A 134,891-nucleotide genomic window follows, 5' to 3' on the forward strand; every position below is an offset into this window, starting at 1 on the left:
CTCCAAGCAGTTGCCCTACTGTGTATGCTGGGGAGGGGTATATATTGCATACTATGCAGCGATACCCAAAGAAACTTTTCAAGACTTATCTGTCATGAGATTATGGCCCTTCAGAGTCACTAACCCCCTGTCCATTCTTGGAAGTTGGTGTTTCAACAGGAGTTAGTGGGACCTTTACCCTTGTTTTTGTACTTTTCTGCATGACAGACTGCCTAAATGTGTGAGGCTCAGTTGTTGTTGTTGTTGTTGTTGTTTTTCCGAGACAGGGTTTCTCTGTATAGCCCTGGCTGTCCTGGAACTCACTTTGTAGACCAGGCTGGCCTCGAACTCAGAAATCCGCCTGCCTCTGCCTCCAGAGTGCTGGGATTAAAGGCGTGCGCCACCACGCCCGGCTGAGGCTCAGTTTTTATGTGTAACCTGTGTGTGCGCAGAAACAAGGCTGCTTCCTTGATGCCTCCTACACACAATGGATACTTGGCAGGACCATGGGTGGCAAGCTGTGCACCAGATATTTACACACATAGTAGATCTGGGATCTACAAAACCAAGATCCTCGAAAATAGATTCTTTTTCCCCGGGTGGATCTCAGAAGCAGCATTTCTAGGTCCGAAAGGGGACCTTGGCGGCCTGTCCACAGAGGTTCAAGGACTCCAGATTGGAGCAGAGCCTGGGCCTAAAGGTGGAAGGCCCGTGCAGCTTGTGTACTGAAGTCAGAACTGTGTCAAGGTCACCTAGGTCGCAAGGGTCCGCAAGGCGATACCTGCTTTAATTACCACCCCTGCTTAAATTGGGGTCTAGGATCCCAGGTCCAGAGCGCAGAGGCGGAAGTGAGGAGCAGCCATTGAGCAGCGCTTCACTGGGTCCGCCAATAGGGTCTGGCTGCTGCCTGTCGTAGTCCAATGAGAACGCTGAAGGGGAGGGTTTTAGTGGGTGTTCTCCAGTTAACTGGGCCGTAGGCTTCTGCTATAGATAGGCAGTTCTGCCCTTAGGTCAGAGCGCGCTTGCCCAATTGGAGGCTACCAAGGGGGGCGTGGCACGGCGCGGTACTGAGGCAGGTAGCTGAGAGTCTGTACCGCGCGCGGTCGCCGTGCAGTCCTATCGGCGGCCGCGCGTCCGCAGCATGGCCGGCCTGGGGCGGCTCGACCCGGGGCCGCGAACCGTGATGCCCGCCTGGAAACGGGAGATCCTTGAGCGGAGGCGAGCTAAACTGGCCGCCCTGAGCGGAGGCCAGGGATCTGGAGCGGCGCCGGATGGGCCTAACGAGCGGCTGGTGCTGGCCGAGAGTCTGGGTCCACTAAGCCAGAACCCGTTCATGCGACTTGAGTCGGAGCGGCGGCGCGGGACGCGGCCCGCTCAGCAGCTGCTGGAGCTGTACTGTCGCGTGCCCGGCGTGCGGACCATTCGAGCGGACAACATCCTCATCATCGAGTCAGCGCCAGGCTTCCCACCCGCTGTGCCGCCCGCTGCGGGCATCCGCGCTGCCGAGGTAGTAGTGTACGAGGCGCCACAGCCCGGCCGTGTCAGCCGCCTGCTGGAAAAGTTCGACTCGCCTGCTGCGCCCTGCCGCCGCGGGAGCCCAGAGCGCTTCCGCCCTGCGCTCCCGCAGCTTCCCGTGGCGTCTGCATCTGCTGCCACGCGCACTCCTACCAATCGGTCGTTGGCTCCTGCCTCACCGGTGCGCCTCAGCCAGCCCGCACCCCCTATTTCGCCTGTCCCCGTTGCCCAGCGCGCGGGTCAGCGCTCTGCCTGTTGCGAGCCCGCGCACCCCGACGGCACTGCCGGCCCCGGGGCCCGGCGCAGCGACTTTTTACAGAAGACCGGCAGCAACTCTTTCACTGTTCACCCCCGGGGCCTGCCCCGCAGTGCGGTCAATCGCTCGCTTTCTAATGGACCCATGACTCAGGAATCCCCTACCGGCCCTGCCAATGGGTTGTCAGGCTCTCCGCCTGTACCGGGAAAGTGGAAGCCAAAGGTGGAGTCAAAGGAACCCTCTCTCCACCCGCCCCCAAGCCCTGGGACTCCAAGTGCCACTTCAGTTGGGCCCCCTGCCTTCCCAGCGCCCAGCCCAGCCAGTGCCACTCCCAGTCAGCGCCAGTGGGTCTCCTCTGCCACCAGCGCCAATGATTCCTTTGAAATAAGGCCATCCTCCAAGCCAGACATGGAAACTATCCCAATCGGGGACCTTCAGGCCAGGGCCCTGGCCAACCTCCGAGTGAACTCCCGCAACTCCTTCGTGTTGATCCCCAAGCGCAAAGCCCCTGGGAACTATCCTTTGGCGGGGAGGCAATTTGAGGAGCCAAAGGGGGAGGTGGGCTGGGCCTCTCAGAGCCAGGGGCTCGGATCCCAGCTGGTGTCTACAGTGGATGGTGCACCTGCCCTAGAGAAGAGTCCCTTGGCTGCTGAGATGCAGTGGGCAGTTAGGAAGGGGGCCTGCCCCAGGCCAGCAATTTCTGACACAGACAAGTGTGTTAGGTGGCAGAGACCAGCCTCGCCACCTCCATTTCTACCAGCCACAGCTGAAGCTGAGCCGGCTGAAGGCTTGGGGGTTCCTGGCTTGGCCAAGAATGGCCAGGAGCCTGTGAGGCCAGGACTTCCAGTCACCTTCATTGATGAAGTAGACTCAGAGGAGGAGGCCTTTCAAGAAGCCAAACTGCCCTCCTCAGCAGTTGGTGTGCCTTCCCAGTACCACCTGCACCCTGCCAGGCCTGGACACACCTCAGAACTCCTGAACCGAGGTAGCAACACTTTCACAGTAGTGCCCAAGAGAAAGCCAGGGACCCTTCAGGAGCCACACTTAAGTCAGACCAATGGTCAGTCCCAGCAAGGGGCAGAGGAACAGGATGCTGAGAGCCTCTCAGGACCCCATACTACCCTGGAGAACACCCTAAAGAAACGATACCCCACTGTGCACGAGATTGAGGTGATTGGTGGTTACCTGGCCCTGCAGAAGTCCTGCCTCATCAAAGCTGGCTCCTCGAGAAAAAAGGTAAGTGGTAAGGAGAGGGCTGCTGGCATGGAGGTCTTCTCCGTAAATCACAGGAGAATGGGGTTGTGTGCTCAGGCCAGGTCCAGGGCCTCTGTGAACTGTGACAGCCCCAGGCTGGGGTTGGTCAGCCTACTGTTTACTTCAGAGATTTGGGGGAAGTAGTGCAGAGTTCCAGAATCCCTTTGGAATGGGTAATTCCAACTAATTGCAGGTCTACCTTCAGAAAATAGCCTGGCCTGTGATTTGGAGGTAGCTGGCATAGTCCTATGGAGTTTAGCTTGGACAGATATCCAGAGCCTGGATGTAAATGGGAGGAAGAAAGCCAGTCATTCTTTTGCAGGTCCTCCTGACTTTGAGGTCAGTCTGGGCACACATCCCATAAGCTAGTTGGAGGGAGTTCTCAGCTCCCTGGAAGGTCCGGGAGTCAGAGCTTGGCAGGCCTTTGCCTTCTGCAAGGATGGATTGAACGCCCAGGCTTCATGCCAGACGTGGTCAAGAGGGCCTTGGGCAGAGAAACTCAAGAATAATCCCCTAGAGGCTCAAATGACCAAGGTGAGCCATATTTCCTAGCCAGCTCTGGCCAGTGGCTTGGAACCCTCTGGGCACAAGGAAATCATTCCTCAGATTCTTCCTGATTGTTCCAGGGTCTGTGTTTGTCCCCAGGGGCAAATTCCAAGACCTATCCCACATGACTCTTAGTCAGTTGGTACAGGGAAGTGCACCTTTCCCTTCTGCTGAGATGGCACCTGCAGTGTCTACACTACAACAGCTAGAATGTAGGTTTATCCAGGTTAATGCTGTGCCCTCCGCCTCAGTTTCCTTGGGTGAACTTTTGTCCTGAGCCATGCCACCTTACCTCCTCACTCTTTTTCCCTTACATTTTGCTTCCTGTCACAGTGGTCTGGCCATCAGCTCCAGCCAATGTCATGGTGACTTTGGTGGGGATTCTGGTGAGGAGGGAGACTCAGAGCTAGAACACTTTTTTTTTTTTTTTTTTTTTTTTGCCACATGAGACCATGTCTCTCTCAATCTCACCTGTGCTCTTTACCCTGAGTCCTTGGACAGAGTGACCCAGGCCCTTCCCCCATCTTTCTCTGCTTCTTGATCCTGATGTCTCTATGATGTGGCCATCCCCATGCTTGTCCAAGAAGTGGACGTGATGAAGGTATCTCTGTATAGCTGAGGAAGCTGAGGCTTGGGAGGTTCATGAGGCCGTGGAACTCATAGGATCGGAGCTGAGACCAGGTTCCTATTTTTAGAGCCTTGCTCCTATCCTGGGATACTTGGCTTCTTGAAACTGAAAAGCTGCCTGGCTCTCCTGTCATGACTAGAGACAAGTGTGAGAATCACCTTTGGCTGGGTTAGAGTCAGAGGGCAGGGCTGCTAGGTACGGCCGTTCATGTAGATCTCAAACACTAAAGCAGGGCAAGGCCTAAAGGCTAGCAGGGGGCTGGAATGGGACCCTGGCCAGCAGCCTGGCTGTCTGGACCAGACGGAGGGAGTTGGGGGTCCAGATGGATGATGCTTATTATGGCCAAGTGGCCTGGGCAGGGTTTTCTGTAGCAGTACAGCCTGCTGATTGTGCTGGCCTGCCTATGCATGCACCAGCTGCCCTGCCCAGCAAGACACAGAATGCCAGTGGGAGGGGGCAGGGCACAAAGCTGCCCAACCTTCAGAGCAGTGTGCAGGGTGAGGCCCTCATGTTCTTTGTCCTTCCCTGACATTTCTCTTACCTGTAGCCCCAGGAGACCCCAGGGTGCTCCTCCTGAAACCCAAGTCCTTGCCCTAGCACAGACTCCTGCTTCTTCCTGTGGGAGCAGGTGGTCCCAGAGGGCCTTGGGGCAACTGCACACTTTGGTTTCCCTCCCCACCCTGACTAGTGGCTCCCACCCGTCCTGCTGCTGCTTCCTCTTTCCTACCTCCTGTTCCTGTGTCACACCCTAGCATGATAGTGTCCTCAGGGCTCGGCACTCCACCCTCACTTGTGTGACCTAGTTATGGCCCTCAGCCTGGCTCCCATTTGAAGGCGGGTCTGTCCTTTTGGCCCTTTCCAGCACACCATCATCTTCCTCCAGTCTGCACCTGCCTTTCCTAGTTGAAGCTGGCCTGAATGTCCTCTCACCTGCTTTCCTTTTCATTCAGTCTCTCTCACCCAACTCTTCTCATGGGTGACCCCTAGATGGTCTTTCTGGAGCTCAGAACCCCAGAGAGAGACTGAACCCTTATTCATGAAACCTCACTGGTACAGGGTGTACCCTGGGTGGGTGGGTGGATGGGTGGGGGTGTAGCAGCTGTGGCTATCACAGTTGGTAGCTCCGATCTATTGTCCTGTTACCCTTGGGAACTTTGGCTGGGGGCCAAATGGAGGATGGGAGCCAGGCTGTGTGCAAGGGATTGGGGGCAGGGTTTGGCTAAACATGACCTCCAGCTGGGCCAGTTGAGCAGTTTCCTCGATTTGAGTCCCAGGGTGGACACCTTTTGGTAACCCAAGCTGGGTGTGTATGGGTAGGGCAGGTTGAGGGAGAACAAAAGGGCCCTGTAAAAGCTGGAAGGTTCTGCCACCCAGGGCCATGTGAAAGCCCAGAGGTCCCATCACCTGCCTGCCATATTAGGTGTGCTGGGTAAAGTCCCCCAGATACTGGTGACCAGATATGTACAGTGACAATCCCTGTCTGGACCTTCCCCACATGCCCTGGTGGTTCCACCCCTGGCAGGGTTATAAGCCTGAGTTACATGTGACCCACTGACCTGTGCTGTAAGCAGGAAGGAGACCTATGAATACTGGTCTGCCAGAGGAGACAAGGGAGATAGTTACTGGGGGGACTGGGCCCCAGCTGAGACAGGCAGGCTTATGAGCTGCTTCCCCACCCCCAGCCTGGCCAGGCTGTGCCAGGCACTGTACCCACATGTGTCTATCCCCTCAGCCTCCCTGCTGGGAACTATGCAGGCTAATGAGGGTGTGCTAATCTAGCTGGGCCTGGGCCCTGGCAGCTGGTCCTGTATTCTCAGTAGTGAGGGATGGGCCTCAAAGGCTCCATCTAGGGATCACTTTGCTATAGAAGGCTCAGGTATGTTGGGCCCTATACTATCCTGTGCTCCTCCTAGGGAACTTATCTCAGAAGGCTAGGTGACATCATCTCTCAGCTTCCACCTAACGACTCTAATGGGATCTAGTCTTCAAGGACAAGATAAGCCTTGAGGTCAAAGCAGGGTGCAACCAATATGCCTTCCTATGACAGGAGTGAACATCTCTGTTTTGCCTGACCTGGGGTGTTTCCCCATTTGCCTGTTAATGTGTGCAGATGGCCAAAGTAGGGAAGGCCTGGGAGAATAGACGTCTCTGAGCAGGTTGAAAAGCGAGGAGCTCCAATTCCTGGGGTTCCCCCCCCCCGGGGTGGGGCAGATACCTGGGGCAGGGTATCTTTCAGTGGGCAGAGGGCTCAGGGGTATTGATAGTCATGTGGGCAAGTGGCCATTGATTGAGAGGGAAAGCAAGCAGGATGTTGGTTCAGAGACTAGGCTTCCTGCTTTTGTGGGTCCTTGGTCCATTCTGTGGCATGTGCCAGGGTCATTTGCTGCCTCAGGACAGGCTCAACCCTCCTGCCAGGCTAGTCTTCCATCCTGTTGGGCCTCTGGCTCCTTCCAGGAGAAGAGGGGGAACCTGAGCTGGCTGTTGGTGTCCTGTGCCTAGGAGTTTAATATTTCGAGCCCAGCAAGACTGCCCCATCTGCTGCAGGCAAGTGCTCATGTTCATTACCAACCCACTAGGCTGAGCTCAGCTGAGAGGACCAGCGAACCTCAGCAGTCATTGATTGTGGAGGTGGAGCTCCCAGCCCAGGTAGCAGACAGGAAGATCATGACAGAGGGTTGCCCACAGCTTTCTGGCCCTTAAAACCAGGCCACTAGGAGAAAAGGGAGAATTTGATTATGAAATTCCAGAGCCAGTGAGTGAGGCACACAGTAGGGTAGGAGTTGAGAATCACTGATGCTATTACCCTAGACTCTGAATAAAAAGTGGGACTCCCCAGTAGCCCAAAAAATAGGTGGTACTTAGCACCAACAGCCCAACTGATGGGTGTTAGCCTCTTAAGCGGGCCTCTGACAGTGATGGTTGGTGCTAGGATTCTTCCCAGAACATGAAATTAGCTTTAAGAGCAGCTACAGGTATAGGGTGGGATAGGTGGATCCTATAACTCTTGGTAGAAGTCTTCTCTCCCTGTTTAGCACCTCTGCCTAACTGGGTGGTAGGGCCCCTGCTGACATGGCTCTTACTCCTAGATGAAGATCTCCTTCAATGACAAGAGCCTGCATACAACATTTGAGTACCCTTCTGAGAGCTCTCTGGCACAGGAAGAGGCGGAGGAGGAGGAGGAGGAGGAAGGAGAGGAAGATGGTGAAGAGGAGGAAGTGGGGCCTGACTCAGAGAAACCCTTCACAGTTTTCTTGCCCCGGGCCACATTTGTAAGCAGTGTGGGACCTGAGAGCAGCTCAGGTAATCGCAGCCGTTGGACTGGGCAGCCTGGGAGTGGGATGTGGACCACACTTGCAGGTATCCATGCCTGTTGTCTTCCGTTCACAGGTCTGTCCAGCTACACTCCAAAGCATTCCATGGCCTTCAGCAAGTGGCAGGAACAGACACTGGTGCAGACTCCAACTGATGTGGAGCTCCCACCGAAGGAGGTCATGGTAAGCCAGGTGGAGGGTGCTGGGTGAACACCCAGATCACCAAAGGAGGCTGACTGGCTTGGGGAATGGTTGAAGCCTGGATAAGCCTTAGTGGTATATTCTATTCTTTCTCTCAGCTCACACCTGCCAGTCAGAACGACCTCTCGGACTTCCGCAGCGAGCCAGCCCTCTATTTCTGACCCCTGCAACTGTCAGGATGGCCAAGACTTAGCCCCAGGTGTGGTGGTCCTGGAAGCCAGTCAATACCCAGGAGCCCTGACTGTATTCTGTGCCCCTCTACCTGGCTCTCCCTGCCTTCTCTCTCTGTTACCTCCTTTTGCCTTTAGGGCCAGATCTGAATCTCACACCAAGGATGAACAGGTGGGAACTGCCTGTGGGACAGGCTGACATCTGTCCATACTGTCTCATCTGTGATGAGGTGGAGGCCTGAGCAGATCTTGTCCCAGAGTGCTGTCGGAAATTTCAGCTCCTACCTTTTGAGGAGTGGCCACTGCGAGGAGTGAGAGGCTACCCTAGTTATTTGTTCTTTGCCGAAATCCAAGCTCCTGCCCTCAGCGAACTCAGCTACTTTTCATGAAAGATGGCAGGGTGTTTTTTCTTTTTTTTCTCCCCTGATATTGGATTCAATAAACAGCACTGTAACAAGGCTGCTTTTGCCTTCTTTACACAGCTCTCAGTCTGAGAACAAGGTCCTAACTTGGCACCTGTGTGCAAAAAAAGCAAAAGGGCCCCAGCCTGGTACTGTCACACTTTGAGCTTGCTGGTCTGGCTCTGGCTTTTGTTCTCTTCCCACTGCAAGTCTACTACTCTCTCTCCCAGAGCTAGTACTGTGGGAAGTGGACCTAACCTCTGGGCTCTGCAACTCCCATGACTCAGGGGTCTAGATGCCAGAAGGGAGGAAGGTTAGTGTTATAATTGACAGGATTCAGCACAGGGCTAGGAGCCTAGTAAAGTAGCTAGTCGTGTATCACACAGGAATGGGGCTAAATGGAACTTTGGAGATCTTTTCTCATGTTTGATTTGGATACCTCCCGATGTATAAGCCTGTAACAAGGCTATAGCAACAGAGATTCCCAAAAGGCTAGGGGAATGCAGAGCTGCCTGCTTGGAAACTGTTCGCAGAGGCCTTGGCAGCCAGTGTAGGCCATCTGCAGGCACCGAATGTGTCTTCTTTTCCTGTCACTGCTTGACTAGAGCTAAGGAGAATGTTGAAGTAGGTTTCTCTCAGAGAGTAAAAGCCCAGCTTTATAGGTACTTTTTTTGTTGTTTAAGAAAGGGTTTCATACTATGTCCCAGTCTGGTTTACAGTTTACTATGCAGACATGAATGGCCTTGATTTTAAGGCGATCCTTCTTCCTCAACGAAGGATGACAGGTGTAAACTACCACAGCTGTTTTCTGGATCTTTTTGGTCACCAAATACTTCCAAACTTTCCCCAGAAGCTGTGACAAAGGGCTGGGTCATAGGGCACATGGAAATAGTAAGTAAGCAACACATGTGGTTGGAAGATGGGTCCTAACAGCAGCAGCAGCAGATTGGACCAAACAGAACTTACTGTCCCTGTCTCTATCTCTGAGCCAGGTTCTGTATTGAGCACCATCGTAGAGCAAAGCCCCTCACAGAAAAGTGGTTTGTGTTCTGGACTTGGGGAAAACACCAGCACCTTTGCAAAGAGAGTTAAGGGCTAGGGCTGACCTGTGTGAGGTGAGTACTTTCAGCATTTTGTGTTTTGAAGATAAGAAAGGGAAAAACTGCAGGTCTTCTTACCAACAGGATATATGGTAGCTAGCAGACACAGATCTTGCAAAACAACCTTTATTGAAACACCAGAGGCCATGGGGATGGGCCCTAAGGTTTTGGTTCTGGAGTCAAGATTCTTTCTTCAACATGTCTGGCCTGGGGCCCTAGTGGCTGGGGAGACAAAGTGAGGGGCTCCCACAGTACTCAGACCAGGACCAGGACATTCCTGGTAGCCCAAAGGGATTCAGGAGCTTCAGAGAGAGGCCCCTCATGGAGCTGCTCAGGGTCCCCACAGCACATGTGAGTACGGAGCTGGGAACACCTCTTCCATTGGACTGTCCTAGGGCTTTTCTTGTCTAGGCAGGTGGAGGTCAGAAATTGCCCCTCTGGGCACCAGAGATAAAAGACATCTGAGGCCACGAAGAACAAAGATGCTTTAGGACAGACATGTTGAGGACTAAGCAGCCATAGGCCACGGCTGAAACAGGCACTCGTCAGCTGTCCTTGCCTCCACTACTCTTCTGGTCTGAAGCTGTGGCTTTAGTCAGGTTCCCAGCTTCTCTTTTGAGTACACTAAGCAGAGTCTGAGAGCTCTCCAGGATCTGGGGCCAGAGAAATAAAAGGATGTTATTTCTCTGGTAGGAAGGTCCCATTGCCTCAGGCTCTAATAATGGAGGATGGAAATCTCAATTTGGTCATCTGTGCTGTAGCCAACTGGTTATGGAGTAAAACCATCCTCCCTTCTGCACCTGTCCCAGAGCTCTTCCACCCTGCAAAGCCAGGCTGGGTTAATTCAGGCCCACACCGTGTACTCTGTCCAATACACCAATGCTCACTTTTGGAACCCACAGACAGCCCACTGTTCCACCTACAGCCTCTGAACCACAATGGGCCCTACCTAGCCTCAGATGGTAGTAAGGCACTCACAACAGACATCTGAGAGCCCCACCTTGAGGTAGGCGGCCTCGGTTTCTGCGATGGTCCGGTCAAACTCGTTGCGAGAGGCGATCTTGCGCGCCAGGTTCTCGTTGACGCGGGCCAACTTCTCCGTGAGCTGCCTCACCTCATTCTGTAGCCGCTGCTTTTCGTCCTCCTCTTGCTGGATCTGCCGGCACAGCTCCTCTCGCTTCTGACACAACTCCTCGATGCCTAGGGTGGGTGGGAAGACAGAGCTGTGGGTGGGGACTCGTGAGCTTCCGACCCCAACCAGCAATGACAGAGGGGCAGGCCGCAGAGCGGGGCTCGTGAGGCATGTCCACGCAGCCTCCCGAGTGGGTCGGCCGGCCCCGGCCCGCGGCCTTCAGTGCCCGACGCTCACACTTGACCAACTCGTTGTTGTAGTTCTGCAGCGCCGCGCCCTGTTGGGTCATGGTCTGCACCGCGTCCGGAAGCCTCAACCGCCGCCTGCACAGCTAAGTCCGCACCTGCGCACTGCCCACAAAGCGCGCGGGCTGGTGAACGTCACGGCTGCGCCACAGGTCCGCGCTTGCGTCATCACCGTGCGCTCTACTGGGCGGGTCTGTTTTGTGGACAGTGATGGAGGCCGAGGGTGTGGCGGTGGCGGCGGCGGCGGCGGCGGCGGCGGCGGCGGCGACAATTATTGCCTCCGATGACTGCGACTCTAGGCCTGGACAGGAGCTCTTGGTTGCCTGGAATACTGTGAGCACCGGTCTGGTGCCGCCGGCCGCGCTGGGGCTGGTGAGGCCGGGGAAAGGTTGTCGGGCCTGTGCAGATTTCCCGCGACTTTGCATACTTTAGGGGGTCCACCCTTGGGGCCTCACAGCTCCGTGGCCTGCCTGTAGTGGGCTTGCCTCCTTCCTCAGCTACCTGATTTGTTTGGTTCCCTGGCAGCTCTTCGGTTGCTGGGTTTTTCCATGCCCCTCCTCTCCCTTTACCCCTATTCCGCCCCTCTGCTCACGGTTTTCCGTGCTCCAGGCGTCTTCCCGGACCAGCGGTGCAGTCCCACCAAAGGAGGAAGAGCTTCGTGCAGCGGTGGAGGTTCTGAGGGGACACGGTCTGCACTCTGTCCTGGAGGAGTGGTTCGTGGAAGTGCTGCAGAACGACCTTCAAGGCAATATTGCCACGGAGTTCTGGAATGCCATCGCTCTGCGAGAAAACTCTGTCGATGAGCCCCAGTGCCTTGGGCTGCTCCTGGATGCGTTCGGTCTGCTGGAAAGCCGCTTGGATCCCTATCTGCATAGCCTAGAACTCCTAGAGAAATGGACTCGTCTGGGCTTGCTGATGGGCGCTGGAGCTCAGGGGCTTCGGGAGAAAGTTCACACTATGTTGCGGGGAGTCCTGTTTTTTTCCACCCCTAGGACATTCCAGGAGATGGTCCAGCGCCTCTATGGTCGTTTCTTGAGAGTCTATATGCAGAGCAAGAGAAAAGGAGAAGGGGGCACAGACCCGGAACTAGAGGGTGAGCTAGATAGCCGGTATGCCCGCCGCAGGTACTACCGACTTTTGCAGAGTCCTCTGTGCGCAGGATGTGGCAGTGACAAGCAGCAGTGCTGGTGCCGGCAGGCACTGGAGCAGTTCAACCAGCTGAGCCAGGTCCTGTGAGTACTGCTTCCTAACCATGCTGCGGTTTCTCTGCAAGCTTCATTAGTCCTGAATTCAAAAGACCTCTCAATAGAGCTTATAGACTAACTGGCGATGTCTTTTTTGCCCATACTTGTAACCAGGGATTATTGTTCATCACGTTTATACTGTCCTGGACATAGGCATAGGGTGTGTGTGCAGTATCTTTATGGGGAGAGCCCTCCTAGGTAAGGGACAGATGTGTGTTGTGGGTTCTCCATGAGCGGGGATCTTTTCTAGGCATAGGCTCAGTCTGCTGGAGCGGGTTTGTGCTGAGGCCGTGACAACCACCCTGCATCAGGTGACCCGGGAAAGGATGGAAGACCGCTGCCGAGGAGAGTATGAGCGCTCTTTTTTGCGTGAGTTTCACAAGGTGAGAATCACCTCTCTGGTCTGTTTCTTGTTAAAGGCAAAAGTGGAGTTGTGGTAGACCTGATACCAAACAGTAGGCAAGTTGACCAGGAGTGGTGATGGTTGAGGTTATCCTGGTGCTGTCTATAGAAGCCAGTCCTGGATCCTGATGACAAGAACAAATCTCGTATGTACTAAATAGGTCGTGCATTTAAAATAAAAATTTTAAATCCTGGACCAGAGGTAGCTACAACGAGTTTCCTCAGGTAGGTGTGGCAAGACAGGCCTACGAGACCCTTTTCTTTCCACTGCCTACAAGTTTCCATTGCCTACAGTTCCCTTCAGGATTAACCTGTAACCAGTGTACACTCTAGCATGGAGCTAGGGTGTCCCAGTGAATGCTTCTGGTTGCCCATACTGTTGAGGTATGGTTTGTATTGTGAAGAAGCTAGGTTCAGCCCCATGAAGCCATAGACCTTGTTTCTGCTTCACTCCGTACTTCCCATTCTTCAAGAGTCTATCTGCTGTGGATGCATATTAGCCATGATGGGGAGTGATTAAAGTGGGTGTCCCAGCAGTCTTGGCCTAGAGTCGTAAACTTGGAAACTCCTGGGCAGTAGAGTGTAGACTTGATACTTCTGGCCTCTACACACAGGTTGGGGCACCTCTAGGGTCCTGCCAAAGGTGTGTGGTTACTGAGTCAGAAGGGAGCTTTTAAATGTTATTACACCTCACACACTAATGATCTTTCACAGTGGATAGAGAGAGTGGTTGGTTGGCTTGGCAAAGTGTTCCTTCAGGACAACCCCACCAGACCAACTTCTCCAGAAGCTGGGAACACACTGCGTCGTTGGCGCTGCCACGTACAGAGATTCTTCTACCGTATCTATGCCACCCTACGCATCGAGGAGCTTTTCAGCATCATCCGAGGTTGGTCCTGCCTCTTAATTTTCAGGAGCTACCTTTCCCAGTGATTGCCTTTGCTTTCCCTTCTGCTGTTGGCAGGGTGGTGAGCATGGTAGACTCCCTCTGACATGGCTCAGAGTCTAGGTCAGCATTGAGCAGGTGCTTCTAAGTATCCACCTCCCCCTTCTTCTCCCTCTAGCTCTGGTCCCACTTGCTCTGGCCCATAGGCATTATTTGTTTCTAGTTATGGATGGTTGTGAACCACCATGTGGTTGCTGGGATTTGAACTCATGACTCCTGGAAGAGCGCTCAGTGCTCTTACTGCTGAGCCATGTCACCAGCCCCTAGGTATCCACTCTTGTTTCTTTCATCTTGGTTCCTACTTAGGACTGGCCCCATGTCATGTGTGGTTATTATAATCAAGTGTCAATATATAGAAGAATGTAGGGTAGAGCTGGAGAGATGGCTCATCAGCTAAGATGGCTTGTTGCTCTTACAGAGTACTCGGGTTGTTTTGAGCACTTATGTAGCAGCTCACAGCCATCTGTAACTCCATTTCCAGGGGATCAAACACTATCTTCTGCCCTCCACTGGTACTAAGCATGCACATGGAACCTATACATATGGGCAGGCAAACAGTCCCTGTAAGCAAATACATATAGAAACATTTTAAATCTTAAAAATTAAGGTTTGGGGGCTGGTGAGATGGCTCAGTGGTTGGGAGCGCCGACTGCTCTTCCGAAGGTTCAGAGTTCAGATCCCAGCTACCACATGGTGGCTCACAACCATCCATGACGAGATCTGACTCCCTCTTCTGGAATGTCTGAGGACAGCTACAGTGTACTTATATATAATAAATAAATAATTAAAAAAAAAAAGGTTTGCGGCCAGGTGTTGGGGCACACACGTTTAATCCCAGCACACGGGAGGCAGAGGCAGGTGGATGGGTATCTGTGAGTTTAAGGCTGGCCTGGTCTACGGTTCGAGTTCCAGAATAGCCAGAGCTACACAGAGACACTCAGTGGTCTCAAAAAACTAGAAGGGGGGAAAAAGATTTGAAGGCATTTTTGATTAATTGCAATTGTTGTCATTTGACAACACTGTTTATTTCTATTTTCCCAAGAACTAGTACAGCTTGAGACAGTTGAGCTATCTACAACTGTAAACCATGGGAGGGATGACTGGTGTGAGTCAGGGCAGCTGTTGGAGCTTTAAGTGTTACTACACCTCACACATTAATGTTGCACTAATGATCCACAGTGGATTGAGAGAGTAGTTGGTTGGCCTAGCAAAGTGTTCCTTCAGTGAAGCAGTCATTCAGATCAAACGAGAAAGTCATCTATGGTCAGATTAGCCTCCAGTGACAGTTACTCTGACAGTAGAACATAGGTGGCTCTTGTCTGAGCCCTGCCAGGTTGTGTACCTTGTGCTGTGTATGTCCTTTCGTGCTTAGTACACCTTTCCACTTAACCTATCCCTGTTGTACGGTTCTCTCTCAGACTTTCCAGACTCCCGGCCAGCCATTGAAGACCTTAAGTACTGCTTGGAGAGGACAGATCAGAGGCAGCAACTTCTTGTGTCCCTCAAGGTGGCCCTAGAGACTCGACTCCTCCACCCAGGTATTGTGTGGCCACTGGCCTGCCGTTCAAATAGCCCTCAGGGCTCACATACAGTTCCTAGCCCTGGATTTGTCGGCCTGAGAAAGGAGCATGTTATTGAACAGTTTTGAAGTCTTGGGAAAGCCGGGCTAACTCTGAGCTTTTGGAGGAAGTCAGAGCATGATTTGGTCTGGGGAAGTTTGTGGTCTTTTTAAAATAGGCTGCTTCCTAAGGGCAAAGTTTATATATTACTACTTTTTATGTTTCTATATATGATAAAATCAACTTAAGGGCAGAAGGATATATTCTCTTGATCTCAGAGTATAGTCCATCATAATGGAAAAGGTATGTCGGTTGGTGACAGACAAGAAACCAAGTCTTCAGGAAATAACATACTTCTATTAGCTAAGCCCTGAATACTAAAGGCTCCTTTTTTTTTTTTTTTTTGAGACAGGGTCTCTTTATGTAGACCAGACTGGCCTTGAACTCAGAGATCTGCCTTTCTCTGCCTTCTAGTAGCTGGGATTAAAGGAGTACACCACCACACCTGGCATACTAAAGACTCTTGGGCCTTTAAAATAGCACTGCAAGTTGGGAATCAAGCATTCAAAACATAAGCCTGTGGGGCTGGAGAGATGCTCAGCAGTAAAGAGCACTGACTGCTCTTCCAGAGGTCCTGAGTTCAATTCCTAGCAACCACATGGTGGCTCATAACCATCTGTAACGGGATCTAATGTATGTGTGTGATGTTGTCTTCTGGTGTGTTTGAAGACAGGTGTACTGACATACATAAATAAATTTTAAAAAGAAAAAAAACCGAAGCATGTAGGGGGCATTCTAAATTCAAACTATAACAGACTGCTTCTATAAAATTCTAGAGACGGCCGGGTGTGGTAGCGCACGCCTTTAATCCCAGCACCCGGGAGGCAGAGGCAGGCGGATTTCTGAGTTCAAGGCCAACCTGGTCTACAGAGTTAGTTCCAGGACAGCCAGGGCTACACAGAGAAACCCTGTCTCGAAAAAAAAAATCTAGAGACTGTGTCTATACATGGACGGAGATAGGGTGAAGGCAAGAAGGTAACTCACTGTTATCTGCTTGAATGAGCACATGGTAACGTTTAGATCACCCAGCCATGTTGCCAAGCTGCCCATTCAGGAGGTGTTGGCATTCAGGAGGCTGCTGTCCAGGCCGTTGTGTGATATCTGGCTCTTACTCTCTAGGTGTCAACACATGTGACATCATCACTCTCTACATTTCTGCCATCAAGGCATTACGTGTGCTAGATCCCTCTATGGTCATCCTGGAAGTGGCTTGTGAGCCCATCCGTCGATACCTGAGGTGAGTGCCACTGGCACTTGGCTCTTTCTGCTGACCTCTGGTGTTTGCAGAATCAGAGCGACAGCCAACCTTGACATGCCATAGACATGAGGCTCTCTCTACCTGGGTAGGGCTGGATTGACTCAGGGTAGGGAGCCTTTTTCCTTTTGCTAGTGTTGGGTAGTTGTCCACTCTGTTGCACAGTGTCAAGCTGTGTGTATATGTATAAGAGAGAGAGAGAATGTGAAAGGTAGGGGCTGTTTCCCCTACCCCCACACAAAGAGAAGCTTATCTAGGGCCCAGCCTTGTTGACCAAACCTGACAATGTGAAGAGGCCTGGTCTCTGTAAAGCTTCAGCCTTAGGAACCTCTGTGACTGCTCTGGTAGAGTCCTTGGCAAAGCTGGTCATTAAGCCCTTCTCAGTATCTCAGACTCTGCTTTTTTCAGGGTAGTGCTGGGCTTTTTACGTTTATGAATCCAGATGGGCATGCATTTAGTACCTGCTAGCTGTACAGCCATATAGCATGGGCTGTAGCAGGTGTCATGATGCCCATGCACATTGTCAGGGACAGCAACATTCAATCCTGGCAGGACACGAGAGGACACCGTACGGCAGATTGTGGCTGGGCTAACCGGGGACTCAGATGGGACTGGGGACTTGGCTGTTGAGCTGTCTAAGACTGACCCTGCCTGCCTGGAGACCGGTCAGGACAGTGAGGATGATTCTGGAGAGCCCGAGGACTGGGTCCCTGACCCTGTGGATGCTGATCCAGGTCAGCTTACCTATCGGCTTCGCCTCTGCCTTTTCTTGGGCTTCTTTGGTGGTCAGTGGGTTCTGGTTATGTATGTTGTTACCCAACCCTGGTCATATCAGAAGCAGCCATTGCCTCAAACTTGGCGGGTCAGAGTTCAGAGGCCCTTGCTTAACACTAGCTGGTTTGTTATGTTCCTCACTGGCTACCTTAGCTGGCTATAGAAGGTACCTGAGAGACCAGATTCATGGGAAGTCTGCATATCCCACCCTGTCTGTGATTTGGTCCTGATTCTTATGTATTAAGGTGGCATATTCTGGCCAGGTCCCGTCTTTTGCTTGGCCATACTCTGCTGGGTTATCATAGGGTGTGGATTCTCTGTCCTGCTTAAGTTTTAGCATGAACACAGCATCTTCAACCTTTTACAGGAAAACCCAAGGCCCTTTGTTCTATTCCTTATGGCTGAGTAAGGATCCTTGTGAAATAGGAGGCACTGTTTATCAGAACAGTTGCCTTAGGAACCAACCCCCTAGCTCTGCTGGAGACATAGTATTCCCAGCTGTCTGGGACATTGAGAGCAAGCCCCTAAGGCTGTGCGAGACTGCTGTATCTAGCAGGTGAACTCTAAGGTGTCACTGTCCTTGTCAAAGTGCTAGTGATATACACTAGTTCCTCTACACTGTGCAGTGAAGTCGAGTTCCAAGCGACGTTCTTCAGACATCATCAGCCTGCTGGTCAGCATCTATGGCAGCAAAGACCTCTTTATCAATGAGTACCGCTCGCTACTTGCAGATCGCCTTCTCCACCAATTCAGCTTCAGCCCTGAGAGGTAAGACAAGGAGCTGACCTCCAGGGGGCGCTGAGACCTAAAGCCTTCATTCTGTATTTGGGGAAAAACAAATGACTAGTACTGCCCCTATTGGCCAAATGTTGTGGTAATAATTAATCTTAATTGGGAGTTTCTACCTCATCTTATATCATTCAGTTCCCAGATAAAAGACATACAACACACACACACACACACACACACACACACACACACAGAGTCTTTAAAACACTAGAGCTGGGCAGATGTCAACTCTCTAAGCTATTATGTCTACTTCCCTATTAATCATCGTGAGTTATAACTTGCCATGTTTTATCTGGGACATTCTTAACTACTATTGGCCAGCTCTCATGGCCATGTTTTTATGATTCATCTGGTATCTTCTCCCCACCTCCTCCTCTCTTCCCGCCTCATGGTCCTGCCTCAGACTCCGAGCCCAGGAACTGAAACCTTGTCTACCCCTCTTCTGCCCAGCTATAGGTCATAGGCATCTTGTATTCAATAGTTTTAAGTTAACAAGCAAGGCTACTTATCACCCGTGTTTGTGAGTATCTCCTCATCCCCGAGACAACACAACACAATACATACATACATACATACATACATACATACATACAATACGTAACAAAAGACCAAACCTCAAGCAGCCAAAACGACCACACTCTGACCTTAGTGTTGTGCTTCCTGCCTTCCCTTCAGCCCAGGGTATCCTGAGCGGGTGGGTTGTCTGGCCCAGCTGTCTGCTTAGGGTACTGGTTGAAATGGAGTCATAGTGCAGCCCCTCCCAGAAACAAGGACAAACTTTTGTCCTTCCAGGGAGATTCGTAATGTGGAGCTGTTGAAGCTGCGCTTTGGTGAAGCCCCCATGCACTTCTGTGAGGTCATGCTCAAGGTAAATACCCAGGACTGCCTCAGCAGTCGCGCCTACCACCACCAGTAGGCCCAGGCTCTTGATAAGGTATCCTTTCTTAGGACATGGCAGACTCCCGCCGCATCAATGCCAATATCCGAGAGGAGGATGAGAAGCGGCCTGTGGAAGAACAGCCACCATTTGGGGTCTATGCTGTCATATTGTCCAGTGAATTTTGGCCTCCCTTCAAAGATGAGAAGCTGGAGGTCCCTGAGGACATCAGGGCAGCCCTAGACGTTTACTGCAAGAAGTATGAGAAACTGAAGGTAACGCCAGTAGGCCAATGGTAGTATGTATCTCTGGTCATCCCATCAGACCCCACAATAGAATTAGCCCATGTGTTCCATGTCTGGGTAGCATAGCTGAGCCCTAATGTTGTAGAAGCTGGTATTCTGTGAGTGATAAGGCCAAGTTCAAGGATCCTTACTGAGCTTGTGGTCAATTATGGCATGGGAGGCCAGAATCTGACACACAGGTGGAGAGTCCCACTCTAGACCGTGTGTGTGTGTGTGTGTGTGTGTGTGTGTGTGTGTGTGTCCCAGTGGGTTCTCTGGACCAGGGATGCTGTGAGAAGGTTGTAGGATGCAGGCATCTAGGTGGCAGACTCTAACTGAAAAAGCATGTGGGACCCTGTTAGGGTCCAGCTAGGAGCACCTAGGTAAAAAGTACAGGCAGGAGTGCCACGGGAACATCTGCAGCATCTTGTTCCTGATGAGGAAAGTGTGAGTCTCATGTTCCTGTAATCAGGAAGGCCTTACTTGGCTTCAGGCTGAGGATCTGTGCCCCTAGATGAGTCCCTTTGAGTACTTGAGGGGTGACAAAGTAGGACCCAGATGGAAGGCCCTGACTAGGGAAGTAAAAGAAGGGCAGTGTTTTTGTCAGTAGCTGTGAGAACCTCACCGCCTGGTTTTGTTTCTGAAAGAGTCTAGGTATGGTCTTTGTGGCCCTATTGACACCAGGTGAAAGTCTGATTACTGGTCACCAGTATGTTCTATTTTGGTCCATGCCATGGCAGTGTGTCTACTGAGTACCACAGCCTGGTTGAGGACATCTGAGTGGCCAGTACTGTGTACTGAGTATCCTCTCCTGCTGTTGCTTTGACCTATTTTAGTATGAGGTACTCGTTGGCTTTGCTAAGTTTTTGCCCTGGGTCCCAGACATGGCTTAGTCACATCTTAGACAGAGTTTCTCTGTATAGCCCTGGCTGTCCTGGAGCTCACTCTGTAGACCAGGCTGGCCTCAAACTCAGAAATCTGCTTGCCTCTGCCTCCCAAGTGCTGGGATTAAAGATGTGTGCCACCACTGCCCAGAGGCTTAGTCACATCTTTCTTTCCTTTTCTTTTCTTTTCTTTTCTTTTCTTTTCTTTTCTTTTCTTTTCTTTTCTTTTCTTTTCTTTTCTTTTCCCTCTTCTTTTCTTTTCTTTTCTTTTCTTTTCTTTTCTTTTCTTTTTCCTTTCCTTTCCTTTCCTTTTCTTTTCTTTTCTTTTTTGAGACAGGGTTTCTTTGTGTAGCCCTGGCTGTCCTGGAACTCACTTTGTAGACCAGGCTGTCCTCGAACTCAGAAATCCACCTGCCTCTGCCTCCCAAGTGCTAAGATTAAAGGCGTGCCGCGGCTTAGTCACATCTTGTTGATCACATCCAAATAGTTAGGATGGCCATATGCTAGTGTCATTTATCTTAATTTTTGCTGATACTGGAATGGCTCTGGCAAACCCCTGTGCTAAGAGGTCAGGCCTGTGGCAACAATTCCACTATCTTTCATCAGCCAAGCTCCTAAAGGATCTGGCTGGGTCTGTGGGTGACCGACTGTGCAGCCTGTATATTGTAACCCTTTTGCAGGTCATGGCTTTAGAACCAGTGTTAGGGAAGCTAAACTGGCTGAAACTGGGGGAAGCCACTGGTACTGCCTCCTTTTCTATCTGTAAAGTGAGTTTACTGGTACACTTCTCCCTTAAGAGCTACAGGGGTCCTGGAGGGTCTCAGACCATCAGGTGGCCACTAGAGCAAAGGAATCAGTGTCCCGGGTGCCACCTCAATGAGACACTGCAAAGTACAGGGTTACCAGATTAGAAATGTATTACTGCATTGTATTGCCCCAGAATGCTCTAAGGGAAACGATCCTTCCTGCCTCTTGCAGTAGCCCTGGCAGATCTAAGTAAATGGCCTTTTTCTTTATTTTGTTTTTGTTTTTTTGAGACAGGGTTTCTCTGTGTAGCCCTGGCTGTCTTGGAACTCACTCTATAGACCAGGCTGACCTCCAACTCAGAAATCCGCCTGCCTCTGCCTCCTGAGTGCTGGGATTAAAGGCGTGCGCCACCACTGCCCAGGTGGTAAATGCATATCTTTATGTCCAAGTTTTCTCTATGTCTGTTTCCCTCTTCTTGGGATACTAGTTATATCAGATTAAGGACCCTGGAGATAGGACTTACAGTGTCACTAGAGTCAGTGTCCTGGGCTTTACTTACTATCTCTTTGAAGAGATACAGTTTGGCCCATGGCAGCCTGTGGTTCTAAAACTAATAGTCTTTACATGAGAAAATTAGCCAATATCTCCAAAATTAACCACTTCAGCATCAGTTCTTAAAAATCTCTTCTAATCTAGATGGGTGGTGCCTATCTATGATCCTAGCACTCAGGAGACTAAAGCAGAAGGGTGGTGGTTCATTATATAGCCTAGCTATATAGTGAGGACCCCCCCCAAAAAAAAAAAAACCGTATCCATCTGAAGTAGGTTTCGTCTCCACCTTGATGCTGTGAGGTTGTTTTGATCCAAAGCACATTGTTAAAACAAGCCCAGTTCAGAAGAGGGTGTTCCCAAAGGCAGCAAGAAGGATCATGAGCCTAAAGCAAATCTGAACCACGGAAAGCAGAGTTGACAGTGTGGCTCAGGCCTTGGTGGTGCCCTTGGCTTTCCTGGCAGCCCTGTGTGCACTCTCCTGTACCTCTGTCACTGCATTCAGACTGTCAGCATTGCTGCTGACATAACACCCAAAATCTTGGTGCTTTCCATGAAGTGTACAATATCCAATTTATCAAGTGACTGTGATCCTGAGCCAAGTGTGCTGGTGATGCCTGTCACCCCAGCCTTGGAGGCAGGCACAGCAGCAGCACTGCTAGTTTGAGGCTAGCGTGTTGTATATAACAAGTTTCAAGGCAATTCAGCTATAGAGGAAGGCTCTGTCTTTTATTTAAAAAATGAAGAAAAGAAAGTGAGGGAAGGGGTATGTTCCTGGATATGCTACGTGTTCCGGGTGGATCTACAAATCACACTCATGTCAGCAAACATCTAGCTACAGGCTGGTAGTTCTCTGCCAGCTCCCCCAGTGTCTAGTGTTTGCTCATCGTTTCTATCTGAGCTCTCAGCAGCAGGTCCTCTCAGTGCCCTCATCTCTACCAGCATTATTCTCTATAGTATGGGCAATAGCTCTTATCCTTCCTTGAGCCTTCACCAGCATCATCTGCATCTTCCATGTCGTGCCAGTTAACTGTAGCAACCTAAGGTTTAACCTTCATGTGCTTCCCCATTGTACAAACAACTTCTATATTTTAGGTGTTTTTAGAGCAGTATCCCTACATAGAACCAGAATCATCCTTTTTTTTTTTTTTTTTTTTTCTGTTTTAGACAGGGCTTCTCTGTGTAGCCCTGGCTATTCTGGAACTCACTCTGTAGACCAGGCTGGCCTCGAACTCACAGAGCTCCACCTGCCTCTGCCTCCCAAGTGCTGGGATTAAAGGCATGTGCCATCTATACAGCAGAAGCTTCACTTATTATGACCTTTTTAACAGGGCTACACAGAGAAACCCTGTCTTACAGACAGACAGACAGACAGACAGACAGAAGACAAAGTCACAGGCTGAGTGGTTTTAAACAACAGAAAAATGTTTTAGTTCTGGGAAATAGAAGTCCAGTGTTGGGGTGTTGGCAGGACTGGGCTCCTCCTGTTGCCTCTAAAAAACTACTCTTTTGCTTTCCCAGCTTTTGATATGTCAGCATACTTTATGCCTCTCATAACCACTCCCTTCTGTGCCTTAAGGGCTACCCTACTCCAGGATGACCTCTTCTTAACTAATTACATCTACATTAACTCTCTTTGCAAATAACTCATGTTCCAAGGTACTGAGACATGAGAGGGACACAATTTATCAGCAGTTATATCATGGTTGTTCAGGAGCCAGGGACTCCAATCAGGTCTCCTGGTCTTGCTGTTGACTACCTACCTGCCAGGAATGGCATTGGTGCAAGAGCCATTCCATGCTTGGTAGCATGGCATATGAGCCTATGCCTTGTTCATCTGGACCTGCCTGGAACCCACTGGACTGTTATTGATGATTCCTGCCCAGGCTATGCGGACACTTAGTTGGAAGCACACCCTGGGCCTGGTGACAATGGATGTGGAGCTTGCTGACCGCACCCTGTCTGTTGCGGTGACCCCAGTACAGGCAGTGGTCTTGCTGTATTTCCAGAACCAAGGTGAGTCCCTAGAACCATATCTGCTCTGCTTTGACTACACTACCTTGGGGCTATTGCTATAATCTGATGGGCTATAAGGTAACATGCCAGATTCCCCAGCCCCCAGCAGAGTGTAGGGGTAGCAACCATTCTTTTTACCTATGAGTTACACAGGACAATCCACGTGCGTCTGGGGGTCCAGCTAGCTAACAGGTATTGGAGCAGGTATAATCTTCGGTACCTGCATCCTATGGCTCTGCACACAGCCAGCTGGACCCTGGAGGAACTGAGCAAGGTGGTGAAGATGCCTGTGGCACTGCTTCGAAGACGCATGTCAGTGTGGCTGCAACAGGGTGTGCTGCGGGAGGAACCTCCAGGCACTTTCTCTGTCATTGAGGAAGAGCGGCCTCAGGATAGGGACAACATGGTGCTGATTGACAGTGATGATGAGAGTGACTCAGGCATGGCCTCCCAGGCTGACCAGAAGGAAGAGGAGCTACTGGTACGTTGGCCATTTCCACATTGGGCTGGGGTGGGCCAAATAAGTGGACAACTAACCATGCCTGGCTTCTGTTCCTAGCTCTTCTGGGCATACATCCAGGCCATGTTAACCAACCTAGAGAGCCTCTCTCTGGAGCGTATCTACAGCATGCTCCGGATGTTTGTAATGACTGGCCCTGCGCTGGCTGAGATTGACCTGCAGGAGCTGCAGGGCTACTTGCAGAAGAAGGTCCGAGACCAGCAGCTCATCTATTCTGCAGGTGTCTACCGCCTGCCTAAGAATTCCAACTGATGTTCCCTTTCCAGGCTCTGACTACAGCATTCATGCCTGTGCAACCCCTAGATGGACAGCTTCTATTTCCATGTTCCTGTGCCCAGTCCCTGCCCGTTCCCTGCCTAACACCCACAGAACAAATTAAAGCATATTGGCTCATCCTTTCATGTATTTTGTTGGATCCCATGAATACAAACAGGTTTGCCCTCTATAGCCACCCAACCATAACCCTACAGGGCCTGGATTCCCAGCAGCAGGTAACTGAGCCACCCAAGAAGCCAGGCTTACCCCAGCCTAAGCTTGTATGTTTGGGCAATAGATTACCCTAAAGCTATCTCCTGTAGCCTGTCTTAGAATATGCTGGGACCTGTTTCAGCAAGAGTGAATAGGGTTGGCAGCTCAGAGTCTCCCGAGTTAGACTTTGGCCCCATCCTGCTTTTGTGGCCATTAAAAGGAACTCTTGGTCCTTCACTTGTGTGTGGCATCTGTGGAATCAATGTAAGGCTTTGTGCTGTTAGTACATTTGCACTCGATGAGATCCTCAGGTGAGGCAACCTGAGTCAAGTGCACACCTGTGTCTAGCAGTCAAGGTCAGCCTAAGGACATATGCTGGGGGCCAGGGGCGTATTAGTCCTTTGTCCTCTTTTCTCTACTGGCCACACTTCTTGGAGCTTACAAGTATGTACTCAGACTCTTTCAGGTCCCCCAGAGATGCTGTCAGAAGTACAGGAAGAGGGTGGGGACAAGAAGAGAACCCAGGACACAGTTTAATAATCCTTTTCCTCCAAGATAGGGCTCAGCCACCCTTGTAGGCAGGCTGTGCCCAGACACCTGTTGAGGACAGGTTGGCCTTAAGACAACAGAACCTGGTGGGACACAGCATGGGCCCCTGTGTCCCTGTCCCAGAACAGCTGTTTTCAGTCAGGAAATACTGACCTGAGGTGCCATCCTCAAAGGAAACAAAAGCCCTTTGGAATCATTGCTTACACACCCAGATCCTGCCCAAGGTGGATCCCAGGCCACAAGCCACACCTAGCTTGGGCTGCTGCCACTACCCCTAGTCCCTTCCCAGTCCCCTCAAGCCCAGTCTGTGCTGCAGAACCACCACCTCTCATTATCAGCTACTAGCTCTGGTGTGGGTTCTGAGCGGTAGTCCCCCTCAGAGGTCTCACTCCACCCTTCCTGTTCTACAGAGATCATCTTGCCTCAGATTTTAAAGGGTGGAGGCAGGAATTAGGCACACAACCTTGGTCATAGCCTAAGGCTTCCCAGAAATCTAGGAAGCCTTGGTCACAGTACTTCAGAAATGAGGTTTGCTCTCCTCGAGCTGCCAGTCCTGAGTCTCTGCTTCCTACCCCCACTTAAGTGCCATTGCTACAAGAACTGCTCCTCCCTGTTGTGGTAGCAGCAGGGGCCCTGATGATCCCCCCACCAAGTGTTCCTATCTGGTTCATACCACCAGGCCACAGACGGGTGTGTCTTTGTCCTAACCAGGATATAAACTTGCTAGGCTGGCTTGGCAGGGTGACAGTGCCAGCCCTGGGCCTCAGGCACACCTTCTGTTCTGCATTCCTTTGGACTAAGTTTGTGCATGTGTCTTAAAGACCAGAGGTTTTGGTTCTCATTATCATTCAACCAATTTGAAGCCCATATCAGGAACTACTAGCTGTTCCTTAAAGACCAACCCTAGAAGGGTACGCGTGTTTGCCGGCAGGGATGTCCTTGTGATTAGGGCCACTGCGTTCAACTGTGCGCCTCTCCTGGCTCCCTGTTGGCTCCAGCTGGCAAGAGGCTGGGCTCAGTCAGCTACAGGGCTGACATTTCCTCTTCCTGCCTCTTAGTTTGCTTGGCAGGTCCCCTATAGAAGAGAGTGGTAGCAGGGTGGGGCAGCTCTGCTTCCCAGCCTGGGTCACCAAGTTCAGTACAGAGGTGTAGGTTAACCCTGACCATGCCAGGATATAGGCCAACTTGCTTCCTTGGGCAGTGGTTGTCTGGTCTCCAAGGCAACAGACCCTCAGAGCACTGAGCTCTGACTACTATCACAGCATGTGTAGCCAGAGAGTGCAGTCAGTTATGAGCCATCTGCTCCCTGGGGGATTGTTATAAGGATATGGCGAGGTATCCTGCTCAGGCAAATGGAGCCAGTGACTCTCCTATCCCAGTGGGTTTTCAAGGAGTTCTTAGGACACTAGTAGCACTTTAACCTGGGCTTTAAAGGCTATATGAGCTCAGCCTTCTGAAGCAAGAAGGGCAACTAAACACATGTACCCATGCACCTCCCACTGCCTCCTTGTCCTCTGCTTGCCTCAATCTGGGGATGAATTTATTAGCAGGGAGGTTGGTAGAACTCTGACTCCACTTAGAGATCTGCAGTCCTAATGTTAAAAAGGAAATTGAGACCATGGTCCTTAACACCAGACAGACAGCAAAGTAGGTTTCTCACCCGTTTAACTAGAAGTTCTATCTGTCCTTAAAGCTGTAGCCCTAATATCCCCTGACTCAGGTCTGGCCAGGGTTTACCAACCCTGTCCCCTTTACCTGCTCCATCCAAGCTTTCTGTCCCAGGATTCCTGGAATTGCAGCATCCAAATATGAATGAAGTTCAAGTCAGTCTGAAGTGAGTGCTCTGAGGCCCTGCCCCCACACTCTCTGCCTCACAGTCCCACTGTGAGGTCAGCACCTTCCAATGAGTTCCATCTAGAGGTGTGTGGTGGGGTTGGGGGCTGGACATGGCCCCCTGTCCCCAGCCTGAATCCTGCCCAGCTGGCAGCCCCCTTGGCCTGATATGTCTGTCCCTTTTGCTCATCCCTGCTTCAGGTGCCTCCTCCCAGTAGCCCTCCAGCCAAAACCCCTCCCTTTTCCAGACAGGGCAAGCCATTTGTGTCCTTCAAGGGCCACAGGGTGGGAGGTGGACCTGAGGTCCTCCACAGGCAGGTGACTGGCCCCTGGTCTTGTGGCCTTGTTTCTGCAGCTGGAACCTACTGTGAATGCAGCCTTGGCCTCAGCCGTGAGGCCCTTATTGCCCTCATTGTGGTGCTGGCTGGTGTCAGTGCCAGCTGCTTCTGTGCCCTCGTTGTTGTGGCGATTGGTGTCTTTCGGGCCAAGGGGTGCGTGAGCTTGGGATTGGGCATAGTGGGAGTGAGGCCGTACTACTGACCCTGGGCTGTTAGTCATGCTTTGAGGGGCCTCTTCCTGGGGTGGTATGACACGAGAGGCTGGCGTGTGCTGGGTGTGAGGGTTGTAGGAAGATGTTCCAGGGACTTTCGGCATGTGAAATGAGCATTTCTCCAGAGTTCATACCTGCCTTTGTCCCCCTCAGTGACACGTGCCCTGGACACTCGGAAAACAGGTAAGTGTGTCAGAGGAAGTCTTAAGGGTGAGCTGTGTCCTCTCTCTGCCCCCTTCTGGAAGTGCAGCTCACAGTTGGATTGAGAGCAATGTCCTCAAGGGCTGGCTTCCCCTGGGTGGCCAAGGTCTTGTTGGATCATGCTGATGTAGCTCATCATGCAGGTTGGTGGGGCCCTACGGAGTCCAGGAAGATCGCATAGACCTGCACACGGTACATGTGGAGTCCCACCTCATGGACCCTGATCTGGACGTATCCATGATGCCGTCCTTGGATGGCCCAGGCCTCATGACCATGACTGCTCCTCTAGAGCCACCTCCACCCCCTCCTCCTCCTCCCCCACTTCCACAGTAGTGGAGAGCAACTAGGGTGGAGAATTAAACAGTATTTAGTGATTATGTGCTGTCCTTCTTGCATGTCCCTCAAGAGGTAGTGTTTGTGCATGAGTCATGGTGGGTGTCCCCATCCTGGGTGACTGAGCCACACCCTTGGGGTTTCTAGCTCTTAGCCCAGGTGGCCAGTTCAGCTCTTTCCTGCACTTTCCTACTGTTGGCCTTACAAAGATGACTGACCCTGGGCCCTTCCATCTTCCCAGATTCCCCAAGACAGGACCTGTAAACTGGCAAAGCAAAAAGGGAGCTGCACTGACCAGACTGAGGCCAGTGCCCTTTCCACTGGCTCTGTCCTCAAGGGTTGCCAGGGCTTGAAGCAACGTCTTTCCTACACTCCCTCCCTCTTTTGCCTTAGATGCGTTTTCCTCCTACACTTCCAGGTCTTTCCCTCTGTGGTTAGGCTCCATCACCTGTTATATTTTCACCAAACTTCCAGAGACTGGGATCCTTTTAGGATCTGTGGGGTCCTTTTGCTGAGTAGGAATGGGATTGTGTCTGGGGTATGGAGCAAGGCACTGCTGGCTGCATTGTATGCAGAACTGGTGGCTTTGATCGTGTTCTTTAGGTCTCAGTGGGGAGGCCAATGGTCACATCAGCTCTATTCTGGGCTCAAGGCCAAGCCAAGACTGGAGCTCTGGACAGGTGGTTGGCAGTGCTGGGCATTGGCTCTCTGCCTAGCCCCCGCCCAAGTTGAGGAACCAGCAGAGGGACAGAAACTGTTGTGTTAGGGCAGGAGAGTTAATACTTGTGCAGGTGAGGCTGAGACGGCTTTGGGGCACCTTGACTCCAAAGCCCGAAGCCGCACATGCGGGGTTCTTTTTTCTCGCGGCTTCCGCCGCAACTCTCTCTGCTGCTGCTGCTGTCGTTGAGGCGAGTCTGGACCCAGGAGGATATTGGAACTGCCCCTTCTAAATCCCCGGTGGCCCCCGAATGCCCCGAGGCATGTTCATGTTCACTAGGCGGCAAGGCCAATTGCTCCGCACTCGCGCTGCCTGCGGTACCAGCGGACCTGAGCTGGCAAGTACGCTCACTGCTGCTGGATCACAATCGCGTGAGCGCGCTGCCTCCGGGTGCCTTCGCCAATGCAGGCGCGCTGCTATACCTAGATCTGAGGGAGAACCGGCTTCGGTCGGTGCACGCACGAGCTTTCTGGGGTCTGGGAGTGTTGCAATGGCTGGACCTGAGCTCCAACCAGCTGGAAACTCTGCCTCCTGGCACCTTCGCGCCGCTGCGCGCGCTTAGTTTCCTCTCCCTAGCGGGTAACCGGCTGGCACTCCTGGAGCCTTCGATCCTGGGCCCGCTTCCATTACTGCGAGTGCTCAGCCTGCAGGACAATTCACTATCGGCAATCGAGGCGGGTTTGCTGAATAACTTGCCTGCCCTCGATGTGTTGCGCTTGCATGGCAACCCCTGGACGTGCAACTGTGCGCTGCGTCCCCTTTGCACTTGGCTGCGTAAGCACCCGCGTCCAGCCTCAGGTGAGCCATCTGGGGCGCAGGACGGATAATGTTTGGTGCAATTGCTGCCATCTGACGCCGCTCCTGTGTCCCGCAGAAACTGAGACCCTGCTCTGCGTGTCTCCAAGACTCCAGACGCTCAGCCTACTGACAGCTTTTCCGGATGCCGCCTTCAAACAGTGCACTCAGTCACTAGCAGCGCGAGACCTGGCGGTGGTCTACGCTCTCGGGCCGGTCTCTTTCCTTGCTAGTTTGGCCATCTGCCTGGCATTGGGCTCCGTGCTCACTGCTTGTGGTGCACGGCGCCGCCGCCGCCGCCGCACCACGGTGCGCCACTTACTAAGGAGACAGCTAGACCCCGAGGGCCCACCCTCCCTGGAGGATGCTGGGAGCCCTGTAACAGCAGCTATCCAAGCCTAAGGGGACTGCAGGTTGTTTCTAGTGCTCCTGAAGTGCCTCCGTACTTTGAGAACTCTCCCCAAATCCCTGATCCTCCCTTCACATTCCCTGTAGGCGTCAACAATAGACAAAACCCGGAAATTTTCTGACATTCCTTTAGGCATCACCACTGAATACCGGGATTAGGGGTGGTTATGCGCGCCCGGTGTCCCTGGGGCAGAGGGGCAGCGCGCTGCTGCGCCCCAGTGGCTCGGGGAAGGCACGCGCTTGGACACTGGGAGAGCTAGTCATGTACAAGGTTGGGTGAGTGACACCGGACTGGGAGGCGGATGGCACTCCCTGGTGCCCAAGGTGCGGGGCTCCTCTCAAGCCAGCGTCTGAGGAAGCCTATTGTGGCTGCAGACAGAAGAGAAGGCTCAGCCCTCTTGGAGTCTGGAGCCCTAGACATCTGGGAGCCAGAGAGCACCCCTGGGAAGCGCTGCCACTAGGGCAGTGAAGGCTAGCCCTGGGAAAGGTCGGAGCCAGCCCAGTGAATGGGGTGGGAAGGGTCGTGGGAGGATTGTGCAGCAGGAGAGAAAGAGAGATAGAGGTGGAAGTCAGGTTGCAGAGAGCAGGCGCTGGAGGAGGGGTGGAGGGTGACCTAGCAAGCTGGGGCCATGGGCCCCCACTGTAGCTTGGGGTAGTGGCTGGAGGAAGGATGGGGCTGCCATTTCTGCTCCAGGCTCCTCCGACCGGGGCCACTTAGGCCCCTCACCCCACTGCTCAGAGACCTCAGGGCCCTGCCTCTGCCGGAGCGCCCTGTGGCCCTGCCCAGCCGGCTCAGCTCTGGCCCATCCTCAGCCGCTCTGGTCCGCACCTTGGTCCTGCAGGGGCTGCCCGCCAGGCAGCAGAGCAGGAGGACGGGAGGCCCAGGGTGGGCAGTCTCTGGGGCGGGTGGGCTTCCCTCAGGCCTTCCCGAGCAGCAGGACTCATCAGTGTCCTTGGCCGGGCTAACTGGGCAGGTGGGCGCCTCCGGGGGCCTCACACCACGGTGCTGACCGAGGGATCTGAGAGGTTGAGCGGGCCCGTGATATCAGTGGGATGGTACTGCTGTAAAATAGAAATACACAGACAAGGCGGCCCGTTAGCTCCGACGTCGGGGGCACGCGCGGGGCCGGGACAGGGTGGACCGGCCAGCCGGCCGACCGGCGGGCAGGCGGGCACGGCCTGGGGGAGGCTGGGGGTGCTCCTCCCCCGACCCCGTCGTGCTCCGGGGCTCTGCGTGGGCCAGGCCGCTGTCCCGTGCGTCTGTCTGCGGGGGAGGGGCAGAGGAGGGCGGGCGGGGCGTCTCAGCTCTCCCTATGACGGGAACACAGCTGCAGCTGGCCCTCCTCCCTCTCAATAGCGCGTCGCGGCAGCACTGTGTCTTTTTGGTTTTGCAAAGCGCCGCGTCCACCCCCGGTGCTCTATAAATAAGAACCAACAATCAATACCTGCTGGCCCCGCCGGCCACCAGGGATCCCAGCCCTGAGCGCCCAGTGCTGCCCTGGCCCGGACCGGCCACAGGACAGGGGCAAAGGATCTCAGCAGCTGGACCGACCCCACCCCACCCAAAGGAGCCCCCACCCAGGCCTCCCTCTGAACAGCACCCAGCCCCAGAGACAGGGTGGAAGCTGGGCTTCCCTCCCCCACCCAGCCCCCAGAGGTCAACCCTGCAGGGTGGGGCCAGCTCCAGATGGCCCAGAAGAACGGGTCCCTGGTGCCCAGGGAGGCTCAGGTAAAGATTGAACTGAGAGCAAGGCCCCAGAAAGGAACCACGTAGATCTCTGAGTTGTACCTGGCCAGCTCCAGATGGAGCCCCAAGACTTAGTGACATCCACTGAAAATGGCCTGCCACCTGCAGGACTTTTGTGCCTTCCCCACTATGGCCATCTGGCCCCAAAAGTACAGATCTTCTTCTTCCCTGTCAGATTTCCCCTTCCCCACACAAATTCCAGCCCACAGCTCCCTTGGCCCTGCTCTTCCACCCCTGCGCCCCCTAGTGGGGGTTCTGATTCAGACCTTGTAACATAGACCTTGCCCACTTTCCCTGGTCTGGGTGACCCTGAAGATAGTGTTTGTACCACCAGCTCCTGGAGCCTCAAGTTGGTGCAAACCACAGATTCTTACTCTTCATCCCCTTTTTCTGAACCAAGGCCTTTGGAGAGCTGAGCAGCCAGGCCTTGTGGGTCTCTCTGGAGCACCCTAGTACATTTTGCTTTGTGCCAAATCCTGTCAGTATGCCTTTCTTCCTGGGCATAGGAGCATAACTATAGATCCAGATTCCTTGTGGGACACAAGCCCCTTGTGGGTGACACTCCCCACTGGTTAGAGGGCTTCCTGTGGGCCTGTTAAAGGGTAACGTCATAGGATCAGGGTGACTCTAGCAAAAAGCGAGCCTGCTGGAGGACTTTCTTGTGAGCATGTACTGCTGGTGCGGTGATGTGACGCTGCCCAAGACAGGGAACCGTTTTCTGGCTCAGAAGGCAGAAGGTCTGACTCTGACAGTGGCCCGTGGCAGTGCTTGGGGGTTTGAGCGGGAACACAGTTCTTAGCCTCCCCTTCCCGGACCTCCTTCTGAGAACCTGTTTTGCCTTAGGTGCTCAGGCCCCAGGCCTTTCAAGAACACCCTATCCATGCTCAGATCACCTGGGTGCTGCTGCCACACCTCCATCAGGGACCTGTTCACCATGGCAACACCCCACTCCCCACCTGACAGTCTCCCTGTAACCAAGGGTCAATGCCAATGCTAGGCCCCAGTCGTCCACCCAGATGGACCCAGGCCCGGCCCCCAGCCCCCGGCCCACACAGAGACCACATGGAAGATGCAACACGCATGGCTCTGGTGAGACAGGTGAGACAGGTGTCTGGGGGGCGGGGCCAGTGGCCAGACAGACGGACGGATGGGACATCACAGCTACACCCTGCAGGGCTGTTGCAGGGCAAGAATGAAAGCATCAAGCCCCGTGTGGAGAAACAGGGATGAAACAGACGTGGTGTGGCCTCCTGGCAGGGGCAGCCTGGGACAGGGCTACTCTGGTTCCCAGGGTCCGGGTAGCCCAGAGAGGCAGTGAGGCTGACTGACTGACCAACAACATGACACAGCTTCCAGATGGCGTGTGGGTCATGGCATGGGGAGAGAGGTGGGCAGACTAACGTGGAGACACATGGGGAAGCTGAGGGCAAGTGAGGGCTTGAGGAGAGGTCTGGAGCGTTCTAAAGGACAGCACCCTTTAATGGGTGGAGGGTGGGTGAAGGACTGACTTGGCACAGATGGCCAGGGTTGAAGATGGGGGCAGGGGTGGGATGGTAAGGGAGAGGGAGACAGACATGGGGCAAGGGGGGAGTCAGAGACGCGGGACTGGGGTGCTTCCCCTTACCGTGTCTTTGGAGGACCTACGTCTCTTGAAGCTGGAGGCCAGGGTGGAGGTGATAGCCCTAAATGTGGCTTTCTTTTTAGGGTCGGGCTCTGCTCTACCACTCTTTCTATCCTAAAATGAATATGTATAAGCGATTAGACAACTAAGGGTGGCGGCCACACCTGCCCTTGCCTGCTCCTTGGGGCCGCTGCCAGGCCTGGCAGGTCACTCAGGCCCTGACTCCTGCCTGCCTCACTGTGCTGAAAAGACGGACCAACAGCCAGACTTTCAAGAGTGGCCTCTTCTGCCCGGGGTTGGGCCTGTCCTTGCTTGTGCTGGGTCTGGGCTTGGGGGGTCCTGACGGCACTCTTCCTGGGATGTCCGCCTGGCTCCCTGGCTCCTGGGTGGCCCTGGCTTAGAGGCATCCTGAGGAGGAGGAGCCTCTGAGGACAGGAAGAGCTTCCCCTCAGGCCACACCAGCCTTTCTGTTCAGAGGCTGCTGACCCCAAAGGGCACACACCAGGAAAGGGCCAAGGACCCGAGGAAATGTCCTGTTGGAGTTGGAGTGATAGACAGAGGCAGATCCGGGGACGCTGGCCTGGAGTCTGATGGCCAGCATGGCCCTGGACAGTTGTGGCCAGGTCCCCAGGGGACCTGTAGGGCCAAAAGCAAGAATGGGTGGATGAGAGGTATGGGGGCTCCAATAGCCCCGTCCGCCCATAGCCCTCATTGCAATGTTAATGCCAGCTCAGGACACAGCTCCAGGAAGACACCCAGAGAAAGAGAAGAGACAAGTGAATCGGATCCTGACCATTGGCCACTAGTCTTCAGGCCTGTGTGAGCCTCACTGCCCACCCTGTCCCTTTCCCTGGTGGGCTCTGACATGCAGCCTCATCCCCACTAACCACAAATCCACACGGATGTGGCCTGAGGCAGATCAGCTGCATTTAGATTTGGAATCACAAAGCAAGACACAGCATGAAAAGGGGTCCCCAGATGGTGTCAGAGGTGCTTGGATGATAGAAGGATAATGCATCTCAGGTTCACACAGGAGGGCCCTTGTCTTACCCTGCCTGCTTGCCTTCCTATGGATTGGGTGCCAGTAGCTGACCTTGGAGACAGAGGGGCCGGGCAGAGGCTTGAAGCAGGGTGCATGGCTTCCCTTGGCCCAGCTTGGCAGTGGGTGGCCACCTGCAGGCAGCCCCTGCCTGTGCTGCCCCTGTGCCTTGGGAACACTCACCACTGCCCCTGGCCATGGCTCCTAGCACCAGTCCTGCCCATGAGCCAGAGCCAGTGCCACGGCCTGTAGGGATAGAGTAGGGCCGTGGCCTGGCGGGGCCCTGGACGCCAGGCCTCGGAGGGTGGCCTGTCCTACCTGCAGGTTCTTCCTCCACACGTTCACGGCTGCAAAAGCCAGCTGCATCTGCTTCCTACGGGCATCCTTGTGTCGCTTGTAGGCGATCTCGATGAAAATGAGGAAGATCCCAGCTACGATGCCTCCAGCCACCAGCATGAAGACCCCTGTGTGAAGGGACCCTCAGCAGCCTGCCCAGAGGCTAGAGCCCCAAGAGAATCCATCCCAGGATCACGGCAGCATGGAAGGCGCACCTGCCATGTTCTCAAAAGTGAGGGTGGCAGGGGCATTGCTGCGGGAGTCACATTCTTGATACCGAACCCATGTCTTATCCAGGTCTTCCATGAAGCCATTCTCATGGGACCTATGTAAGGAAGGGGTCAGGAAAGGCAAAGCTGGATGCAGGGATGGGGATAGGAATAGGTGGGGCATTCAGGGGGAAGGACTGGGAGTGGGCGGGACTCACAGGGGAGGCAACACTGTGGACCAGGACTTGCAGTCCAAATAAGGCTTTTGGAGTCGGGGAGGTCAGTAGCCTGGGCTGGGCTGGTAATAGGGAAGGCTTCCCCATGGGGTTGATGCCTGGTTTGGGTGGAGTGGATCCTTTAAGGCTGTTGTACCACACCATACAGTATCTAGTTAGCAGCTGTCAGCCAGGCCAGGGGTGGAGTAGTTTGGTGTGCTGTGGCTGGAGCATTGGGGACTCTCAACTTTGTGGGAGGCTCTTGGAGCAAAGTGGAGAAGGGAGAGGAGGTTTCCAGCATGGGGCAGACTCACTTGAGTATGGACAGGGACACATTTTGCTTCCAGGGGCTGTCCTTGCGCATGCCGATGCCAAAGCCGGAGCGGAAGAACAGCTCACCCGTGGTCACCAGATCGCACTTCTGTGAAGCCTCAAACTCCAGCACAGCTGAGTCCCAGATGAAGGCATGGAGCTTGCTGCCGGCAGAGTCAGGGTCAAAGGAGCCCCGTGTAGCCTGTTCACCCCACCCTGCTCACACTGCAGAAGACAGTCTTCACTTGTGTTTGCTGGGTGAGAGGGCTCCCCTTTTCCTGTCCCTTTACTGTCCCCCCCAGCCAGGGCGGCCCTTGGTCTGCCTGCTCACTTGTCCCGCACAGCCTGGATGGCCTCAGCTGCACTCTCATAATTGTGCTTCTCCATGTGCCGGTACATGGTGCTCAACTCCACCTGCCTCCGGAAGTAGATATCCACAGAGCTCTGTTTTACAGTTGCATAGATGAACTTGTCTGAGGGGTTTCTGAGCTGCAGGGACAGAGACCTCAACTTGTGGCTGCTCCCCAAGCACCACAAGAAACAGACACCTCCCTCTTAACCTCTTGATACCCCACACACAACCTGCAGTCCAGAGGCCTCACCCTGGGGTCATTGATGCCTGTGATGCGCTCCTCAGGCCTATCCAGCACCAGGAAGGCTGCCAGGTTGGCAGTGTAGGAAGCCACGATGATCATGGCAAAACCAGCCCACACCATGCCTAGGATACGAGCAGAGAAACTCCGGGGGGCACCTGTGGGCAGAGACTTGGGTCAGTTCCTGGAAAGCTGGGAATGCAGCCATCCAGGCCCTGGGCTTAACCTCACCTTCCCCAATGCCAGAGTTGAGCAGGACGCCCCAGGAAAACCACATGGCAGAGGACAGGGTCAGTGCATCCTCCTCCTCCTCCTCGCTGTTCACCTTAAATCGGCCAAAGGGACTGCGGAGGGCAAAGAGAAGGCGGGAGAGAGGGCAGGAGAGGCAGCTCTGCCCGGCCCTGCTTAGTTCTGCCCCCCTACACATGCAGGGGTCGGGCTCTCTGCACGTGCTCACCTGAAGCGGTCCAGCAGGTACAGCATCACGGCCACCACATGAACTGACAGCCCCACCAGCAGCCACAGTGTGCTCTGAAAGGGCTGCATGAATGAGTCCAGTGTGCTCCGAGGGATCTCCTGCAGGTGACCAATGGTCGGTGTCACCTGGGCCTTCCATGCCCCGTCCCATCCCCACCTGGTCCCTGCCTACCTTCTTGACCAGAATGGTCAGGCCCTGGTACTTGAAGGGCTTGGAGAACTCTATGTACTGCGCACGCTCATTGTTAATGGTCAGTGGAGCCACGATCATGTCTGCTTGACCACTGAGCAGCTCTCCCATCATTCCGTTCCACTCCTTTTTGTTGCTGTTGTTTACCTGCAACGAGACAGAACCGGTGGGGCTGCAGATGGAATGATTACAACTCCTTGAACAAGAACTCATGGACCATAGTAGGCTTAGCACATGGGGAGTTTGTCTCCTGCTCCACGTCTACCTAACATCTAAAGCCCAGCCCAACCACCAGGACCCCGCTAAAAAGGCTCCACCCAGCCCATAGACTTTGCCCTCTCAGTTCACAGGACTCTCCCATTAGCCCCTTTACTCCATACCCGCTCCTGTGTGCCAAACTTGCCATCTGCCACAAGGTGCACCTCGTAGGTAAAATTCATGGTCCGTGCCAGCTTGATGAGCAGGTCAACGCAGAAGCCATAACAGCACTGGGGCACTGTGTGACGTGCTGTGAGCAGTTAGGGAATATTAACTGTGGGTTCCTGATTTGGAGTCCCTTCGCCCTGCCACACTTTGCCTAGTACTCACGGCTTCCTGGGGATGTGTCATTAGGCCCCGTACAGATCACCTTCTTGACAGGGTCACCATTGACTGTGAACTCCTCTTTGCATGTGCCATCACTCATTGTGGGCTTGACATACACGAAGGGTTCTTGGTGGATTGTCACTATCTGCACGGAAAGATAAGAACTAGCCGGGGCCACCTGGCCTTGGTCATTTCCAGGTGCTGGCTCCTCAGCACACAGTGACCTTCTTCTTCATGTTTTCCAGTGCTGCAGTAAATCCCAAGCCTAAAGCCTCCCTCTGATTTTCAGTCAGTCCACATCCTTCTGACATGGCTAGTATTGCCTGCCTGCTACCCTTGGGGACAGATCCAGGTCTGGGGTTGTGGTGATGCTGAGGCAGGGCACAGACATCTATAGCCACCTGCCCTGACTCATCAAAAAATGCATCCTGCAGTACTGCGACCTCTCCTGTGGCCCCTTTCTCTCAGGCTGCAGCTTAAGCTTATACATTCTTCTTTTATTTTTCAGATTTTTTAAAAAAAGATTTATTTATTTATTATATGTAAGTACACTGTAGCTGTCTTCAAACACTCCAGAAGAGGGTGCCAGATCTCATTACGGATGGTTGTGAGCCATCATGTGGTTGCCGGGAATTGAACTCAGGACCTTCTGAAGAGCAGTCAGTGCTCTCAACCACTGAGCCATCTCTCCAGCCCCTTTATACATTATTCTATCATAGTGCTACTGTGCAGGAAGTGTGCACCAGGCACTGTCTCGGACAAATCAGGGAGCAGAAAGGCTGTGTCCTTTCCAAAGCTACCCTGGCCTCCATGGGCATGTAGCCTTCAGTCTTTGATCCTCATCTTTTAAAAAACTACCTTTTAGGTAGTTTTATATGTATGTATATATGTATACATGTTTACATGTATGTATATGTTTATATGTATGTATGTGTTCCTGTGTATTCATGTATATGAGCAAGTACACAGAGGATGGAGGATAATGCCCCATGTCTTTCTCTATCACTTTTATCACTTATATATTTATCTTTTGTTTTTATCTTATGTGTGTGTGTGTGCCTCAGTGTATGTATGTGTATCACGTACATGCAGGGGTCCACAGAAACCAGAAGGAGGCGTCAAATCCCCTGGAACTGAAGCTACACATAGTTGTAACTACCATGTGGGTGCTGGGAACTGAGCCCAGTTTTTTTTTTTTTTTTTTTTTTTTTTGGAAGAGCAACAATTTCTCTTAACCTCTGAGAGAATATCTTCTCTATTTTAAGTGTATGGGTGTTTTGCCAGCATACACGTTTGTACTCCAGGTGCATACAGAACCCACAGAGGTCAGAAAGAACATTAGATCCCCTGGAACTATAGATACAGATGGTTGTGAGCTGCTGTGTGGGTACTGGGACTTGAACCCGGGTCCTATGGGAGAATAGCCAGGGCTCTAAACCACTGAGCCATCTCTCCAGTCCCACTGTTTTTTATTATTGTTATCATTATCACTAATATTATTTTTGACAAGTTTTCTTCTAAGCCTGGAGCACAGTAACTGTGCTGCATTGGTTAGTCAGCCAGCTTTGTGACCAACCTGCCTCTGCCCACTCCTTCTACCAAGGGCTATGATGGGCACAGTGTGCAGCCATGTCCAGACTTTTACATGGGTGCTGGGATCCACATTCATGTGACCCACTGGGCTAGTTACTTTTTTATTTTTTGTTTTTTTAGATTTATTTATTATATACAAGTACACTGTAGCTGTATTCAGACACTCCAGAAGAGGGCATCAGATCTCATTACAGATGGTTGTGTTGTGAGCCACCATGTGGTTTCTGGGATTTGAACTCTAGACCTTCGGAAGAGCAGTTGGGTGCTCTTACCCACTGAGCCCTGTTTTTTTTTTTTTTTTTTTAGTCAGGGTCTTGTATCTTTGCCTTGTAGCTCTGGCTGGTGTGGAACTTGTTTTGTAGACCATGCTGGCCTTGAACTGACAGAGCTCCACCCCACTCTTCCTACTGAATACAAGGATTAAAGGTATTTCCTACCACCTCAGCATTGTTTGTTTTTTAGAGAGATTTTTTTTTTTTTTTTTGGTTTTTCGAGACAGGGTTTCTCTTTATAGCTCTGGCTGTCCTGGAGCTCACTTTGTAGACCAGGCTGGCCTCGAACTCAGAAATCCGCCTGCCTCTGCCTCCCGAGTGCTGGGATTAAAGGCGTGTGCCACCACGCCCGGCTTGAGACCTATTTATTTTATGTATGTGAATACACTGTGGCTGTCTTCAGACACACCAGAAGAGGGCATCAGATCTCATTGTAGATGGTTGTGAGCCACCATGTGGTTGCTGGGAATTGAACTCAGGACCTCTGAAGAGCAGCCAGTGCTCTTAACCACTGAACCATCTCTACAGCTCCTGTTTGTTGTTTTTTGTTTTGTGTTTGTTTGTTTGTTTTTTCCAAGACAAGGTTTCTCTGTGTAGCCCTGGCTATCCTGAAATTTGCTCTGTAGACCAGGCTGTCCTTGAACTCACAGAGATTTATCTGTTCCTGCCTCTGCCTCCTGAGTGACAGAATTAAAGTGTGTGTCACCATTGCCTGGCATGCTTTTCTTTTCTTTCTTTCTTTCTTTCTTTCTTTCTTTCTTTCTTTCTTTCTTTCTTTCTTTCTTTTCTTTCTTTCTTTCTTTCTTTCTTTCTTTCTTTCTTTCTTTTCTTTCTTTCTTTCTTTCTTTCTTTCTTTCTTCCTTCCTTCCTTCCTTCCTTTCTTTCTTTCTTTCTTTCTTTCTTTCTTTCTTTCTTTCTTTCTTTTAAGACAGGGATGAAAGGGAGAGTACAGTTGGGATGTAATACACTAGAGAGGAATAAATTAATTTTAAAAAATAGAAAAAATTCCTCCATAAGATTAGGCTATAGGCCAGCCTGTAAAGCATTTTCTTAAATAGCCATTGAAGGAGAGAGGGGCAAACCCATGGTAGGTGAAGCCACCCTGGGCGGGTGGTTCCGGGTTTTATAAGAAAGCAAGCCAAGCAAGCCATAAGGAGCAAGCCAGTGAGCAGCACCCCTCCAGGCCTCTGCATCAGCAGCACCCCTCCAGGCCTCTGCATCAGCAGCACCCCTCCAGGCCTCTGCATCAACAGCACCCCTCCAGGGCCTCTGCATCAACAGCACCCCTCCAGGGCCTCTGCATCAGCAGCACCCATCCAGGCCTCTGCATCAGCAGCACCCCTCCAGGCCTCTGCATCAACAGCACCCCTCCAGGGCCTCTGCATCAGCAGCACCCCTCCAGGGCCTTTGCATCAGCAGCACCCCTCCAGGGCCTCTGCATCAACAGCACCCTTCCAGGGCCTCTGCATCAGCTCCTGCTTCCAGGCTTCTGCCCGGTTTAAGTTCCTGTCCTGACTTCCTTCAATGATGGAACACAATATGAAAGTCTAAGCCAAATGAACTCTTCTTGATGTCCCACCACAAAAAAGAAAGAGCCTTCATAGAGTCAAGGCTGTCCCTGCTGGCTTTTAGCTGAGGAGGACCTTGAACTTCTGATTCTTGTTCATCTACTTCCAAAGTGCTGGGTTTAAAGGCATGCTCCACCATGCCTAGTTAATGCTTCTCTTTCAAGGCTGCCTCTTCAGCTTTGACATTCTCCCTCCCTATTCTCTAGGGTCTACAGTTTCATAGTTGAGGGACAGGTAGAAGTCTGGGGGATGCCAGAGTGGAACACAGTTGGTTTCTGAGGGTCTATATCGGATGCAAAAAACAGAGGGGTAGGTAGCCCAGGCAGGAGTGGACAGTGAGGCAAGGCATGGTGACAGGCACTGGAGGAGGTGCCCTCACTGGGAGTCTTGAGAAGGAAGAGAGAAGGAAGCAGGATCATATTTTTCTATTATGTGTTTTTGCTAGCGCTGTCAAAAAAAAAAAAATTAGTGATGGGGTTAGACAAGTGGGTGAGCAGTTATGAGCACCCGAAGGTCTTACAGAAGACCCGGTTTCTGTTCTTACCGCCCACACGGTGGCTTACAACCATCCATTCCAGTTACAGGCCATCCAATATCCTGAATTCTGTGGGCACCAGGAGAGCACATGGTATCTACATATACAGGTAGGCAAAACACTCATACATATAAAATCAAATTGAACAAACCAGTGAGGCCAGAAACATTCCTAACAGCCATTGGCATCGTGATGGATGCTTCTGGTTATCGATGTTTGACTACAGCCTTCAGACCCCCTCTCTCCCTAGACTTTTCTTTTCTTCCTTTTCTTTCTTTCTTCCTTTCTTTCTTTCTTTCTTTCTTTCTTTCTTTCTTTCTTTCTTTCTTTCTTAAGTCTTATTTATTTTATGTATATGAACATGCTGTCGCTGACACAAGAAAAGGGCGTTGGATCCCATTACAGATGGTTGTGAGCCACCATGTGGTTGCTGGGAATTGAACTCATGACCTCTGGAAAAGCAGCCAATGCTACTAAGGGCTGAGCCATCTCTCCAGCCCTCCCCCTTGGCTTTTCAAGACAGGGTTTCTTTGTGTAGCCCTGGCTGTCCTAGAATAAGCTGTGTAGACCAAGCTGGCCTCAAACCCATAGAGATCTGTGTGCCGCTGCCTCTGGGATTAAAGGGACATGCCACCACCTCCCTGCACTCTCACACTTTTCAACACTAGGTGCCTGAACTGCAAACAGTTATCACACAGGCCTTGCAAGGCGACACTCTCACTGTCCTGTGAGAACTGCAGGCAGGTACTCACTGGAGAATGAGCCCCCACTGCAGGGGTTAGCTCAGAGAGTTAGTAGGGCTGAGACATTTGATGAAGGCACTAAGAGAAGGTTGGCTAGGCACTTGGCACTGCAGAGGCTGCCTTTGGTGATCTACAGTATCAGAGCTGGGAACACTGTGGCTCATCGTAAAGAGGAATTCTCAGAATAGCCCTTAGGCAGAGGGAGGGGTCCATGGATGAACCCAAGGAAAGTGTAAATCAGGCCGAGGAAAAGAGACTATACAGGAAGAAGACAGCTTAAGAAGGGGTTCCTGGGTGCCCAAGGAGAAATAGGACACTTTTTAAAGCTAAACTCTGCACTGGGACCCAAAGCATCCACCCACTGTCCCTCTGCCTCTGCCAGTTCTTCCTTGGACTAGAGCTGGGCCAGGATAGAGTACTGCAAAGACCCTGTTGGGCAGAAACTGCTGCTCCTCCTTCCCCCACCTCCACACCTGCTTCCTCTGCCATGTGCGCCAGAGCCAGGTGCTGGCACAGCCTCCACCTCCTCTATCTGTGTTCTGTGACTTCATCCCCTTTCCCCCTGGCCTGAAGGAATAGATGAAACATCACAGATGGTAATATTGGGGAGTGTGGGGTCCCCACCTTTAGTCTGGTGGACATCTGGTATCCTCGAGGCTTCTCTGTCTCTCCTCCTGGCCAGATGATCTTCCTGTCATTTGGGATGACCTGGGGGTGGGAGTATGAGATGGAGGGTGGCCACGCAGGGGTCTTGGCCCCAGGACCCTAAGGCCCCAGCCCCCACCCCCTCATGACCCCCACCTACATGGGTACCATTGTAGATGCCCACTTGCACCAGCTTGCGGTTCTGCAGGTTCATGATACTATAGTTGGCAAACTTCCGGTCCCCATCCTCATTGAATTCCACACGGCCAGTCACTCCATCTGCATACTTGGAAGACATCAGCACCCTGGGAAGAGAGGATAGCTTAAACTTATCAAGAACACCTGTTCTTACTGGCTTCCAAGTGGCCCAAGCTCTCATTCCTCTGCCCTAGTCTCAAGAAAGGAAAGATTAGCAGATGGTAACTCCTCAACCAGACTGGAGGCCATGGTGCCTGCCTGCCAGCAGCAGATGGACAACACAGCCACTGCATCCGAAGCTACGTCAAAGACATCTCTGGATTAGGACAAGTGGTTGTCATAGCTGCCACCCTTGTTTTACAGGGAAAGCAGAAGCCCAGAGAACTTCAGGCCCATTTGCCATCAAATGGGGGAAGTAGATGGAGCCTGTACCTAGCTCTAGCCTCTGGGTGGCTTGCCTGGCTGTATGTTTGCTCAGTGGAGCATATCAGTGAGCCTGTGTGCATGCAACTGAAGTATAGGGTCACCCCTATGAGTGTGCTTGTGGCATACATACGTCATGTTTCTGTGCATTCAATGGCATGTGTATTCATCCTGTAACTGCACAGACACACGGGAAACTGTTGACAGTGACTCTGGAATTCTGCAGCCATTCCCTTGATCAGCCTTGAATCTCTATTGTCCTTGGATGCCTACTCTGAATTTCTGTGTTCCTAGAATATCCCAGGCACCACCTGCAGCAAGAACTTCCTTTTGGAGCACCAAGCATGGTGGGGAGTGAAATAAAATCTGCAGTATGGACAGGAAGGCGTGGAGAAGTGGAGGCAGCCACAACTTCAGTGACAGCGGAAGAGGTAAGGGCAGTGGTGAGAAAGGGGATGATTATCACAGTAAAGACAGGAAATGTGGTGCTAGGAATATGGATTTGCGATGGAGGTGACTAACCATATAGCTTGTCCTAGATAAGACCGGCTGGACCACCCCTGGAAGAGTGAGCCCCGCCCCCGTCCCCCGCCCCCCGTCCCCTCCCCCCGTCCCCCGCCCCACAGCTAAACGATGACTCCACCCACCTACTGAGAGCAACCCCGCCCACCTCTTGAACAGTGGTCCTGTCTTCCAGATGTTGGTGTTGCCCACGCAACCCCGCGGTGGATCAGTGATGTTCTCCTTTTCTAGGAGCTCGTGGACTGCCTGTGCCACCACGCCCACAGCGTCACTGATGTGGGCCGACTCGTTCTTGCCGTTGATTAGCTGAAGTCCGATGATGCCTGCGCGGGACCCTGGAGCTTAGAGACTGGACTGGCCTACAGTCCCAGGCGACCCCACAGCCCAGCACTCACCGTCAGGAGCGTAGCGCAGGGCATTCCCAGAGATCTCGCGCTCCCCGACGAGCCACACGTACCCAGAGCCAGTCATGTTCAGCATCGCGGCTGCGCGGTATACGGTGGCAGCGTCGTCCTCGCTGTGGGGCAGACCCGAGTGACTCCAGGACTCCAGGTCTCCCTATCCCGACCATAGCTTCTCCCTCTCGTGTGCTCTGGGTGCCTATGCCCACAACCCTTCCTGCGGCCAGACCAGGAGGTCTGTACAGGAGAACGGATTGGACCCAGGGCCTTTCCAGTCTTAAGTTGCTGGGCTCCTGCCTTTAGGAGGCAGGAATTAGGTACAAGATGACATCCCGAACTCTTGATGGCTCATTGTTGGGCACGTGCTCTGTGCTCCAAATACTATGCTGGAACCGTCTCAGCATCCTTACAGGAAGACGTTTAAAAGGTCAGGTTACATAGCGGTAAGTGGCAGGGTAGTGCCTGGGTAGTCCACTCTAGCACCTGCGACCCAGTAAGCTCTAGGCAAACCATAGGCCTTGTGGACCTCTGTGTTCGAGGCTGTGAAACGACAAGGTGGGGCTCTGGGCTGAGTAGGACCCAGTGCTCTAGTTGCTAAGCTGAGCATCCTGAAGAGACTATTGGGCAGAAGAGAGACTGCTCCTCCGGTAGGTATAAGCCTTTGACATCCAAGGCCAGGGCCACCAACACAAGTCTCACTTTATAGGAACATGTCCTAAGTGCGTGAGGTGTCCTCATAAGTAATTCCTCTGGACAGTGAAAGAGGGGACCTAGTTGCCTGAGAATGGAGCTGTCAGGTCATAGCCATGATTCTGGGGTTTCACTCGTCTCCCTTAGCTAGTGAGGATTCCGTTCTTACCCTGCACTTGTCAGACTCTTCTGTTCAAGGCTCAACCATGACTGGCACTTTGGTTCTACAGTGCATGTTTGAAAGCTATGGTGAAGCCAAGTGGATTACCTGGTATTGGGTTATTTTTTCTTGTTAAAAAGGTTATCTCGAGGGAATTTATTTTATGTGTACTAGTGATGCCTCCGTGCATGTATGTGCCTAGTGCCTGTGGCAGTCAGACGAAAGTGTCAGATCTCCTAGAACTGGAGTTATGAAGGGAGTCACTGTGGGTGCTGAGAATGGAGCTCAGGTCCGCTGTGAGCACAAGGCCACCTTTCCAGCCCTACTGGCTTCTTTTTATACCAGTTGATTCCTAACCAAGACAATCCCCAGTTCCCTGCGAAGCCTGCTTGAAACTTTCTGAATGATTAATTAACCAAAACAAATGCTCTAAATGACTATGCTGTTGGTGATGTAAGCAACACACACACACACCACAGATACACACACACACATGCACACACACACACTAACCTAGGTAGTACTTCAACAAGAATATATGCCAGAACCAAATGTGGTAGCATATGACTTTAATCCCACCACATGGGAGGTAGAGGCAGGCAACTCTCCACAAGTTCAAGGCCAGCCTGGTCTACACAAGTTCAAGGACATAGAGGGATAGAGGGGATCTTTCTCAAAAACAAACAAATGAACCAAAAATAATATGCGACAGAGGTGCTGTGCGCTGAGCATGAAAGGGATCACCCAGCAGCACACATGCCCAGGAACATATCTGACATCAGCTATACCCACATATCTGACATATACCCAGGAACATATCTGACATCAGCTATACCCACATATCTGACATATACCCAGGAACATATCTGACATCAGCTATACCCACATATCTGACAGAGAACCCCATCTTCCCAACACAACTCAGACCTATACAATGTCACTTGGTGGAATGACTGTGATCAATGAAATGGTTATAGACAAAAGGTCTTATCAATCCATCAAACCTCATCGGGCCATTTTACAGAGATAGTGACTCGAGTGAAGACAGGGTGAGGAAAATAAAGATAAAAGCTTTGCAGACGAGTTTTGTGCACTCTGTAGACAAATGAAGTCTGGAAAACAAACTCTATGGTGAGGAAGAGGCTGAAGTGCGGGGAGGGCTAGGGCACTCAGCAATGGGGGCCTTACTCTCTTGGCATGCATACATTTGAGGTTTAACAGGCTCTTTGAGATTTAAAAAGCAGTGTGATTTGTGGCTATTGCTCAATATACATGTAACATACAGTATATTCATGTGGGCTATAATGGTAGGAATTTGGTGCATGCTGGTGTGTGCATGTTTGTGCTGTGGGTGGTGTCCAAGCAGCTCAAATTCATGTTAGTATCTCTAGCCACCATGACCCTTCTTCCGATGACTTCTTTGATAGAGCCATGTTTGGCAAGCCTGTCTTTAACCCTTCCTTGGGTCAACATGGAGGAGGCCCTTCTTGCCCTATGTCCCAAGAAAGGGGAGACTCCTTTCAGCTGTAGTGGTTAGTACTGGGAATTGCTAGCCAGAAAGTGGCAGGTGTCCACTCTTCTGCTGGTGCCTGGGTGTGGTGGGGTTCTGTGAATGGTTGTCCTCTGCCTTGTGTCTTATTCGCCCTCATTGTAAGACGGAAGTCAAGCAGTTGTGCTTGGCTTTGCCCCTTACAGAAGGGCCTAACAGAGAGTAGGTAGGTTTTAAGAGGATGGCTCAGGAAAGTCTTCTGGCCGGATTGCTTTATTTACTCATCTGCCCACCATCCCAAACAGTCTTTTCCAAACTGAACAAATCACCCTCGAGCCCTCTAATAGAAGTATAAACAATCAGAAATGGGGGGCGTGGTGGGGGCTTTTCCTGAGCACGGCTTTCCTTGGTCAACCAGGGCTGAGCTTGCTTTCCAAGAGCCTTCTCAGCCCTGCTCTCTTTTCTGGACATATTTCTCCCTCCCTCACTCCTTCCCTCCCTCTCTCCCTTCCTCTGATTGGGTCTCATGTGGACAAAGCTGGCCTTGAACTTGCCAGGTAGTTGAGAATGATCTTAAACTCTTGACCCTTCTGCCTCTGGAGGGCTGAGATTACAGGTATGCACCATCATACCTGGTTCTATGTGGTGCTGAAGATTGGACCTAGGGCATTGTTAATGCAACGTAGGTGCTCTGAGCAACCCAGCAGCATCCGTAGTTCATCTGGACACATTCTAATCCATTCTCTAGGAGCCCTGGACCATTCTCACTCGAAGTATGCAGTTAGAATCAGTGGTTCTCAACCTGTGGGTTAATACCCCTCTCAGGGTCGCATATCAGATACCCTGCATATCAGATATTTATATTACAGTTTATATAACAGTAGCAAAATTACAGTTATGAGGTAGCAATGAACTAATTTTCCAGTGGAGATCATTACAACACAAGGAACTGTATTAAAGGGTCTTGACATTAGGCAGGTTAAGAAGCACCGAATAAGAGGAATAGCAAAGACAAGTGGTCCATGATTCTGCAGCGTGGCTGTGCGTTACTGCGTGCCTGCCACAGCGTGCGTGTACTGGTAATGGGACAATTGGCACCTGCTTCCTGACTCTCCTGGGGGGAGGTGATGAAGTTGAGGATATTATTCAACACCACATCTGACCACTATCATCCTCAGAGTGGGGCAGCTAATTCCAGCTCTGCCATCTGAGTGAAGACATGGTCTGCTTTCCATACTGGGTCCTGGCTGCCCTACCCAGCAATCTGTGAACAATGGGCAGTGTACATCTGGTTATGTATAGAGAAACAGTCTGTTGATTAAATCTGCAAATAGGTATCTATCCTGAACCTGAACACCGTTGTACCTTTCCTGACAGCAGGACAGCAGGTTTTGGGGTATTTTCCCAAAGCTGGATGACATAGCTGTTTTTCCTATTGGAGCACATCAGAGCTGGGCAGACTATGGACTGGACCCACCTAGACCTCTCTGCTGGCCCTAGGACTGCCATGCTATGCTCCCATTTTTCCTTTCCATGGGTCTTAGGCTCTAGTCTTCCCCTTTACCAGAAATCCTAGTTGTTTGCGAATAGGGAGATTTTACTGTCTACACTTTCACAATATTGAAGTGGGTTGGGAGGCAGGCCCTGTCCAGGACCAGCTTGTTTTTCATGAGTTCTCATTAGTGGTTTTGGCTCAACTGTTCACCTGCATGTGACTTTTGTGGAGCTCCTTCTCTGTCCTCAGTCCTTAGAATATTTATATAGCTATGTCTCCCAGTCTATGGTCTTTTTAGCACTGTAGCTCCAACCCCCAAAGCTGAGTTTAGGGCAAATGGCAAATGGTTATACTGTACAGTAAAAGGGGGAGAATCTAGGAATGAACAGAGGATGGGGAGTTGGCTAGGTTCCAGGTGAGAAAGAAAAATGTGGGACAGGGTACAGCTCTCCTTGGTAAAGATCTTATTATTATTATTTTTTAAAGAAGTTCCTAAGTAATTACATAGTGACCCCAGGTTCATTGTGGTCCTTCCTGTATCCATCTTTTTCTTTATGTTTATTTATGTATATGAGTACACTGTAGCTGTCATCAGATAGACACATCAGAAGAGAGGGCATCGGATCCCATTACAGATGGTTGTGAGCCACCATGTGGTTGCTGGGAATTGAACTCAGGTCCTCTGGAAGAGCAGTCAGTGCTCTTAACCACTGAGCCATCTCTCCAGCCCTTATTATTTTTTTAAAGAACTATTTATTTATTTATTTCACATATATGAGGACTCTGTAGGTGTCTTTAGACTCACCAGAAGAGGGCATCTGTCAGATCCCATTACAGATGGTTGTGAGCCACCATGTGGTTGCTGGGAATTGAACTCAGGACCTCTGGAAGAGCAGTCAGTGCTCTTAACCACTGAGCCATCTCTCCAACCCAATCTTTATATTTTAAAAGATTTTTATTTTCCATCATTGGTGTTTTGCCTGTGAGTATGTCTATGGGAGGGTGCCAGATTCCCTGGAAGCGAAGCTACAGACAGTTCCCGATATGTGAGTGCTGGAAAGTCAGCCCTAATTATCAGCCAGTGCTCTCCCCAAGGAGCCATCTCGCCATTCCCAAGTGAAGTTTTGTTTTGTTTTTGTTTTTTGAATTGAAACTTGTTTTGCCCAATAGCGCCCCGAACCTAGACCAGATGGCGGCCTTGGCTCCCAGGCAGAATCCCAAGGATGAGACGAGGAAGCCAGCCTACTCACCTTGCAGAAAGGATGATGACCCGGGCTTCCAGGTCCCGGGCTTCCATCAGCAGAGCCGTCACATTCTTGGTTCCTGGGTCAAACTGCAGCACCTTCTCTGCCTGTGGTATGAGCAGGAGCGTTAGCAAGTAGTTGGGAAAGGGAACATTGTGCCTCAGTGGCAAGAGTTGGGCCAAAGCTGCTAGAAACCCCGAGGCAGCTTAGCTAGAGCAGGTGGCCTGTCCTTGCCACCTGCACTGTGCGCCTGCCTCCTCACTCTCCTCACTCTGTGTGGCCTGTCCTTGCTGCCTGTCTCTTCTTCAACTTGCTGGATGTCCTGTGCTCACTCAAGCTCTGCTCTTCTCTCAGTCTGCTTTCTCGAGGTCTGTTTCCGTCTTACTCCTGTCCTCGGTTTTTTGTTTTTTGTTCCTTTTTTAAAATTTTTTTAATTTAATTTAATTTAATTTAATTTAATTTTTGCTCTGAGCATGCAAGCTGAAATGGACGGAGACTTAGAAAGAGACGTGCAGCGAACAGGAAATAGAAAAGTTTTGGAAGGCAACTAGGAACAGAGATGGGGCTGACTTTTCCAAAACCTTGGGAGATCTCAGCTCAGACCGGATTCCTCTTGCTCCTATAGGAGCAGCCCAGACTCTGAAGTGACCAGGTGGGCAGGCTCCCTCCCTGGGTTCCGCTAGGAAACCCTGGCGGACCTGGAGATTCATGCACTTCCCAGAGCAGCGCCTCCTGTGACCGTGCTTGTCTTGAGGATGCGGGCCAGGGTCACGGCGGGTGGGCCATGGGCACCCACACCGCCCACCCCTGCCCTCTCCTGCCTGCCTGCTGCCTGCCTCACCACCTGTCTCTCCTCACTGCTCAGGCCTGCGGCTCGGCTCGGCGCGGTGGGGCCAGAAAGCACCCAGTGGCTGAGGCACCGCAGGCCGGGGCTCGCTAGTCGGTGGGTGGCGTGCACGTCCATGCATATATACCTTGGGTCCGCGCTTGTTGTCATAGGACAGTTGGTCGAGGTTTTCATAGTTCCTTTTTTTACTCTGATGAATAATGTGCACAGAGAAAATATGCAGACACAGAAGAAGATTATAAACGGTTGAAAATGACGGCGCTAAAGCAATCACACCACCTCCTCGGCACGTCTGCAGACGGGCACGTACCTGGAGCTCGCAAACACCGAGACCCGGGGTGGGGCTAAGGACGGGGGTGGAGCTGAGGGGGGAGGGGACACAGGGGCAAGGGCCACAGAGGCTCCCTGCCTTGGAGCTATACTCTTGGAAAGTCTTTTTCAGAAGAGAGGGCAGCCCTGTCCACACCACCCTTGAGGTTCCCGCAAGCCACCCCCACCCCTGTCATGCACCTGCTGTGTGGCCCCAGCAGTACCCACCCACACCCACATTAGTTCTTAGTGAAAGAGGAGCAGCCTGCAGGGCCCTGTCTCTATGACCCTCCCACTCCTTCCCCTTCTCCGCCCTCCTCATTCTCACTGACCGGAATGCTCACACCCAAATGCCCACAATAATGTCTGAGACTGGTTGTGTATCTGTATGCCTACAGAGGTGATATGCTCCTGCCACAGAAGGTAAATCTATGACAGTCAGTGATGCAAGGGCAGGCAGTATAGTCTAAGCATGTGTGTGTGCACGTGTACGTGAATATGTGTTTAAGCTTGTGGTTACAAGTGAGGGTGAGCTGGGTCACAGAGGAAGCACTTGTATATGATCCTCTTGTGCAGCTCAGAAATGCACGGAGATGACTGAGGTCTGTCTTTCCAAAAGGTGTGGTGTGCCACTAAAATATCCAAGAACTGAATAACTCTGTGTGTGCGTGCATGTGTGCGTGCGTGCTTGTGGGTCTGTGAGCAGGTGGCTGATTGTGCAGGGGTCAGGCTGATGAACATGTGGGTAGGTTGATAGTATGTGTGGCTTTGACGGACACAGCAGAAGTATGAAGGAACCTGCCAGATGCTGAGAGTGGAACTATCTGCAGAGAGGCGGAGCCCTTGGTGCTAATAACCAGTCCTCCTTCCCAGACTCAATGGATCACCCTAAAAGATTCACCCTGGGCCTGTCTCTATCCTCAACTCCCACCCCGACCCATGCCCTCTACTCCCTCCCCCCCCCAGAGGCCTATGGCACCTTGGGTGTGGGGACAATGGTTGGTGCTAAGTATGATGAGGCCAGCTATGATTTTGCAGGCAAAACATGCTCCCTCCCATCCCCTCCCCCATCTGTCTTTTGGGGCCCCTCCCCAGCCTGAGCCTCCTCCTCTCTGCTACCTGAAAAGCACCAACCAGCTGCTTCTTGGTGCTCTGTGTCCTGGAACTGAGGGGGGTCCTGGGCCAGGTCCTTATTAGGCCGACATGGGTGTTGGCAAGGAAGGGCATAGGGGTCACTTTGACCCCCTCTACCTCAAATCCTAGCTCTGGTCTCTGGCAGTTCCACACACTGGGGACCAGGCTGAGATGGAAGTGTATGTGTATCCTGAGATCGGTGTCTACATAGTCCCTTGAGGGATGCAGAGCTAAGCCCTGAGGTGGGAGGGAGGTAGGGACACAGTGTGAGCCTGAGTAGCCGAGGTGGAGATGGGGCTGCAGATGAGTGGGGCTTCAATTAGGGCCATGGGCAGCCATGAGACATGAGGCTTTTAGAAGATGTGGTTTCTGTGAGGGCATGGATTGTATCCAGTGCTCTGAGGAGGAGACTGTAGACGGTGTTCCTGAAAGGTAGATGGGACTTGGCATCTGGCAGAGAGGGGCTGGGAAGGTCCTGAGCTGAGTCTAAGCTGGGGCCAGGGAGGCCTGAGGCTGGTGGGGGGCGGGACAGGGGTGTTTGCAGAGCTCCAGGTGGTCCAGCCCTCGCGCAGCAGGGACTGACACGAAGGAGATTTCGACTAATGGCAAAAGCAAGTGAAATGAGCCGAGGACAGGCCGGGGCGGGCGCCGCCAGACGCAGTGGTGCTGAGCATGCAGGATGGAAAGAGAGTGTTCACAAGGAGCCACAGACATGGCATGGCCCGCCTGCTCCTGCTGGACAAGGACCTCTTCAGGGCTAGGGCCTCACCTTGGACTCACGCTCCTCCAGCAACGTCTCCAGGCGCTTCTGCGCTGCCCGGCCCTCGTGGTCATCGCTGACCAGCAGGATGATATGGTTCCAGTTGTAGACGCGCATCATCTCAAACCAGACGCTGGACTGGTGGGAGTAGGGTGGTACGGTGCGAAGGAAGCTCAGGTGGATGCTCTGTGGGTGCGACCGAGAGGCTGAGGCAGGACCAGGCTAAGTCTGCTTTCCCCTCTCCCACTGATGGGGTCACTTCCTCCCACCTGCCCTTCCTCCTTCCCTGGAGCATTTCCTGTGAGAGTAGATAGTTGGCATTTTCAGTAGCACCCTAAGGTGAGTGAAGTCTCAGTTCTTAGGGTGGTTGCCACCTTCCCAACAGCACTCCCTTAGAAAGGTTGACATAGAAGCTTCCCCCATTCCCCAAGACCTCAACAGATCTCACATGGTGCTCTCCCCAGTTTCAATAACTGTATTTTGGGCTGGGGGTATAGCTCAGTAGTACAGCATTTGCCTAGTGCAAACAAGGCTCTGGGTTCCATCCAAGGAGCTGGTAAGAAAATTACAACTGGGGCTGGAGAGATGGCTCAGTGGGTAAAAGCACTGACTTCTCTTCCGAAGGTTCTGAGTTCAAATCCCAGCAACCACATGGTGGCTCACAGCCATCTGTAATAAGATCTGATGCCTTTTTCTGGTGTGTCCGAAGACAGCAACAATGTATTACTTATAATAATAAATAAATTAAAAAAAAGAAAATAACAACTACGTTTATCTGTAAGTTTTCTGTCTTGGGGTCAAACTTGGGTTGCCTTTCTTCCCTTGAGCCAGAGGCTGTGGCTTACTAGTGCCTTGCTGCTCAAATGACCCTAGCTGCCAGGACCTGTCTATGTCTGTCTGAGTGAGCTTGGCTCCTTCTGTGTGCTCATGACTTACACTGTTCTTGGTTCTCTGATGCTTCTAGGTTTTTTTTTTTTTTTTACCAGTTCCCTCTTGGTGGTCTGGGGCAGTGCTTTGGAGAGATAGAATGTTCACTGCCTCTGCAGCTGGCTGCAGGCAGCTTGCATTAACTTTGGTGCTGTGACTCGCTCTTTCTGGCCTGCAGTGTGATGGGCAGAGGGCTGACTTTGAGTTGGAGTCATCAGGGGCTGGAGTGTACCTGTGATCTTTGGCCCCACCTCTGGCCCTTCACAGGCCCAGTGGGTTGGCCTGTGGTCCAGCTGTGTTATGGGACCTCCTCCTGGTTTCTTGTTTGTCCTGGCTACTTCACCTCTTATGGTCGATACTTGCTTTTATACATGAGGGCAAAAGTGTTCCAGAGGACAAATGGCCAAGAGGCATAGGTTGAGAGCATGTTCCTCATTGGCATACAAAGAGTGGCTTAGGTGCCTAGGTATGTGAGGCTCTTGACCTCAGTCTGATCCTCTCCCGACAGGCCCTCCTACAAGTCCTCCCTCTGAGGCCCTTAAAAAAAATAGTTATTTAATATACATTCGTACACTGTAGCTGTCTTCAGACACACCAGAAGAGGGCATCAGATTCCATTAGAGATGGTTGTGAGCCATCATGTAGTTGCTGGGAATTGAACTCAGGATCTTTGGAAGAGTAGTCAGTGCTCTTATCCTCTGAGCCATCTCTCCAGCCCTCTCTGAGTCCCTTTTGTCACCAAATGGCAAACCCACCACATGCTTGGGTCTGAATGGCCAGACTCCCTTCCTTAAGACAGATTTTTCAAGAACTGTGGGCTCTGGACAGGAAGACTCAACTCTGGAGGGCCTGGGGATATCTGGAGACCTCCCGTGCAGCCCACAGCCCTCTGGCTGATCCCAGGCACTGGCTGGTTGTCTCCTTGTGGCTCCCGGATAGCTATAGGCTGTCCAAGTCTACAGGTTACAGGGAGAAGACTATGGTGTTTATTAGTCCACTGGGTATCCAGAGACCCTGATGCTAGAGGTCGAAGTCTGACATTGCTAGATTAGCAGTGCTTCCTCTTCTCTACTCAGGGGACACAGGACCCTACCACTTACCTGACAAAGATTAGGTAGAAATGTTCTGAGATCCCTGGAGTGCCTTCCCAAGCTGATGAGGTATCTCAGTACCTTAGCCTTCATCCAATGATCTACACCCACCCTGGATATTCTCATTCTGTTCACCCCAAATAAAGTGTATGCATGCAAGCCCATCCTGAATAAAGGTGGGCTTTATACACAAGCTAAGATCATCTTAGAGAGCTGTTTCATTGACGATCGTGGGAGAAGTCCCTCTCCTAAAAGAGCTGTAACACTAAGATCCACAGAAAAGCCTTCTCTCTCCCCCCACTCCCACACCCTCTCAACGCCCCCCATTCACTCCCAGTCAGACTGGGATCCTGCAGAACTCCTTTCCTTTGGGGTTCCATGTTATCCTTTCAGCCCAGTGTGAAGCAACATCTGGACACCCTGAGAGGGAGGAAGCAGAGGACTTGGAACCACAGCTGGACCCCAAAACGCATACCACAAAAGGGTAGCTGGATTGCATCCCAGTTGATAGAGTTTTACAACATCATGGAAAATTAAAACTCATATAATCTAGAGCAAGTTTTCTGTGTCTCTGGGTCGTGGTTTCCTATAACTCAGTAGCTATTCTTCAGCATTTGGACCCAACTGAATGGAGGCTAGCCCAGCCTTTAGGCCACAAGAGCTCTCCAGAATGCTGATCTGAGATCCTTTAGTCCCTGAGACATGCAGTCTCCTGCCACAAGCTACCCTGTGTTCTGTCTACCCTGTGTTCCATCTCCTATGTGCACTTCAGTTGGCAAGACTGGGGTCCACAGCATCCCTGTCTACCTGAGTACGTCTCCATCCAGGCACCTGCTGCTCTTAGAAACTTCTCTCCAACTCTTTTGCTGCTGCATACAAAACCTACTTGTCCTAGGAAGTTCCCTGTCACCCCTTGTTTAGCCCACGAAGCCCTCTTCTCCCCAAAGGGGGTGTTACTGTTTCTTTTTGCCTGTCATTAGGAACCATCCTGAGTGCATGCGACTGTATGAGTATCTGTGAGGATGCTGGTGTTGCATGAAAGAGTGTGTGCGGCTGTGTGAGAGCATGAGAGCATGAGCACTGGGATTTGAGTGTGAATGCTAATGTGTGGTGACCGAGTGTGAACACATATAAACATGTATGTGACTAACTTCTCACAGGCCTGAATATTAGTGCAATTGAGAATGGATAACTTCTATACCTGTACCTGTGAGACCTAGTGTGAGGTATGTCTGTGTGGTTATGAGTGAGTGTGTGACTTATGTGCTGCCTGGAGCTGACCACAGGGAGAGGAAGATAATTGGTTCTGACGGCTTACCTTGTCAGAGTAGATGGACATTCGGGTAGTCAGCCCCAGGACGGGGATTCTGTAGAAGCCAGCTGTGTAGGAGACAGGGGTGGGAGTGAAGTGGTCGTTGGGAGTAGGCGGGTGACTAACTAGGATAGCGTAGACCTGTGGATACAGGAGACAGAGTCAGCTCTGTGGCGTAGGAGGAACACTGTATTAGGATTTGAGATCCCAAGTAGCCAGAGCTGGAGCCGCCCGCCAGGGGCCCAGGTGATGCCATTTGTGCTCAAAGTCCCACACATCTAAGACACAAGAGAATAAGCCACCTATTGTAGAGAAGGGGCAGCACTGAGCAAGATCTAGGGATGTAGACCACACACACACACCCCACACACACCACACCACACAAACAACACACACACAACACACATATATACACACAACACACATGCACCATGCCACACACATACACAACACAACACACACACAACACAACACACAAACACAAACACACATATACACACACAACACACATGCACCATGCCACACACATACACACCACACACGCACAACACAACACAACATACAAACACACACACAACTCACATGCACCATGCCACACACATACACACCACACACACACCACACCACACAAACACACACGCACCATGACACACACACACACACACCACACAAACACACACACACCACACACACAAGACACCACACAACACACACTACAACACACACACACACACAACATGCCACACACACATACACACCACACATACCACACACATACACCACACCACACACACACACACACACACAGAGGCACATGCAGTTGGTAGATCCTCTCTTCTGACCAGGGCTCACCGCTTGTAAAGTGAGGCAGGGTGGGAATGGGGACACAAAACTCTGGCATGGCCTCTACACTCTGCAATGTGAGGACTGCTTCTCACTGCCCTCACCATGATCCCCAGCCTGCACACTTTAGGTCACATTGTATGTAGGTATGCATGTGTATGAAGGTATGTAGGTATTCTTGAGCAAGGGCTGGAGCATGTTTGCACTATACACACCAGTGTGTCTATCTTGATATAGGACTCTCATGATGGAAGCAGTGTTGCTATGTGCACTGACCATATCAAGCAGGGTGTCCATGGATATACAGATGTGTGTGAGTGAGCATGTGCAGTTGACTGTGTTATTTTGAGACGTAGTGTGTGCTAGTGCCATGTGCATGAACATGTGTGTGAGCAGATATGTTCATGGATGTAGATGTCCTTTGAAAAGCAAGTATTAATAGACTTGGCACAGTCTCTGTTCCTGTCCTCATTTTACATAAGATGGTGCATTGCAGTGACTCTCATGGCTTCATTGGAATTCAGCAGCCAGTTCAGCTAGGGGAGGACAGCTTCACCAGCAACATGTCCTCCCCTGCAGCACACTGCACTCAGCTCCCACTCTGTGCCTTGGTGTCTCTGGCATGCGCAGTCCTCACTCCAACCCCTGCAGAGCCTGTTTGCTCTGGCACCTGGACCATCCTATGCAGACCCATGAATGGGGGAAGGGAAGAGAGGTAAGGAAAGAAACAAAGATAGCCCCAGGCCTCATCCAGCCAGTTCCCTGAAGTGCTCCTCCATCTTGTGCTCAAAATGTCTAGAACCACACTGACTAGATGGAACAGATCACCAATGATAGTCACATGACAGCACACATGGTCCTCTGAGGACCAGTCCAGGGGGAACCAGCAGACACAGACATTTGTCCCAGGCCTTTCCAGGGACCAGTTGGCTTGGGGTGGTCTGGTAAGGAGACTGAGAAGGACCAGGGAAGGATCGAATGAAACTGGGGCAGTGGAGGATGGTGGAGGAGCAGGGGAGAGAGGAAGTAGTGGTCACCTGGCTAGAGATGAGGTCCTCACACACTGACAGGGCCATCTGTATGGCGTTGGGCTTGTGGGTGACAGAAGTGGCGTTGAGCTGTATCTTCCAAGAGCCGTGTCGCTTATTGGCCTGGTTTACTGCCTCGCGGAACATCTGCTCGTGCTTGCGCGTGCTCAGCACCGCGCCGATGTTGACAATCTTGGGGTCGCAGGCAGCGCGGGCGAAGGAGCAGGAGAAAAGCAGGGCGAATGTCAGCAGGTGCATGGTGCTCATGAGCCTCGGGCACAGCGGGCCTGGTTCTGGGTTGCGCGAGCGCGACCACCTCGCGATGTACGGACCCCCGGGCCCCCGCGCGGTCAAGCACCCGCGGATTCTTCAGGAGCCCAGGGCGAGCGCGGCGGGTGCTGTCCGAGGTGCTGAAGCGTATTGGGCGCTGCTCGAACACCCGCGCGGAAAAGGCGAAAAAGACAGCTGCCTGGACTGTGCGACTGGTCCCGATGCTGCGGCGACTGCAGCAGCTGCGGAGTCGTGAGCGGGACCTACGCGTTCTACCCCTCCCACCGCCCCCGCTTCCTGACGCGGAGTCGAGCGCGCGCCTCCTGACGCGCGCCTGCGTTGGCGTAAATGCTTGGAGCGCGCGAGTGAGACGCGCCCACGTGGGCATGTGCACGCGCGTTAGCATACAGAGAACCAGGGACAGTCATCCGTGTGGTCCCGACTTGCGATAGCTGAGCCGGGTTTCTTATCACCACGTGCACCTGCACTCTTAAGTGTATTTAAACAGGAGGGAATGCATTGTGAATGCTTGAGTGTGCGCGCTCAAGTAGAAGTTCTTACCTACAGTTTGTAATATTTTGGGACTTGATTCTTCCAAGGTCAGGAAGAGGCCCTGTCCCTCTATACCGCTGGGGGAAGGATATTGGTGATTTCCTTCTGATAGGGCTCAGTATTATAGGAGAGAGTTGGATACACTCTAGAGGGTGAGATAGGATTGCTAGAGTTCAAGGCCAGCCTGGGCTACATAGTGAGTAACAGGATCTGTCTATAAATAAATAAAACCAAATTGGAGGGAGGGGAACACCACACCTTGGATCCGTGACTTAGACTCCCTTCTGGAGGTTAAGAATAGGTGTGACGGCCGGGCGGAGGTGGTGCACGACTTTAATCCCAGCACTCTGAAGGCAGAGGCAGGCAGATTTCTGAGTTCGAGGCCAGCCTGGTCTACAAAGTGAGTTCCAGGACAGCCAGGGCTATACAGAGAAACCCTGTCTCGGGGGGGGGGGGGGGGAAGGAAAGGAAAGAAAAGAAAAGAAAGAAAATTTAAAAAGAAGAAAAAGAAAAAATAGGTGTGACATTGGCTCCTCTACTATAGAGTGGTACCTTCTAGGAGACCTGAAGGAGACCAAGGACAGAGGAAGCTGTTTATAGCAGCTAAAGCAAGGTTAGACATCAGGCAGCACTGTCTGAATTAGATTATTTTGTATTCCCTGCTTCCTCTCTTTGGCTGTTCACCAGTGTGAACTGCATCTTGCTCCCAGCAGTCATTTCCCAGAGCTCTCCTTGTTTCTCAGTCTGGCAATCCTAATTCTTTGTCCCCCTCCTGCCATGTAAAGTACAGCCTTTCCCAAATTAAAAAAAAAAAAAAAACTGCTGAAGCTCCACCCCTGCCAGTGACATCAGTATTTCCAATAGCAACCAGGATTTTGCAGGCTCCCCTGTAAATGCTTCCTAGGGGATAAAGGAGGAGGTCGTCACACCTATGTGCTGAGCAGTGCAGGGGAGAATCCTGGACCCACACGTTCACACTCCTGAGTCCTCTTGTTAAAGCTGTCTTCCAGAGCAGAGGACAGGCAGGCCTGTGGCACTGTCTAAGACCCCTGTCTTGGCTCCCTTTCTTTTCTCTGCTGCCCGGAGGTTCCATGTCTGCACACTCTCTGTTCTGGCATTAAAGAACACAGAGGAAAGAGCTCAGCCTCATGGCCTCGAGGCTCTAACAGCTTTCAGGAGTCCCGGAGCTGGCACCATCTGCACACATGTTGGGGCCATCTCCAGACATCTGTGGTTTCTGACAAGTCAGGGCCTGAAGGCTGTATAGGGGTGGGCCTGGGCTCTGTCACTTCATGATAGGGCAGGAACCACCCATCCACCCCATGAACCAAAGACTGTTCCTTCTGACATGTTAGATCTTTTTGCTGAATATTCAATGATCAGTAGGTAGTTGTTCCCACGTAGGAATCTGAAATTGACCATGGTAGAGCTACTTATTTATACCAGGGAAGATTTGTCACGCAACAGAGTTTCCCTTCCTGAGAGCCCATTTGCCAGCAATTCTTGGGCTCTTCTTGGGCTGTGGGTCCTCAATCTTTTGGTCTAAACTCCTTGGAAAGGGCTCAATAGTGAGGGCAGGGAGAAGGCACAGCCTCTTCGACCCACCATCTCTTTTGACTCTGTTCCCTCTTATTCCTCAGGGGCTTGGTTGGATACAGTCATACAAGCCACCAATCGTGTTTCTGCCTGCTGCAGTAACAGACTGACTGACAAACTGTCTTGGGTTGAGACCTCACGGGGTCCTGGGGAGGCAAAGGCTGTGAACATGACCAAAGATGCTCAGAATTGTTCTGTGGTGGAACCCCTGGATGGGATCTGCCCCCAGGCTAGTATAGGAAACTCTGTTGTGTAAAGAGCATCAACAAAGGAGACTATGAATGCTTATGAGTCTACCCATGCTACTCCACTGCTCTGCCAATTGCAGCCCAACTGTGAAGGGGTTTGCCCTCTCCAACTCCTAGTTTAAGACAGGACTCATTGACCTCAGTTCATGGACAAATGTGGCTTTTTTTTGTTTTTTCGCTTTGCTTTTTGGTTTTATTTTGTTTTTCAAAACAGGGTTTGGTTTCTCTGTGTAGCCCTGGGTGTCCTGCAACTCACTCTGTAAACCAGGCTGGCCTCAAACTCACAGTTCTGCCTGCTTCTGCCTCCCAAGTGCTGGGATTAAAGGTATGTGCCACCACTGCCTGGTGAAATATGGATTGCTAATCCACCCAGGCTGGCCCATTGGGCTTTGCCCTCATATCTCAGATCAGAAGTTGAGAAAGAACTGGGCTCTGCATCCTCACTAGAGGTGAATGAATCCTTGTGACCCAGGCTTATGTCACAAGGCCTATGAGTGCATTCTCACCAAGTGGAAGCTGTTTGAAAGGAGGAAACTGGAAAAGAGAGGAGAGGTAGGTCATGTGCAGATTATCTCTATATACTGGCCCCATGGTCAGATGACAGGCCTTTACCTAGTGTTCAACTGATAGATGCTGCTTCTGCTTAGTCTGAGGAGTGGGACTGGCCAGCATTAGGCCAAGCCACCAGGTAAAGTGACTGGGTCAGGGCTTCTATGCTTGACCTAGGGTAGCCAAGGGCTTCACAGAGAACAGCCAGTCACCAGCAGAAATTCTAAAGCAGCCTATATCACCTCCTGACCTACAGTATTATCCACTGTCCCACCACGCACCTCCACCACTACCCCTCTTTCCCATCCCCATTCCTGTCCTCTCTGGCACTGAATGTGGAGAAAAAAGTTCCAGAACTTTAAGTGCTTCAGATGTCACACTTTGAAGGAAATATAGAGCAAAGGATTCAGTCTTTAGGTCTCATGTGAGGCTCTCTGCTACTGCAGACTTGTGGTTTGGGCTGCCTTCCTCATGTCTCATGTCAAATCAGCCAGCTAGACAAGAATGTCCTACTAAGGGTTGCCTGGAACCTCTCTCCTCTCTGGTTAAGACTACCAAATAAAAGACAAAGATATCAAGGCCACTTTTTTTCCCCAGCACACTTGCATGTATACATGCACACGCGTACACACACAAATGCACACATACACACACAGTATTTATATGTGGGGGTACAAGTGTAGTGTATTGTATATGTATTCATGTGTATGAATACAAAAGTGTGTGTGGTGTGTGTGTGTGTGTATATATGGGGTCAGGGTCAACATATGGTGTCTTCCTCAACCACTCTCTACATTATTTTTTTATTTGTGTATATATCCTTTGTAAGCATGTGGAGGTGAGAGGACAACTTGTGCAAATTGATTCTATCCTTCCACTGTGTGAACCCCAGGGATAGAACCCAGGTTATCGGGATTGGCTTGGCAACAAGGACTTGTACTCAGTGAGCCACTTTGCCTCACAGTTTGAGCAGACCAGCTGTCCAACAAGTCTCCGCATCCTCCTGAGCCGAGCATTCCTACTCTGGGGTTACAGGCTAGCATGGCCTTATTTGTTATGTTATGTGGTTCTGGAATCCAAACTGAGCCAGCTCTTGGCTGGCTGTGTTAGATCCCTAGCCTCTAGCTGTTCTAAGTAGGTCAGGAGCATCGATGTTTTGAGTTTAGTTGCAATCTGTATAAATGGATGTTTGTGCTTTAATGCCTGGCATCAAGGTTCTGGGAAAAGATGCTGATTAAGGGAAAAATTTCCAACAACCCCTTTCTCTTTGTAAGGGGTATGGGTGGGGTTCTCCTATGCCGCAGATCCTCTGGGCCCCTTTGTCTGCATGGAACGGGTCTCTAGTCGCAGGTGGGCAAAGCGTTGGATGGAATGACAGATAGATGCACACAGGAGAGGTTGTGTAGAATCTGAATGTAATTTGTCAAATCGAGCATCAAACTTTTTATACAGAAGAAAATAGGGAAGTTGGGTGACACACCTGCAAGGTACAAAGAGGTTACTGGATTCTTACACAAAACAGAGGAATACAAACACAGAAGGTCTAACAGGAACCACCTGGGATAGAATTCATTGTTAACAACCGGGATCAACAAGAGCTCCACCTAAGATTCACTTAATCTAAGAAGCCAGGGTCAAGGGCTTCGTGCCCTTGCCATAGTTCCTATTTTAGTCTATTGTATAGTCCACCTTCCCCCTAGGCCATTGTAAATACGTGTGTATGGGTGTAACTCAGCTATCTATAGTTCTAAGTATCTATTCTGGTTCCTCTTTAGGTCTCAAACTTCCTTCTTCCTAGATGATGGTAAATTCATGTGTAGGGCAGTGACTTAGCTTTTATTCAACGTGATAGTGTAATACCAGAGGCAATTCTGAATGTCACTGAATAGCAACATTCTTACTGAAATCCAAGCCCATGGTCTGCTCAAGGACTTTCTAGGACTGTTGGAACACTGGTGAAGGCTTAGCTATGTCAGAATTCAATCTTAAAAGGCACTTATAATAGGATAATACTAAAAGAGAGCACGTGGATCCATACACCAGACTAACGCGGGAATGGAATATGGAATATTAATGTATGGGTTAGAGAGAACGCCAGACTCCAGGAGGTGAGTTTCCGAGAAACTCTCTGCCTCGTGAGTGGCTTCCAGGCCTCTCGGCCTGTCAAGCTGACTCGACTGGAGTGCGTGGCACTCCTAGAGCCAGGAGCAAGGGTCCACTGTTATACTGCACAGCTGGGCATTAGGTCTACTTACAAGTGGTGCTCAGGCCCAGCTTTAGAAGAAACTGCCAGGACTCCCCAGGAAAACCAACCACAATTTTGATTATGACCCAATGTTACTCTGTGCTCCTAATGTATAAGCTCTTAAAGTCCTTTTGCTCCTCCCATAATTCCTGGAGTTTTCCAGGGGCTCTCTCTTCCTCTAGGGATGAAAACATTGCTCAGTGGTTGTGCTGGATAGTTTAATGTCAACTTGATACAAGCTGGAGTCATCTGAGAGGAGGGAACCTCAATTAAGAAAATGCCTGTCACCCTGTCTCAAAAAAAAAAAAAAAAACAAAAAAAGCAAAACCAAAAAGAAAAGAAAAAAAAGAAAATGCCTGTGGCTAGCCAGCCACAAACGTGTCACCCCCCAGCTCCAAAAGATAAGCCCTCCCCTGCAGGAAAGAATAGGTGACAGACAGGAACAAAGAGGTGCTATGGAGAGGAGCAGAACTGGTGTGGTGGCAGAGGTACAGAGCTAGTTCCTGCCCTGACTTCCTCCAAAGATGAACACTGATGTGGAAGTGTAAGCCAGGCAAACCCTTTCCTTGTTTTTTGGTCATGGTGCTTCATTTCAGCAATAGAAACCTTAAGATGGTGCTTAAGAGCTCTTGTTACTCTTTTAGAAGAGACTGATTAAGTTCCCTGAACTCATGTAGTGGTTCATAACCATCTCTAACCCCAGTCCCAGCCCTCTCCTGGTTGTCACAGACCCTAGGCATGCATGTGATGCTCATACACATGTGCAAGCCACACACTCATACAAATAAAATAAATACAACATTTGAGACAGGGTCTTTCTATGTAGCCGTGTCTGGCCTTGAACTCACAGAGCTCTATCTGCACCCTGCCTTATGAGAGCTGAGATTAAATGTGTGTGCCACTGTGAGGACAATGTCAATTTTCGCATAAATTAAATCCCGGGTCAGGGAGAGGGCTCGGGAAGGAAGTGAGGGTGCTTTTGTCAAGCCTGATGACTTGAGTGTAACCCCTGAGATCCATACAGTGGGCTATCCTGTGCCCACTACACGTGTGCCATGACAGGAGTCTACACTGATCTCTGTCAACAAATCATGTCGCTCTAAAATCTTCAACAACAACAAAAAAGGAATTATGTCTTGGTTGAATATCAGATACTGCAGTTTGAAGAACATCTTTAATGTTTTTCAGAGTTGACTGGCATTTTGATTGTAACCATCACTAGTGCTAAGATTACTGCTTCATATATTTAGGACCACTTTAAAAATAGTCAGATACTGGGCTGTTGAGATGGCTCAGCGGTTAAGAGCACTGACTGCTCTTCTGAAGGTCCTGAGTTCAAATCCCAGCAACCACATGGTGGTGGCTCACAACCATCCGTAATGAGATCTGACGCCTTCTTCTGTTGTATCAGAAGACAGCTACTTACATATAAGAACAGTGTACTTACATATAACAATAAATAGATCTCTGGGTCAGAGTGAGCAGAAGTCCTGAGTTCAATTCCCAGCAACCACATGAAGGCTCACAACCATCTGTACAGCTACAGTGTGCTCATACACATAAAACAAATCAATAATTCTTAAAAAAAAAAAAAGGTCACACACACAGTCCTGATTCCAAGGCAAAATCCACTGAACAATTGTTTTGAAACTCAAGTCAGAAACTCAGATGAAGGGCCAGGCATAGTGGCCCTTTTTAAATCCAGTGCTCAGCAGGCAGAGGCAGGTGGATCACTGAGTTCAAGGCCAGACTGGTCTTCAGAATGAGTTCCAGGACAGCCAGGGATACATAGAGAAACCCTGTCTCAAGGAAAGAAAAAGAAAAGAAATTCAAATGAAACTTTAAAAAACAGAAATTTTTTTTACATGATACAATCAAGAGATATAGTAGTTTGACACATGTTTAGGAATAATGGTAGTAAAACAATAAAGTGTTTGTTTTATAGAATTAGACCACTCTGTGCCTGTGAGGAAGGGAGCTTGGTATGCACAGTGCAAACCCTGAAATCCAGAACTCATGTCTGAGCCAACTGGTTTGTTTTTTGTTTTGTTTTGTTTGTTTTGTTTTTAAGACAGGGTTTCTCTGTGTAGCCCTGGCTGTCCTGGAACTCACTTTGTAGACCAGGCTGGTGCACCACCACTGCCCGGCTCTGAGCCAACGTTTTGCAGGTAGCCTGTTAATATTTGTAACACCATGTGAAGTATAAAGCACACAGGTTGTTTGTTAACTAAGGCTTCAGTGAATTTACACTGTGTAACCTGGATGAACATTACCAGAAATACCCAAATTTATTATGTATTTGATTTTGAATATATATATATATATATATATATATATATATATATATATATTTTTTTTTTTTTTTCCAAGACAGGGTTTCTCCATGTAGTCCTGGCTGTCCTGGAACTCACTCTGTAGACCAGGCTGGCCTCAAACTCAGAAATCCGCCTGCCTCTGCCTTCCCAGTGCTGGGAATAAAGGCATGCGCCACCATGCCTGGCAAACTTTTTAGGAACCCTTCAGGCCTGATAAGTGTTTTACAACCGCTGCATTCAGCTCCATCTCTCATGTGAACATGTATACTTAGCCCTGCAACTCTGGGATAATGCTCAGTTGAGTGACACAGCCCTGCCAGTCACATGAACTTCTTGGTCTCTTCGGGAGAATTCGCAAGCCTCCTTCTCCCTGGGAGCAGTAAGTCCTCCTCGGGGTTAAATAGCAAATCAATCCCTCACCACTAGCTGTGGCCCTGTGATGGAGGGCAGATACTTCTTGGGAAGTCTAGGGCCAATCATCTACACTGCTGGAGCCGCTAAGCATGGGTGGAAGCCTAGGGCTGCAAGAGAGGACCCCTCACAGGATATATCACACAGGAAACACCAAACGACACAGGTTGAGGCTGGCTTAGGGATAAGGCTGAGTCATAGCAGCCTGGCAGCAAGAGGGGGCATTTCCACTGGGTCTGCTGGAATGTTCAGTGGTAAAGGAAGGCCATCTTGCTTTTTTGTTTTGTTTTGAAACAGTCACAATGAGCCCAGGATGACCTCTAATTTGCTATATAGCAAGATGACCTTGAGCTCCTGATCCTCCACCTTCATATTATAGATATACATTATGCCTAGTTTTTGGTTTTCATAACAATTTTTGATGATGCTGCAGATTGAACCAGGGATTTGCATACGCTGAATAAATGCTCCCCCACTGAAGTATACCCTGGCCCTTTGCTATATTTTAGCCACTAGATTTTGAGGTTGTTTACTTACGGATCTTTAATTTTAATTTTAATTTTTATTTTATGTGGATAAGTGCTTTGCCTGCATGTACTGTTGCGGGGTATTTAGCAGAGAAGACTGCCCAAACATGGATTTAAGCCAATAGAAAGTCTTTATTAGCCAGATGTCGACTACACTGGGTATTTGGGATCCCAGTATAGCCCCAAGCCTTCTTCAGGGTTGAGAACCACTGCTCTTAGGCCCCAAGCTCTGTTTATCAGTCAATAGAATTCATTCTTTTTGTAACAAAGGTCACAAATTCTATTGTATTTAACCATGAGGTCAGTCTCCGGAAGACTTTGACCCAGTGCTTGCAAAGATGGCACTGCTCAAGTTTTATTCTTTACTCTCCTAAAAACTGGCTATGAGACTTGAAGGGGTGAGGAAATCCCCTAACACACTTATAAAGAGAAAAAGGGTCACCTTACCCTACAAATATGCTACTGCTACCTACCTCATAAAGTCTTTTAAAAATCCACCCTACAGGACTTTGTTGCTCCCCTCCTCCAGCTTGTGGAACCTACTCTAACCTCTTTGGATTTCTAGCTTTGATTTTCCATTTGTTAAATAAATGTATACTTAAATTTGTGTCTTTCAATCGAATTTTCTTTTTTGGAGACAGAGCTGTAGTTCTGGCTGGGTTTGGAACTTTCTCTTTAGACCAGGCTGGCCTAGAACTCACTGAGATCCACCTGCCTCTGCCTCTCAAGTGCTGGGATTAAAGGCGTGCACCACTACACCTGGGTTCAGCTAAATATTTTTCCTTCAAAGAAACAAAAATCAAGAGATCCATGCAACAAGACCGTGTCTCAACAAAAACAATAAAAAGAACAAAAATCCTTTTTGTATATTATGATTGAGGTGTGAGGGGTTCAGCGGTAAAGAGCAAGCACTGTGTATCTGAGGGGTCCCCAACGTGATGGCTACTGTAACTCCATTTTATGCTAGGCATCCAGCTTGGTACCCACTAGCTCTTTGTCTTTTTGACTCCAGTCCCTAGAAGATAAATTCCCAGTAACCTGGACTCAGTGACATGCCCCCAACCCCACACACACCTACGGCAGTGACCAGCTACGTGTTATGTTATGACCAACTACTTGTTTGCTGCTGTAACTTGCTTATGCGGCAGAGCAAAACAGCTCTTGAGTTGCTTATGCAGACACTCGAGGGTTTCCTGCAGTTTTTCAGGCTTAAAAGTCCTTCCCTTGGGGGCTGAAGAGATGGCTGCGTGATTAACACTGGCTGCTCTTCCAGGCTCGAATCCCAGTACGAACACTACATGACTAACAATTGGTCACTCTGGTCCCAGTGGCAACAGTGCCCTCTTCTGGCCTTCATGGATACTTCATACAAAAGGTATGCATACATGCCTGCAAAACACCGATACACATAAAATAAAAATTTCAAAAAAATAAAATAAAAATAAAATAATAAAAACGATCCTTTCTTCATCCACCTTCTCATGTTAGTTTTAGGTTTGGCTCAAGAGATTGTTGTTCAGCCAGCCATAATCAATCAATCTTTTAATTACAATTGGATTCAGTCTCTAAGCTTTTTTCAGGGGTCGGGAACTCCATAACACAGACCTATATGAAAACCCAGGCATGACAGCACATATCTTCTGTCATTACAGAGCTGAGTGGAGACAGACAGACAGACAGACAGACAGGCAGACAGAGAGAAAGAGAGAGAGATTGAGGTCTGAGCAAAGGTTTTACTCTACTTTTTACATTTATAAAGAGAATACATATCTTACCCATTCAGAGTAATTACATGTAGTTCCTACAAATATGAATTCATTTATCCTGACTAAGGATTGAGGTTTAAAGACCTCACCTGTTCTTTATAGTCCTAGGGTTTTACACAAGATGAATTCTCTAATGTTAAATCCAGTCTAAATAAGTGTTAAGGACCATGACTCAATATAATTACTTTTGTTGTTTAGATAAAACTCCACACTTTTTTAATCCCAGCACTCAAGAGGCAAAGGCAGGTAGATTTCCCTGAGTTTGAGGCTGGCCTGCTCTGTAGTTCCAGGACAGCCAGGGACAGAGGAGCCCTGTCCTAAAAGAAAGATGAGGGCCCAAGAATAACTCCAAAGTTCATAGGCTCAAGTAGCTGGAAGAATGCTGGTGTGGCCTTATGAGAAGGGAGACATATACGGTTCAGACCTTTTTTTTTTTTTTTTTTTTTTGGTTTTTGTTTTTTTTTTTTTTTGGTTTTCTCGAGAGAGGGTTTCTCTGAGTAGCCCTGGCTGTCCTGGAACCCACTGTGTAGACCAGGCTGGCCTCGAACTCAGAAATCCGCCTGCCTCTGCCTCCCAAGTGCTGGGATTAGAGGCGTGCGCCACCACGCCCGGCCGGTTCGGACCCTTTTGTTGGTGGGTGGGTGGTTTTGTTTGAGACGGTGCTTTACTACACATTTCAAACTGGCCTTAAACTCACTGTGTAGCTTAGATTATCCTCAAGCTCACAAAAATTCTCCCAACTCAACCACCAATTCTGACCGTGAAATCCCTCTGCCTTAACCTCCAGTGTGTTGGGATTGTAGGGTGTGCCACAGATTTAAAGTAAATTTCTTTATAGGTATTTCTCCATTTCCCACTTCTTGAGTTGGTTTTACCACCTTGTAACTTAAGAGTTTTTCTATTTTACCTAAGCCTCTTGATTTATGAGTACACTGTCTTCTATCTTGCTGTTCAGTGCTGGCAACCATTTGGCCTAACTGAAACTATCACACAGTACCCAAACAACAGGAAGCTATACCTTCAAATGCACAAGTGTTCATCATAGGCCACATATAAGATCTGACATATAAAAGACTTATGTCTCTTACAATCTATTTCTCTCTTCCCTCCCCCTTTCTCCCTCTTTTCCTCCTTTCTTCTCCATCCTCCCCAACAGGGTCTCATTCAGTTCTAACTTTGAACTTGAAATCCTCCAGTGTCAGCCCCCTGAGTATTGAAAGCACAGGTGGGGCTACAGCTAGCTCTTCCTCCAGTCTGCTAATGTGGAAACAGTTAAGGCTTTCCATCACTTTTTTTTTAAATAATTGTTTATTTATTTTATGTATATGAGTATACTGTAGCTGCCTTCAGACACACTAGAAGAGAGCATCAGATCCCATTACAGATGGTTGTGAGCCACCATGTGGTTGCTGGGAATTGAACTCAGCATCTCTGGAAGAGCAGTGAGTGCTCTTAACCACTGAGCCATCTCTCCAGCCCCCTCCATCACTTTTTTTTTTTTTTTTTAAGATTTATTTATTTATTATATGTAAGTACACTGTAGCTGTCTTCAGACACTCCAGAAGAGGGAGTCAGATCTTGTTACGGATGGTTGTGAGCCACCATGTGGTTGCTGGGATTTGAACTCCGGACCTTCGGAAGAGCAGTCGGGTGCTCTTACCCACTGAGCCATCTCACCAGCCCCCCTCCATCACTTTTATTGTAAAAGTTTATAACCAAAGTTTCAAATTTTTCAAAAATATATTACTTTTAATTTTATGTGTGTATGTACATTTGCATAAAGATGCTCACAGAGGCACCCTTGGTCTAGAGTTACAGGTGGTTGTAAGGTGCCTGATGTGGGAACCCTTGTCCTCTACAATAGTACACTCCTTCAAACCAATGAGCCACCTTTCCAGCCCCCCTTTTCATTTGATTCAACATTATTTTCTAATTTAGTTTGTGATTTAAAAAAAACCCAAAACCCTCTTATTTAGAGTGGTGTTTACGCTTTTCAAATATTTATTGATTTCTCACTTTTCTAGTCCAAATATGGCTAAAAATATGTTATGTGACCAAAATCTTTCCAAATTTATTTCGACTTCTTTTAGGTCTTATATATGGCCTATAATGAATTTCTGTGTGCTTAAAGGTATAGCTTCCCATTGTTTGAGTACTGTTAGACAAGACTTCACTCACTCTGGGGCCCAGGCTGGCTTGGAACTATGTAACTTCCTTACCTCTGCAGTGTTAAGAGTCTGTATATGGGCACAGACAGGTGTTGCTTTGCTTTAATTATGAGAAGGGCAAGGTTACTTCATCATTGCTCTCTGTGGCTGACTTGGTTTTCCTCTTTCAACCCCTTCAAGACCTTCAATGTCGCTAGATTCTGAACTTGGACAAGGATTTGTCCCACAGTGGCTTATCATTCTTGCCTGGCTTGAATTGGAAGATTTTCAGCTCCAGATTTTGTTTTGGTCTAACAAACTCTTCCTATTTCTTCCCTCAAAGGTTTATTTTTTTTTTTAACGTAGAGCTCTAACTAGCCCTTTGGTATGCCAACTGCCACCTCATGGTCATAAGCAGTAGCAGAACGTGGGAATGTGTAGACCTGGCTTGAGTTGGCGTGAATAGCCAACAAGAACTCCGCCTTCATTTTGGAAGATATGCAGACCTCAAAGTCATTGCACCATCTGCCATGGTTCCGAAAACCTACATTTGAGAGCACTATTGTAATAGCGATCTGTGAGGACTTAAAAGTAGGGAAGGGGCCGGGTGTGGTGGCGAACGCCTTTAACCCCAGCACTCGGGAGGCAGAGGCAGGCGGATTTCTGAGTTTGAGGCCAGCCTGGTCTACAGAGTGAGTTCCAGGACAGCCAGGGCTATACAGAGAAACCCTGTCTCGAACCTCCCCCAACCCCACAAAAAAAAAAAAAAAAAAATGTAGGGAAGGGGCGCGGGATCAGGTAGGTCTTCTGTAGGAGATTCAAACTAAATGATCGCAACGTAGGGAACTCTCCAAATGCTCAGAAATACCACAAGTAAGTTGGGAAGCAGCAGTTTCACCCACCGGACAGTGGGCAGTTTTGTCGTTTTGCATGTTTTCCTCGAGGGAACCACGCGCACGGAAAAGTGAGGTCGTTTTAAACCCGTTGCCGAGTACGTAGGTAGGGCTAGGAGCGGAATGGTCGCAGAAAGGGTCGCTCCCAGGCCGGAGCGACTAGAAAGGCCAGGCCGCGGCCTCAGGGCGCAGAGCCACCCCAGGACTCAGCCTCAGCAGGGCCGTCCCTTCCTCCGGTCAGGAGTTTTGCGTTTCACCTCCAGGCGCGCCAGGGTGATGCCCGCTCCCCGAGATCGAGCGCAGGACTCCGGCAAGGGTGATAGTCCACAACTCAAGCCAGACGTAACTGCAACAAAGAACACTTCTCCAAACCGTAGTCAGTCCGCCCCCAACAGGGAGTCTGCAGGACGCCTGCAATGGAGCGGATGCGCGCGATTCAGCGACGTAAGGACGCGATGAAATAACGTCAACGGCACAGGGGCGGGTATCGTGACGCCAGTGACCCGCCAGGAAATACCAGCACAAGGGTGTACGCAGGCGCGGTGCTTAGACTAGGGTTCTGAGCTTGCGCAACGACCGATAAGACGCGGCGCGTGCGCACTGGTGTTTAGGGCGATGGGCGGGGTGTGGATGCCTTCGTTATGGCAGCCCGCGGTCTTTCTCAGTCTTGGGCTTCCTGACGCCTCCAGCAAGCGAGGTCTTTTGGGCCGGCTTCGCAGTTATGTACCCACCGCCGGCGCCGCCGCCGGCGCCTCACCGGGACTTCATCTCGGTGACGCTGAGCCTGGGCGAGAGCTACGACAACAGCAAGAGCCGGCGGCGGCGCTCATGCTGGAGGGTGAGGCGGGGTCCGGGCTGGGGAAGCCTTACCGAGGGAAGTACCTAGCTGGAGCGTTCGTGTCTCTTCCAGCGTCCAGAAGTTTCTGTGCTGCGTCTGGTTCTCGCAGCTTGGGTTTCGGTGTGGTTGCTTCCCCTGCCTAATGTCAGGTGCCCTGGGGATCCTGAGCTGAGGGGGCAATGAGCACAGCCCGTATGGTCCGACGATGCCTGAGCCAAGTCATGGGGATTTCAGGAGTTTTTCTCCAGTGCACGTGCAGCTGGACACATGGTGTACAGATCTTGTGCCATGTATGGGATGGTGTGCTCTGTCACCTCTAGCACTGTTCTGTCAATGTAAACTTTGCTGAGAGGGAACTTACCTGCCCTCAAGTAAGGACAAGCCTTACATAAGGGTCTCTCTGAATTGCTCTTTTAACCGAATCTGTGACAAGTGTCATTTTCCCGGCTCTTTCTTAGAAATGGAAGCAGCTTTCGAGGCTACAGCGGAATGTGATTCTCTTCGTCTTGGGCTTTCTGATTCTCTGTGGATTCCTGTACTCTCTTCATACGGCTGACCAGTGGAAAGGTATGAAATACCAGTGGTGCTCGAGCAGAGGAGATGCAGGCTGAGGTCAGATACAGTATTGCAATCCAGATAAAACAGTACCACAAGGCATGTGGTGACAGATTGGCAATAAATACAGCAGAGGGGAAAATGTGGAGCCCAGTATGACCAACTGGTGTACAGGTGACCCTGTAGGTCTTTGGGCCAACAGTGCTGTCCCTCCCCTCCCCATCAGTCTATAGCAGCAGATCAGCACTAATCACATGTCCCTACCACGTGGTACAGTGTGTTTGCCTGGGACCAGTGGATATCCTGAGAGGATCCTAGGATTCCTTCTGGGCTGCTTTAAGGTTGGAAACCCAAACATTGCTTCAGATTGCTCAAGTCAAGCTGCCTGTTTGGGCACTATTAAATTGATATGTTGCGGGGCTGAGGGGGTTGTTGTATGTTGTGTTTAAGGACACACTCTGCCAAATGCTTGAAAAAGAATTCAGCCTGGAAAAGACTGTGGTCTTCACACTTGGGAAATAGAGGTAGGAGGATCAGGAGTTGAGGCTAGCTTGGGCTACATAAAACCCTGCTCAAGCTGGGAGGTGGTGGCGCTTTTAATCCCAGCACTTGGGAGGGAGAAGCAGGTGACTCTGAGTTTGAGGTCAGCCTGGTTTACAAAGCCAGGGCTCCACAGACAAACTCTCTCCAAGATACAATGACACTAACAGCAGATTTGATTCCTCTGGGCCTTCTTGAGTTCAGTGCTTCTTGGAGGTTTCACTACCTGAAACAAATAGCACCTGTTTAGACATCTGTTCTGGAGCCTGTAATGGGCCTTAAGGTGAAAAGGTTTGCTTCCACAGCTCTGAGTGGCAGACCTGCAGAAGTAGAGAAGATGAAGCAAGAAGTCCTGCCTGTCTTACCAGCGCCTCAGAAGGAAAGTGCTGAACAAGAAGGGTTTGCAGACATACTCTCTCAGGTATTTCCAGTAAGGGCTCTGTGGGTTGTCACTGGGGTCTGTTTTGGAGCACTCTAGGTTGGTAAATGCTACCCTCTCTTCCCTGTCACAGCCAGCCTCACACTGGCTCAGGTGAGGCTGACTGTATGAAGTTGGGCAAGAAAGAGGCAGACATTTGCTTCATTCCCTTTGAACGCCACCATGACATGATTAAGCTCCTGTGTCAGGCATGTGTTGGCTGCCCACTGATGAGGAAAGAGACTTTCCTCTTTGGAGGAACCACAGAAGCCGATAGGAAGGGCAGGTGAGAGGCCAGCCGTAAATAGATGAGACAGTTAGTTGGTTGGCATGTGTCAGAGTACAGATCAGTGTTGAGAGGCGGAACCACCCCTGCCTCCATTTAAGAAGCCTCTGTCTCTGTCTGGGTGGGCAGGGCAAGGTTGAAGGAGATAGACCTTTGTAAAGTGACCTGCTGGAGCTAGGCTGGGGTGTCGAAACTGGGATCTGTCCAATTGTGGTTCTTGTGGTGCCTGAGGGACAGTGTGCTCAGGAAGAGCTGAGGAGGGAGAGGAGACTGCCCAGGCAGAGGTACTGCACAGTGGAGCAAGATGCCGCCCAGGGAAGTTACGGTGTGGAAAAGAGTGAGGGTCCCCATACAGAGGCGCCTTTGAGAAATGAGTAAGAGTCAAGGAACACTGAGCAGCTCCATCTGATGCTGTGTTGTACCTAACAGGCAGCGTGGGGCCATTATGGGTGGGTGGTATTAGAATCACCTGATAGAGGAGGCATTTCTGGGGAATCCTGGGTAGAGAGGTAGTGTAGTTTGTCTAGAAGGGGTTGGGACAGGCAGGCCTCATCCTGGAGTACTCAGTCTGAGAAGCTTAGGGTTGTGGAAATGGGGCAGATGGAGTGGAGCCCAGAGGTAGGTCAGAGGCAATAAATTCAGGGGTCTGGCAATAAAAGAGCCAGTTGCTGAGAGCTGACTTGTGATAGGGCCAGACTCGGATTTCTTGAGAGTTGGGGTAGTTGTCCACTGCAGTTGAGTTCTACATCTCTAAAGCCTTTGGCTATTTGGGTTTTGTTTGTTTGTTTGTTTGTTTGTTTTTGTGTTTGTGGTTTTTTTTTTTTTTCACATAGCCAAGGCTACACCTAGCAGATGTTGCAAGTCTTCAACTTCTTCTATGGGTAGTCTTGGGCAGAGGTAGAGTTTTCATATCCCTGAAGACTATAGGGTATCATACAAACAGGAAACCTCTGCAGATTGCCACTCTAGAAAAATGTCTCCTCAGTACTGGTTCCAGGTCAACAATGGATGAAAGTTGGCCTGGGATCCAAACATGGGATGTCAGCCCTGGTGAATTTAGGAGTGCCTTCATTCTAATCAGGGAGTGTTGTACTTTTTCTTCTTCAAAAAGCTTGTTTCTAAGTTGCTAGATGCTCACTAGAAAGTACAAGAAAGTAGACAGGCAAGTGTCTTGGTCAGGCCATAATGGGGAGAGGGGAGAATTTGCAAAAGGACAGTGAGTGTGCCATCCCTGTGGAGCTGTTCTTAGCTTGGCTGGCAGACTTGCCTCTAGACAGGGCCTGTGCACATGCTGGTTTCCCCATGGGGATGGATGCTGCTTCCTGTTTCCTTGTGTTCTTTTGCCTCTAGCTCATGAACTATCCTAACAGAAAGAATTCAGGGGTCTTGTGTGATAAAACTTTTTCTGGAGAGGCATAACACATGTTTACTCACCCCAAGATAGGAAGCCCATGACAGACCAAAGTATGGATATCACCAAAGTCCAGCTTGGTGAACCAGTGACTTTCATTGGAGTTACTTACAGGAATATGTGTGAGAAGTGACTCAAAGACAGCTGTGTGCCTACCCAGTGTGGGCTCACAGAGCTGGAAACCTGGAGCTACTGAACAGTCTGCAGGCAGCTCAGCAGGTCGAAGAGTGTCCTTTCCAGGTGGTCTAACCCTCTTCCAGGAAGCTCGGCTGAAGCTCAGCTGTGTTCTGCTCTTTCAGGCAGCTGGTCTGGTCTCAGTCTTTGTAGCTTGTCTTGTCTGAGGGTCTTCATTGCAGCTAAGCCTTTCAGAGGGGCTTTGAGCCTATGCTTGCTCTGGCAGTGAGGATCCTCCTGAATTTGGTCAGTCTCAGGGGTGTCTCTGCTCAAGGATCTTCCTGCAGGATGGAATGTTTCAGTCTGTGGACTTCCCCTCAGCGGTGGGGCTGCCAGGTGGGAGAGGGAGGACTGTGAGTTTCTCCAGCGGTTCAGTATGCTGCCCTCCACAGCCTTGTGCCTTTGTCAGGTGCTCAGCCTCTGGCTTTTCTCTACAAGGAGAAAAGAGCTTTGAAATATCTAGGCTTCAACTGACTTGAGTGTCACATGTTTAAGGAGGTAATTGGAATGCTAGGACAGGTGTCAGTCGAAGGCACCATTGTCACCCTACTCAAGCCAGCTTGCTTGCTTGCTTGATTTGTTTACTGGTTTTTTGAGACAGGGTTTCTCTATGTAGCCCTGGCTGTCTTGGAACTCACTCTGTAGACCAGGATGGCCTTGAACTCAGAAATCCACCTGCCTTTGCCTCCCAAGAGCTGGGATTAAAGGTATGTACCATCACTGCCTGGCCTCAAGACAGCTTTCTAAATACTTGTTGTACTTTTGTAGATTTAATTCCATATACACATTTGAACACAATTGAGGATAGCTGTCATGTGGACCTAGTTAGTTGATTAAGTTTTTGAGACAGGGTTTCTCTGTGTATCCCTGCCTGTCATGAACTCACTTTGTAGACCAAGCTGGACTCCAACTCAGAGATTCACCTGACCCTGCCTCCAGAGTGCTGGCATTAGGTCTCTGCTATGTGCTCTGTTTTGTTTTTTTCAAGACAGGGTTCTTCTATGTAGCTCTGGCTGTCCTGGAACTCACTATAGACCAGGCTGGCTTGAAACTCACAGAGATCTGCCTGTCTCTGCCTCCCAAGTGCTGGGATTAAAGCCATGTGCCACCATCACCCGCCCCTCCATCATGTATATTTTTATTCTGAATTTTTGGTATCTTCTCTCATGTTAGTTCTTATAGCTGGGTCATCCACTGCATGTATGTTTTGCCATAATTTATCAAGTTATTTATTGAGGATATAAGTAAAGCTGAGTGAAATTCTGTGCTTGTTGCTATGGAAACTTCGGAATCTGGGAAGTACCCGTCATCCTATTGACTGGCCTGCCCTGCGTGTGAGGGTGGCAGGGGTCATTCAGCTCTGTCATTTTCAGCCCTGTTGTTATGTTAGTGAGAACCCAAGGCTTCCTACACTTTCTCCTGTCAGAGAGTTGTCACCCACGGCATCCTTATCTTTGCCATTCTTAATTATTTCTGGGACTGTTTCAGTCTTAAAATATCCCCATGAAGGCTCTCACTCTTTTTTCCAGACCTGTACTAGTTATTTGGTGTTTCTCTAAGTTCTTAAGCAGCTCATCTCTCAAAACTTCAGACTGCTAAAACATGAAACCAGTTCTCCTCAAGGCTAGCACAGTACTTCACTGCACTCTTTGGGTATGGATACACACTTGAGGGACAGAATCTTACACATCTAGAGAAGCCCGGGCCGTGACAGGTGATATATTTTCACATGTGACTCTGATTTTGGTTTAGAAGCGGCAAAGGCATTTTCGGCGGGGCCCTCCCCATCTGCAGATTAGACCCCCCAACACAGTCTCCAAGGATGGGATGCAGGATGATGCTAAGGAGAGAGAAGCAGCCCTGGGGAAGGCTCAGCAGGAAGAAAACACACAGAGAACCGTCATCAGGTACTGTTAGCAGGAGATGGATCTGAAAGTGCCAGCTTGCTTGGTTTGGTTTGGTTTTAATGAAAACTCATTTTTGTCTATGTCATATTTCCCATTTGAAACAGACAGTGTTCTAAAGATAGCTTCAGTGAGTTTCATTATACTGTCAGATTTCAGAGCCACATTTGGCCCATGGCCTGTTCTCATGGTGTGCTGGTCTGTCTGAGAGCAAGGCTGTTTTAAGGAACTTGAGGGTAGAGTTTCAAGAGGGAGTGGAGTAAGGAGGAAAGTGCAGGCAGGTGTGGCGGTGACCGTTGGTTGACAGGCCCCTCCTATTCTAGCTACTTCTGGCTTGGCAGTGAGCAGAATGAGAGGGTGTGGCCGGCCCCCATGACTGCGCTGGCACTTGTCAGACCAGCACGCTTCTTGCTTGCAGTACCTACCGACACCTCAGCCTAGATGGCTTTCAGCTTTATTTCCTACTCAGTGCCACACTTGAAAGCATCAGGAAGCCGGGCAGTGGTGGCTCACACCTTTAATCCCAGCACTTGGGAGGCAGAGGCAGGCGGATTTCTGAGTTTGAGACCAGCCTGGTCTACAGAGTGAGTTCCAGGACAGCCAGGGCTACACAGAGAAACCCTGTCTCGAAGAAGATGAAGAAGAAGAGGAAGAGGAGGAGGAGGAGAAAGAAGAAGAAGAAGAAGAAGAAAAAAGCATCAGGAGTGGCCTAAGCTCTAAGCCTGCACAGCTATTCTGAGGATGCGGAACCAGCCGTCTTAGATCCATAAGCACATGAGGAGACAGTGTGGAAGTAGCAGTGTAGAAAAAAGTTCTAGGGCTGGTGAGATGGCTCAGCGGGTAAGAGCACTGACTGATCTTCCAAAGGTCCTGAGTTCAAATCCCAGCAACCACATGGTGGCTCAAAACCATCCGTAAAGAGATCTGACTCCCTCTTCTGGAGTGTCTGAAGACAGCTACAGTGTACTTACATATAATAAATAAATAAATAAATCTTAAAAAAAAAAAAAAAGAAAAAAGTTCTAGGGAGAAGCCCTTGATCGTGTGTGCAGGAGGAAATGGTGCTTCCCAAGCCAGTGTCGGATTCAGCGTGGGTTGCTTATGATATGCTCTTCAGGACAGAAGCTCTCTTAGAATAGAGGGGCACTAGTGAGCCCACTTCTGCTCAGGTATTTTTAAAGCTTTTTTTTTTTTTTTAATTTTATGTATTCATTATTGCTCTCTTTAGACACACCAGAAGAGGGGGCCAGACTCCATTGCAGATGGTTGTGAGCCACCATGTGGTTGCTGGGATTGAATTCAGGACTTCTGGAAGAGCAGTCAATGCTCTTAATCCATGAGCCATCCCTATAGTCCTCTGCTCAGGTTTTTGAAGCAATCCTTTGTGTTCTTGCTTCAGCAGCATGTACTAAAGTTGGAATGACACAGAAGACTAGCCTGGCCCCTGTGACATGCAAATCTGTGAAGCAGCCTATATTATAGAAAGTAAAGAAAAAAGCCAGCTGTGATAGATAATCCCAGCACTTAAGAGGTAGAGGTGGGGGCTGGAGAGATGGTTCAACTGTTAAGAGCACTGACTGCTCTTCCAGAGGTCCTGAGTTCAATTCCCAGAAACCACATGGTGGCTCACAACCATCTGTAATGGGATCTGATGCCCTCTTGTGTGTCTGAAGGAGGGGACACATAAAATAAATAAATAAGTAAATCTTTAAAAAAAGAAAAAAAGAAGAAGAAAAAAAAAAGAGCCAGGCAGTGGTGGCGCACACCTTTCATCCCAGCACTTGGGAGGCAGAGGCAGGTGGATTTCTAAGTTTGAGGCCAGCCTGGGCTATACAGAGAAATGCTGTCTTGAACCCATCCCATCTTCCTCACTCCCCATCCCCAACCCCACCCCCTGCATCCCCCCCCCCGAAAAAAAAGTAGAGTCTGTCTACATAGGAAGCTCCAGGCTAGCCATGGTTACTCAAAACAAAACAAAACAAAACAAAAGCAAACGCAAGTGGGGAGCTAGAGAGATAGATAAGAGGTTAAGAACATTTGTTCTTACAAAGGACCCAGATTCAGTTCTCAGCACCCACAGAGCTCCTCCTAATAATCCATAAGTTCTCAGCACCCACAGAGCTCCTCCTAATAATCCATAAGTTCTCAGCACCCACAGAGCTCCTCCTAATAATCCATAAGTTCTCAGCACCCACAGAGCTCCTCCTAATAATCCATAAGCACAGATGCAGGGGATCTGACCTTTGAGGACGCCAGGCACACAGGTAGTACAAATACATGCGGGCAAACATTCAATACGCATAACATACAAAGAAAAAAGAAAAAGAAATGCACTATCCTCCTGAGAGGTGGTGGTGCACACTTTTAATTCCAGTACTGGAGAGATAAAGTCTATGGGATTTCTGTGAGTTTAACGCCAGCCTGGTCTACAGAGGAAGTTCCAGGACAGCCAAGAAGAGAAAGATACACTATAGCAACACCAAAAAAGAATACCTTTAGGTCCATGCTTATTTGTGTCATGTGGCAAACCTCTGCCTGTTCCTGGTGTGCTTGTCATCACACAGAACCTTAGGTAGACTCCCTAGTTGTCACATCTACAGTGCCAGTCTAGGAGGATACCCTGACTCCTGCACCTACCTACTTCACTTTGGGTTTATTCAGTAAATTACAGTACTACTATAGAAGCTTCAGCCTCTGGCAGCTGCATCCTTCCCCAGGGTTGCTCCATGAGATTCCCTACAGACCTCAGGAACTCCTCTTGCCTAGGTCTCTCTGATCAAGGCTTTTTCTTAGAGCAGCCCTGGAGTTATCTCCTCCACACCGAGATGGCCATATCCAGAAAGAGTACCATGTCTCAAATAGTGTGATATATGTCAGGATTGCCTGGTGGTTGTTTCTCTTCTCTTCTTCTCTCCTTCTCCCCTCCCCTCCCCTCCCCTCCCCTCCCCTCCCCTCCCCTCCCCTCCCCTCCCCTCCTCCTCCCCTCCCCTCCCCTCCCCTCCCCTCCCCTCCCCTCCCCTCCCCTCCCCTCCCCTCTTCTCTCCTCTTCTCTCCTCTTCTCTTCTCTTCTCTTGACAGGGTTTCTCTGTATAACCCTAGCTGTCCTGGAACTCACTCAGTAGCCCAGGCTGGCCTCAAACTCAGAAATCCGCCTGTCTCTGCCTCCCAAGTGCTGGGATCAAAGGCGTGAGCCACCACTGCCTGACTTGCCCTGTTGTTTTTCTGTCATTCTAAATACCCTGCTCCTACCAGATGATTTCCTCTCCAGGCAGGCCTTGTCCTAGGCATAGTGTGGGTTTGGAGGGTTGATCTAGCTGACTGCTTTCTCCTCTCCCCCTCAAGCTGGCGGGGAGCCGTGATTGAGCCTGAACAGGCCACTGAACTTCCTTACAAAAGAGCTGAAGCCTCCATCAAACCTCTGGTTTTGGCATCCAAGATATGGAAAGAGCCAGGTGAGTTTTCCTGCCCCCTTACCTCACCAGAACCTGTGCCTAAGAGCCTGGGGGTTGGCACTCTGCATCCAGGTCATGACCTCCTGCCCGATCCCTCTGCAGCTCACCCTTCAGCATCTATATTCTGTCCACATACCTCTTACAGCATCATGAATATCAGAGCACTGAGCAGCAGAGAGGATGCTCTGTTAGAGAATGGCTTTTGCCATTCTGCTCCTGGTCCAGGTTGTGCCTAAGCATGAGAATATGCACAAAATTAAAGGTATACACTTCAATAATAAAGATTCAATCCGGGGCTGGTGAGATGGCTCAGTGGGTAAGAGCACCCGACTGCTCTTCCGAAGGTCAGGAGTTCAAATCCCAGCAACCACATGGTGGCTCACAACCATCCGTAACAAGATCTGACTCCCTCTTCTGGAGTGTCTGAAGACAGCTACAGTGTACTTACATATAATAAATAATTAAATCTTAAAAAAAAAAACAAAAAAAAAAAAAAAGAAAAGATTCAATCCAAGTATTTTTTTTAATCATTCTTTTTGGGTCTTTCCTTTCCTTTCCTTTCCTTTCCTTTCCTTTCCTTTCCTTTCCTTTCCTTTCCTTTCCTTTTCTTTCTGACAGGGTCCTTTTTTTTTTCTTTGTAGCCCTGGCTGTCTTACAACTTGATCTGTTGTAGACCAGGCTGGCCTCTGTAGAGGCAGATCTGCGTGCCTCTGCCTTTCAAGTGCTGGGATTAAAGGTGTGCACCACCACTGCCAGCATCAATTTTAAAAAGTCTTGTTAATGGACAGAAGAGACACAATGTCCCTTGATGTGTCAGCTTATTTCTAGACCTCACAGGTCTCTGGGCCATGTAGCACTGTTTACTGAGATGTGCTTGATCCTGGCCTTGCATTCTGTGTGCCCATTCCCATTCTCTGTGTGCTTGGCCTGCTTCTTTTATTATATAATCTTTGAGGTAAGAGATGTCTGCACATTGAACCTTAGAACCTACTGGGAAGAGGTGTATGCTGTGACACCCCACAGATTGCTATGTGCTGCCTAGTTTAGGAGAAGAAAGCACTTATGAGGCACTCTCAAGGAGGCCACATAAGTGCAGATGTTGTTCCCGTGGGACTCTGGAAGCTCATTTGGTTGGAGAACATGTACACTTAGGGTGTATCTACCACAGTCTGCCCAGTCACTGGTCCCTGCTTATCCCTAAGTTTACATTAGACATTGGTGGCCAGGTCCCACATTGTCTGCAGTGTAGTGGCGGGCCATAGGAATGCTGCCCTCTTCCCCTTGAGGTCCTAGTACTGTTGAGTGTGGCCTCCTGGTGACATGCCTCCTTGTCACTGTATCACTGAGGGTCTAACCTGTGCTTTGGCCTCCTGCCTTCCCCGCTTCACTATAACTCCTGCTTCTGGCCAGAGTCAGTCTTGCTACATTAACTGAAGCCTGGCCTTTGAGAGCCTTGCCTGCCCCAACAGTGGGACTGTTCTTGCCACTCATATTTTCTCTTCTCTAGCCCCCCCGAATGAGCGCCAGAAGGGAGTGATTGAGGCCTTTCTCCATGCTTGGAAGGGTTACCAAAAGTTTGCTTGGGGCCATGATGAACTAAAACCTGTGTCCAAAACCTTCAGTGAGTGGTTTGGCCTGGGCCTCACCCTGATCGATGCCTTGGATACCATGTGGATTTTGGGTCTGAAGCAAGGTAAGGACTCCTTTTTTGATTGGACTGGGTTTCCATGTGTGGCACGTAAGCCGAAGCAGCATGTGAAAGTTCCCTCCATGGGGGCCATGAATGCTGCTCCATTGGACTTTGGTTTCTCTTGTCCTAGATATGGGAAAATGTGTGCTTGGTGTGCTCAGGGCCTGTTTCTCATCTAGTCACTTGCTCAGAGCAGCTGTCCGGTACCTCCTGAAGAATTGAGTGTGGCCGTGGACTGCTCTGATGCAGTTAAGAGGGCAGGGCTCTGGCTGTGGAGCTCCAAGATACCCTACTGAGGTTATTCAGGTTCCGTTTAGCTTGGTAGTGTGGGGCCTTAATAATTTCTAAATTGATAATTGTTTTTATTTTAATTTTTATTCTTTTGAAAGATTTAATTATTTTTGATCATGTGTAGGCATTTATGCCTGCATGTAGGTATGTGCATGATATGAGCGCAGGTGCCCTTGCAAAGCCAGAGGCATCAGATTCTCTAAGTCTGGAGTTACACATGGTTATGAGTCTGCTTATGGTGCTGACAGCCATCCTACAAGCTCTTAGCTTACTTGATTGTTTAAGCAGCTTGATGGCTGCCCATGAGCCTCTCAGTGCTGCTTGTGTTGTGGCCCTGGAGGGCCTGTGCTCACCAGGGCTGCTCCGTAGGAGACCCTTCCTGCAGAAGGCATTTTGTTTAGGGGTTGTTTGTTAAATTCCTTTCTTTTGTATGTGTACGCGTGTGGGCACTTGAGTGTATTATGGCACACATGCAGGGATCAGAGGCCAACTTGTGGGTTCTGGGCACTGAACCCAGGTTGTCAGACTTTGGTGGTAAGTGCCTTTATTCACTGACCATCTCCTGCCCTGTTTGTTGTTTAAAGGCAGGTCTCAGATAGCCTAGATTGACCTTGAACTCGATGTATAGCTGAAAATACCTACTTCCATGGCATGCTACACCATACCTGACTTTTTTTTTTTGTTTTGTTTTGTTTTGGTTCTAAAAACCCAGTGTCTTAGGGGTAGCTCAGGGTTTAAGAGCACTGGCTGCTTTTCAGAGGACCAGGTTCTGTTGCCAGCACCCACAGGGCAGCTAACAGAACCTGATGCGCACACACAGACATTCATACATGCAAAACATCCATACATGTAAAATAAAAATAAAATGACAAAATATACTTTAAAACAAAAGGACTGAAGAAATGGCTTAAGAGTTAAGAGTAGTGGTTGCTCTTCCAGAGAACCCAGGTTTGGTTCCCACCACCCATCTGTAACCCCATTTCCAAGGGGAATCTGATACCTTCTTCTGGTCTCTGGAGGCATTGTACCGATGTTGTATACATACACGCATTCATATATGCACAAAACACCCAAATACATAAAAATAAAGAAATAGGATCTTAGGTCGTGTCCAGAAAGGTACTCTGTGGCCCCTGGCCTTGAACTTCAGGCAGTCTCCTGCTTCAGCCTCCCAAGCGCTAAGATTATAGGCCTGTGCCCCTGCACTTTGCTCCACCACAGAGTGACAGGTGTGGACTTTGCTCTCTCGCTCTCACTCTTCATTCCACAGAATTTAAGCAAGCCAGGAAATGGGTATCAGAGAACTTAGACTTTCAGAAGAATGTTGATGTCAACCTGTTTGAGAGCACCATTCGCATCTTAGGGGGCCTGCTGAGTACCTACCACCTGTCGGGGGACAGCCTCTTCCTGACCAAAGCTGTGAGTGTTCGTGGCTAGACTTCCTGGGACCTGGTGTGTGGAATTGGAGAAATTATTTCTGCTTTCCTCTTCTAGTGCATTCGAGTTTCTTCTGCATTGCTGTGTAATGAGCTGCCGTCGTACTATTTTTTGCTGCTGTGATGTATAGGGAAGTTCTTGATGCTGATGCTTTGCCTAGTTTTGCTGTGTAATAGTTGTGCCACCAGAATATGCTTCACTACTTGGTTGGGCGCAGATGGGGAAATGTGGAAAACCACTCTAACTTGGATCTCTGGTGCTTTTACGCTAGGAAGATTTTGGAAAACGGCTGATGCCTGCCTTCACTACGCCCTCCAAGATCCCATACTCTGATGTGAACATTGGCACTGGATTTGCCCACTCACCCCAGTGGACTTCAGACAGCACGGTGGCAGAAGTGACGAGCATTCAGTTGGAGTTCCGGGAGCTCTCTCGTCTTACTGGAATAAAGAAATTCCAGGTAGGGGCTAGAGGTTAAGAGCACTTGCTGCTCTTATGAGATGAGCCAGGCTCAGTACCCAGAAACTACGTGATGGCTCACAACCCTCTATTTTGTGCTTTTGTTGTTGTTGTTTATTGGATTTGAGGCAGAGTTTCATTATATCGCACTAGCTGGACTAAAACTCAATACATAGACCATAGAAATCCACCTGTCTGCCTCCAGAGTACTGGAATTACAGTGTTACCCACCACACACAGTTGTCTTACAACTTCTGTAACTCCAGTTCCAGGAGGTCTAACACCCTCTTCTGGCCTCCATATGAACTAGGCATGCATGTGGTACACATACATGTAGACAAACACTCATACACATAAAACAAGAATAAAATCTCAGAAAGGAAAAACAAAAAAGAACAATTTCAGGTAAGAAGGGCAGGTTCTAGCTAGAAATGGTTTCCCTGGGTCTGAGTGCTTCTCATGAGGATAATTGCGATACTGTTTTGCTGTGTGAATTTCTTTCTTTCTTTTTTTTTTTTTTTTTTTTTTTTTTTGAGACAGGGTTTCTCTGTGTAGCCCTGGCTGTCCTGGAACTCACTTTATAGACCAGGCTGGCCTTGAAGTCAGAAATCCACCTGCCTCTGCCTCCCAAGTGCTGGGATTAAAGGTGTGCGCCACCACCGCCCGGCTTTTTTTTTTTTTTAATTAAACATTTTAAAATTACTTGTGTGGGGCTGTACTTGTGTGTGTGTGTGTGTGTGTGTGTGTGTGTGTGTGTGTAGGTTAGGGGACAACTAAGGTGGACTCTGTCCTGTCTCTCTACCTTTATATAACTGGGCTCAGGGATCAACTGCAGATCTCTAGGTTGCATGGCAAATGCCTCCACCTGCTGGGCCACCTGATTGTTCCTTACTGATTTTTAATATGTCTGTTATATACAACCATCTATTAATAGCCTTCCTCGTCTTGTGCAGTGCAAACTTGGGCCAGTTAAAAACTCTGCTTCTAGTCTCAGCCCCTGACAGCTCCAGGCTTCTGTCTCTGGGAAGGGGTATGTACAAGGGACTCATGTGAGTAGAGGCCATATTCTGCCATCTCCTGGTGGCATCTTACACTCAGCCTCCTCTCTCCTGCTGCAGTTGTTGGGGTTCCTATTTTTCCCTGCTATAATCAGCCCTCACATGGGTGACTTCACTGTGGTCTGGCTGCTGTGCTGCTGATGTACACATTTGGTTGCTTCTAGGTCTTAGCTCTCTGAGGGACGTTGCTCTGCATGTGGCATACAGAGAGGTGTTTGAGATGCACTTTGAATCCTTGAACTCCTTCACTTGAACTGGACCTGCTGGGTCCCATGGTAATTCTGTGCTTACGGTTTGAGAGGAGCAGCATAATGCTTCCCACTGGGACAGCGCCGTTTTACTTTCCCATCAGTGATCACAAGACCCCAGTTTCTCTACCTCCTCAACAGCACACTTGTGTTTGATCAGACTGTCTGTGAACGGAAGTGTGGCTGGAGTGAGGCAGCAGCTCATTGTGATTTGACCTGTATTTCTCAGTGTTCCCGATGATGAACATCTTCCCCTGTGCTTATGTTACTGCTCTGGAGAAAGATCTATGTGAGTTCTTTTTGTTAGGTTCTGGAATTAAACTCCGGGCCCTGCCCACCTTTGCTCCACGCCCCCAGCATTGAAGCTGTCCCAGCATTGCCTCTTAACCCACTTTGCTTTTTGTAGTTTTGTAAGGATAGTAAGTCTTCCAACTTTATCTGCTCTAATGGGAGCAATTGATTTCTAAATACTTCATTTTGTTCTTTATCGGTGACTTTCTCACACACAGCTTTTGTTATGTGGAGATGGTCCCCCTTTTTTGGGTTATTTGGTCTTTTTGTGGTGTTAAAGATTGGCAAATCTAAGGCCCCATGCATACTAGTTACCACCAAGCCACAGTCAGACCTGAAGTTGGTCCTTTTTGTTTCTCATTGGTTGAGTGTGGTGGTGGTGTTGAATATTTTTATCAGGAAAGGGGAAGAATCTGTTTCCTTCCAATGATTCTGGGGTTTTTGTTTGTTCATTTGTTTGTATGTTTCTCTAAGACAGGGACTTAGTCTGTGGCCTGGGCTGTTATTCGTTGGTTGATCTGATACTGTTTAACCAGTTGCGATGCTCATTCTGTGGATATGTGTGATGTTTAGTGATTTTCACGTGCTGAACATCATTGCATTTTGAGTCATGAGGCAGACAGCTTCACATACTGCTGACTTGCCTTGCTAGCATGACGGGGAGGATCCCTGCATCCATTTGGTAAAGAAACTGGTTTAGCGTCCTTCCTGTGGGTGCTCTCCTGTGGCTTTGGCGCTAGGATATTGCTGGCTTCATGGGACAGGTCAGAATGTGTTCCCTTCCATTTGCTGAAGTTTGAGAAGAATTGACTGGAGTAAGCCCACTTTCCCCTTGTCTGCCACAGGAGGCCGTGGAGGAAGTGACAAAGCACATCCACTCCCTGTCTGGGAAGAAAGACGGGCTGGTGCCTATGTTCATCAACACGAACAGCGGCCTCTTCACCCACCCAGGAGTGTTCACCTTGGGGGCCAGGGCTGACAGCTACTACGAATACCTGCTGAAACAGTGGATCCAGGGTGGCAAGAAGGAGACACAGTGAGGCCTGACCACTGTCTTGATGCAGGGCCCCCAGCTTCTGTCCCCACCCTTGGCTAGAAGCACTAGTCACGCAGGTGGTTTGGCTCCTCTACAGGAACTCAGCTCCCAGACGGCGGGGACCGTTCAGTCAACACGGCCTGCCTTGTAGCGGTGTTTGTGTTGGCAGTGCTCAGGGCCTGAGCTGACTTGGGCTGTGTGTGCACTATGTGCTTCCTGAGCAGGGCCAGGTCTGTAGAGCTTGTGTGTGGGTCAAGCTTAGTGAATGAAGCTCCTGGTCCTGTAGCTCTGAGGAAGACAGAACATGACAGAGCTCAGAGTAAGCTGATGTGTGCTCTTCACAGGTTGCTGGAAGACTATGTTAAAGCCATTGAGGGGATAAAAGCCCATCTGCTCCGGCAGTCTCAGCCCAGAAAGCTCACCTTCGTGGGAGAACTTGCCCACGGCCGCTTCAGTGCCAAGATGGTAAGCTGTGTGGACTGGCAGAGCCTTTGGGAAACTGCTTCTCTCTGTGTGACTTTCAGGATCTTAGCTTTTGTTTGCCAGTAACAAAGAAATCTAGTCATCAGCTGGGTGCCATTGACCTTTGCTGCCTGGCTTGACCTATTCTCATGACAGCCCAAGCAGAGGCCCCACATACCCTGAAGTAGCTGGTGCAGCTACCTTCATTGTCCTCTCTGTGGCTCCTGAAGTGCAGCAGATCTCTGAAGGTGTTTGTAGGCAGGTTGATGGGACCTGGAAAGCTGGGTCGTTAAGGCCCCAGTAAGAACCTGCACTGTAGTTTTGTCCCTGGACTCTAGGGCACAGAGTGCCTTGCCTGGCCCTGAGTCTGCTGAGCTGCACTGCCCCTGGGGCTTCTTTCCTCCAGTTAGGTTGACTGGTCTTGATACTGGCCAAGCAGCATGGGCCTAGGCCCAAATGTGAGGAGATACTTTGATTCCAGGACCACTTAGTGTGCTTCCTGCCGGGGACGCTGGCTTTGGGTGTCCACCATGGCCTGCCAGCTGACCACATGGATCTAGCTCGGGCCCTCATGGAGACCTGCTACCAGATGAACCAACAGATGGAGACAGGTCTGAGCCCTGAGATTGCACATTTCAACATGTACCCTCGGGCAGATCATAAAGATGTGGAGGTCAAGGTGAGCCTGGGCATGGGCTGGACTTGGACAGGGGTGATACCAGCAAGGGTGGATCCTCCCTGAGCCTCTTCCTCTATCCCTAGCCAGCTGACAGGCACAACCTGCTGCGGCCAGAGACGGTGGAAAGCCTATTCTATCTGTACCGTGTCACAAGGGACCGCAAGTACCAGGACTGGGGCTGGGAAATCCTGCAGAGCTTCAATAAGTACACACGGGTGAGCTGTTAGGTGCCTCTCTGTGGTCTTGGCTGGTGACAGACACAGCTAGGTCCTTGCAAAGCTGTAGCTGGACCTACCCTTGAGACTGCTGTGGCACAGACTGAAGAGTCAGTTTTCTGAGGCCTCCAGTTAGCTGCTCCCTAGTTGTCTGTGACCTTGATAGTGTAGTCATCCTGCTGAGCTTGGTGGTGTCAAGGCCCTGTTGTCTTTACAGGCTTAGAGATGCCCAGTGTTTCCGGGCTCATTCTCAGGACCCAAGCTTTTCTGAGAAGGGTCTTTTTTCTCTTGCCCTGTCATACCCTTGGCTTATGAAACACTCACAGTGAGCCAGAGTACTGACCTCACACATTACCCCTCCCCAACTGGGGTCCATGGCCTACCTTGCCTTCTCTCTTACTGTGACATGGCCAGAAAAGGTTATAGAGCTGGATGTGGTCTAAGTGTGACACCTAGCTCTTTGCTCCAGACCTCAACAACTCCAGCTTCTTGCCTGTGCCTGCCCTGGGTTGTGTTTAACAAGCTAGACCCTGGTCATGTCCTGTAGCTGTACCCTTCTTGGAGGTATTTTCTGGCCACTTGGGGGTTATTGGCATTTTACAGGGTCCTGTGTAGAACTGTGGTTGACCTTGGACATTACCTGGGTAGTTGCTAGGATGGAGCCTACCCTGGGGCCATATATGTGGGGTTGAACAAGTAGCCTGAGTGACACGTCTAGCTAGAAGTTCTTCACAAGGCTTGGCTCAACCTGTGTCATTGAGGCTTTGGCTCTTATGCAGGTCCCCTCAGGTGGCTATTCTTCTATCAACAACGTCCAGAATTCCCACAAGCCTGAGCCCAGGGACAAGATGGAGAGCTTCTTTGTGGGGGAAACCCTGAAGTACTTGTACCTGCTCTTTTCTGATGACCTGGAGCTGCTCAGTCTGGACAGCTGTGTGTTCAACACAGAAGCCCATCCCCTCCCCATCTGGGCTCCTGCGTAGGAGGAGAGCACCTGGTCTGGGCACTGATGGAGACTGAGGTGGGCCTGTTGGGTCCCTGACCTTCACAAGGCCCACATAGTTTTGGGCAGCTGTCAAGTGTGATGTACCTGCCCAGTTGTAGGTCCCTCCAGTTTCAACTTTTCATGAAGGTGGTGGGAGGGGCAGGAGTCAGACTAGCAGGTATGGGTTCTGGGGTTTAGGCTGGAAAGTCTACCAAGCCTTTGACTTCCTCGAAACCTCATATCATGGCTCCTGATTCCCATACCTGAATGACCCTGTTGGCTGGCTACCGGCAGCCCCATGGTAGTCCCAAGACTTCTTATCACCTCCTGGGACCACCCAGGACCCCAGTGCCTGTATTGAGTTCAGAGTGATAGCCCAAACCAGTGAGGTGCTGGGCATGGCCCAATGGCCTGTGATAGCCCTGACTCCTGATTGACCCATGGGTCCACTGGGCCAGTGTGACCTTGAGGGTCTTTGTGGCTCTAGTGTTTACGGGTTGGACTCAGGGATCCTCCTGGCTACCCTACTGGGCTGGCGGGGGTTAGAACAGTAAATTTGTCTTATTCCCAGGATACCCTGGTATAATGTGATCTCTCAGCTGAGAAGAAAGTGGACTTGGTCCCACTGTAATGGTTCTTGTGGAGAGGAGGGAAGGGGTGGTGTCTATCTAGACTGACCTTAAGGGGACAGCAGGTTCTCTGGATAACATCTCAGCAACTACCCTCTAAAGTCAGAGCTCCTGTCCACTTCAGGTAGGAAGGCTTTGGGGCCATTATACAAACAGGCTAGGATGCTTGGTTGTGCCGTCTCACAAGGGCCTGTGAAGATCACATGCTGCTGCCGGCTGATAGGTTTGTGGTAGTTGTGCCTTGGTGTCTGAGCCCATGGAGTAGGCCCTGTCTTTGATGAGTTGTTACTAGACTATCCCTGGGCCTTGGCTAGGATTCTCCTATCCAATTCCATGCAGTACAGCATAGGGCAAACTGGACAGAATAGAAAGGACCTCAAGGCTCTGGGCCTGTGTTCCCTGTATATCCCAAGATCTGGAGATTTGACATGCTAACTAACTCATCTGCAGCTCAGTGGCAGCCACCTTGTGCCTCTGAGGTATAGTAGCTACGCTGGGGACTTCCTGTTAAACACGTGGACCCCAAGCCAGTTCTAACACCAAAGGTGTTTACAAAGAAGGACTTGGCTGGTCACATATCCTTAGGCCTTGAGTTTATGGGTAGAAGCTGCCGCCCTCCACCCCCCCCCCCCCCCATCAGTTATAACCCTTTGGTTGATGTTAGCTTCTCCCTATGCTGTCCTCCTCTACCGGAGCCCCATAGGCTTGTGAATGGACAGGTTCAGGCGGCGCCCAGGGCCTAAGCATTGAGAAGTGTATTCTCCATCTCCTGCCAAACTATGGCTGGTGTCAAGGGATGACAGTAACTGCCCTGTGGCCCTCTGAAGAGGTACTGTGGATCAGAGAAACTGGGTAGATGTCCACAAAGCTGGGAGCCTCATTAAAGCATACAAGATGGGAATGGGCCTGGAAGGGGAGGCTGGTGCCCAGTAGAGGCAGGTTTCCCTCCTCCTCCAAAGCAGGAAACCTGAGAGCTAGAGTCCCTGCTTAATTAAATGTCTAAATGGTCTCAGCAAGCTGTGTGCAGTGTTACTTTGTGTAGAGCATATCTCCAATTATCTCATCCTTCCATGCATGGATCCTACTAGACAAGGACACATTAACATGTGTTTATTCAGTTTCTTCCATCTACCATAAATCTGGACAGTCCATCAGATACAAGGCAAGTTGTCACACCACTGTAGATCACATAAAACAAGGGATGTCTGGGGTTTGCTGCATCTTATCTGGAAGGGTGCTGCTTCTTAGGCCCAGGCCACCGTGGCATTGCTGGTTGCTTTAGTCTGGCTGCTGCTACCCACTCACGAATGAGGGTAGATTCCAGCTTACGCACCTCCACGACAGATGGGGGGTCTTCTGAGTTAGATGCTCTAAGAAGCAGACAGATAAGGGGTAAGGATACTCAGCTGGCAAGCAGACAGGGTCAGCATCATGTCCATCTAATCCACAACCCAACAGTGGCCTGGAGGTGGGCTGCACTACACTGTACCTGAGATCTAGGTGATGTGCTCCCCCCTGGATGGTGACAGCAATGACTGATGTACTCAGGTTGCTCTGGATCTGTTGGAAGAATCTGAGGCATGTAGTCTGTGCTTTAAGCCACAGGTAGGCAAGCCCTGTCCCACCCTTGCACCCTGACATAGATGCCAATACTGTCTTTGGGATGCAACTGAAGCAATAATGAGCTTACTGCACAGTTTCAGATAGCTCCATTGGAAAGAAAAGGTTGGATGTGATGGGCCAGATGTTAGACTATACATCAAGTGATGTAGGGGGAAAAAAAGCAACCCAAAAGAGAGAAGAGGAAATAATGAGGACTGGAGCAACAGATGAATTGGGCCAGGTGAACCTGAGTGTCAATCGCAAAGGCAAAGTTGTATGAGGAGCCTAGCAATGCAGTTCAAGCACTGCCCAGAATACCCACATGGGGCCAGCAGCTGCCAGGCCTGGACTTACCCCGCCCCCTGCCCAGGGGTCTAGGTCACCGTTGGAGAAAATGATGTTGCTGGCTGCTTTAAGGTCTAAAAGGAACACAGCAAGTGGTGGCAAATTATCCAGGGCTTTAAAGCTGTGAGCTGCATCTGGGCACTGCAGAACCAGCTCAGGACAGAGGACAGGATCCTTCCCAGCATCCAACTCCCAAACACCAGCCCAGGCCTTTACCACCACCCCAGAAGCTGGTCTGCAGCCAGTCTTGCCGAGGCCACACGCCCCATGTATCCAGACAGTATTGCTGGCGGAGTTCTTCAGAGAATGGGATTTCAGGAAACATGTCTGTCACATTGTTGCTGTCAAAGGTCAGATTGATCTCCGTACAGGCCTGTAGGTGCCCCACAGTAAAATAAGTCAGACAGGCAAGCCACACACCCAACCCCTATGCTTGGTAATTTAGCTCCTCTCTGTCCACAAACCTGGTAGTCCCAAGCCCTAGCGTCAGAGCCAGTGCCACAGCCAGTGGGGTCAGCACAGCTTTGGTATAACCGGTAGATGTCATAACAGGGTTCCGTGCCAGAGGAGTTGTAGACCAGCCCTGGATGGGATTAGTGCTGGGACCAGCAGCCAGCCAGCCAGTACAAGCTCCAGCCACTACCCATCACCTTGGAAGGAAGGCTAAGATAGGTCTGCCACAGTAAAGTGAGCACTGGGAGGCTTGGGAGCATGTGCCACCAGCTGGCCCGGCTGTTTTAACAGCCCAGAGACACTATGTTATATATCCCCAGTACCCTACCCCACAACAGGACAGAACAGGCATGCAGAGCTTTGTGGCTAGGGACTCCAAAGGCCCCATAGCAACCCTCAGGGGTAGCTATGCCTGTTCCTAGGATGACTGGAAAGTCATGCTACCCACTTCAGCTTATGCCCAGTTCCCAAAACACAGGTCCTATCATTTCAAAAGCTGTAGTGGGTCCCCTACTACATCTCAAATAGCATACCAGACCAAGTCCCAGGTCAGGGACATGGTCCTTTCCTTACTCAGCCCTGTGTCACTGTTAGAGTCGCTACCCTTGCCCTATGAAGGCCAAGAAGTAGACCCACCTGCCAGTGCCCGTAGACCCATGATCCTCTGGCCCTCATTCAACAGCCGTTGACAGCCCACCTAGAGAAAGGCAGCAGAATATCTCAGTGGAGGCCCCTTTCACAGAGCGTGGGTCAGGGCTGCTAGCTTCCAGGACACAACAGCAGATAGTGTCTGATGGCATGAAAGCAGATAGCTACAAGGCTCTTGGACCAGGCTAGCACTGGGTCCTGCACCCAGGGAGAGCCACCTCACCTTGACAGGGTTGGCAGGAAGGGGCCCTAGAAAGTCAGTAGGATACGGGTAGTCCATCATGGCGAGCACAGTAAATGCATTTCGGGCAAACCCAAAGAGCTGAGTCAGGTCCTTTGGGCTGGAAAGTGATTGACAGGTACCAAAGTTCTGGCTGATGGTGTCATAGGCTGGGAAGAGAGAGGCCAGGAGAAAAGGCTGAGGAAACTGCTGGCAAATGTGAAGGGCAAGAATGAATGCCCAAGGTGGGCAGCAGGTGAGGAAAGAGTCCCTCACCTCCCTGGAGGAACAAGTCTTTGATTTGCTGAAAGGCATCCCGCACAGCCTGGGCGCACTTGGGACTCTGGCCATAAAAGTCCTGGAGAAGAGACCAAGGTTGCTGCTGCCATTCTTGCACTGGCCTGGGGTACCCAAGTCCCCTCACTCACCGCTGTGACATCTCGGAAGAATTGGTAGGAGTCCCCAAGGCCTGCAACAGCTACAACAGGAGCGCTGGCTGCCAGTGCCCCAGCCACCAGGTGGGGGTACTTCATCCTCATGTAGGCACTCAGCATCCCCCCATAACTGGGAGTACAGAGCACAGATCATGGTTGTGGGAAGCTGCCCACAACTCAGGCGAGCAGCCTCACTGTCCTCCAGGCTGAGGTGCTAGGCTGCTCTTTCCCTGCTCAGAACGCCCAAGGGTGGGAAAGAAGGACCTGAAACTGTCAGGCCCACACACCCTGATCCCAGGGCCAAGGCAGATACAGCCTTCACTGGGAGAAGGCACCTGTGGGTGCCCTGCCCTGACCCAGCAATGAAGACATTGCAGAGACAAAGTCAGAAGGAATTGTCCCACTAGTGGGAACAACATAGCATACACTGCCTATGAGGTCCACTCAAGGAGGGCTTCCAGAAGGAGGTAAAGCTAGACCCCGCCCTTCCACATGTGGGGTAGGCATAGGATGTTGAGACTGTAAGAGACATCTCTTTGGCCCTCCTTGTATAGGGTGTCAATCGGCACAACAGGGTGGAGCCTTAGAGTAGGGTAAGATTAGGACTCTAGGTTCTCTCATGGGTCCAGATCTGTCATGAAGGGAGGTCAAGGACCCACCTCCCTCCAAAGGCTATGGTGGGGGCATCATGGACCCCAAGGTCCTGCCGCAGGGCCTGGAGCAGCACAGCAAAGTCGGCCAGCGCCTGCTCCACAGTCAGCAGCTGTGTATATCCCCGCTGTGTGGACTGGACACCGAACGGAAGCGATTTCCCATAGTACCGCTGCAGAAAGCAGGAAGGGATGGCTAATCCACTCCTCGGTGCTCCCCACCTCCTTCAACTCAGGGACTGCCAGGAACTGTACAGGTACCCACGTGCTCAGCAAAGACAAGCAGGGCCTCCTGCTGGGCTGCCAGTTCCACCATGAAGCCAGAGTTGTTAGCGAAGGACCAGATATCCCCCTCATTCCCTGTGTAGAAAAAGATGGGCCCTTCGCCCATCTTCCAGAACTTATCTGTTGGAAGTAAATGAGTTTCCATAAGGCCAGGGAAACGCAGGTAGGAACCCATGCGGTCGAGCCAGCACTCACCTGACACTAGGAACCGCTGGCCAAAGGTTTTGTTGCCGAAACTCTCAAAGTTGAAATGGTCCATGTATTGCTCAAAATAATTCTCATGAAAGTCAGGGTCTAGAACTCTGTCGGCTGAGGGCAGGTGCAGAGACTCAGGAGCTGGTTGGGATCATCAGGGATCTAGGCGGGTCAGGAGGAAGGGCAGCCAGTCTGTACTCACCTCTGGCCTGGAGGTTGCACAGTCCCAGTGACAGCAGCAGGACCAGGATCCAGGAGGGGACACCATGGTCCACAGGGTAACAAGGATGGAAGTTCATGCTTGATTCTGAGCCGGGCGCTGACTGTCATGTGATTTGGTCACATGACCGACACAACGGGCGGGGCAGCATCACGTGATAGTCTGGCGGGGGCTGTCCTACTGTGGCTGGATTCTAGTTGGAGGATCAGCCTACTCTTCTTCAGTTTCCCGGTTCCTCCAAATTTCTGGGCTCCTACTTGTTTCCACAGAGATGGATACTGTGGAGGTCCAGGAAGCAGAGAGATGGCTAAGGCTCATCAGGACCGTATGATCTCCCAAGTGTCCAGCTACTGAGTACCACAAGGTGATGGGTGGGAGGGTCCTCCCACGGAAGGATACCGCAGTCCCTAGGGGTTGCAAGCCCCACATGTTCCACTGGCTGCTAGAGCTACCTACTCAATCAGCCCTGGGCATCACCATCAGGTACTCGGCCAAAATGACCTCTCTGCTTCCAGTCCTCAGTTCTGGTCAGCACCAGACAGGCCCATAATTACAGAGCCAGGGAAACTGGAACATTTGTCTCCCCTTAGACAGTGGCAGCAGGAAGGTGGGGGGTTGTTGCAGAGGAACAGTGTCTCTGAGAGAGGACCTTGGACTTTCTGGGAATCTCTGAGCTGCCCGGTTCTCCCCACTGCTGGCACTGTGCCCACAGCCCAAACAGAATGGGGGAGATGGAGGGGCAGGGCTTCTGTGGGAAGCTGCCCTCCACCTCATTGGCACAGAGTGTCTCATTGCAGAGAGAAAAAAGGACCAGTTTTCTCTCTGGCACCCAGGTCTGGAAGAGGAGTGACATCCACGGAAGTTGGTGACTTGGACTGGCTGGCCGTGAGTGGAACATGTCCATCCAGCATGGCCACAGTCCAGTGGGACACACAGCCTAGAGCTGTGGAATGCCGTGCCACAGACTAGGGAACTCCTAATGCTGTTTCGATGTTGTCTGGCTAGTTTTGTGTCAACTTGACACAGCTGGAGTTATCACAGAGAAAGGAGCTTCAGTTGAGGAAATGCCTCCATGAGATCCAGCTGTAAGGCATTTTCTCAATTAGTGATCAAGGGGGGAGGTCCCCTTGTGGATGGGACCACCTCTGGGCTGGTAGTCTTCGGTTCTATAAGAAAACAAGCCAGGGGAAGGAAGCCAGTAAAGATCATCTCTCCATGCTCTCTGCATCAGCTCCTGCTTTCTGACCTGCTTGAGTTCCAGTCCTGACTTCCTTGGTGATGAACAGCAGTATGGAAGTGTAAGTTGAATAAACCCTTTCCTCCCCAACTTGCTTCTTGGTCATGATGTTTGTGCAGGAATAGAAACCCTGACTAAGACAGATGTCTTCGTGTACTATTGCATATTTTGGAGGGTGTCACTGTTGTGTTGTTCAGTAAGACCTACCTGTGGCGTGACCTCTGTGTGGCTTGTGTAGCTGCTGGCGTTTAAACATTGTCAAGGAATGTTCACACTCTTCCTGTCCTTGAATCTCCTTTTGAATTTCATGCCATGTTACTTTGTGGTTCCTGCCTGTCACCTGTTTATGCAGCCCACCCCCATATGTCCTTTGAATGCAGAAATGGCATTTCCTGTGGTATTACACACAGGCCTTTGTAATCACGCATTTCTCCTTTTTTATTTTAGGGTTTGGCATCTTGGGAATTTTCTGTAAGTCATCTTCCTTTTTTTAATTAAAAGAATTAGTCATATTTATTTTATGTGTTTGCCTGTGTATATGTATGTATTGCCACATACATGTTTGGTTTCCTTGGGGTCCAGAAATGGGTTCTGAAACCTCTGGAACTACAGTCACAGGTGGTCACTTCTAACCACTGAGCCGACTCTCCCTTCAAGTGTTGTAAGGTGGAAAGGTGTATTCAGTTATCAGCATCTTTGAGTTAGGCATCTTACCCTTTCCCTTCATACTTTTTTTTTTAAACAATTAACATGGTTCCTGTGCAACTGTGACATGAAAATTGGTAAAGTGTTTCATATATTTTTTTAGGTTTATTTATTTTTTATTATATATAAGTACACTGTAGCTGTCTTCAGGCACTCCAGAAGAGGGAGTCAGATCTCATTACGGATGATTGTGAGCCACCATGTGGTTGCTGGGATTTAAACTTCGGACCTTCGGAAGAGCAGTCGGGTGCTCTTACCCACTGAGCCATCTCACCAGCCCCCCTTCATACTTTTTTTAAAATTAATTTATGTATATATGAGTACACTATTGCTCTCTTCAGACACACCAAAAGAGGACATCAGATCCCATTACACATGGTTGTGAGCCACCATGTGGTTGCTGGGATTTGAACTCAGGATCTCTGGAAGAGCAGTCAGTGCTCTTAACCACTGAGCCATTTCCCCAGCCCCTCCCTTCATACTTCTTAATAGTGCACATCTACTTGCATACTTTTAAGTTTGAAAATGTTAAGAGTTTGTTCATTTTTATGAAATGGCTGTTTTACCTGTGTGTATATCTGTGCACCATGTATATGCAGTGCTCGTGGAGGCCAGAAATGGGTGCTTAATACCCTTCGATCTCTAGTGTTAGATAGTTATGAGCCACCCGTGGACCTGGGGTTTGAACACAGGTACTCTGGAAAAGCAGCCAAAGCTCTTAACCACTGATTTACTTATATCAGGTTGTTTGTTTGTTTTTTGAGACAGGGTTTCTCTGTGTAGCCTTGGCTGTCCTGGAACTCACTCTGTAGACCAGGCTGGCCTCGAACTCAGAAATTCGCCTGCCTCTGCCTCCCAAGTGCTGGGATTAAGGCGTGCTCCACCACTCCCGGCTTACATCAGGTATTTTTATGTTGAGCAGACTGACCTGAACCTGCAGCAATCCTGTCTGTGCCTCTCACATCCTGGAATTACGCGCATGCACCACCACACTGGCGAAATGCTGAGGCTTAAACCCAGGCAAGCACTCTTCCATCAAGCTATATTACAGAGGGTTGTATTTAGTTGTTTCTAAATTATCCTTTGGTCTGGGCGTGGTGGCGCATGCCTTTAATCCCAGCACTTGGGAGGCAGAGGCAGGCGGATTTCTGAGTTCGAGGCCAGCCTGGTCTACAGAGTGAGTTCCAGGACAGCCAGGGCTACACAGAAACCCTGTCTCGAAAAACCAAAAAAAAAAAAAAAAAAAATTATCCTTTGGATAGATGTTGGCTTTTTTTTTTGGGGGGGGGGAGGGTTGTCTTGTAATTGTTTCTTGTTGGTGTGACCTCTGGTCTTTGCTGTTACTTTATATTCTGTGCCCGTTTGTGTGACCGTGGGGTTTTGCCACCCGTGACTGCTCTTGAGTCTAACTTTTTCAGTCATGGATTTTTCTGACTGTGATGACCTCTGTCTTGAGTTTTGCATCTTGTGCAGAGTGAGCACCTTGCCCAACCAAGTCCATGTTGTCCAAGGCTCTTGAGGCTGGTGCCTTCACTCGGAGGTGCTAGGCCCACACAGACCTCGCTTCGGCAAAGGTCTGTTCTGCTCTCAGAATTAATTATAGCAAGTATATGTGAGGATCCCTGCTTGACACTGAAGCCCGTGTCACTGCTGCACATCCTATCAAATAACACCTCTCTCACCACGTGGACTCCTTCCTTTCTTTGGGACTCAATTTTATCTAGGGAAGCAAAGGCGTTACATCACTAGCTGTACTAGGTCTCTTGCGAGATAGAAACTCTGTATGCTTTCATGACCCATAAATTGGTCAAAGGTATTTCTCAAATAAATGTGAAGAGCCAAGTGTGGTAATGTGCCCTTTCATCCCAGCACTCAGGTGAGGCAGTTGACTCTGTGTGAGTTTACAGCCAGCCTGGCCTACACAGTAAGTCTCAGGCCAGCCAGGGCTACAGACAGAGAGCCTGCCTCAAACAACAAAATATACTTGATTCACAGTCCTCTTGCCTCTTCCAAGTGCTGGGAATATAGGCAAGACTGGGCACTCGTGGGTTTGCTTGCTAATCATGACCACTGTATGCAGTGTTTGCCAGCGGGTAACACAACTTCCTGAAGTGTAGATAGGATCTTTTCATGGCTCTACTTGTTCTCACTCTGCTCCACTGTGAAGTCCTCTAAAACGTTTATGGTTTATACAGTCCAGTGTTACACCAGGGCTTGCACTATCACACACTGTCATGTTTCCAAATAGTGTCACCAGCTTCTGCACTTGAGTAGATCCAGAGATCACTACTGTCATAATTGTCTTGACTGATACTTACCATCTGGTTATCATATGACCCCCTAAAGATTTAGAAGTGGTATTGGGTCCTGTCCTCCTTTCTAACTGTCCACCCCTGCTCTAAGTTCTATGGTTGCTTTTCTGCTCAGCTGGACTTCTACATACTGGCCTAACAATGGCAGCTGTAGACCTGCTCCCCCATCTTCCCCAGACCTGTGTCCACTGCTTCCACTGACCTCCTCTGGGAAAGTCAATGGGAATGAGCAGGGGCCCATATATCTGGGGGTAGGTGGTTGCAGAGTAGGTTGCCTGTCCTGACCACTACTACATTACAGGGGAAGGGCCAGTATCATGGGAAAACAGCTGTGGATCAACAGCTGTCGGCTGTGTCAGTGACAGGACAAGGCTGGGCAGCAGAGCCAAGTTTCACACAGAAGCTACATCTCCATCCCAGAGCATCTGCTCTAAGCTGGGAAAAGCAGACGACCAAGATGTTTCTGACTGGGTCAAAATGAGTTGCAGAAGGCAACCAGTGTGATCTCTCATTCTGGGAGGAAGTTACTCAGGACACAGCAGCCAGGCCCACTTGCAGGTGTGACTGGGAGACTCAGGCCGTGGGCGAGGTCTAGGGAAGGCAGGGAGACTTCACCTTTTGTCTCAGCTATGCCAATCGGAGTTCTCCAACCGATTCTTAATCATTGGCATCAGACTTCAACTACTGGTCCTGTCTGGCACGTGGGGTGGCATGCTCAGCCTTACTTCAGTTATGGTTCTGCTACCTAGGGGTAGGTCTTTTAACTACATCTCCATAAGGCACAGCTCACGGTCAGTTGAACATGTGGCTGGCCTGTGTGCTGGGAGGACAGATGCTAAAGGGCATCTCCTGTGCTGCCTTCTTAGACATCACCTCCCTCCCTCTACCCAGAAGTCTCTTTTAGCCCCATTTTCCAACGTTCTCAGCTCAGCCCCAGAGCCAGCAAGAAGGCAAAAACAAAACAAAAAAATAGACAGACAATCAGAGTCCATGGGGGGGGGGATCCAAGAGGTCCCAATCTTTCAGAGCAACTAGCACACTTGCTTCAGTGTCCTGAAGGCTAGCATGGCCACTCAAACCCTTGTCCAGAACCGCATCGCCACCCTATAGAACCCCATGGCCAAAAACCCTGGGAGCTGGCAGGTTAGCAGTCCTGTGGCCGCAGCAGCCTGGCTTGGTCCTCATCCAGAATGAATGGAGACTGGAGTTGTCGGCCTTGCAGGTACATTTCCAACCCCTATAAACAAGGGGTGACAGTGGTTAAGTGTCCACTTTGCCCATACCCCCTCTAGCCACCCTGAAACAGCATTCCAGTGTTGCCCTGTCAGGAAAGGACAGCACAGGGCTAGTGTCTCCCTCAGGAAGACTCCCTAAAGTCTTGGTCTCAGCCTTGATTCTTTCCTGTACCCCACACCCTCTAAGACTGGCAAAGGCCTCCAGACCTCTCAGTTCACGACATCCGCAAAGTTCACACTTCACTGGCCAACTGAAGCAGGCCTGTAACCTGCTACCCCAGTACACACACAAACCAGACGTCATGAAATCCTGGACAGGAACTACACGCTCACCTCTCCAGAGTAAGACACCAAGGGCGAGATCTCACAGATGGCTGGAGGGTCTCCATTTGGGAGCATGCTAGGGGAGAGCAATGGTCAGCACCTACCTCTCAAGTGAATGCAGGGACCCTCCCAGCTCCCACAGGACATGAACTGGTGTCTGCCTAACATGAAGGAATGCCAGGCACCAGTCACACCTCCACCACAAAGTCTTCCCTCTATACAGCCTAAGTCCATGAGGCCATCTGCCAGGATCTGGCCTAGCTAAATAAATCACTACACAGGGACCCTGCACAGACCTCAGGAAGACAAGACAGACACCAAAGGTCCTGTCTTAAAGAGATGTACCCAGGTCTCTTGAGGGTTAGGCCTAGGTCTCATCTTCAAAGCTTATGAGAGTGTGTTTGGGGGTCATTTGAGACCCTGCCCTCCTGGTTCCCTGAGCAGAGCCCAAGTCTAAGAAGCTGAGCCAACGATCACTGGCTGGGGACACAGCTGTCTGCATTTGGGGTGGCACTGGGTCAGAAACCAGCTGGGACAGTGACAGTGTCAATAGGGCCCTGGGATGAGAATACTGCCGCCCAGGCTAACCTGAGCCCCTCACCCAGACTGCTCCGTAAGCTGGACCCCGTGTACATCCAGGAAGCGGGCTCCGGCCTGCAGAGCCCAGCGGTAGTGCTGAGCCAGCAAGGCTCTCCTGCAGGTGGAGGGGTTGTCCCTGTCGGCTGTGTCATCATTCTTCAGAGGGGAGAACTCCTCTTCCCGACACACTTCAAAGGCAACAAAGTTCCTGGTGGGAAGAAGGGCTCATGATCCCCCCCACACACACACATACATGCCAGCCATCTGCCCTGCTCAGACAGCCGCGGGGAGACCACACTTCCCTAACTGGGAGTTTGTTCCCGAGTTCAGTGACCTGGTGATCTAGGTCCCTGAAGGCACAGAAAGCACCTTTACTTTCCCTCTGAGGTCCTAGGAAACCTCCTCCAACTCTCGCTTACCACATGTCCAGAGGAAGAGGACAGACCCACCCAGCAACTCCAAAACCTGACCTGAGCTTTCCCCAGCCCACCTGCTCCTCACAAGCTGTCACTTCCCTGCTGTCCTGCTGGACCTCTACGCTCATCCCAGAACAGAGAGAGGGGGGGGGGGAAGAAGAGAAAATAAGTGACTTCCACCACTAACTTAGCAAACTGGAACACATCAAACACAAACTTCTCCATCTTTATCCCATTCGGTCTTAGCGGCTTTACCAGATTTCCCTCCTCATCCACGTATGGGACCTTCTTCATGGCCACATGCAGCCTCAGCAAGGGCTCAAACTCCCTGGCAGCAAGAGGACAAAGGGCGTGTGGCTCAGACAGGGTACCCGGGAACACCTGTCCGCACTTCTGTATACCTAGCCAGGTGCAGGAGCACAAGGACCTGGCTGTATCTCTGGGAAGGACACAGGCTTTCTCTGTGCATCCTGGGGACCCACCAGACACAATACCCCCACCCCCGTACCCCTCCTCCCAGCTAATGACAGGGCAGAGGTGGGGCCGACCCACAAACGAGACCTGTGACCGCGGCCTCACGGAGCATGACTCATTGCAGCTGGCTTGTTTACAGTAACACAGGAATTCTCTCCACCCAAGCCCTTGCCACTCCCAGCAGTGGCCTGGCTCAGGCTAGGGCAGCTCCAGCTACTGTGGCATTCTTGGATTCAGCTTAGTCTGGGATATCACAGCCACCTGTTGTCACATACCTGGTAACCACATCCAGGAAGCCTCTGGTGAAGAAATGGTTGCAGATGTTGCCTGCGTTGTAGAGCAAGCCTCCATCAGCCCCGAGCTGCCCAGCAATCTCAGGGCTGATCTCGCTGTATTCCACCACCTGGGGGACACCATCCACCTGGCACACCACACCCACTGGCTCCTCAGGGTATGCTTTCTCCACCACCTGCAGCCACCGGGCATAGACTTAGAGGGCCGGAAGTAGGAGGGACGGGATTTAGCAAGAGCAGAGCCAAGTGCCAAGGAAAATGAAAGCCTGGGACTCACCTTAGCACCACAGTCTGCTCCCTGAAGCACACAGAAGCCAATGAAGACTGGGTCAGCCAGCCGCACCAAGATGTTGTCTACGCAGTACACATGCACAAACTCCACACCCCGCTGCTTCATGTCCTCCAGGATCTGGTGGTCAGCCAGTGCACAGTACAAACCCCCGTTGCCATCTATAAAGGAGAAAGGAGTAGGATACCCATGGACTGTGGCCTGATCTCCTGCTCAGTTTAGTAAGTGCTGCAGGTGCACAAACCAAGAGCCTGTGACTCCAGACTGGCCAGAGCCACATGCCCAGGGCCACATAGCCTGCCTGAGTACATCTTACCTGGGAGTCAGGCCTCCTGATCCACAGCTGTACTCTGTGGCCCAGGTGGGGCAACCTGTTCCTATCCAAGGTGTGGGCCATACCTGGGGCCATGGCAACTTTGTCTTTCCGTTCCAGGATGGCCTTGCCCTCAAAGGTCACAGCAGGTAGCATGCGCTGCTCGAACAGCACTACGTTAGTGGGGTCCAGGTGGAAGAAGTCATGCTCCTTGAAGAACTTGATTGTGGGTCCCAGGGTAAACTCACTGGTCATGATGTACCTGTAAATGTCCTAGCAGTGAGCTGCTTCCAGGGGAGTCCAGCTCAATCTGGCAAGTCTAGAAGGGGTTCAGTAATGGCAAGTACTGGGCTCTGTCTAGGGCCGTGCTAAGATTGGGTCTAAGGTCTTGGTGTGGGGTAGGCCTGGGTCAATTTAGGGGTGGTCTTTTTGGGAGGCTGGCATGGAGGACACACCAGGGCACAGTGCAGTGGGTCCCCTGTCGCTGGTCAGCCAACTGTTGGACACGCCGGATCCGCTCTGCTTGCAGTTGATACAGGGTCTTCTGGCTGGGCAGCCCAACTTGATACATGCCCTTTGGGTATGTGACGCCCAGGCGAGTGCCCTGCCCACCCGCCAGCAGCAGGACAGCTACCTTGTTCAGAGAAATCTGTCGGAAACCTGGAGGAGAGGTGCATCGTGAGATAAGGCCTCTTTCACTTTGGAGAACCACAAGTGAGCACGACTTCGGGGGTTACTAGGCACAGGAGGAAGAAGTTGCAAGGCAAATAACTCTCCGCTGCACTTCCCGAGTCCGTGTCCTCCACTCCGCCCCCACTACCCCCACCGCCCATAGGCTCTAACTCTTCCGGCCTCAACGGGCCGGACCTGCCCAACCCCAGCCTGGCACGGCGCTGCCTACCTTCCTCTTCCCACCGCAGGCGTGTCTCTTGGTCACAGCGGATCGCGCTGCCCACGCGTTCTGGGGGCAGGGGCTGCAGGCGCGCAGCCAGGTCCGGCAGAGGACCCGGAGCTAGCGCGCCCGCAGCTGCGGCGCGCTGGCAGTGCTCACGCAGCGCGTCGGCCTCCAATGAGGCGAGCTCCGCTAGCAGTGCGGCTCGGGCTTCCGGAGCCAGGTCGGCATAGAAGCGCAGGAGATGGTCCTGGCCCGCACGCTGCAGCTGTGCGCGTACATCCCTCTCCGAGTCCATACTGCAACTGCAGCGGCCGCCTCAGCCTGTACTCGTGACTTTCTGACCAATGTCACGAGACCAGGCCGGGGGCTGAGATCCCAGGGGGGCGGGCCCAGGGTGCGGCACCTCCACCCAGGACCCCGCCCCTTTTTCCTCTTGGGCTGCTGTTCTGTCTTCTTTGGCTTCTCCCATCTTTAACCCTTTTAATACAGTTTCCCCTGCGCGTTTCCGGACTTGAATCCTAGGATCTGGCCTCCCAGCATTCAAGGTGTACGGTCCAGAGCAGGCCTTCCTAGTACCCCAAGGTCTAGTCATTTCTCTCCTAAGTAATTCCCACCACGTGAATAAAACTGTTCTGTCTGGGCTGGTGAGATGGCTCAGTGGGTAAGAGCACCTGACTGCTCTTCCGAAGGTCCAGAGTTCAAATCCCAGCAACCACATGGTGGCTCACAACCATCCGTAACGAGATCTGATTCCCTCTTCTGGAGTGTCTGAAGACAGCTACAGTGTACTTACATATAAATAAATAAATAAATCTTTAAAAAAAAAAAAAAAAAAAAAAACTGTTCTGTCCTTGCCCCGGGGAAGAAAGAAGTCTGAGGTATCTGCACTGGGCTGACCAGACATAACCCAGCCTCCTCCCTGTCCACAGCCAGAAGGGTTGTCTGCAGCAGACTTGTTGCAGAGCCATTGTTTGTGGCATGAATTCCGGAGTAATGGCACTTACGCTTTGAAGTAGCCTTAGCGTAACTTAGTCCCAAGACATACCTGACAAACCAGGAAGTCTCGAATGGCTGAGAATTGCTTAGATGATGGTTCCTTCAGACAACCCCTAGATCAGATAAAAAAGGTTTTGGTGTGTGGAAATTGACTTGCTAAAAGTGCCTTTTGTGAAACTGGGAAAAGTTACTTCTGGAAAAAGTGCTTCTGGGAAGCAGCTAGCCTCCAATCCCCGATAGGCTGATGACTGTCATGTGTCAGTGTCTCTCTTTCTTCTGACTAATCCTCTGAGCAACCCAGAAGCAAGACAGCGGCCTGGGAGCCTCTCTCCTTAGAAGCTGAGCCTGAGAGGAGTCGGCTTGACCCTGTAAGCATTCACCTAGAACCCCCACTGCTAGCCTGGGGGCAGCAGGCAGACCCAGGCTAGCTTCAACCTGCACCCACCTCCCCTCACCTGCCTACCTTTAGGAACTCAGTTGTTCCAGACTGGCTCTGCATCCCCTTACTGCTTTAGTTTGCTTTTTCATAAAACCTCTTGTTTCTTTTTGTTGTTGTTGTTTTGTGTGTGTTGTTTTTTATTTTTGAGATGAGATTTCTCTGTGTAGTCCTGGCTGTCCTGAAACTCATTCTGTAGACCAGATGGGCCTCAAACTCAGAGATCTGCCTGCCTCTGCCTCCTAGTGTTGGGATTAAAGGTGAGCACCATCATCACCTGGTATAGATAAAACCTCTTGTAAAAAGTATAAAAGCAGGGCTAGAAAGACGGTTTAGTGGTTAAGAGCACTGCCTACCCTTCCTCACAACCATCTGTAATGGGATTCAATGTCCTCTTCTGGTGTGTCTGAAGTGTATTTACACATAAAATAAGTAAGTCTTAAAAAAATTTACGCCGGGCGTGGTGGCGCACGCCTTTAATCCCAGCACTCGGGAGGCAGAGGCAGGAGGATTTCTGAGTTCGAGGCCAGCCTGGTCTACAAAGTGAGTTCCAGGACAGCCAGAGCTAGACAGAGAAACCCTGTCTCGAAAAACCAAAAAAAAAAAAAAAAAAATTTACAAAAGCCATTTCTAAAAGTTTGAAGGTAAAGTGTATGGTGGCAAAGGTCTTTAATCCCGGCACTAGGGAGGCATAGGCAAGTGGATCTTTGAGTTGCAGGACAGCCAGGGCTCCACAGAGAAACCCTGTCTCAAATCATCACCACCAACAAACAGGAAAACAGGAAAAAAAGTTCAAGGGTGAGGCTGGAGAGTTAGGGTGCGATCATCATAGGAACTCTTGCGCTCTGCAGCCACGTGATGGCTCTCAACCATCCATAGCTCCAGCTCCAGGAGAGTCTGACACGCTCTTCTCAATCTCCCCAGGGATGAGTGTGATGTGTAGATACTCATACATGGAAAACAGGTGCATAAATCTGAAGGGAAAACAAAGTTTAAATGGTGCTTTAAGATCCAAACTAAAGGGCTGGTGAGATGGCTCAGTCGGGTAAGAGCACCCGACTGCTCTTCCGAAGGTCAGGAGTTCAAATCCCAGCAACCACATGGTGGCTCACAACCATCCGTAATGAGATCTGACTCCCTCTTCTGTCTGGAGTGTCTGAGGACAGCTACAGTGTACTTTAAATAAATAAATCTTAAAAAAAGAAGAAGAAGCTCACAACCATCTTTAAGGAGATCAGACTCCCTCTTCTGGAGTGTCTGAGGACAGCTACAGTGTACTTTAAATAAATAAATAAATCTTTAAAAAAAAAAAAAGATCCAAACTAAAAAGCACCGTCTTTCTCAGGTCGACAGAGGCTAACTAACTCGTATTAAGACCTGATGTGTTTCGGCAGGCAACTTCAGCACACAGCCTCTTCCACAAACACCTCAGATGGAAATTCTCTTGGATCAGAAAGGATTTTAGTCTACAGCCACAGCCTAGCCTTGCCTCTTTGCAATGGATGGCTTTCTCCCTTCCTCAATCACAGCACTTTCTTACATTCTCTGCCTCACTACTCCATGAGAAGTAAACTTGGGAGGCAGGGTACTGTTTGGTCCATTGCTCTTCCTCTGTCACCTGCCATGAATAGCAGACACACGGGAACATGTTTGTCTACTGAGCAAATGAGTGTTAGATCCCAAGCCACCGTGACTGGGTCACAGCAAAATGTTCAGAGAGTGATGGCTGAATGGATGAGTGAACGAATAAGCAGATAGGCTGCCCTTCCATGCATGTGGAAGGTGAGGGCAGCAGACAGACAGGAGTCAGGTGAGCAGCAAAAACTCCATATCACAGGCCATAGTCCACTCCACAACAGCTATTATCGCTTTGGGGCTAGGCAGGTAAGGAAGCCTCTAGGGAGACAGGTCAGGCATGCCCTATGGCCCCTAAATTCAGCCTCAAGGTGTGAGTGGGTGTACGACTGGTTTTGTGTGCCAACTTGACACAAGCTGGAGTTATCACAGAGAAAGGAGCTTCAGTTGAGGAAATGCCTCCATGAGATCCAACTGTAAGGCATTTTCTCAATTAGTGATCAAGGCGGGGGGTGGGGGGGGGCGCCCTTGTGGGTGGTGCCATCTCTGGGCTGGTAGTCTTGGTTCTATAAGAGAGCAGGCTGAGCAAGCCAGGGGAAGCAAGCCAGTAAGAAACATCCCTCCACGGCCTCTGCAACAGCTCCTGCTTCCTGACCTGCTTGAGTTCCAGTCCTGACATCCTTTAGTGATGAACAGCAATGTGGAAAGTGTAAGCTGAATAAACCCTTTCCTCCCCAACTGCTTCTTGGTCATGATGTTTGTGCAGGAATAGAAACCCTGACTCAGACAGTGGGGATCAAGAGCCTTCGTCAGATCTCCCAGGTTTGAATGGCTGGAAGCATCTCCAGGACCAGAAGACTGTGCCTCCCAGGGCGGGCGAGGGTACAGATGGCTGTGAGGTTGGCGAAGTTCCGCTGGACCCATTCCTGTCCCACCTGCCAGGAGGGTCTTCCCCTTTGACATTTTGTGGTCAAGGGCTGAGGCCAGAGGCCAGAGGCCAGAGTGGAGACCAGAAAAACCTAGGGCAGGCCTGGACTAGGCAACGGGGCTGGCTTTCCGGAGCAGTGTGAGCCTCATTGAGAGCCTTGGAGCCTTGCTAACCTGTGTGCACTCCTTCACACTTCTCTCCAAGGCACACAGAACAGTGAGAACATAATCCCTGGTGGAATTCTGCAAGTCCCCTGGGGTGGCAGCAAAACTGAAAGCCACGGGGCCAGAAAAGACATGGGGTTGCCTACTTTTGTCCTGAGCTCTGAGCCAAGCACCGATTCCACTCTCAGTCATAGGGAAGCCCAGAGACCCATGGCCAGCCTCAGCTACTTTCTCCTGGGCTCTGGACAATGAGAGACCCTTATGTCCTTTCTTATTTTATCTATCTATCTATCTATCTATCTATCTATCTATCTATCTATCTATTTATTTTCGAGACAGGGTTTCTCTGTGTAGCCCTGGATGTCCTGGAACTCACTTTGTAGACCAGGCTGGCCTCAAACTCAGAAATCCGCCTGCCTCTGCCTCCCGAGTGCTGGGATTAAAGGCGTGCGCTACCACGCCTGGCTCCCTTTTTTATTTTTTGAAATGAATCCTTTCACAACTTCATACGTATATAATGTCCCTTGATCATATTCCCCCACCATCTTCCCTCATTCCCTCCTCTCAAATCCTTTCTTCTTCTTAACAAGACCCCTCACACTTTGATATCATGGTCTGTCTGTGTGTGTGTCCCACTGCATTTAATCAGAACTGAACATGAACGTCAGTTGGAGGCAAAGCTTCACTGCTAAGGACTATGACCCTCTTCCCCCAGAAACTATTAGCTGCCTATCACTGCCTAGGCAGAGGCTGGGCCTCATGGGCCTCCCTAGCACCCACCAGCTCTTATCTTCTTTGCAAGTTGCCTCAGTTGACCAGGGCCCTGGGTTGAGTCTTATTCGTTTTGCTGTGCGGAGCAGTGCTGGTTTCACTTTCTGTAGGTGGTTACTCCTGTACCTAGCTATGCATTTGTTCCAGGAACCCCCAAGGCCCCATCCTAGCATGGTTCCTCCCTGCAATATGGCATTTGCACTATCCCTCATCAAATAAAGATTCCTGTATGCTTATTATCCACTGAGTGCCTATACTTCAGACCAATGCTAGGCCTTGGGATGGCTCAGTTTTATTCCCAAACATCGCAGTAATTCATGGTAAGCAGTCACTACAGCCAGACATGTAAGGTAAAAACATTTAAGATTTGGGGGCAGGGGCAGAGGAAACAGGTGCCTGGGCTAAGTCTGAAGGGTTCATAGCAATCAATCAATACATAATCAATAGAGGTTAGCCCTCTTCATGTAGCCCAGGGCCTGGAAGAAAGGGAGCATGGATGGACACCCTGAGGACTAGGCAAGACAAGAAGTAATTAAAATATGAGACATCAGAGGGTCTTTGACCAGGTCTGTCCCCAAAAGGGTAGCTAAGGTCCATGGAACTCTGGGCCCACTAAAAATACCTTACTATGAATGAGCCACAACTTTGGGTGAGATGGGTGTGGTAGAGTACACCTTTAGTCCCAGCACTTGGGGGGCAGAGGCAGGCAGATTTCTGAGTTCGAGGCCAGTCTGGTCTACAGAGTTAGTTCCAGGACAGCCAGGGCTACACAGAGAAATGCTGTCACAAAAAACCTGTCTCAAGACAAACAATCAAACAAAAACAATTTTGAATGAGCAACTCCTAGAAAGGTGGAACCAGGGAAGTTGGGCAGGGAAGTTGCTTCCACAACTTGAGACACGTGCCCTATTGCCAGAGGCTTTCCCAGATGAGCTGGAGTGAAGTTCTGAGTTAAAGGGTCTGTCTGCAGGCATTCAGAAGGGTCTCTCTGTGTTTAGAAAGTGCAGGCAGCAGTTAACAGGTGGGCTGTTCTCAGTGGCTACATTTGTCTCAGTGACACCCAGGAGTTTGGGAATGTAAGCATGTGTAGGCATAGAGAACAGGCAAATGAATTGGCGGAGGGGGGGGGCATCCTAAGGATCTCCCTGGTCTCCAGGGGGTGCTCCTGCCAGCCCTGAGACGGGCTTCTGGGTTAAGACTGCAGCAGGCTAAGGCCTAGATAGAAGGGCCGAGTGGTCCCACTGCAGAGCTAGGCCAGGGCTGTGAGGGCCAGATTGACAGCTAGAGATGTCCCTTAAAAGGGCCAGATAGCCGGGCGTGGTGGTGCACGCCTTTAATCCCAGCATTCCGGAGGCAGAGGCAGATGGATCTCTGAGTTCAAGGCCAGCCTGGTCTACAGAGTGAGTTCCAGGACAGCCAGGGCTACACAGAGAAACCCTGTCTCCTAAAAAAAAAAAAAAAAAGGGCCAGAGCAGGGTCCCAGGACCAGAGCACCAATGGAGTTGGTCACCGGATGGGCATCTGGGGACAGAAGACAACTTGGCTTTGTCCTATAGTTGGCAGGACAAGACAGACTGTCCCAAAGGACCAAAGGTAGAGTTGGCAGTTGTTGGGACAGAGGCCTCAGTGAAGGAGAGCGCCCAACTGTCTGGAGCCTATAATCCTCTTGGGGCGTTCTTAATGCAAGAGAAGGGAGCCCCAGAGTCAATCGGCGCCTGGCCCCAGGGGACCCTCAGTGTAAAGGACCGAAGTGAGCAGGAGGGGCTAGACATTCTATCCTTACTTGTGAGGCTACTTGGGGTACAAGATCCGTGAAGGGCCCCAAGCTCCGCCCCTCAGAGAAGTGCCTGGGAAGGCGGAGCGCACATGAACCAGAGAAAAGGCTCTACCGAGGCAGGAGGGATGGTGGACGTGGAGACAGGGGGATCGTGGGCAGCAGCGGTAAGAACTCTGGCTGGTTCTACCCGTTTCTCGTTAAGTCTCCCAAGGGCCGGATGGTGTGGGCGCCCGCCCCTAGTGCAGGAGAAATCAAACTGGGACTGGTGGCTGCGGAGCCAATCCCGGAACAGATGGGCCAGTTTCGACCAATAGCCGCTGAGAATATTAATGAAAGCTGACGCGGCGGCGACCAGCTCTTCATTCAAAAACAGCAGCTATTGTCGCCGTGGGGAGCGCGCGCCGCCTTGCAGGTTCTGCCATCTGGTCTTGCGGGGACCGACGCGGGTGGAAGCTGGGCGCCCATGGCCGTGGCAGCGATGGCCGAGCGTGGCCGCCTATCGCACGCTGCGCCCGCTCCTAGTACAGAGGGGCTACCGCGAGCCTTTCTCCAGAGCCTGCGCACCCTCTTCGACATCCTGGACGACCGGCAACGCGGCTACGTGCACCTGCGGGAGATCGAGTCCCGCTGGCAAGGTGCAGACGCACGCGAGCTGCCGTGCGGCGTGCTCGAGGGCCTGCGCCAGGTGGCCCCGGCCAATGGCTACCTGACCTTCGAGCGTTTCGTAGCGGGCTTGCGCACCTCGCTGCTGAAAGCCGACGGCGGCCAGCGGGATCAGGCACGCGTCGCGGCCCGGCCTGGGGACCAGTCGTCCCTGCAGCAGCGCCTGATGTTCGCACCGGCCGATGAGCCGCGGACTGTCCTGGAGAGAAAGCCTCTGCCTCTGAGTGCGTGCCCTGCTTCTGGTGGCCCCAGTGGCACCTCCCGGAACCCTGAGCTGTTATGTGTCCCGGTGGAGGCGGCGTCCTGCCCCACAGAGACCGAGCGGCCCCTGAGCAAGGCGCTGGAGCAAATCCCCAGCGCGGATTTGGGTGAGTTTGGGTCCCTAGTCACACCTCGTAATTCCAGGGACTTGTGCTAGAAACTGGAGACCCACAGGGTCTTGTCAGAGGGGTGGAGATGGGGACGACTGTGAGCAGCCTCTTAAGGAAGGTTGGGGCCACCTGGGTGGAAAGGGGCTTTGGCCTGTGCCTAAGTGCTGAGGTAAGGGCAGAGGCCCGATACCAGGGCCAAGGGCTGATAAGTGACTGATAACTCAGGAGACGCCCAGTCTGTCTCAAACCTGAGCTAGGCATTGGAGCGTCTGTGGCCGTGAGAGAAGGCATCAGCCTGCTGTACCTGCTCTAGACCTGGGGACATCTGGGTCTTCATCTTCATTTCTGCGTGGCTGCTTGTGAACGTTTCTTCTTAAAAGTGCTCATGCTCTCATGCCCTAACCTGTCCTGAAGGCTCTTCTCAGTGTGACACCCTGCAGAGACAACCCGGCCTGCTTCTCCACCCAGGAGGCAGAGGAGGCAGCACAGGAGCACCTAGCACAAGTGCTGAAGAAGGTTGGGTGTATGTATGATGGTGTGTGTGTGTGTGTGTGTGTGTGTGTGTGTGTGTGTGTGTGTCCCACAGCACCTGCTGTGCTGTGCTGCTGCAGATACACTGCCAGACACAGACCAAAGTCTCTGGGGAATCCAGCAGGCTTCTCTCCCTCCTTCCGGTCTAGTTGGCTGGGACAGGAGACTGTTGAATAGCCCCCTGTCTGCCTTGAGAACAGGACCTGCATTATGCCTGAGCCTGGAGGCAGGTTCTCAGGAATCTAAGCCCCTCTTCCAACCCTGTTCCCCATTTATCCTGTGCACTGCCCTGTCAGGGCTGCCCACTCATGGCAGCTGCCAGTTCATTTTAGTACACAGAGGGACAGAGACAGAGAGAGACTGGGCTCTACTTGCGGTTCAAGCCTTGACTCCCTGTTCTTGTGGAAGGGGAAGCTTCTAGGCATAGCTGGTTATCTTGGTGGCTGTGAGTGTGAAGTCAGCCCTGGCATGGGACTGTATATAATGGACAGGGTCCGGGTTTGTCTGTGGTACAGATCTGTTTTACCTTGTGTGGCCCTGAGTCAGTTACCCCTCTGAAAGCCATGTGCTCAGGGCCCATGACTGGGCAATATTTAGCCATTGCTCTGTAAACCTAAAGCCAGGCTCTAGCTCTAACTTTTTTATAGGTCAGCCAAGGTCCAGATAAGGATGTTGGTATACTTGCTGAACCACTTTAGCTCCCTATGAGCACATATGACCTCAAATGCCCAGTTCTACGGTATATGCCTCTTTTCTGTGCAAACGTTCCAGGTCCTTCCTAGAACTCAGTGCCAGTACCTGCTCTGGCCCCACCCTCTGGAGGCAGCCTCCTTTGTAGCTCTCATTGCCTCACCCTGAACCTGCAGACCACTCAGCACAGCAGGATGGGACAGGAACTTTGGGGCCTGCTTGGAGCTAGAGTCTCTGTCTTGCACATCTGAGCCAAATATTGTATCTCTGTCACTCACTCGGATGGCTTAGCCTCGGGGGTGACCCTGATGCCACAGATAGGGTTGGAGAGCCCAAGGGAAGTTCAAAAGCTGTGGGTCACCACACCAGGGCCTATCCATTTCGTCTCTTGCCCTTCCCTCTTTGATACTCTTGATATATGTATCTGATATGTTTTGTCAGGCACTGGGTGACTCCCTGCCCCTGCTTCCTGCCTCCCCCACCCCCACCCCCAACCTCTCAGGGCAGGCAAGAGGATTCCAAGTCCTAACTAGGCACAAAGTCAACAGAGAAAGCAAAAGCACACTCAGGAATCAGTACTGACTGAGGTTCCCTGCACAGGCCTGGTCCCTGGGGTTTGTACTGTCGCAGTTAGCTGGAGGATTCTGGAAGGGCTGGGGAGCCAGGATGAGATTATGAGGCCATTAGGCTTGCCCAGAGTTAAGCTATGTCCCCGACTGTCTGTTACAGGTGCAGCAGCCTGTAAGACCCTGGGCAAGGGCACAGGTGAAGCCCGGCAGGCTCCACGGGCCCGAGGCGAGCGTCGAAGGCATACCATCACCAATGGTGTGGACTGCAGCCTGGTAAGAGGGGCCAGGACTCTGAGGGACTCTGTGTATCCAGAAGGTTGGAAACCAGGGAGATCCCATGGGCCTGGTTACTTGGGGAATCCCTGTAGGAGAACTGGTCAGCTTTTTCCCTTCTTGGGCTTAAGGGAAGACAGACAAAGTCAGGCACAGGGAGAAGAGGCTCCTTAGAGATGCCTGGAGACAGAGTGTGGGACCCTGCTCTGCCTACCAGGTAGGCTCACCTCTGCAGGCCAGCTTAGTGCACAAAGAGTATAATTACTTTAAGCTAGAGTGCTGAGTCTGTTCAGTCACTCCGCTGCCCTGGGAAGCCTCAGTAGAGGGGCTGAGAGGCCAGTCTCCAGTATCACCATCATCCAAAGAGGAGAAACTAGGCTATGTTCTCCAAGGCATACGTTGGAACCTTCCCTGGATAAGCTGGTGCTTTCCGTCGTGGGTGCATTGGCAGACTACACAGGTGCTGATGTCATTCATTGTGTCTGTGTGCTAGACTGCCTGTGGACAGGTCTCAGCTCCCACACCTGCAGCTCCTGGAGCACAAAGGTATGTGCAGGTGTGCATAGAGCCAGTCTGCTTGCTGTCATGAGTACATTTCCATGCTCACGTGTGTGTTATAGTTGAAGCAGATGAAGGAGTTAGACCAGGAACAGGAGGTGCTTCTGCAGGGCCTGGAGATGATGGCACGGGGCCGAGACTGGTACCAGCAGCAGCTGCAGCGTGTGCAGGAACGTCAGCGCCGCCTGAGCCAGAGCAGAGCTGCTGCAGTAAGTGCCAGGCCAGCCCTGACAACAGGACCCAAGTTGCCCTGGGGTGGGGCTCCCTTGAGGCTCTGAGCTGAGACTTGAGATGAACAGGTGTGCCAGGTTCCGGGACTTCCTCATGGTCCCGCTTCTTTTCCAGGACTTTGGGGCTGAAGGAAGCCCCCGCCCTCTGGGGAGGTTGCTGCCCAAAGTACAGGAGGTGGCCCGGTGCCTGGGGGAGCTGTTGACTGCAGCCTGCTCTGGCAGAGTGAGTGCTCTGGAGGCTGCCTGGCATCCCTTGTCCTTGTTCTGGATGCTATGCCAGGAAAGGTCTGGCTCACTGTGTACTTCCACAGGCTCTGCCTTCGTCCTCTTTAGGGCCCCTGGGCCCTCCCTCACCCTCAACTCCAGTCTGGCAGCAACAGACCATCCTCATGCTGAAAGAACAGAACCGGCTTCTCACTCAGGTGAGGTGTGGGAAGATGGGGCTGGGGCTGGAGGCCCAGCAAACCCTGACCGCCTGCCTGCCTGCTCGCCTGCCCAGGAGGTGACTGATAAGAGTGAGCGCATCACGCAGCTGGAGCAGGAGAAGTCTGCACTCATCAAGCAGCTGTTTGAGGCCCGAGCGCTCAGCCAGCAGGATTCGGGACCTCTGGACTCCACTTTCATCTAGTTGGTTGTACCTCTCTAGGACAAGTGCACACAGACTTAGCTTCAGCTCCATGACACTGCCGGGAGCCTGTCTTCTGACTGAAGACCACCAGGGCTTAGACCTCAGAGCCCTCAAGGAGGCAGCTGCCTCCAGACTTGGGTGCTGCTAGAAATGTACTCTGCCGGAAGCTGCCACTTGCCACTGTCAGTGGGTGGCGGAGGATCATCCTCACGTTTACCTGATTTCAGGCAGCCCCTACAGAGAAGGGGGCATGTTTACGTCTGTCCTGATCCACCTGGCAGGGTTTCCTGGGATCACTGGCTTAGTAAAAAGTACTGGTCACACTGGGCTGTATTTCTCATAATGCCCAGCAGGGGCTGCTAGTTGAGCTTAGTTCCTCTGCCCTGTCTTACCTTGGTATTACTGAGTGAGTGAGCAGATAGATTTTTGAGCTGAGGGTGGGCTAGGAGGCCCAGGAACTAGGAGGTTAGAGGTTCCTTCTGTCCACCAGAGGCACTATGGAAAGGTGGTTGTGGCTCAGATAGGAGCAGAAGGGAGACATGGAATGGGAGGAGGATGGGGCTATCTAATAGAGGGCTCTGTGCCTGTTGGAAGAGCCACAAAGTCAGGGGTTGTGTGTAACAGGCTGAGAAGGAAAATCTGGCTGCAGCTGGACCAGGCTAGTGTGGTTCCTAGAAGGAAGCCAATAACTTGGCTTACCCACCTTACCAAAACTAACTGTCTTTAAACTGTTAACTAACTGGGGAAAGATGGCATCAAGTTAGCTCAGGTTGTGGCCATCCCCCTAAGGAGGTCCTATCCCCCCAAATAGATAAGTTTGGGCCTCCCAGCCAAGTCATGCAGTGCACTGTGGGCAGAATACATCATTTATTATTATTTATTTTAAAGACAGGGTTTCTCTGTGTAGCCCTGACTGTCCTGGCACTCTCTATGTAGAGCAGGCTGGTCTCAAACTCTCAGAGATCTGCCTCTCTGGTACTGGGATTAAAGGTGTGTGCCACCACACCCAGCACGTCTGCATCTTTTAATGCCCTACTTGGCTCGGCAGTGTCATCGTTGACTTATCCATAGGAAAGCAACCCAGGCGTGTGGGAAGAAACTGAGCCTGTGGATGTGACTCTCTCCCTGCTTATGCCTCCCATTGGCAGCTTGGGTGGGCACAGATTGGATGAGGAGAACCTATTTAGCCTGTTCTGGTGGAGCACTGAGTCGTCACAGGTGAGTTCTGTGGCCTGAAGACTCCAGTGTGGAATACGAACCCATTGTGTTTGGCCAGCAAAGCGACCTGATCAAGTACAAGTTAGTCCAGCACCCAAACCATCTTTTTCAGGAACTGGAGTGGTTTCTGGGCATGGAAGAAAGCTAGTTCTAAAAGGTGGTTGTATTCTGCAAGATTAGTTTACCCAGGTGGACTTGCCATCTAGAGACAGGTTTCCATAGCAACAGGTTGGGTCTGCCCCTCCATCCCCATAGCCTCCTTTGTGTTCCTTGTTTTACCTCTGTACCCTTCCATTCCATGGCTTGCCACTCCTGTCCCTCAGGTCCTAGAGACACTTGACTAGACTCCAGACTGGGGCTGACTCTGCCTATCCCATAGAGATAGGTCTCAGCAAGGTCTAGGCCTTGCCAGGCTCTTCAGATGGCCAGGCCACCTCAGATTCACAGCTTCACGTTCTGTTCTTGGCTTTGCCCAAGATAGCTATTCTATCTACAAAATAGAATCCTTTCTCTGCACACTAGGCCCTATTTAAATTTGCTCATGTCATGTGACACAGCAGAAAAACAAAGGTGGTGGCTGGGGTGGCAGAGAGGCAGAAGGGTCTTTTGAGTTTGAGACCAGCCTAGTTGACAGAGTAAGTTCCAGGGCTGCAGGGAGAAACCCTGTCTCAAGCCCTCACATACAGTTGGGTGGGCATCTCACTCTCTGAAGTGTCTGTCACACCTTGAAGAGCTGCCTTTCCCTCCTGACATCATCACAGGGTCAGAGGTAAGAGATGGAACTGTTAACATAGCCTCTGCTCCAGGGTGACATTCCTTGGGAGACCTCTCACGTGCCAGGAGGTATATTGAAACAAGATGACACAGATGGGGATTCAGCAAACATAGCCTCACAGCCTTGATATTCCAAGGAGGTGAAAACCACATGCTCGTGCTTTCTATAACACTATCGTTTCTTGGAAGTCTGTGGCCTGTAGCCAGACTGCCTGGGAGGCCCTAGAGTCCCCAAGGGAGGATTTATTTTTATTTCCAGACACCGGGTTTCTGTGTAATCCTAGCTGTCCTGGAACTCAGTCTATAGACCAGCCTTGTCTCAGAGATCCACCTGCCTCTGCCCCCTGAGAGTAAGGATTAAGGGTTTTCGCCACCACTCTCAAGGCAGTGTTTTACGTGGTCCTGATAGGCCGAGGGGCACTGCCAGAGGCCAGTGCGGATCCTCATGGAGCCCCAGACGCAGTAGTATAGAGTAGGAAAGTCTCCTGCAGGCTCACCTGTCTTTTCGAACTGCATACTTGACCCTTGGGTGTCGGTCATGCACATAAACTCCCAGCTGTGACAACACAAACTGTCTATAGAGACATCTTTCACTGCTCTCTGGGGAAACTGCCCTGGTTGAGAGGAACACAGATACAACAAACAGGTTTCAAGCATTTTGTGTACAGTAAGTTCTAAGGAGATGAGCTTTTCTAGGCTTAAAAAACAAAACACAGGTCACAGAAGCCAACAAAAGACAAGATCTGAGCGGGGACGCTGGGGCACTAGAGTGGGCACAGTAAACAGTAACGACACTTTAGCTAAAGTGAAAAGGGATTCTTTTTTTTTTTTTTTTTTTTTTTTTTTTTGGATTTTCGAGACAGGGTTTCTCTGTGTAGCCCTGGCTGTCCTGGAACTCACTCTGTAGACCAGGCTGGGCTAGAACTCAGAAATCTGCCTGCCTCTGCCTCCTGAGTGCTGGGATTAAAGGCGTGCACCACCACGACCAGCTGATAAAGGAATTCTTAAACATGTGAATAAGGAATAGCAGGTGCAAAAGGTGTTACCTTTCAATAGAGTAAAAGGATGTCAGACAATGTGAATCAAGTAGAACTTCTAGAAATGAAAAACACTGCAAGTAAGTTTCCCCAACCCTTCATTCCAGCCAGAAAAGAACTATGTTTCCAGAAAGTTTAGGAAGCTGTTCAGAAGACAACCCTAAGCAAAGGACAGAGGGGGAGCCGGAGGAACCGGGGGAGGTAAAGGACCTTGGCTGATGGGTGAGGCTGGGTATGGGAGACAGAAGTGTTCCGTATGTCTGCAGCCCTGTGAGTATCGTGGGCTGTGTGGAGGCATGGATAGTTCTGAATACCATTCAACACGAAACTGTGAGTTTACTTTAAGCCTAAGTTTTTGGTGTTTTGTCCATGGCTGTATCTCTCTGAACATGCCTGGTCTCATCTGGTGGGATTTCTTATCCCCCCTGTTCTTGAACATGAGATTGTGTGACATCTTGTAGATGACATCGTGTTCCGATGTCAGAAGGTTAGACTTGCCAGCCCACCATCAGCTCTGACCATCAAGAACACCAGCAGTAACTGGAGAAGGAGAAACTCAATCTTGCTTTTACAAGGTCACAAAAGGAATACAATGACCAAAGATGAATCACCCATCAAAAACCCACTAGAGTGGCAAGAAAACAGAAGAGACTTATCTAAAGGAAGAAAGAGAACTAGCCAGAAGGAACAGGGACCGCTAGGAGGGCAGTGTTGGGGGCAGGTATGAGGGGATGCTGGCAGTGTGTGTGCCGGGGCAGGGGATATTGAGAACAAACAGTATAATGACGCACATGTATAGAAATGCCATTAAGAATCCATTATTTGGGCTGGATTCTGGCCTATTGAGAGCACATGGATTCAGTTCCTAGTACCCACATGCTAGCCAGACTTGCAAGCAGGAATAACACTAATATACATAAAAAACAAACTAAACTAAAAGGCACAGTAGGGTGCCTGCACTTGGGAGGCAGATGCAAATGGATCTCTAAGTTCTAGGCCAGTCAGAGCTACATAGCCAGATCCTGTCTCAAAAGCAAAGCAAACAAAACCCCTTATTTTTAGATAGCAATGTAAAATTAACTTTAAAAACTCAAAGGCCAAAACAATGTAAGTATTCACTTCAAAGTGTACCAAGAGATGCTATCTTTACAGCACAGTGGCTCAAAACATTTTCAAACAAAATTGGAAGTTTACCACCTAAAGGCTATCAGTAATGGGAATCTGTGGCTGTATCAGGAGGAAGGTAAAACTCAGGAAAGATTAATTGATAAAAACTGGGTTGGCCGGGCAGTGGTGGCACGAGCCTTTAATCCCAGCACTTGGGAGGCAGAGGCAGGCAGATTTCTGAGTTCAAGGCCAGTCTGGTCTACAAAGTGAGTTCCAGGACAGCCAGGGCCACACAGAGAAACCCTGTCTAGAAAACCAAAAAGCAAACAAAAAAACAGAGGGTTGTAGAACACATGAACCCCCGTGGTTTAAAAAAAAACACCATTTTTGTATGTATGTACCTATGACATGTTTGTATGTATGACAGGGTTTCTCTGTAATAGCCACAGTTGTCCTGGAACCCATCCTGTAGACCAGGCTGGCCTTGAACTCACGAGATCTGCCTTCGTCTGCCTCCCAAGTGCTGGGATTAAAGCCATGCACCACCACACCCAGCTATGAAAAACTTTATATGGTGTCTGTGGGTGGAGGGCCTGGGGCTCCAGACTTGGAATTGTTTGATAGCCTAGCCAAGGTAACTGCAGGGCACTGTAACAGACACGAGTGAGAACTGAGTCCCAAAGCCTAGCCCTTTTCATTAAGGACGTAGGGGGATTGGACTCCACTGTAGCTTTATTTTATTTTGCCAGTCTTTCCTATATCATCAGGTAGGCTGTCCTAGACCCCAGCCCCCCAAGGTGGGGCCATGTAGCTTTTCTGTATTTTTTTTTTCTTTGCTACTTTGTGTGGGTTCTTCAGTTTCCTAACAGTATCTTCTCTGGCTTGGCTGAGCTTCTTATCCTGGCTCACCCTCTCCCATTGTTGCTCTACTCCATCCTCTGCTCTCCCCTCCCCTCTGTGCTCCTCCCTTCCCCTCCCCTCTCCTCTTCCTTTTCCTTAGCCTTACTCAAATCTTCTTTCTTCCTCAGCTGTCTTCCCTAACCTTACTCTCTGACCCTAGATCTTCATCCTGTCTCCTGGACCCTCCTCCTCCTCTGTCTCTGGACCTTACCTCAGTTCCCAGAAGTCCCTGAAGGTCATAAGGTCTAGCAGCTCTAACAGCTAAGCATTCCCAAAGAGTCAGTTGACTAGCCACTGGGGAACCTTTAAAGGGCCAGGCACAGAAAATAAATCATGCTACACCCTTGCCAGGCATCTAATATTATGAACATGTTTGAAAACCTGCACACAGGACAAGGAGATGGCTTGGTTGGTAAGGTGCATGTTACAAGGACCTGAGTTCAATCCCCACCACCCACATCAAACGTTGTGAGTGGGTGGTGCAGGCTTGTGATCCCAGTGCTGGGGAGATGGAGACAGGAACGTCCTTGGGGCTTGGTGATAAGCTAGCCTAGCCTAACTAGTAAGTTCTAAGTCAGTAAGAGACACCTAAAGTAAATCTTTTCCACATGTGCAACATACACATAAACATGTACTTATACCACATAGATGCATAAAGTTAAAATTTGCACACAAGAGTAGTTAAAATAGGGACATCTTATTGAACACTGCCTAATAGCAGCAGTGCTAGCTTGTGGGAAAATGCAAGATGAAACTAATGTGATGTCTACAGTGCCAAGCAAGGTGTGGCAAGGAGGAACGACTAGCGACAGGTCCTTCAGGTGTTTAAGTTGCTATAAACAAGATGGTGTGCCAGTTAAGGCTACATCTCCACAGATGTGAGATGGAAGGTAACAGCTGTCTTAGATGACAGTCTGTAAAACAGCAGCTCTCTTTACTCAGGAGTAACAAGGGCTTTGTAAACCTTGGGGAGTAGGCAGGGGGGTTTCAGGGAGAGAGTACATTATTGGCTGGGGCTGAGGTGCTAGGAATACTTCGCTTGTTATGAAGGGGGACTCCAGGTGTTTCAACTTGTAATTTGGCTAAGAGGCTACTGCCTGCCTTAAGCAGGTGGGAGGTCACGATGCTACGTGACCTGGGGCGTGCAGGCGGAGACTATGGAGGAATGACCCTGCTGGCCTCAAAAGGGGACTTTTGGGATTTAGATGCTTCTCTGCCTCACTCTTGTTCCAGGACTGTCCTCCCTGGTCACACTTGCTGCACAAAGGATGTCTGTTGAGATAACTAGGCAAGTAGTCACGTGGTGTATGTTTTCCAAAGGATGATGAAGATGGGAGGAAGAGGAAAATCATTTTACCTAAAAAAAAAAAAAAAAAAAAAAAAACATTCAGAGTGGGCCAGTGTAATTCCACACAAGCAGGAGCAGAGGTTGAATCCCAAGGGCTCCTCAGTGCTGGGACTGTAGGCGTCCACCAGCATGCTGGGCAAACAATAGGTTTTTAGGCAAGAGATATTACCAATCATAACACATGGCAGCTACCTAATAATAAGGAGCGATTCTCAAACAAACAAACAAAAAGACGGGCGTGGTGGCACACGCCTTTAATCTCAGCACTCCGGAGGCAGAGGCAGAGGCAGGCAGATTTCTGAGTTCGAGGCCAGCCTGGTCTACAAAGTGAGTTCCAGGACAGCCAGGGCTATACAGAAAAACCTTGTCTGGAAAACAAAAACAAAACAAGGAGCGATTCTCTAGGACGATAACTTGGAATCTCTCTTGGGGCATTCAGTGGGCATAGCTGTCCCTCCAAGGAGGATGCGCAGACAGACAGACACTTGTGCTCGGGAAGAAGTGAGCCACACAAAAGCCCTGACTGAGACTAGCAAAACCAAAGCACCCTGGTCAGGTGGCACACTGGTCAGGTGGCACGCTGGTGAGGAAGCAGAGCAGCTCTGTCATTCACACGCAGCTGTGCACGTGGCGTCACTTTTCAGAAATCCTCAGTTCCCAGAGCCAGCTGCAACCATGCAGAATAGTTTGGTAATTGCTTTAAAGACTAAAATTCAGCTCCGTGGTTGAGGGTATTTTTTTTTGTGCAAGCCTGCTGACCTGATTCTTGCTTGCTTCTCACACCGAACTGCCTTAGCTTCAACACCAGAACCTGTGTAAGGTGTAAAAGAACCAATTTCACCAAGTTGTCCTCTGACCTCCACAAATGCACTGTGGCACACGTGTACCCTGTTATATATATACACACAATTAATAATAATAGTAATAGTAATAAAGTAATTTAAATGAAAAATAAACTCACTAAACTTCATATTCTATATATGATGGTTTTAATTGCTTGTCAACTTGACTATATTAGGGTATCCAGTTATTTGGTCAAATACTGCTTTAATATTAATACCAAATTAATATTTAAATCAGTGGACTCTAGGTAAAGCACAGTGTCCTCTATCACATGAGTGAGTGACTGTCATCTACTAGGACCATGGTCTTAAAAGATAAGACTCCCAGAGGGGAACAAGCCTTGCTTCTAGATGGCCTCTGAGCTCAAAGTTGCAACATTATGTTGTCCAGCTGTAGACCTGCTTTGAGGAGGTTACATTTGTAGCCTCTCTCTGCCTTTGTGAGCTTCTGACAAATAGTTTCCTCCATAAGGTGGTCTGGCTGTTCTGGAGAGTGTCTCCTTGTTGTTGGGGGTTTTGTTTTGTTGTTTGTTTGGTTTGGTTTGGTTTGGTTGGTTTTTGAGATTGGGTTTCTCTTTGTAGCCCTGGCTGTCTTGTAACTAACTAACTTACTTTGTAGACCAGGATGGCCTTGAACTCAGAGATCTGACTCCAGATTTCTGGGACTAAAGGCATTTGCTATCTTGCCCTGGTTGCCCACAGCCCAATCTTAATGAAGGTATTTTCTCAATAGAAGTTTCCTCTTCTCAGTTGACTATAGTTAGTGTCACGTTGACCTAAATCTATCCATCACAGTATTGGTTACTGTTATATGCATTACTCCATTTATGCAACCATCATGAAATAACATGGTTAGACATAAAGGGATCAGGAGTTAAGAGCAAGAGATGGCCTGGGCTTAGCTAGAAAGGTTGGTGAGAGAGGCCTTTTAGTCACGGGGTGGTTGACTGTCACAGTGAGGCAGGCAATATTTACACAAGGCTGTCCTGTGATAAGAGCTGTGCACGCACTTGTCATGACTGGTGACAAACAAGCTCCTTAGTCTCTTGGTCACTCTTGTCCTCTAGTTGCATGAGATACCGGCACCAGTGAGGCATCAGAGGGCCAAGAGGCATTGTCTCTGGAACCCATGCGTACGGGATCATTTAAAAATGAAAGAGGGGACCTGGAGAGATGGCTCAGCAGTTAAGAGCACTAGCAACTTCCAAAGAACCACATGGTGGCTCACAACTGTCCAGAACAGCAATCTCAAGGGCTCCAAAAGCCCTCTAGCCTCCTTAGGCACCAGGCAAGTAACAATCCATTTCAAAAGGATAACTTCTTGGCTGGAGAGATGGCTCAGTGGTTAAGAGCACTGGCTGCTCTTCCAGAGGTCCTGAGTTCAATTCTCAGCAACCACATGGTGGCTCACAACTGTCTGTAATGGGATCCGATGCCCTCTTCTGGTGTGTCTAAAGACAGCTACAGTGTACTCATATACATAAAAAAAAATAAATCTTTTAAAAAAGAGGATAATTTCTTAAAAATATAAAATCAATGTTCAAGAAGAAATTGAGCACCGATCTAGCCATATAACCACCAAAGAAACTGAAAGGTTAAATTATTATTTAATAATAAACTATTATTTAGTAGTTAAAATATTATGCCAAGAAAATGTCAGGCCTGCACATGTTTTTACTGGTGATCATGCCATAAATCCAAGTACTAGAGATCCCAATACTAAGCACACTTTTCCCAGAAAGTAACTGTAAGAAGTTAGCCTAATGCTGATAAAAACCAAACAGGGTTTTCTTCTTCTGCGAGGAAAGAAAGCACATGTCCCTGTCCCGTAGCCACTCCGACCACATTCAACTTTGATTAGTCATGAAGAACACAAGGCTGTTCTAATATTTTTTTCCAGTGAATTACATTAATGATTGACAAAGAAAATCCACTGCTGCCTCAAAACATGCATGAAAACATAAAGTCAAACTCAGAGCCTGGTACCCACATGATGGTGGGCAGAGAGAGGCAACTCCAGAGAGCTGGCTCTGAGGCACGCACATTAACAAATGAATAAATGTGAAAATAAATGAGCTAGTAGACAATTCAAAGATATGATGTGGAGGAAATTCAAATATATATGTATGTCAAGGTGCAAGAAACCCCCTGAACAGGCTGTGTGTTGAATGGTTCCCTCCACCATTGTGCAAAAGGCAAAACTATGGAAACAGGAAGAAGGTCATGGGTGCTGGGGCCTCACACGGTGCCAGCAGTTGGAACCCAGGGAGTCTTTAAGGAGCTGAGACTGCTCATGTATGAGACAGAGTCAATGGACCCATGTCACTGTACGGGTGTGCAAGCACACACAAGAGATAGCCAAGTGTGGTGGTGGCCCTGAATGATGGTGAGTTGATGCACATTTAGTGGTGACCATGTGCCTCTGATTTTTTTGTTGTTGTTTGGTTTGGTTTGGCTTTTCAAGACAAGGTTTCTCTGTGTTGCCCTGGCTGTCCTGGAACTCTGTAGACCATGCTGGCCTCAAATTCAGAGATCCACCTGCCAATGCCACGTGAGTGCTGAGATTAAAGGTCCTGATTAAAGGACACCATTGCCTGGAATTCTGTGTCTTCTTAATATTGCTACTTACTTTTTAAAAAATGTCAAAAAGGAGAGAAAGAGGGAGAGAAAGAGAGAGACAGAGATAGAGAGAGACAGAGAACTGTAGCTTTTCTGTTTTATTTTTTTCCTTTTCCCTTTGTCTGGGTTCTTCTGTAGCTCAGTCCAGTGTCTCCTAGCTCAGCAGTCATCAGTTGTCTTCTCACTCTGCTCTCAGACCCCTTCTCTCCTGTCTCCTGGAACCTCCTTTGTGCTAACCCTGAACCTTACCCCTAGCTCTCAGGCTCTGCTTACTTTTTATATTCACTCCTATTTACAGAATTCCAAGAGGCAACTGACAGTGAAGTGCATAGGGTCCTTAAGTGTCCAGGCCCACAAAATAAATCATACTCCAGAAAACCACTTCCGGGTCAGTCCATTACATGTTCTTTCCTTACTTGTAAAAAAGACCCCCCGTATCCCAGCCTGGCTCCTACTTGGGTGAATCTGGCTTTGAGTTCCTGAACCTTCTACCTGCCCTTGAGATCTGGGATTCCAGGAGTATTGACACCACATCCAACTTGTTTGCTTTAAATTTTTCATTTTATCTTGTTTACTTTTTCCCTGAGACAGCTTCACTGTGTAGTCCTTGTTATCCTGGAACTTGCTTTGTAGACAAGGCTAGCCTTGAACTCACAGAGATCTGCTTGCTTTTGCTTCCCAATTGCTGGGATGAAAGGTGTCTCCCACTATCACCCAGGGCTGTTTGCTAATTTTTAAAAGAAAAATTTAAAATCAAGAATTTGCCGCCTTAGCTAGGGTTATTATTGCTGTGATGAAACATAGTGCACAAAAGCAACCTGGGGAGGAGAAGGCTTCTTTGGCTGGCAAAGCCCAAATCACAGGTATTTATTTCCCTTTTGTTTGGAACTCCTGTGGGCATGGGTGTTTCCTCAGAGTTCCCATGGCATCCCTCAAGAAATTTGGTCCAAGCCGAGCGTGGTGGCGCATGCTTTTAACCCCAGCACTCGGGAGGCAGAGGCAGGCGGATTTCTGAGTTTGAGGCCAACCTGGTCTACAGAGTGAGTTCCAGGACAGCCAGGGCTACACAGAGAAACCCTGTCTTGAAAAAAAAAATTATTTGGTTCATCCAGCTCCAGTTTCAGGATTACCACAGCCTTCATTCAGTGCATCTCAGTCCCAAGAATTGCTGCTGGCCTCCACAGGCTGGCTCGTCATGAAGTCCAACAACTCTTCCACTGAGGGCTGTCCCATGGAGAGTCTGTTCTCTGCAGCTTCTGCTCTGCACTGTGGGCTACCGGGAATCCCCAGGGCCTGCCAGCAAGTCCAATTAATTTGGTTTTTTTTATTTGTTTGTTTGTTTTTCGAGACAGGGTTTCTCTGTATAGCCCTGGCTTTCCTGGAACTCACTTTATAGCCCTGACTGTCCTGGAACTCACTTTGTAGACCAGGCTGGCCTGGAACTCAGAAATCCGCCTGCCTCTGCCTCCCGAGTGCTGGGATCCCCAGTCAGAAGCAGTGTCCACCCTGTAATACAATTGGGTAAGAGGGACACGGCTATTTACAGGGTGTGGGTCCAAGTACACTGGCTCACCCACAGCTCGCACCTTAAACTCTCCCTGCTCCCACTTCCCTACGTTCTCTCATTAGGACCTTACCTCCCACACGGTGGCTCCTAACCAGTTCCAGGGCTTCCAAGGTCATCTTCTCCACTCCAAGGGTACTGCATACCATCAGTGCGCATAAAACCATGTAGGAAAAACAGTCAAACACGTAAAACAGAAGCACTAAGGCTCTAACAAGGTGGCACTTACAATCATTGTTAGTAAGTCGAGCCTTGGGGGACTACTCCATGAGACCCCAGCTGAGGCCAAAGGATCAGATGAGGCCATCTCACCAGCCCCCAAAAATAGTGTGTGCTTGAACATTGTCTTTTTTTTTTTCCTTTTTAAGATTCATTTGTGGGGCTGGTGAGATGGCTCAGTGGGTTAGAGCACCCGACTGCTCTTCCGAAGGTCCAGAGTTCAAATCCCAGCAACCACATGGTGGCTCACAACCATCCGTAACAAGATCTGACCCCCTCTTCTGGAGTGTCTGAAGACAGCTACAATGTACTTACATATAATAAATAAATAAATAAATTTTAACAACAAAAAAAAAAGATTCATTTGTTATTATAAATAAATAGACTGTAGCTGTCTTCAGATGCACCAGAAGAGGGTGTCAGATCTCATTACAGATGGTTGTGAGCCACCATGTGGTTGCTGGGATTTGAACTCAGGACCTTTGGAAGCGCAGTCTGTGCTCTTAACCACTGAGCCATCTCTCCAGTCCCTGCCTGCTGCAATCTTAACCCAGAAGCCTGTCTCAGGGCTGGCGAGGAGCACCCCCTGGAGACCAGGGAGATCCTTAGGATGCCCCCCCTCTGCCAACTCATTTGCCTATTCTCTATGCCTACACCTGCTCACCTTCCCAAACTCCTGGGTGTCACTGAGACAAATGTAGCCACTGAGAACAGCCCACCTGTTAACTGCTGCCCGCACTTTCTAAACACGCTGAGAGACCCTTCTGAATGCCTGCAGACAGACCCTTTAACTCAGAACTTCACTCCAGCTCATCTGGGAAAGCCTCTGGCAATAGGGCACGTGTCTCAAGTTGTGGAAGCAACTTCCCTGCCCAACTTCCCTGGTTCCACCTTTCTAGGAGTTGCTCATTCAAAATTATTTTTGTTTGATTGTTTGTCTTGAGACAGGTTTTTTTTTTTTTTTTTTTTTTTTTTTTGAGACAGCATTTCTCTGTGTAGCCCTAGCTGTCCTGGAACTCACTCTGTAGACCAGGCTGGCCTCAAACTCAGAAATTCGCCTGCCTCTGCCTCCCAAGTGCCACCCTTGCCCGACCTCCCCAGCCCCCTTGAACATTGTCTTAATTAGAGTTTTACTGCTGAACAGATGCTGTGACCAAGGCAAGTCTTATAAAGGAAAACATTTCATTGGGGCTGGCTTATAGGTTCAGAGGTTGTCCATTATCATCAAGGTAGGAGCATGGCAGCATCCAGGCAGGCATGATGCAAGCAGAGCTGAGAGTTCTACATCTTCATCTGAAAGCTGCTAGCAGAGTACTGACTTTCAGGCAGCTAGGATGAGGGTCTTAAAGCCCACACCCACAGTGACACACCTACTCCAACAAGGCCACACCTCCTAATAGTGCCACTCCCTGGCCCAAGCATTTACAAACCATCACAAACATCAAACTGGTTGTGATTTGGAAGCCATCTCAATAATGTGCAAGGTGAACACTCCTTAGGTGTACCACATAGTGTGAAATAAAATTATTATTCTTAATTTTTTTTTTTTTTGGTTTTTCAAGACAGGGTTTCTCTGTGTAGCCCTGGCTGTCCTGGAACTCACTCTGTAGACCAGGCTGGCCTCAAACTCAGAAATTCGCCTGCCTCTGCCTCCCAAATGCTGGGATTAAAGGCGTGTGCCACCACGCCAGGCCTATTATTAATTTTTCAAAGATTTATTTATGTATGTGAGTACACTGTAGCTATACAGATGGTTGTGAGCCTTCATGTGGTTGTTGGGAATTGAATTTTTAGGACCTCTGCTCACTCTGGTTGGCCCCTCTTGCTCCAGTCAACTCTGCTAGCTCAGTTCCTGCTTGCTCCCGCCCAAAGATTTATTTAAAATGGTACACTGTAGCTGATTTCAGATGCACCAGAAGAGGGCGTCAGATCTCATTACGGGTGGTTGCTGCGATTTGACCTCAGGACCTTTGGATGAGCAGTCAGTGCTCTTACAGGCTGAGCCATCTCACCAACCCAATAAAATTATTGAGTTGAAAAAATTACTGAGAGTTGGGCCAATGAGACAACTCATGAGTAGACACTGTCCAATCCTGATGGCCTGACTTCTAGTCCTCTTTGCCACAGCACAAGGACAGAGCTGGCTCCAGAAGTCTGTTCTCTGACTTCACACACACACATATGTGAACGATGCGTGCAGGAGTCTGCAGAGGTCAGAAGAGGGTATTAGGTTCCTGGAACTAGACTTACAGGCAGTGGGAGCCACGGTGTGGCCTGTGGGAATTGAGCATGGGTCCCCTGCAAGAGCCATATGTGGATTTGGGGTTTGTTTGTTTGTTTTTTTCAGGCAAGGTTTGTCTATGTAGCCCTGGATGTCCTGGAATTCACTCTGAAGACCAGGCTATCCTTGAGCTCACAGAGATCCACCTGCCTCTGCCTCCTGAGTGCTGGGATTAAAGGCGTGCGCCATCCCTCCAGTCAGTATGTGTTTTTAACTACTGAGTCATCTCTCTAACTCCTATAATAAGGCTTCCGATAATTTTTTTTAATTTAGAATTTAGTTTTTCAATTTTTAATTATGTGTGTCTGTGTACGGGTTTGTGTGTGTGAAATGAGTGCCTTCAGAGGCCATAGGGGATATCAGACACCTCAGAGTTGGAGGATAGCTGACTGTGAGCCCCTTCACTGGGATGATGGGAACTCTGATTGGCTGGAAGAGCAGTACACACTCTTAACCACTGAACCATCTCTCCAGCTGCTGCCCTCTCCCATTTTATGTTAAAAGTACAACATAGTAGGCCTCACTTGTAATTCTAATTACCCAAGAGGGTGAAATAAGATTGTGAGTTTGAGAGCCGGGCGTGGTGGCGCACGCCTTTAATCCCAGCACTTGGGAGGCAGAGGCAGGCGGATTTCTGAGTTCGAGGCTAGCCTGGTCTACAAAGTGAGTTCCAGGACAGCCAGGGCTATACAGAGAAACCCTGTCTCGAAAAACCAAAAAACCAAAAAGACAAAAAAAAAACAAAAAAAAAAAAGATTGTGAGTTTGAGGTTAGTCTTGGCTACACGATGAGGCCCTGTCTCAAACCGAAGTAACCAATCATGTAAAAAAAATACAAACCAAAAAAGGAAGTAGGGAGAGGGTGTTTCTTCCCTCAAGTCAAAACCTGTCTGAAAGCACTGGGGATGGATTCCATGGGCTGAGTGAAAGGGTCCTAGAGATTCCAAAGCAGATGTCACATTTGAGATCGACTCGGGCAGAGATGGGGGATGGGGACAGAGCACTCAGTACACACAGGCCAGGCTGACAGCGATGCTGGAACACTCAGTTTTCACCCAGGAAAACTAGAGCTGTTCCCTCCCATCCCCCACACAAGCATTATCCAGATGGATGCAAGGCTTGCTGTCAGCCAACCACAGGCCTTTAGGGACTATCCCGTGAGTTCACTGTACTTACAGACATAAGCCCAACCAAGCAAGCCTGGAACAGACTGCAGATACCCTGGGAGCTTCAATAACTTGCCACCAAAGCACCTGGTACCTAGGCCACACGGCAAGTCAGGAAGGCCAGGACAAACCATTCCTAAAAAGAAGATCGAAGGCTACAGTTGGCGACTCACAAAAGAGAGGATAGAAAATGCCCCAGTGGCTCCCTAAAATCTAGTGACTGCTCAAGCCAAGTGTGGCCTCGAAGTGAGAGTGAGCAAAGCAGTCAGCTACACGCAGGCCTGCCAGCGGGCTGTGATTGTCTTGAAGCAACACTCTGCATTTAGTGAAGTTTGACACAGACCTGTGCTGTGGCCGGCAATTCTGTTCTCAACGTACTGTCCAGACAACAGCTCCAAGCCCATTGTCCATCTTGGATACTCACAGAACAGAAAGTCTAACGCTGAGACATGTGAGTGACACCTTCAATGTCCACAGGGCTTACTCTCAAAACCACAGTGTGAGTGAAAGAAGCCCTCTCCAGAACAAGGCTGTGCTGGCTAGTGTGATGTCAGTTTGACACAAGCTAGTCATCTGAGAGGAGGGGCCCATGGAGACTGTGCCTCCATTAGATGTACCTGTAGGCAGGCAAGACTAATTGATGGCAGGAGGATCCATCCCAATTGTGGTTAGGGATACATGCTGGGATTGAAGGCGTGGACAACCACCACTCTGTTAGTCCTGAGACCTTTAATCCCAGCACTCAGAAGGTACAGGCAGGTGGATTTCTGTGAATTAGAGGCCAGCTTGGTCTACAGAGCAAGACCCAGCACAGCCAGGGCTACACCGAGAAACCCTGCTCTCCCTTCACTGCTCCCCCCATCCCACCCCCCAAAACTAAATAAATGAAAGAAAATCAGGAAAACCATACATCAGTTAGAGATGTATTGGTATTCTGTAAAGAAGAAAAATGAGGGCCAGGCCACCATCTGAGGGAAGGACACTATCCACCGGGGTCACGGGGGTGGGGATGTCTAACATGGGACCGCTTCCACAAGACAACTTACACACCAGCCGCATTTCACAAGGCAGCTTCTTCCCCTTCTCCCTGCACCTATGTGAAGCCTACTCCCCTCTTGGGAACAGGCAGGTATGGACTTATCCCCTTCATACGCACACACCCACATGAGTGCAAGATCAGGCCTTTCTCACTGTGTATGCCTTGAATCCATCTTTGGCTTGCACTGGGACCCAGTATTTGCTGAATGACTAAATGGATTCATAAAGAAAAAAGTCCTTAGGCTAGGGGGATAGTTCAGTCTGTGCTCACCAGAAGGATGGGGCTGTATGCGATCTCCAGCTCCTATAAAACAGAATAGCAACAGCAAAGGTAGGTGTGGTGGCCTATGTTTACAATCCCAGCACTATGGAGGCAGAGGTGGGTCGCTTCCTGGAGCTTGCTAGCCAAGCAGCTTAGACTAATCAGTGTGCACACATTTCCTCACACATAAATATACAACTCACTTGCACATATACACCAAAAATATTTTTAATGGGGTGGAGGGGCGGGGGAGAGTATGGGAAAGATAGCTCAATGGTTAGGAGCATTTGCAGAGGACCCAGACTCATTTCCTGGCACCCTCTGGCAGCTCACCATGATCTCTGGCTTCCGTTCTAGATCTTCCTGCCCATACACATATAACACTCATATACATAAGAATACTCATTTTAAAAATGTTTTTATTAAGATAGGCATTGGTGGTGCACACCTTTAATCCTAGTACCCAGGAGGCAGAGGCAGGCTGATCTGTGAGTTCAAGGCCATCCTGGTCTACACAGAGGAATCCTGTCTTGAGAAAACAAACAAAAACCGAACCAAAGCAAAATGACAATAGCAAAAGGATTTTCTTTTAGGGGGCTGGAGAAATGGCTTCAGGGTTGAGAGCCCTAGTTGTTCTCCCAGAGGACTCAGGTTTCATTCTCAGCACCCACACAGCTCAAAACTGTCCATAACCCAATTCCAGGGGCCCCCATGCTCTCCCCTGATCTTCGTTGGCAGCAGGCATGTACATGGCACACACATATGTGCAGGCAGAACACACATACACATAAAAGAAAGACAGTAGAGAAATTGTTTTTATTTATTTTATGTATATGAGCACACTGTAGCTGTCTTTGTGCACACCAGGAGAGGGGACCAATCTCATTACAGATGGTTGTGAGCCACCATGTGGTCACTGGGAATTGAACTCAGGACCTCTGGAAGAGCAGTCAGTGTTCTTAACCACTGAACCATCTCTCCAGCCCTGAGAAATTCTTATTCTATTTCATTTTTTAAAAGTTTTAATGTGTGTAGTATGTGTGTGTGTTGGCGGTAGCTGGGGGTGGGGTGGGGCTGTGCAGTTGTATGCAGATGTCCAAGAAGCCCAGAGACATTAGATCTCCCTACTCCCACACTGGAGTTACAGGAGGTTGTGAGCCATCTATTGTGGGTTCTTGAATCCTCTGAACTTGAATCCTCTGCTGAAGCAGTGTGCGCCACTAACCTTTGCTCTGAACCTCTGGCTCTCTGAAAGTAAATTAAAATAAAAAAGGAAGAACTAGAAAAAAGAAGAGAGGAAAGAAGAGAGGGAGAAAGAGAGAGAGAGAAGGAGGGAGAGGTCGGGAGATTTTAGCTTCTGACATGGTGAGAAAACTGAGGCAGGGCAGCTAAGATTCCAGGTCTAACAGGAAGCCCCAGACAAGGGGGGGGGGAGGCTCTGACTCTAGGCTTCCACATTCCTCTGCTTGAGCCAGAGCCAAGCCACACACATAACACATCTGGAGCCCACCCTGCCCAGGGACTCAAGCCACTGCCCCTCCTTTAGCCCTGGCTTGTCCTGGCTGTTCCTAGCCCTCAGCCTTCCACCCTTCTTGGCAGGCTAATCTGGGTCCTTGGCCATGAGTGTCTCCCCAGGGAAGGGATCAGAGGTCTTGCCCCACCTCTGTCTCATCTTTTCAGGTCCCCAGTTGCCCTTCAGGAAGCCCTGTTGGGCTTGAAAGAGGGGTGCTGACTGGCTGGTAGCTCCCCAGAACCACAGCCTTTTCATACAGTGTCCCCTCCTTTCCTGGCCTCTGGTGCCTCTGCCCCTTCTGGCCTATCAGGAACGGACAAAAGAACTTGGGGGGGGGGAGCATGGGATGGGAGAGCTAGCAGGAAACTGGAGCCTCATGTCCAGTGCTGACCACACCCAGAGATTCCCTTCTGGAGTCTCACAAGCTGGGCTTTGAGGAGATTGAGTCACCTCCAGGGTTCTTCCCCTCTGGGGTCCTGAGCTGGAAGAAAGAATCCTTTGCTGGGCCTGAAACACCAGACCCTCAGCCAGGGCAGCAATCCCAGGCCTATTGTCCTTGCCTGTTCAGTAGCCAAGGCATCGCCCTGATGCCAGCAGCAAAGGCTATTCTTCAGCTATGGCAGCCCTGCTCCCTGGTGGTCTCACCACATGGCTCCCTGCTGCCTCATGGATGGGATTCTTTGTGTTTCTGGAATTCCCATGTTGTAAGGGCATGAAGAGGCATGGCTGCTGGCCAAGAAGTCCTGTCTGTGTGCCTGGTCCGGCTAGCTTACTGGGTCAGGAGGAGGGGGAGGGTTAGGTCAGAGCCAGCACTTTCCCAACCCCCAGCCAGTGTCCAGGAACTTCTTGTTGACCAAGATGCAAGCTTGCTTTGGAACACTTTTTCTGTAGAATGAGACCTATGTAACTTGTCCCCCTGTTCCCCTGTAACCTCCTCAATTTAGGTCTCTGTGTCTGTCTCCTAGGCAAAGAGGGCAGTAGGGGTGGTCAAGGCCCGGAGAGACAGAGAGCCTCATCTGCCCTCAATTTTCCGTTTGGGTTGTATGATGGCAGGTCATCCTTGCCCTTTTCAGTGAGGAGACACTCGGTGATCATTAGTCCGAGAAGTCGTCACAGCAGCCTGTGCTGGCTCCACAAGCAGATGCTGAACCCCTGTGCCCTTCTGAGCCTCGATCCAGTAGTTGAAACTTAATTATATCGGCAAAGGGGTCTGGCTTGCCCTTCCCTGGCCAGAAACAAATTTGGCTCCGAGGGCACAGCAAGACAACCAGCCAAACCCCAACACCGGGTATCCTTTTCCAGGACAGAGCTGGGCATTCCCTATGCTGGGTGGACAAGAAGGAAGAACGTGACTGATAGCTGTGGAGCCACCAAGCCAAGAACCTGCGGAAGGAGTGGTGGTGCGGCTGAGTCACCTACACGCTTCACTCACCTGAGTCTTCCAAAGAGGGAGGGCGGACTTTGGGCAGGTCCCTCGGTGGGAGGGCCTTAACGTGGGCGGGGCCTGTTACAGCCCCGCCCCGGAGCCTAACTCTGGGGCCCCGGCCACCGGGCCTCCCGCTGCCTGCTGTCCGGGGTCCCTGCTGTGTTCTCCCGCGTGCTCCCATGGCTGGAAAGTTGGTGTCACTGGTGCCACCCCTGCTGCTGGCTGCCGTGGGCCTCGCCGGCCTCCTGCTACTGTGCGTCCCTACCCAAGACGTCCGGGAGCCGCCCGCCCTCAAGGTGCTCGCGCTCACTGCGGCGCTGGGAAGCAGCTGGCCTCGGGGTTAGGGGGTGTCTGTCTGGGACTGTAGGCGCGCGCCAGAACGCCCTGCGCTCTCACACCAGCGCGGGACTGTGCCTCGGGCCCGGTCCTAGATTCCGCACTTCGTTTTACTGAGTCCGCGGGGTGACAGCGACGCTTCCGGAGCTCCAAGGCACTGGAGGCAAAGTTCGTGGGAATTCCCTTCTTTCGGCTTCGCGATGGAGCTGCAAGAGCGGCAGAGGAGCTTTCTTCCTGCTCCCTTCATGCCGTCTCCCCGGGCTGTGGCAAGAACCCCCGCCCCAAGTCCAGCGCCATTTCCAGGCAGCATTTCGAGCACGCCGTTAGAG

General features: G+C 50.4%; 11 protein-coding genes and 3 long non-coding RNA genes across 31 annotated transcripts in view; 9 read left to right on the forward strand and 5 right to left on the reverse strand.

Moving 5' to 3' along the window:
• Positions 1–1,030: 1,030 nt before the first annotated feature.
• On the forward strand, positions 1,031–8,319 carry Tprn (taperin). The gene is made up of 4 exons (NM_175286.4): positions 1,031–2,986; positions 7,265–7,478; positions 7,566–7,672; positions 7,789–8,319. Exons 1-4 carry the CDS (start codon positions 1,121–1,123, stop codon positions 7,849–7,851), a joined length of 2,250 nt encoding a protein of 749 aa, NP_780495.2. The 5' UTR covers positions 1,031–1,120; the 3' UTR covers positions 7,852–8,319.
• Positions 8,320–9,471: 1,152 nt separating this feature from the next.
• Ssna1 (SS nuclear autoantigen 1) lies at positions 9,472–10,851 on the reverse strand. The gene is made up of 3 exons (NM_023464.2): positions 10,731–10,851; positions 10,362–10,561; positions 9,472–10,014 (listed from the first exon to the last, which is right to left on the reverse strand). The coding sequence occupies exons 1-3, from the start codon at positions 10,780–10,782 to the stop codon at positions 9,907–9,909; spliced, it is 360 nt and encodes a 119-aa protein (NP_075953.1). The 5' UTR covers positions 10,783–10,851; the 3' UTR covers positions 9,472–9,906.
• A 47-nt stretch (positions 10,852–10,898) lies between these two features.
• Anapc2 (anaphase promoting complex subunit 2) lies at positions 10,899–24,349 on the forward strand. The gene is made up of 13 exons (NM_175300.4): positions 10,899–11,110; positions 11,348–11,970; positions 12,233–12,365; positions 13,099–13,273; positions 14,749–14,868; positions 16,069–16,186; positions 16,757–16,938; positions 17,605–17,746; positions 18,560–18,635; positions 18,716–18,919; positions 22,995–23,124; positions 23,370–23,605; positions 23,684–24,349. Exons 1-13 carry the CDS (start codon positions 10,949–10,951, stop codon positions 23,894–23,896), a joined length of 2,514 nt encoding a protein of 837 aa, NP_780509.2. The 5' UTR covers positions 10,899–10,948; the 3' UTR covers positions 23,897–24,349.
• A 2,228-nt stretch (positions 24,350–26,577) lies between these two features.
• On the forward strand, positions 26,578–27,620 carry Tmem210 (transmembrane protein 210). Its single transcript, NM_030055.1, has 4 exons — positions 26,578–26,695; positions 26,850–26,985; positions 27,198–27,227; positions 27,389–27,620. Exons 1-4 carry the CDS (start codon positions 26,608–26,610, stop codon positions 27,576–27,578), a joined length of 444 nt encoding a protein of 147 aa, NP_084331.1. The 5' UTR covers positions 26,578–26,607; the 3' UTR covers positions 27,579–27,620.
• A 723-nt stretch (positions 27,621–28,343) lies between these two features.
• Lrrc26 (leucine rich repeat containing 26) lies at positions 28,344–29,626 on the forward strand. The gene is made up of 2 exons (NM_146117.2): positions 28,344–29,094; positions 29,171–29,626. Exons 1-2 carry the CDS (start codon positions 28,422–28,424, stop codon positions 29,491–29,493), a joined length of 996 nt encoding a protein of 331 aa, NP_666229.1. The 5' UTR covers positions 28,344–28,421; the 3' UTR covers positions 29,494–29,626.
• Grin1 (glutamate receptor, ionotropic, NMDA1 (zeta 1)) lies at positions 29,610–57,620 on the reverse strand. Of its 8 annotated transcripts, none has more exons than NM_001372559.1 (21): positions 57,062–57,620; positions 55,188–55,322; positions 51,861–52,037; positions 49,776–49,838; positions 48,808–48,908; positions 43,718–43,839; positions 43,471–43,645; positions 42,340–42,484; positions 42,159–42,242; positions 36,827–36,968; positions 36,619–36,746; positions 36,221–36,385; positions 36,029–36,147; positions 35,803–35,915; positions 35,581–35,729; positions 35,310–35,467; positions 34,981–35,142; positions 34,458–34,567; positions 34,225–34,370; positions 32,871–32,981; positions 29,614–30,561 (listed from the first exon to the last, which is right to left on the reverse strand). In NM_001372559.1, exons 1-21 carry the CDS (start codon positions 57,317–57,319, stop codon positions 30,493–30,495), a joined length of 2,832 nt encoding a protein of 943 aa, NP_001359488.1. In that variant the 5' UTR covers positions 57,320–57,620; the 3' UTR covers positions 29,614–30,492. The 8 variants fall into 8 exon arrangements, with proteins under 8 accessions (NP_032195.1, NP_001171127.1, NP_001171128.1 ...); NM_001372558.1 differs by having other exon boundaries at positions 29,614–30,917; NM_008169.3 differs by lacking the exon at positions 49,776–49,838 and having other exon boundaries at positions 29,610–30,917.
• Positions 29,691–37,093, forward strand: Grin1os (glutamate receptor, ionotropic, NMDA1 (zeta 1), opposite strand). The gene is made up of 4 exons (NR_168905.1): positions 29,691–29,775; positions 32,090–32,344; positions 34,307–34,474; positions 35,014–37,093. It is a non-coding gene; the product is annotated as a glutamate receptor, ionotropic, NMDA1 (zeta 1), opposite strand (long non-coding RNA).
• Positions 57,621–65,882: 8,262 nt separating the features above from the next.
• On the reverse strand, positions 65,883–71,004 carry AA543186 (expressed sequence AA543186). Its single transcript, NR_027448.1, has 2 exons — positions 70,581–71,004; positions 65,883–67,154 (listed from the first exon to the last, which is right to left on the reverse strand). It is a non-coding gene; the product is annotated as an expressed sequence AA543186 (long non-coding RNA).
• Positions 71,005–71,162: 158 nt separating this feature from the next.
• Man1b1 (mannosidase, alpha, class 1B, member 1) lies at positions 71,163–90,646 on the forward strand. 3 transcript variants are annotated; one of them, XM_006497860.2, is made up of 13 exons: positions 71,163–71,409; positions 71,868–71,976; positions 72,810–72,925; positions 76,546–76,700; positions 80,040–80,149; positions 81,657–81,842; positions 83,401–83,549; positions 83,839–84,027; positions 86,469–86,659; positions 87,004–87,124; positions 87,603–87,800; positions 87,888–88,015; positions 88,795–90,645. In XM_006497860.2, exons 1-13 carry the CDS (start codon positions 71,293–71,295, stop codon positions 88,892–88,894), a joined length of 1,869 nt encoding a protein of 622 aa, XP_006497923.1. In that variant the 5' UTR covers positions 71,163–71,292; the 3' UTR covers positions 88,895–90,645. The 3 variants fall into 3 exon arrangements, with proteins under 3 accessions (XP_006497923.1, XP_030105470.1, NP_001025154.1); NM_001029983.2 differs by having other exon boundaries at positions 71,176–71,409; positions 87,884–88,015; positions 88,795–90,646; XM_030249610.1 differs by lacking the exon at positions 76,546–76,700 and having other exon boundaries at positions 71,166–71,409; positions 87,884–88,015.
• Positions 90,647–90,722: 76 nt separating this feature from the next.
• Dpp7 (dipeptidylpeptidase 7) lies at positions 90,723–94,822 on the reverse strand. 2 transcript variants are annotated; one of them, NM_031843.2, is made up of 13 exons: positions 94,664–94,765; positions 94,462–94,575; positions 94,247–94,386; positions 93,991–94,154; positions 93,326–93,461; positions 93,174–93,255; positions 92,901–93,067; positions 92,666–92,726; positions 92,041–92,159; positions 91,793–91,949; positions 91,586–91,650; positions 91,119–91,189; positions 90,723–90,999 (listed from the first exon to the last, which is right to left on the reverse strand). In NM_031843.2, exons 1-13 carry the CDS (start codon positions 94,758–94,760, stop codon positions 90,852–90,854), a joined length of 1,521 nt encoding a protein of 506 aa, NP_114031.2. In that variant the 5' UTR covers positions 94,761–94,765; the 3' UTR covers positions 90,723–90,851. The 2 variants fall into 2 exon arrangements, 1 of the variants encoding a protein (NP_114031.2); XR_374142.4 differs by lacking the exon at positions 92,041–92,159 and having other exon boundaries at positions 94,664–94,822.
• Positions 94,823–94,903: 81 nt separating this feature from the next.
• On the forward strand, positions 94,904–96,434 carry Gm46732 (predicted gene, 46732). The gene is made up of 2 exons (NR_166118.1): positions 94,904–95,979; positions 96,366–96,434. It is a non-coding gene; the product is annotated as a predicted gene, 46732 (long non-coding RNA).
• Positions 96,435–99,921: 3,487 nt separating this feature from the next.
• Uap1l1 (UDP-N-acteylglucosamine pyrophosphorylase 1-like 1) lies at positions 99,922–104,115 on the reverse strand. Of its 6 annotated transcripts, none has more exons than XR_374072.4 (9): positions 103,760–104,115; positions 103,314–103,518; positions 102,945–103,120; positions 102,534–102,706; positions 102,239–102,432; positions 101,677–101,817; positions 101,083–101,281; positions 100,504–100,570; positions 99,922–100,172 (listed from the first exon to the last, which is right to left on the reverse strand). XR_374072.4 is itself a non-coding variant. In NM_001033293.3 (9 exons), exons 1-9 carry the CDS (start codon positions 104,046–104,048, stop codon positions 100,080–100,082), a joined length of 1,524 nt encoding a protein of 507 aa, NP_001028465.1. In that variant the 5' UTR covers positions 104,049–104,096; the 3' UTR covers positions 99,923–100,079. The 6 variants fall into 6 exon arrangements, 1 of the variants encoding a protein (NP_001028465.1); XR_003952099.1 differs by having other exon boundaries at positions 101,096–101,281; positions 102,239–102,290; positions 103,760–104,113; XR_374074.4 differs by having other exon boundaries at positions 102,239–102,290; positions 103,760–104,113.
• A 6,352-nt stretch (positions 104,116–110,467) lies between these two features.
• Sapcd2 (suppressor APC domain containing 2) lies at positions 110,468–116,646 on the forward strand. 3 transcript variants are annotated; one of them, NM_001081085.2, is made up of 7 exons: positions 110,468–111,431; positions 111,849–111,950; positions 113,385–113,497; positions 114,118–114,264; positions 114,401–114,508; positions 114,597–114,707; positions 114,785–116,646. In NM_001081085.2, the coding sequence occupies exons 1-7, from the start codon at positions 110,864–110,866 to the stop codon at positions 114,911–114,913; spliced, it is 1,278 nt and encodes a 425-aa protein (NP_001074554.1). In that variant the 5' UTR covers positions 110,468–110,863; the 3' UTR covers positions 114,914–116,646. The 3 variants fall into 3 exon arrangements, with proteins under 3 accessions (NP_001074554.1, NP_001277336.1, XP_006498423.1); NM_001290407.1 differs by lacking the exon at positions 111,849–111,950; XM_006498360.4 differs by lacking the exon at positions 111,849–111,950 and having other exon boundaries at positions 110,532–111,431; positions 114,401–115,239.
• A 17,660-nt stretch (positions 116,647–134,306) lies between these two features.
• Entpd2 (ectonucleoside triphosphate diphosphohydrolase 2) overlaps positions 134,307–134,891 on the forward strand; it is a 5,450-nt gene continuing 4,865 nt past the window's right edge. The window contains exon 1 of the mRNA NM_009849.2: positions 134,307–134,522. Within this exon, the coding sequence (NP_033979.2) occupies positions 134,406–134,522 (117 nt within the window). The 5' untranslated portion in view covers positions 134,307–134,405. The remainder of the gene's footprint in view (positions 134,523–134,891) is intronic.

This window comes from Mus musculus, chromosome 2, assembly GCF_000001635.26.
Source record: "Mus musculus strain C57BL/6J chromosome 2, GRCm38.p6 C57BL/6J".
NCBI lineage: Eukaryota > Metazoa > Chordata > Mammalia > Rodentia > Muridae > Mus > Mus musculus.

Coding starts and splice junctions, on each gene's coding strand:
- Tprn (NM_175286.4), top strand. CDS start 1,121: ATGGCCGGCCTGGGGCGGCTCGACCCGGGGCCGCGAACCGTGATGCCC. Junction 2,987..7,264: donor CTGGCTCCTCGAGAAAAAAG/GTAAGTGGTAAG, acceptor TCTTACTCCTAG/ATGAAGATCTCCTTCAATGA. Junction 7,479..7,565: donor GGGACCTGAGAGCAGCTCAG/GTAATCGCAGCC, acceptor TTCCGTTCACAG/GTCTGTCCAGCTACACTCCA.
- Ssna1 (NM_023464.2), bottom strand. CDS start 10,782: ATGACCCAACAGGGCGCGGCGCTGCAGAACTACAACAACGAGTTGGTC. Junction 10,562..10,730: donor CAACAACGAGTTGGTCAAGT/GTGAGCGTCGGG, acceptor CACCCACCCTAG/GCATCGAGGAGTTGTGTCAG. Junction 10,015..10,361: donor CCGAGGCCGCCTACCTCAAG/GTGGGGCTCTCA, acceptor CTCTGGCCCCAG/ATCCTGGAGAGCTCTCAGAC.
- Anapc2 (NM_175300.4), top strand. CDS start 10,949: ATGGAGGCCGAGGGTGTGGCGGTGGCGGCGGCGGCGGCGGCGGCGGCG. Junction 11,111..11,347: donor CGCCGGCCGCGCTGGGGCTG/GTGAGGCCGGGG, acceptor TCCGTGCTCCAG/GCGTCTTCCCGGACCAGCGG. Junction 13,274..14,748: donor GCTTTTCAGCATCATCCGAG/GTTGGTCCTGCC, acceptor GTTCTCTCTCAG/ACTTTCCAGACTCCCGGCCA.
- Tmem210 (NM_030055.1), top strand. CDS start 26,608: ATGGCCCCCTGTCCCCAGCCTGAATCCTGCCCAGCTGGCAGCCCCCTT. Junction 26,696..26,849: donor TTTGCTCATCCCTGCTTCAG/GTGCCTCCTCCC, acceptor TTGTTTCTGCAG/CTGGAACCTACTGTGAATGC. Junction 27,228..27,388: donor CCTGGACACTCGGAAAACAG/GTAAGTGTGTCA, acceptor CTCATCATGCAG/GTTGGTGGGGCCCTACGGAG.
- Lrrc26 (NM_146117.2), top strand. CDS start 28,422: ATGCGGGGTTCTTTTTTCTCGCGGCTTCCGCCGCAACTCTCTCTGCTG. Junction 29,095..29,170: donor GCACCCGCGTCCAGCCTCAG/GTGAGCCATCTG, acceptor TGTGTCCCGCAG/AAACTGAGACCCTGCTCTGC.
- Grin1 (NM_001372558.1), bottom strand. CDS start 57,319: ATGAGCACCATGCACCTGCTGACATTCGCCCTGCTTTTCTCCTGCTCC. Junction 36,969..42,158: donor AGATGTCCACCAGACTAAAG/GTGGGGACCCCA, acceptor CTTTCCGTGCAG/ATAGTGACAATCCACCAAGA. Junction 30,918..32,870: donor GTAGGTCCTCCAAAGACACG/GTAAGGGGAAGC, acceptor TCTTATTTATAG/AGCACCGGGGGTGGACGCGG.
- Man1b1 (NM_001029983.2), top strand. CDS start 71,293: ATGTACCCACCGCCGGCGCCGCCGCCGGCGCCTCACCGGGACTTCATC. Junction 83,550..83,838: donor GCCTCTTCCTGACCAAAGCT/GTGAGTGTTCGT, acceptor CTTTTACGCTAG/GAAGATTTTGGAAAACGGCT. Junction 87,125..87,602: donor GCCGCTTCAGTGCCAAGATG/GTAAGCTGTGTG, acceptor CTTTGATTCCAG/GACCACTTAGTGTGCTTCCT.
- Dpp7 (NM_031843.2), bottom strand. CDS start 94,760: ATGAACTTCCATCCTTGTTACCCTGTGGACCATGGTGTCCCCTCCTGG. Junction 92,160..92,665: donor GGGTCTACGGGCACTGGCAG/GTGGGTCTACTT, acceptor AATCCCATCCAG/GGCTGGTCTACAACTCCTCT. Junction 91,950..92,040: donor CTAGGGCTTGGGACTACCAG/GTTTGTGGACAG, acceptor GGGCACCTACAG/GCCTGTACGGAGATCAATCT.
- Uap1l1 (NM_001033293.3), bottom strand. CDS start 104,048: ATGGACTCGGAGAGGGATGTACGCGCACAGCTGCAGCGTGCGGGCCAG. Junction 103,519..103,759: donor CCTGCGGTGGGAAGAGGAAG/GTAGGCAGCGCC, acceptor CCTCTCCTCCAG/GTTTCCGACAGATTTCTCTG. Junction 101,818..102,238: donor TTCCTGGATGTGGTTACCAG/GTATGTGACAAC, acceptor TCTTGCTGCCAG/GGAGTTTGAGCCCTTGCTGA.
- Sapcd2 (XM_006498360.4), top strand. CDS start 110,864: ATGGCCGTGGCAGCGATGGCCGAGCGTGGCCGCCTATCGCACGCTGCG. Junction 111,432..113,384: donor AATCCCCAGCGCGGATTTGG/GTGAGTTTGGGT, acceptor TGTCTGTTACAG/GTGCAGCAGCCTGTAAGACC. Junction 114,265..114,400: donor GCCAGAGCAGAGCTGCTGCA/GTAAGTGCCAGG, acceptor CTTCTTTTCCAG/GACTTTGGGGCTGAAGGAAG.